Genomic DNA, 131,289 nt, shown 5'->3' on the forward strand with positions numbered 1-131,289 from the left:
TTCCAAATCCACCCAAGAAGATCCAAAACTTCAAAAAAATTGTAAAAAAACAAGTGAACTGTGCGCTTGTTTAGTAATAAGGTGGAGCTTCCCCTGTCGCCGCTCCTCTGATTTCTCACATGTTAATCAAATATGGAATACAAAGGTCGTGTGAATGACCTTTTAAAATTGAGCTACAGGGCTCTCGTTTCACAGGCACTTGTTTTAGCACACAGATCAACTTTTTCGATGCCAAATTCTCGGCCAAAAGGAGAAAATTTTTTTTTTGCGCCACTCTAGTATATGTATTTGACGTACCATTTTTGGCTATCTTCGTACCACGATACGTGACTATTATGGTTGTCCTTAATATGGTTAATGTCAAATTTGATTGCTCCACTGGGCTGAAATATTGAGAAATAATTTTTTTCAAGTTAGCTACAACCCCAGGTATCTATCCAAATTCCAAATTTTGCTCCGAAGCCTCCGAATTTCTTCACTTGAACGACATAGAAAATTTTTTGCATTTTGCCATTCATTTTTTTCCCTATCGATGTGTTGCGTCGAAAAATGTAAAAGTTGGTTAATTTCATTTGGTAGTCAAAGGTAATCTATGAGAACTATAGAGATTTTTGCGACAAAATTGACATTACAGCCTTTGAATCTCTCTGTTTAATATTGCTGGTACGGGAATAATCAATGAGGAAATCTGCAGTTTTCAACGCACTTAGGTCGAAATTTCGGTTCAGATCCCTATATCGACCAATTGTAACGACCTAGGAGTGATCAATTTGCTTTAAGTTTATAAATTAGATATTGACGAAGGTTGTTTTATCACAACTCGTGGATGTAGTTGTACAGATTTTGTACTGATTAATATATACCGGGACCATCTCTAGAAACTAAACAGGAACTGCGCATGCGCCAAATGATTCAATTTCATTGGCCAGCGAAATTGCCCCGCGGAGTAATTTTCGTCAGCTAACCAAGGCGACCAACGTACACGAAATGTGACAAGGCTCTGAATATCTCGCGCGTAAAGTAGCGTATTGAGGTTAGGTTGTTATTTATTCCTACTTATCGTGAATTTTCTAAGAAAAGTGTCATTCAGCAATACCGTAGTTGATATTAGCAGATATTTAATCGACACAATAAAGGCGTCAATGGAGAAACAAATATCAAAAGCTACAGAAATTGGATCAGTTATTTATTGAAAGAAGAAAACTGAAATTAAATGTGGAACGTCATCAACGAGTGGGAGTCTAGACAAACTGAGGCAGGTAAGTAAAAATATTGTTTATTTCAAACAGATTCTTTATTTACATAAAATTAAAAATAAATGGATTGTTGAAACCCAGTAGAGGGTTGCTCCAGAGTAAATTTGTTACAGTGCAGTGCTCCGGAAGCCAGTAATCAGTGCCAATGAACATGAAATATTAAAATAAAATCAGTAACAAGGAATAAAAGAAATAGTGTATCTTGAAACACAAAGCTTAGGAGTACAAAAAGTAGCAATTCGTTTTTCTGTCGCAATTTATTGAAAATTAGTGGTATTCAAAACAATTAGAAGCTCTTGTCTGATGATAATATCTTTTAATATTTTCATGTGGGAAACAAACATCATCGAAGCGAGACTAAAGTTGTCAGGCGTTGAAGCGTGTAAGTAAATTTCTGATACTATGATATTTGCATATTACAATATTTTCACATGTATTCAATGATAAAATTCGTTTGTTCTGACAGACTTGAAGTTTCAAGTTTGGATAATAGGATGAAAATCATACCTTACCTGATGGTCGAAACGTTTTGGTGGCTAGGACCCTAGTTTCTCGATTGGTGCCACCGTTCCAACCATCGAACCTGGTTGTTCCGTTGTTCCATTAGACAACAGGTATCCGAAGGAATTTCTTCTGGTCATCGCCACCTTCTGAACATCAGTCGTGGCAAAATTGAAGAGCACGACACACTACAGATCATGGTGTTTGAATATTCCATCATTTTAGATCTATCGAGCCAATAGTAATAAGTTTGTTATTCAACAATTGCTGCTAACTAATTTTACAGAGCAATCATTCCGTGCACCATTGTAATCCAAGCAGTATTATTGGCCCGCATTATTTTTCAAATTTTATTTTCGGCAGTTTTGATATTTTATTTTTCACTCTCTTGGTATTCAATTCAGATGAATAGTGTTTCAAGTGTTAAATCATATTCCAAGGATGAATTTTGATGTGTAAACTGAACCAATCTCAATCTAAAAATGTTGGATAACTTCAGTTGAAAATGTCTTTAAAATCAATATTAATCGACAGTATCATCTGACTAGCTAGTTGCAGCTAACATCCGTGCTTGAGCCTCGTTCAACCCCAGCAAGGTCTAAGGAATGCATTCACTTACTAGTACACGTTACAAATGATCACTTTCTCTACAATAGGACTTACTTGCTGGCTAACTTTTTTATGATGAATCTTTATCAGGGAGTCATCCGGTAACTTATTGAAAGCTTGAAACCAGATTCAATTTTATACTCTTACAATGGTCCTTCATTGAAACTGAGAGTTTGTGAATCTCCATTTATTACAATTAATTCTGCATCCCATGTTAACACTGTTCGAAACAAAAAATCTCATCCTAAGATTGGAAATGGAATCTGCAATGCAAAAGTTATCTAGTGGCACAAGTTAAAAACAAAGAACCTTATAACGGTTTCTGCGACAGAGGGATTCCTTCCGGATATTCATGTTACTGGATGATGTTCGGAGCACTATGAACAAGATATTGTATTGGATTTAGGTTTAAGTAAATATTTTCATGAACTTCAGTGAAAATTAGATATTCATTTGTTTCAAAGGAACAAGGGGTACAATGTTGAATCCGATAAGTCAATATTTTCATATGAATGTTCTGAACATTACTCTAAAACATGATTATCCTTAAAGTTAATTACTGAGGCACATTTTGAAAATGTTGATTTTTAACTTGTGTCACAGAATGTTTCTGAGTTTTACTCTTCGGATTAGATTTCTTTAGATTAGATTTGAAATTGAAAGAAACCGTAAGATCTACAACTTCCTTTTCCAACCAACAAAAGTGGCCGATGATCTCTGCATGTGTCACGAATTGAATGGGAAGAGAAGACATCAGCTAACAGCAGAGATGCTATTATTTTGGCTGTATTTTCTGTTGAAAGAAAAAAATTTCATTGTTATTCATAATGTATGAAGTAATGAAAATGATTGAATAAATTGTCCCCACCTACCTGCTTCGTTTCTTCCAAGCACCCAACATTTGAACAGATTTCTTGTTTCAATCGAATAGGACGAATTTTCAAAGAGCATCAGCATTAAATTCCGACCGTTCTTTGAACAATCAATTTTCAATAACAAATGCTTCCCAAGCCTTTCCGAGTGACTATCTCAATGACTTGAGATTCTAACCTCAAAAATGCATGTGAACTACATCGCCGACAGAAACAGAGTTTGACAGCAGGGTCTCGGGGTGGCCAGACTGCACGGACGGCGGATTTAAATTCGCGCATGCGCAGTTCCTGTTTAGTTTCTAGAGATGGTCCCGGTATACTGTGTATGTTTTTTTTTTTTTTTTGTACTTGTTATACCATCAGGCCTGGTCATTTTTTCTTGACACATTACGCCGTCATGTTCTAGTGAAATCTAGTTGTTCCGAAAACATAATCATCATACATGAAAATTACTTTACGAACTTTTTGATCAAGATCTCTTTTCGAAACTTTCTAGTAGTTTTTTAGAAAACTTTTGAATCCTTCGATTCTAATCTAAAGGGCAAAAAGTGATATTCAAAACACCAAATCCGAATAATCGGAGATTTGAATAGCCGACGTATTAAGGTCATGTAGCAGTCCTATCCTTACCAACTGAGCAGACTCACCCTTTTTCTTTCTATATCAAATCATCAAATGAATGGAAAGGGTTGCAATTTTGACGGTGCATCGCTCTTTCGTAACAAAATTCGAGAAAGTCATGCTGTAGCGACCACGGCAACCAAGGAACGCTCGGCCGTGCGCCCATCTGATCGTGATTTTGAAATTATTGTTATTCCTAGTTTTTTTTTAACGACTTGTTATTGCATAAAAATAGTCTCACGATGGCTCATTTTATTGATCATTTTTCCAAAAATGCAGAAAGTATGTGTACTATGCACTTTTTGACCCCTAAGATGCGGGAAATATGGAAATAGTAACACGTGCGTTAAAAACCGCACATTTTTTCAACGATTTTCGGGATATGGGTAATTTTCCTGAATCCAGCTAAGAAAGAGCGATGCACTGTCCAAATTTGAAGCCTTTCCGTTCGTTTGTTTATTTATTATAGGGAGAAACAGGGTGAGTGCTCGGTCGGTAAATGTAGGACTGCTACATAACCTCTAACAGCCGAAATACATCGAGCATTACTATATACATACGTATATTTTCCGTATTTCCTTCCATATTGACTAGCCATACGACAATTGGAACGATATCAACAATTCTCTGGTCAAAACTAGCGTCTGGCCTAGCTAACTGCAGCACTGAAACACTAGGTATTAAGTGCATTAAAGCACGTACAAACCATTTAAATAAGCAGATAGGATAAGTCAGAAAACATAATAGTTATAGCACACACTGAGCTAAATTTAGCATGCCGAAAAAGAAGGAAATGCCGCCAAAATCGTACATAAATGGGTGCCGACGTGGCAACTGAGCCTATTCAGTTGATTTGGTCTCGTACTTAAATTCTTTTATCGAACACTCGATTTCATCTTACAATTTTTTTTATTCTTACTAGAGATCTTTAATACATTCTTTTGTCTAGTGCATCTGACGCAATTACGAATAATTAAGCTACTAGGTAATTACTTATTGTTTAATGAACGAATATCATTTATATTTATGTTTATTGTTATAATCTTTAGGATTAATTATTCTACCTTTATTTATTTTTATTTATCTACATGAATATTTCGTCATTATTTTGTTTATAATTATTTCTCTAATTTGTTTTCGCATTTTCTTTTTTTTTATTTTTGTATCGCGCTGCTCCAACAACAGTGGTCTCAATAAAACCAAATTTTTTTGTTATATTCTTGTAAAACTGATCCTAACTGAAGATACTCAGATAACAATATGAGTGCAAATTTTGGTGCAAAAAGACGACAACAGTTTTGAGCAATGTGTATCCTCATTTGCTATCAAAATTCAAGTAAATAATTCTAAGCAAAAGCTGTCAGCATTCTAAGCAAATATCTACTAAATGCAAGCAAATCTTGCTGCACATCAAAATAACAAACAATTGTTGCTATACATTTACCGTACAACAAATTATTACGTCAAAATTTTGCCCAGATACGCTTGGTTATTTGGGTAAACACCCTGATATGAATACTTCTAACTTTATTGAACTGAAGATTCTTACAATGACATCTCATAAGACAGGTCGATACGTGCAAAGCAATAGAATTATCCCCAGACCCACAAAGTTCTAGTGAAATTGACTGTCGAGATACGAATTCCCAAATTCACCTACTCGTAAAATGTAAAGAAAAAACACATGACTTTCAGAAATTTTTTACCTACCTAACTTTGCCCTAGTCTCTGATATTTTTTTGCTTCATCTGAATATTTCAGCCACAAACCTATTTCGAAAGCTAAAAGCTTTTTCGGTTGTATCGAGTATTCCATTTTCTCGATCTCCAAAGAGATAGAGACAGTATATTTTTATATGAATCCCCAAGTTTTCGAAGTCAATATATCCCGCATAATCCGGGGCGACTTGGAATGAGCTAATTTGGGGCACTTATGATAATTGGAATAAGAAGAGTTACTAAGGTGAAATTTATTTTTACGATATTCTACGAAAACACGGAAACATAAAAAGTCATAGAAATTTCTTGTTTTTCGTAGGATATCGTTATTTTTTGTAGATTATTCGTAGAAAACGATGAAATGTTACGATATGTTGCATGTCATTGAAATATAAACGATTTATAAATAAGTACAAGTATAAAAAAAATCAACTGCTCCAAAAACTGAAATGAAACTAGGGGCATGGATTTTTGTGAAGGAGAAGACACTTCTACAACAAATTATGACAGTCAACAGTTTTTTACAACAAAAATGAAAAAATATACGGGCGATAAAAATGGAAATGAACCTTGAACTCTTGTAGATGTAATAATGTGAAATACGAAGATCTAAAATTGAAGAGTAACAACTACAGTTTTACGTAGAAAATTGTAGAAAATTACGCGTTCTTACTAGGATCAGCCTAGAACTCGAAAACAAAATAATTGTTTTTCATAAAGATTTTGAAGAAAATATCGATAAGAATCCTATTCTTGAACCACCGCTTACAAGCAAAAACTTAATGAAGCCAAGTTATTGTAGAGTGCCGATAGTTGAGATCATTGATCAGCACTGAAGGATTTTTCTAGTCTTTTCATTGTCATCGCGACGGACACTCTGGTGAAAACAATTTTTACGCCTGTCTATGAACTTGATTTTACGATTAAATAAAGCAGTTTGAACATTTTTGGTACAGATGTTTGTGAAATATTGCACTTTTTTGCACTGCATTTTATAGATTATCTTTAATAAATAATTGTTGAGTGACTCTCATTCACACGGTTGTTTTTCTTAAATCTGATGTTGAAATGGATAGATTTGTTGTGAAATGTAGTAGAATTCCTGGTTGATTAAAATAACAAATGTTAGTTTTTGAGTTTCCGTTTCTCTGTTTTCAGAGAAAGAAGAAAGTTATTGTAATCACCCTGAAAATCAAAAGTTGAGTTTTGACTAGATCCCGACGTTTCGAGAACTACAGAATCACCTCTTAACATTTTCGCAGGGACGTTTGTGTGTGTGTATGTACGTGTGTACGGACGTATTGTAACGTGGCATTTTGAATGCACATTACAAGATGTACCTTAAACGGAACACAAAATTAGGATCGTCGGGAAATTGATTACGAAAAATTACGGAAAGAGCACCAAAACTGGAGACACACATCCGAAAAGTCGGTGAGGGGAAAAATTGCGTGATTTCGAATAAGATCTATTCAGGCTTTTCGTTTCTTTTTGTTTTTCGCGTTTCCACTCGAGTATAGGAGTGCAGCTTCTTCCTCCAAAAAAGTTTCTCTCCCGCGCTGGACTGGACTTAAGTAAGATGTGTACCAACGGCGCCAAAATACCCTAGATTGGTGGTGATTAATTGTCGTGACGTTGAATCTGTGTGGAGAAAAAATGAGCGGAACTTTGAATAACTCACACCACAACTATACATGGTGGTATTACCGAGCAAGGTAGCTTTCGCCAGAAAAATAAGTCCCTAAACATATAGAGATTTCTTTAGACAGTTGGTACACATCTCACTTAAAGGCTTTAACCTCAAAGAAAGGGGCGTGTCGTGGGAGTTCGAGGCACACCACGACCTTACCCCACTCAGTACGGGATCGCAGAGGATTTGAGCCAACGACGAATTTACGATCTATAGACAACCTCGGCGTCGAAACGCTCTATCAGCACTGAACTTTATACTAATGTCAAATTGCGCAATAAACAAAATTGATTTTAGAATCGATTGCTACAAATTCTTGTATGCATGACGTCACTGAACAAATGTTGCAAAGAGAACCGTGTTGAAGCAGAATATCCTATAGGTAGCTCACTAATCCAGAGGCTGACTATTGACATGTGACTACAAAATATCAACGCTTTGTCTAATTAAAAAAATATCGACGCATTGTTGGCAAAAAATAGACAAAAGACGGCTATTTTTAAATAGTTATAGATTGTCAAAATACTGGACTTAAAGTTGACGTGCAGTGTATTTCATCTTTACAAATGACCTCCGAAATGTCAAGTTTAAGGCAATTCGATCAACTAGACAACCCGTTGTCACCTAAGGTCAAGTCAACAGTTTTTGACGTTTTTCAAACAAATAATTGTTTGTGTGAGCACATGTGCCGAATGACCGTCACAGTCTGGTGGCAATTAGACTGACTAATCGCTATCTCATATTTGATGCCAACTGACTATTAGTCCATGTAATTAGCCTACTTACAAATTATTACGTTTTTGTATTGACTGCTCGCAGTCAACTGAAAACCTAATAATAGTTGAGGTCAGGTGTTGCCTTTACCACTACATTCAAAGGGCATTCGCGCACTCTTAGTCAGTGTACAGTTAACAATAGGCTCATAATATGTCTATTCCGAGTTGACTTCAAATAATTGATTGAAAATTTCTGTGGATATTAAGTTAACCAATAGTCAACAGTGCGCTACCTGAGTAGATTTCGAATCACTCTTGTTTTCGCTTGCGATTTTTGTTATAGACGTGTTTCTCGCCATGGAGAACTATTGGTGCTGAATTAAAAAAAATTTCGGAGGCCTAGGACTTTTCATCTGGTGACTTTATAGTGAGGGTAAGCGTTGTTTTATTTCTCATGATCGGATTTCGAAAGCAAATTAATAATGGATTGCTGAAGTAACTGATAGCCATTTTTGAATTACGATATTACGACATGTGCTCGACATTTGATTGCAGTTCTCTGTGCTTGATAACCGTCACCTGAGTTGCGTGTTAGCGATTTGATCTGATTTCCTATATCTCAATCGACGCGGATTTTCCAAAATTAGAATTGATTAGATTGTAGCTCCGATTCGTTCAGTACTTTCTAAATCATTCAAATAACAAATTTTCAAAAAACAAAATAAAAGTTATATCTTGAGAATGAATGAACGGGTTCGAATGAAAATTGCTACCGTAAGGCTTCTGGGGTTGTTGATCACGAACCCAAACTCAGATTTGCAAAATCCAAAATGGCGAATCCAATATGGTAGAAAAAAAAATCAAAGAACATTCGCATTTGGGTAGAAATTAGTATGCGGAAGTTTTTTGGGTCATCGATAACAAATCCAAAGTTAAAATTTCGAAATTTATAATGATGGTTCCATTATAGTAGTTCAAAATAAAAAAAAATCGTAATATTTTCATGTAATATGGTATGCATGTGCTGTGAATCGCCAATCAGGAATCTGACTTTTTACTTCGAAATTCGAATTGGAGATTAATATTTGTTTGTTCCATGAACTTGGAACCTGCCTCGGAGCCAGCCGTGTGAAAACGGGAAATTCGGGGACTGCTGACGGTCAGCCTAAAGTCGCTTGTTCTTGAGGAGCGGCTATCGATGATGCCATCCACACCTAGTCATGATGTTATTACGACCTGCGGCGGTACAAAGGACATGAGGAAATGAGAGTAATTTTTGGTCGAATGGAAAATGACTTGAGAGTGCCAGTATATTGGGGGGGGAGGGGGGGCAAGGGACTGATTAGTTGCAGTTTAGGAGTAGCGGAAGCATTCTGCTACTGAGATATGGCAACCGAGGCAGTAGTGTGAATATAAAGAAGAGGATGTAGGATATAAGGTAGCTGTAAGAGTGTGGGAAAAGAATCTAAGATCTGGAGGACGTAGCGATACAAACGGGTAGTTTTTTACGAAATTCCCCAAGTTTCTGGGAAAAAAAAGATCTGTTTAATCCGTTATCTGAAATCATAATCGTTTTTTAGAGCAAATTGTAGATATTTATAATTTTTCGTAGAAATGCGTTATTATCTATGTACAATACTACGATTTTTTAAGATTTTTCACGATGTTGCTACGTCCGGCGTTCCGCCATACGTCTTCCCCATCTTTTTCGATCACCTCTTGCCTCTACCTGCTAAATCTTCCACATTCCTCATAGTAACGTTATAGCCTCCATCCTGTTCATTCCCCACTATTCTGGATCCTCGCACCTTTCGTGCACTCGTACCCTTTGCCCCAGCACTTCAATTCTAACGCCTGTCTAATACACGTCTATTCCAACGTTCGCATAATCAACTTTCTATTCCATCCTCTATCGAATACACTCCAATTCCAACATTCAAACAATCCGAATCGTTCAACTGTACGTGTAAAACCGTCACCATTCCAATTAAGCATTTATATTATAATACATTCAATCGTAAGCCTTCCTTATATCAGTTGTGACTAATTCCTCCATTCCTAGACTCGAGAGCTGCGTCAAGATCGGACCCAAAGGTACCTAAATCAACCTAATCTCTTTGTACGTGTTGTACGTTTTTTAACGATTTCCCACAATATTCAAAGAACTGCATTTTATTGTTGTTTGGCGTAGAAATTATTTTCACTAGGGTAACCTGTTGGAACTCATCTCGTCTCAAAAGGTGAGTCCTCTGAACAATAACAAACATTGCTCATTTTTTCCGATGAAGAATTTCATGATATTCTGCAAAAACTTATATTCATTTAAACAGTCGCGTAAATGCAAGCTATTCTGCAATTATCCAAGAAGAATTACGAAGACTTACGAAAAATTATATTAGAAAAGTACAAATGTGTTCTAAATTCTGTAAAAAATTTGTATGCTCTTGTCGAAAATCATAGGAATCTTTTTTACTAGGATAAGCTATGAGTGTAGTTTAACTTAGTTTTTTCGAATTATCTCACACTTCCTCCTCGATCTCCATGTGATCAACATCCAAAGCGCTTAGGATAGTCAATTTTCTTTGTTTTGTAAATAAACAGCCTCATGTTGGCTGGCTGGAGCCAGTCGACACGGTACAAAATTACAAAAAAATGATTTTGCAAATTGTCAGTCAATGACCTTCCCCGATAAACATCTTCTTCAAATAAAGATTTTTCATGCAAATAACTAAATGACATGTAATTTTCATGATGAAATTTTTGGCAGGTGTATTCTACCGACATAATAATTCATAATCGGCTCCAGAATCAAATCAAAAGGTAAAAAATCTATGGTGAAAATTCAAATCGTGCCTTGCCTAAGATGGTGATTCAAATGCAGACAAGAGAAACGCAGCCACTGTTATCGAGGGATTGCTTAGAAAGGATGAACAAATATTGGCAAAAATATATTTTAAAGATAGAAAAATAATAGATCTTTTTATTGGATATGATTAAATCTATTCTTTAAGACGTCGAAACTTTTCTCGACTCTCGCTATCCATTCTATATACATGAATATTTGGCAGGATGTATCTCCGAAAGTGATTGTTGAGGGAGTGAACGGTCCTGTGTTTCAGCAGCTAAAACCAAAATTCACTTTATCATTCATTGCAATGGACCTGCAGCACAGATATTAAAGTAAAGAAAAATAAAATTCTTCAAGGAATCACAGGAAACATATCAGGTGTCATAAAACTGCTGCAAAAAATTTCTAAAAATCTAGGGAACCTGTATTAAAGTTATGAAACTATGAAAATACCGTGTGTAGTCTTATGAGGAAGGAGCTTTTACAAATGCTGAACAATAAGCGTTGAATTAGGTTGGCGAACAAACTCCCTAAAATTGGTAAAACTTTAATATCAACTTGCTCGTATTGAAATTAATCAACAAGCTTTTTTTTAAGAAATTTGGTATAATTTTCAGAAAATCTGGGGAACCTCTTTAAACCCGAAACTTTAGTTTCGTATATAATTTATCTTCCTTTTTTACCCCAAGAAAAAATCAGTTTTTGCTTCTTTTTCAAATCACTATATTTCAAAAACATGATCTCTGCCAAGTGTAATTCTGGTACGTTCGAATGAGGTATCACAGGCAGAATATTATCCTACCGCGCAGATTATGAAACACTTAACGAACAATATATTCCACGCTTACCCCTTCTTCGATCATCTGCTTCCAGACCCTATTTCCGCGTCCTTCGCTGATAAAGTCGTTTTTGATTAGGTAATTCACCATCTCTTGCTGTTCCCAGCTATCAAAATTTCTATGTCTGTTCACAACATGAAAAAAAAAAACATGTATGTATAAATTGTGCATTATCCACGCACAAGATCGTGTTCACCAGTGTTATTCTTCATTTCTATTGTATATGATCTATGTTTTGAGTAGAAATTAAAATGGTGTAATTATTATTAAATAAGTCAATCTGTACAAAATAAAGTCCCAATTCAAAAACATAATATTTCAGGGACGTATTCCAAATTCTCAGCTTTCACGGCAGGATATGATCATTCTAGTCTCCAATAACATGGAATAAATTGAGACAGGCAATCGCCAAATTCTAATACGAATAAACCAACACGATTACCAAATATCGACAATCAACTTACATGGGACGACGTCGTCTTGCCGTAGATTGTACTATTCTATTATAGTGATGGAGTCTGTTGGTGCTGAAATGAAGTTTGAAAAATACAACATCAACAAGAATCACAGGTGAATAAATGTCGCATTATTATGTCAGACTAGTATTACTTACGAAATTGGAAAACGATTGGGACCCTTGTCTGACGTATCAGAATCACTGCAACGATAGAAACATAAATTATTTAGCAAATACTGTATGGTTTATTGTCCTCCACCGCAACTGTTAATGCTAAACTGTAATTCCCTTGGTAAAAATAATGTCTATAATATTCGACTTTTCAATTTTTCTTTCAGCTTAATTTTACTTAAATTGAATTACCAAATACATCAATAATCACTTAAATGTCATTCTTTCGATACATGAAGGTAGAAACGTCAATCTGAGAGTATTAACTGTTTTTAGCACTTGTTTGTTGTTTTCATAAAATTTTACACAGTGCTCGACATCGATTTATCAATTCTTAAAATTCCTACAAAAACCATATATCTCGTCACTTGTACCCTTCGCACACTAACCCTCTCAATTGTCTCTCACGCAGAGTAATTTTCTACATTTCAAAGAATCGTCCACCAGTAAGGATAGAAATACAAAAAAAAATTCAAGAACACATGCTCGATTTCCCTGACAATTCCCAATTTTCTAGATTTTCCTGACAGCTAGACACTCTGGGATTGTTATTTGAGGGTCCCAAGTCTGGTGTGCAGCTTTAGAAATCTTTCCCTGGTGTGTAGCGCAGGAAAAAGTATGAAAACAGGCATGACGGGCTTGGAGATCTACGTACTTCTAAGCGATAGCTCACACTATTGGAATCCATGCACAGCATAGAGTGCAGCTCTAACAATTCTACATTGCTGTTATGCATTGGATTGGCATAACCAAGACTTTTCTTCCCAATAGAAGAAGAGTTCCTTTCATTTTCTTAATTCTCTAACTTACAGATCAATAACAACCGACAATAACATGCTTTGCAAGCGTTATGGAATATGTTCAAGAAATACACAGACAAATATAGAGGTGAATCTTGTTAGCTCGATTTTAAAAAGTAAAATGGTATTTATCGAACTTGCGGTACAAGGAGAATTGACGTTGGATCCCGAAAGAGAATCTCGAGTACCAAAACAACGTGGACACATTGAACAAAGCATTGAAATTCGAGCACAAATCTTATTTCGTATCTTAATATCCAATCATTTCCACTAAGTACTGTCTTGTCATAAAGAAGATCAAAACTGCATACTAAGGCGTTTCATGGGATAAATTATTCGTCGGCCTAAAAGATGAAAAATTTGCAGTTACGGCAAGATATCAGTACTTCGATTAAATAGATTTTCTCAGAAGCCCAATGGCAGCAAACTTTTGTAGCAATCGACATGCGTCAAGGTTCATTCTTCACTTTTTTCACAAAGGCCTGACAAATACAACTAACTCGGCATTTTTCATACTTATTTTTGCAAAAAATCTTCCCTTAAAACTAATTGCAATCTCAAATTGCATACTCAATTGCTTAAAATTTCTTCAAAATTTACCTTAAAGTGTTAAACATTTATATTTAAAGACGGAGGTTCATTTCGATAATGTGATAAAATGAGGTAATTAACGTGTTTCTTGTAAGTAGTAAATAGCAGCCAGATAGATATTTTGAACTTAAAAAGCTGGTTCAGCTAAATTTTACTTTTGACCCTTCCACCGTGCGGATGTATTTCTTCAATACACGGAAGCGGATTCTGTTTTTCACTTCTATATTCAATGAGTCATCAGTGATTCACTCGAAGAGGAACAATTCAACGTACCTGTCACTCACGGATATTATTTCGTTCTCACTCTTTCTTGTCGGTTTTCCTTGTATCGAAGGTTTATTCTTGGATATCGATTTTCTAGTTCCTGTCCAGGTGGAGCAGCTTGGTTGTTGTACTTTGGTTCCTTTTGTCCGACTTGTGACATTAGTTGTTTCGTCTTGTGACGACGACCACGCCGTATCGTCATTACTACTCGTCTCGGACGACTTTTTTCGCCTGCATTCGATCCATGACGATGTATTATTCTCAATTGTTTCGTCACTGTCGGAAGAAGTCAATCGAAAATTTTCCGCTTTGAGAATATCATCGATTCTTGTTCCACCGAGTAAACTGAGTCGGTTGGAATCATCTGGTAACTGGGAACTGTTGAAAATTTCGAAACTGGCATTAATCATTGCGTCGCGAGTGACACTCTACTTGTAATACATTTCTTGTGCTTGACGAATGACAAACGAAATTTAAGGAAATGTATGCGAATCAACAGATAAAAAAGTAGGTAAATTTTCAGATTTTATATCTCGACAATTAACAATTCAAATCGGTTGGGGTTTGTTTCATTTAAAAGTGTATAGATATTATTATACATTTTTTTACGTACGAAACAAACCCCGATTGGTTTGAATAATCGATTATTATGATGTAAATGCCCAAAATTAGCTTGCTTTGGCAGCCCGCTACGTATATGATATGTATTTTCCATTATTGTCGGTATATTCGTCGACGACTTAGAAAATTTTAAAGAGCAAAAAAGTTTTTCCTATATTATTTCCATAAGAGAATTGAAACCGACTATCTAATGGTTGATATAGAGAGCTCAAATTTGAAGACATTTAAGAGAGCATAAAAATTCAAAAACAAGCCTATTAAGGACCGCCCTAATGTATATAAATATACACACATATGCGTTAGTGCCAAGTATGCTGTTCCAGGGCGCTTAAAAAATCTCACAGCAATTCGAGCAATCAACTGTCCAGTTGAATACAGATCAGTGTAAGGTACTTAATAACGAGAAAAACTGATGTACAAAAGGTTTGCGATAAACTGCAGCACGGTGACAAAACATGGAACCAGGAACCCATCGCAGTCTCCTACGAATCTAGTAACAACGTGCCGTGATCGGCTCGCACCGCACTGCAGATTTGAGTGCGTTGCAACAAGCGGCGACTGGATGTTACGCATATTTAGCCATAACTTTTTGAATTTTGCTAATTTCTAGGTCTGTAATGTACTCGAAATAAAGCTAAAACATTGTAGGATAATCAAAAAATTATTTTTCGAAGAGTGAAATTGGAATAGAATTTTCACTCGTAGCATAGTTTTGGCGAAGACTGACTATTTCATAAGCCCAACCCATATAAAAGAATTTCGAAGTAGCAAAATCACGCTAGTATTAGTGTAATTATCTTTTGCATTCTATCTTGGAATGAAACTTACTGAATATTTTCAACGTCTTTCCTACTTTCAGTTTCCAGTTCATTCGAAGTGTCGTTGTAACCTTTTTCCTCGAATCTCACCGGAGATGGAACGTCGGTAACCAGTTCACTCCCGAACGTTTCTCGATTTGCAACATCACTATCTAACCGCAGACAACCGTTAAGTGATTGAGATTCGTCAGGATAAAACATTGAGTCTGATACGGAGCCTTCCGTATCTGTTGTCGGCAGCATCTTTGGCGTAAGACATAGAATTTAATTAAGAAACAAAAATTTTGTCAATGCATGAGCAAGTACTGTAAACATTTAATGAAGCAGAGATTATAAACTGCTCGTGGAGATCAACTCCCGACACCTCGCCATAGGCAAAAAGTTACTTTCGACGCTATGTGGAGGGATTCGTTCGTCAAACGATGAAAGTTTGTTTATTTATTTATCTATTCATTTATCCTAACTTCAATCGCAAGAAACCCAAAAATATGGTAATGCAAATATTCATATTATTACGATAGTCTATAGCAGTCAGCTTATCTTCCAACCGAATGAATATTCTAAACGCCAAGTAATAGCAGACACGTTTATAGCCGTCGTAAAAGACTATTTCAAAACTGAGAACACCAACCTGACGTTTAATTTCAATAATCTTTGTTTGTTTGTGTTGCTAAGACGTTTATCGATACAGTCTAGATGATTGTCAGTATTGTACGAGATAATTAGTATTATTATCTAGATAAGGATAAGATTTAGGATGTATAAAATCATCTGCATAAGATGAAAGATAGTGTCTCGTTCAATCATATCTATAAACATAAGATTACTCTCATTTTTGTCTAGACGCTCGAAAATATGAGGATAAAAACGAAAGATTCTTAATACAATGAAAAAGATAATTTGTTAATTCGAAAACAGTAAATCGCATACCAAGGAGACAAAGTACATATTTCTACACCCAGCGTAAGTTTGTACTATGAATCGTTGGCAAGAAGTGCGTTCCGATAAATTTCAAATAAAAAAAAGCAGCATCATGGATAATTTTGGAAGAAATACGTTGTAATGTTATTTTTTTTAGCTTAAGAAATATAAATGTTCATCGAATAAATGAAATTAGACTGAAAACGGTTGAAAACAATAAAAATTTTGAATGAAACCAAATTCGTTTTTTTATCCGAAAATTACAATAGAAAACAATACCATATATGATTAATCAAATATGTTTCTGCACTAACAAGTTGCTACTAATTGCAATGAATCGATAAGACTTTCGACTCGATTTTCGCGAAATTTATAGCAATTTCAATCATCAGGCGCTAAAATAATTCAACACAAAACAACGAGGAACTTATTTTGGACACGGATTCTCATGAAACGAAAAACGTTGCACTATTCGAACAGAAACAAACACATGGACATGAAATTGTTCAAAGCGTATTGAATTTCATTCCCAGTGAATATAAATGTTGTACAAAAGAGTTGAAGTTCAAATCGATAGACTAATCATATGTTACAAACTGAATCGTATTGAAGTTGTCTTACGATTGAAACGTAAAAATCTTGAAAGAAGCAAAGTCCTGTGGACACTTATTCAAAACAATGATACAATCGACTCGGATTAATCTTTGAATCGTGTAATAACGAACATAATCCTTAAGCCTCGAGATACCGGTAAAAATAAGAATTCAGACTTACCACCTCCTCAATTTTCATGTCAGGAAAGTGTTTTACACTCACAATATTATCTCCATAATTGTGCTCATTTTTTATTCTGACTTGATCGTTAATGAGTCTTGGCATTTTGACGCTTTTATCCAACAATGTGGAACGATGGGAAGGACACAAAGTTGCATCCATGTTGGCCAACCTAAAAATAACAAAGATATTCACCACTTAAAAACTCTTCTTATGGATTCAATAGACAATAAAATTTACAGTTAACTTAATTGACTAGTACGATGGACGAAAAGGCTTAGCTTTTGAATTAGTGAATGATACCAAGGAAGAGAAGGATACGAATGTATTCTTATTTACTTATTTATCTAGCGAGTCTACGGGTAAATACTATTCTAAATACCGCATACCTAAGGAAGATACGATTCACCCTTTCTAGACTAGCGATTTGGTATTTTAAGTACGGATTCCACATAACAAAGCCATAACAAAAGGTACAGAATACATAGCTGTAATACAAGGTATGAAATGAATTTTAGCAAGTGAACTTTTTCGTTAATTTCTTCAAGAAATTGATCTTCTTCAGTACAGCGATGTTAATATAGTCAATATGATTATTTAAAGAAAGTTTCTTGTCAAAGATCATACCCAGATCTCTAATATACTCAACATTCGCCAAGTGAACACGATTTAAAGAATAGGCAGGCCGCAAATCTGTCATGCCAAAACGTAAAAACGTTTGAGAAATTGGCTACGAAGTAGCCAAAGGACCTAAAAGTTAAGAAAATGTTGCGGATCATCTCCAGTCACCTAACTTTTATCCAAATCGATGATGCCGTTTTTAAATAATTCAGGATGCAACATTATCAGCGTTACACACATATGAACATATTGGAGAATGTATTTGTGAGAATTTTTTTTTCGAAGCAATGTTTTTCAGCGTTACAAAAAATAGGTTCATAGCAACTTACACCATGCACGATGTGCTTCCTGTCAAAAACTGGCTCATTGGACATCCAATTCCCTTGGCTCCGTACCTAGATTATGCAATATAACAGAAAATGTGTAAGTTGTATGTAGAAACTTTACCAAGAAGATAGTTTGCACGCATTGTCTATACTTAGTGAGGATAAAAACGGAACTCGGATTTAGAAAACAAAAAATTACAGTAGAACCTCGTTTATCCGAACCTCGACTCGCTACTTTTATTTTTGTCAGTTATGTGCACGTTTTTCATGTTGCATTGACGCTGTAAAATTTTGAAATTTGTGTGCACGTCGAAGGACTGCTCGCAAATATATAAATAATATAAGACGCGGAGAGGTGGGCAAAATGGATCCTTTTTTTGTCTTTGACCTAGAAATATATTTTAAGCATTATCGACATTTTTTCAAATCCCATTTGATTTTAAAGGGATCCCATTTCGTCCACCTCTTAACCCTAGAGGAAATCTGGGCAAAACGGTCACCATGGGCGAAATGGGCACCCCTGAAAATAGTTCGTAATTTTTGAAAATTGATCAACATTGATCCAAATTTCATTACGTGCTTGCTCTAGCAAACTTCGAACACGAAATCGTCTATATATCTTGAAAACTTAGGGAGAGACGGACGAAATAGGCGCCCCTAAAAAAACTTTGAAACAATGTTTAAAGAAGGGCCCATTTTTCCCGCCGTTTCTCTACAAGCCTCTCTTACACGGCTAATCTCATGTTCAAAGTACTCCAAAGTGAATGCGAAAATAAATTCAAAAGATTTTTCAATTTTCAAAATTTCCTAAATTTTTTAGGCTGCCGATTCTGCCCACAATTTCTGAACTTTTTATGTAATGGCGTTCAACACTTGGTATCGGTCAGGTTATCGTTTTTTGGTCCTCTATTAATAAACCTCTATTGTATATATGGGGCATTCCACGCCAAATCGACCACTTTCGATTTGACTGAAAGTTTTTTTAATCCTTTTCTACACTATGAAAAATGTTTGTCAGAATTAAAAAAAAAAATTTTTAACCAACCAAAAATAAGTCGTGAATTTTTGATAAATAGTTATAACTTTTTCAAAATTCAACTCATCGGGACGTGTTTTTTTTTTTTGTAAATTTTTTTTTTTTTTTTTAATATTCTTTTTTAATAAAAAAAACAAAGAAATTATTCAAACCTATCGTAATTTTTTTTTTTTTTTTTTTTTTTAATACATTTTTGTAAAAAGTCGAATATTTCTCGATTATTGCCATTTTTGATTTTTTTTTTCTTTTTGTTATATCAAACTGACATTTGCTGGAAATCCTCAAATTTTTTCAGAGCGGTGTTTTTCTTTATTCCCATTTTTTTCCAATCAAGAAAAAAATAATCTCCACCACATTGATTACAATTCTTGTTTTTATTTTTTCTTCAAATTTCGAAGTTTTCCGAACAACCTCAAAAATTTTCAGCATGGTGTTATGAGTAATAAGGCGAGTTTCGAAATTTTTATTTTTCATTCTAATTGGGAATAAGAATGGGAAGAACACCACTTTGAAAAAATTTAAGGATTTGCAGAAAATGTCAAAAGTTTGACATAATAAGAAGGAAAAAAAAAATCAAAAATGGTAACCATCGATAAATTTTGGATTTTTTTTTTAGACATAAAAAAAAAAAAAAAAAAAAACGATGAAGATAGGTTTGAATAATTTTTTTTAAATTTTTTTTCGACAAGTACATTTGAAAACGAAAATTTATAAAATAAAAAAACGTTCCGATAAGTTGAATTTTTGAAAAAGTTGTTACGGTATAGAGGGATGGTATTGACGAGCGGTTGTCAATATCTTCTTATACCCAACCGAGATGCTGGTTCGGGTGCCTTTGGATCCAATCTCGTCGCTCTCCTCAATCCGGGAATGATGGAAGAAAGGATAATGAAATGGAGGAGGGTTACTTTTTATTATGTATAAACTTTATTAGAATTCAGAAGTAAGGTGGAATAAGTTGGCGAAGTGCTTTGAGGAATAGGTAAGGTCACTTTTGGAGAACAGGAGTTGCAGCTTGATGTTGAAAGTTAGAACGTTGGGATCGGAGTGAGTGCTCAGCGTGAGAAAGGAGCGAGAGTCCAGGATAGAGGGGAATAGAAATAGCAAGGTAAGGCCGATAACGAGTTGCGTAAGGCTAGATGGAAATAGGAGGACAGGATATGGAGTGTAGCGTTACGATGCGAATGGCAGGTAGAGGCGAGAGGTTGTCGAGGAAGGTGGGGGAGACGTAAGGCGAGACGCCGGACGTAACAAAGTTATTCCATCAAAAATTCACAACTTTTTTTTGGTTGGGTGAAAAAATTTGAAAATATTCTGAGAAACGTTTTTCATAGGGTAGAAAAGGATGAAAGACTTTCAGTCAAATCGAAAGGGCTTGGGTTTGAAAGTAGTCGATTTGGCGTGGAATTTCCCATATATATTATAACATATAGGCGTGTTATATATAACTCTTGAATATTTCCCAGCGCTGAACATCGAGTCACCTAATTTTAATGTTTGATTGTCCGAACTAGGCTCGGTTGCAATTGGATCGGATAATCGAGAATCTACTGTATTCAGTATCAGTCAACTTACTTATATTCTGTTATGTCCAAGATTTTGTTGTGCTTTACGCAATCGCGTATGAAATCCACGAGATATGCATCCCCGCCTCCAATGTAAGCATTTTTGCTAGTAAATTTTATCAACGAGTTTTCGGATACGACTCCTCCGTTGGCCTTAAACATTGTTACGTTTCAATTATGATTTAGAAAAAGTACATCGTAGATGATCTAAAATTGTATTCACTGTTGTTTGGATTTTTTTGTAACTGAAAAAAACTGTAAGAAAAAATTTCCGTTTCCAAAAGACTCTTTCAGAGTCATAAAATTTATCGATTAGAAGCTTCTAATTATAAAACTGTTCTTAAATTGTTGATATTTTAGATTACATTACTCAAATTTGCTCGGATACATCGCAATTAAATAGTAGAAACGTTTTTTCATTTGTATTCATCGTTATTGACGCAAATAACATTTCCTGAGATTTTTCATACAGAATTATTTCTTGCAATGTACCCTCGATAAATTCCATCAAATATTTAAAATTTAGAAACTCAAATAGACTATGACTAATTATTCTGATCAATTGAATGATGCACAACCGATCTCACGTTGGTCGAGATATCGGTGAGTATCATCTGCAAATAGCTTGCTCAGATTCAGGGAAAATTCCTTGACGAAAATATGGTTTGCTACTACCGATGCCAAAGAGTTTCGATCATCATTTTGATGCGGTTCCGACATATCTTAGAACTAATTCAAGTTTGCGACTAACATTGTAAATGACTATTAATCGACGAGTGTAATCGTTAGCTTGAATCTGTTCATCGGATTTCTTTGTAAAGGTTAGATTCATGTGAGAGTTGTAAAAGAAACTATTGATCCGAATATCCAAGGTGCGCTTTTTGTGAGATAATTGCTGTCGTGGGAAAGGTTATACAATCTGACAGTTGGGAATTTGAGTTTTCTGGAGCGAGTCGGGTTGTTTTTTTTTTTTGTTTTTTTTTTTCAAACGTCAAAATAATGATTTTCGATGCAGTAAGGAAAAAGGTTAAGTGGGAACTGCAGGATGGTGCTCAATTGTCGATAAACATTTGAATTTGTCATTGAATTTTGTTTAACACAAACCACACTCACTATTATGAGTTCGCTTAGTTCAGATTCTTCTCCTTCATTTAGTTCCACTAGCCGGAATTGAATGGGTTGCCCCATATATTCAAACAGCATATTTATTATTAGCAAGAGTCAATACGGGCTTACACTTTTCAACGCATTGTGCAGAAATTTGAAATACGACCCCGATGAAAATAAAAACCAAAGAAGAACAAGTGGGCAAGCATGCCTGCCTATTCCATAGACTTATCACAATTAGACTAATGATTCGTTGACTGAGGACCTGAGGACACATCCTCAATCAACGAATGATTGGACAGAGTTTCCGGAAAAATTCACCAGATGACGCCGCGACAGATGTATAGTAATGTTCAAAGCTTTGTAACATCCGACCGCCCCACCACAATTTTTTCCTTTCTATTCCATAGACTAACCAACCACGCCTAACTTCAGTACAAGAATCCTGCGACAAGCCCAAAAGTTACTAGATATTACCTAGTTACATACATCTAACTACCTTTTATCAATTGAAAGGATATACTTACCTCAAAGGTCGCGAGATCCTTTTACAGAACTTCAGTAATGATACAGCTATCATTTAAACCGTTAAAAGTGTTATTTAGCATTAATCAAGCCTACAAAAACCCCTAGAGTAAAACTACAGGAGAGCAAAGACTAAACGCCGTATTATAGGCAGGCATGTCTTACACGGAGTAGTTCCGTCGGTAATGATACCATAGACACAACCAATATATATCCCCGACAATACTGCGCTTGCATCTATATTTATATCCAATGCTTGCATACACGTATAAATACATACATATATACTTGTTTCTTTTATATTATCAGAATATTCACTTTTATCAATATATATATATCTCAATATCTCAAAATATATAAACTAAAACATTCTTCTTAAATGACCAAATTATTATATTACTTGCGTTATTACTAATATTATTATATTTGAATTGTTACTATTAATCTAAATTACAATTATATTTGAATTGTTACTATTAATCCACTATTCTTACAAACCTAAGTATCTGGGAAATTACTACGCTTATTCCCGTAGTTCCCGTATCAAAGAAATACTACAAGCCAAATCTAAGTTAACAAAACAATTTTGATTCCAAATAATATTACAAGCTTGTACTACCGGCGAATCTAGTTCATACCATGTCGCACCACCGTCAACCTAAAGCTAGGTGACGCAACTCAAATTCTCGGAATCAGTGCGCTGCACTGGCAACGTTGCGGAACCTTGAGGGATATAATCAATTGTAGATGAAAAAGCCTATCGGCCGATATTACTTTATCTTCAATATTAAATATTAAACATTATGAATAAACCCTGGAGTAACCCCGCAAACGTTAAATTACTATATACATACTCAAACGCAACACACCCCCAAACACCTGTTCAATCTAACACACCTGCGCGTTCCTTTTACACAATTATTATAATTCGATAATAAACCAAACAGCTATTGTTTACCTAATATTAAAAGACATTTTTGAGTCCTTACATGAAGCCACCAGCGAAATACATCCAAAATTCAAATTATTAAATATTATAAAACCGAACAAAGAAAGCTTTGGTAGCCAGCTAGAAGCTAGCCGGGCTACGCAAAGCAAACCATATAAGGTAACAACCAAGACGCTAATTAGGTCACCTTGATCGGAACCAATCACAGTCGAGCTACCCCAAAATTTTCACTTACCCGGACCAACCAAAGCCCAAAATCAGGGTGTGATATCTCCGGAATGTGTGAATGATTTTCAACAAAACTCACAGGACCAAAAGATCTTATCCATCTGACCTTGCTCTATAAATTTGATTGACATGTGTCTGCCAGTTTCAAAGTTATTAACTTCCAAAGTTGATGTAAAATGAAAATTCTTTTTCTTCTTCTTCTTCTTCTTCTTCTTCTCCGCCCCTAGTCTTGGGACCTCAATAAGTGAAGAACGGCTACACGCATTAAGTTCAAATTTAAAAGGGGGGTCACTGCTATTGAAATCTCGCCCCCTATTGATTTCGAAGTAAATCCGAACATGCACTCCAAAGGAAAAAATTATTGAAATCTTGAGGCACGGAACGCTGCTTGGGACCTCATTATGTATTGAACCGCTATGCATATTCAACTCTGAATTCGAAAAAGTAGTAAAAGAAATTTGAGGTTATGTTTGTGAACATTACTTTACCATTAGTGCCAACTAGCGGTAGCGCTGAAAAACAAAAACTGCAGCGTAAGCGTACTTCCCCCACCACGCAAATTTTGACGAGTCCCCAGACCTGTATGTAAGACCGTGCTTCTACACCTTTAAATATCGTTCACAATTGACTTTGTGCAGTGGTAGTGTAGTTCGGAAGTTGGAACTACGAATACCATGCGCGAGTTCACTGCAATCAATTATTGTAAGCAGCAATGTGTAATGTTTATTTTATGTTGAGGAGATTAAATAAAACAAATTATGATATTCACTGACCGTAAACAATTGTTTATATTTTGGTGATAGGAATTTGGCCAAGTGATCGTTGCAAGATATTATCAGGATCTGATCATTGACATTAACAATAGGTTTTATTTTGTAGAAACATATCTTGTAGAGAGAAAAAATGTCAATGATTATTTAACAACATATTTTGACTTGTTTATCAATAAATTATTAAAATTAAAGACAAAACGGACGACACAGTACTCTATAAGGATGAGAAAACATCCGTATGCAATGAAATAGTATCACAAATTTCAAGTACAAACAAAGAACAATTTTCATTAAAGACAAACGTGTAATATCATGAAATTACACTTAACAAATAAGACAAAATGGCATTGACTGTTTGAAACATATTTGATCGTAGCAATAGTCTTCATACGCTTCAGCAATCTTTAACTATTTTAATTGGCGTATGACTCGTTAATCAATAAATTATTACAATTAATGACAGAACAGACGACACAGTACTCTATAAGGATGTGAAAACATCCGTATGCAATGAAATAATGATATCACAAATTTCGAGGAACTGCCAAAGGACAGTTTTCATATTAGACATACGTGTGATATCATGAAATTACACTTAACAAATAACAAAATGTCTCTAATTATAACTGCTTCGACTCGAATTTATATATTTACAGAAGAGCCGCGTGGCTGAATACTTAAATTCGGAATCCTCTTCAAAGTTGTGGTTTCCTCGGATCGATCCTTTTCCCGAACAGGGCGTCGTCAAATTATCGTAGGCACATTTAAGATAGTTATGGCACTTTCAACCAACAAATTTTCCCGAAGGATTCCAAAGATTATAGCTGATACATTTAAAAACGTAGACACGACTGTCTCCTACGCAGGCCACGAGTCGAGAGAGCGATCGCCGACCACACAATCTTCCAGCTCATAGATACAGTTCAAATGTGGTGTCGCCAAGCGCACCACATTATTTAAAATCTTATGGTGATAATTACAAACGCCTGTATCGTTACAAATGGGAGAAGGAACAGCAGAATTAGTGCAGAGCCTTGCAATCTTCAAGCTTCTGCACTGCACTGCACCGCGAATCAAACCACTGCACCGACCAATCACAATAGACGCCTTGACAATTCACGCAGAATCCTTCCAGCATTACTCTCTCTCTTGGTTTTTATCTGCAGTGTGCTACTTGTTCTCAATAGATGCTAGTGATAAAATCCTCTAGCACTTGAATTCCAACGACGTAACTTGCCCGATTTACAACCGAATTTATAAGATTGCGTTAAAATCGTCCATTTCTATTTTGTATTTTTATATCAGAATATATTCAACCTAAAACAAATTCCAATTTTTAAAGAAATTTCCTTCCATTGAATCAACTCAACGCTGCTGTGATCCAGTCCTCCATTAGAAGGTAAGAATACTTTATTTTAATACTTTATAACAAACATTCCCTTTTTCCCAAATTTACCTGATTAGCGCGATAGAACAACCGCTGTCCATGTATTTCGATACTTTATCGGTAAAATTCGTAACCGAAAATACTGATGTCAGTCCCAATCCTCTTTAGTCAGTCTAATCCTCTTTGCGGGTACGTATCTTCGTAGCGGGCCGTGACGTCATACCAGGGTAATAACTATAGAGTTCGTTCCGATATTAGCTCCCAGAGTTGTCAACAATCTCTTATCTTTTTTGCGCAGCCTAGTTCGCAAACTAGCTCTGTCCTTATCCTAGGGACTTTTAGCGCTGCCAGTTAATTTCGGAACGCACCCGTAATAATCAACTCGAAGTAAACGTTTCCGTACTATTAGTTAACACCGCTACCCATATTACTCTTTGCCCATATTTTGAACCCCTTTTCATTCCTACAGTCTTGTCTTCTACTTCCATTCTATTTCTAGGTCCATGGTCATGAAAATCGATTATCGAAATTCGAAGCTGGCACCACTGTTGGCACACCGGCACCAGTGTTGCCAGATCAGGGGTTTTCCCCCTAGATTTAGGAAGTTTTGAAGCGTCTAGGGGAAAAGAATCTTCAGGGTTTTTTTTCAGGGGGTTTTATTTTGATCTTATGAGCAGTGTAATCACGCATTGCCTTATTAGTTAAAATGGATTTTTGATCATAAATAATATCATTCTAGAGAAATTTATGAATTTGTTATTTATCAATGCGGCAATACCTCGACCGCATTTGTTTGGCCTTGTCTCGGCCATCTGCGCTCAGCGCAAAACATGTGTACCATATTTATAATGCCATCCATACCCGCTATTTTATTAGGAAAAAATCTAGGGGAAAATCTAGGGGATTTTTATTTCCAATTTAGGGGGATTTAGGGGCGAATGTTGGCAGACTTGGAGGGAAGTTGATTGAGCTATATGGCAACACTGACCGGCACACCGGATTCGAAAATGGGCACTGAAACAAACTATGAAAAGGTTATGTTGTCGGATTAATGTCAAATTCGGTTAAATTACAATTTCTGATGCGTACTTGCCAGTTTCAAAAATCAAATTTTCTTGAAACATTTATTCATCCCAATACCTATTCGAAATGGATCGTCCGAGTATGAGTGCATCTTTGGGAAACACTCTAACCTCACCACGGAAGAGAATGTCATTAACACAATCCCTGAAGAAGAGTAATTCGTAAGAAATCCTCCTGCTGTATCATTATTTTCGCAATCCTTATCTCAGAATTCAGGAAACATTTCCCGAATTTTTCATGTCAATGAATGATTAAAAAATTTCGAAATACGTTTTCACCAAATGTAAACAATGTTTGGGATTGAATTCGTTGGATGAAGAAAAATACGATATTTTTTCGAAAGCATTCCAAGCAATCGATGCAAGTTCTCATTTATACTTCCATCGCCTTGAACTAAAGTTTCCTACAGAACGAAACTGTGCAAAACAATAATTTCTCAGGATCGTTCATAGACTACAATGGATAATTAAAGATACCGGTAACAGAAAATTGATACTTTTTAATAATCTTATTACAAGATTCATGTTCATGGAGTATTTACCAAATTATTGTAATCATAAGTTATGGTAATATTGTTGAGAATACTAAAGTACATGCTACTAAAGTTATAATTTAAAGCTCAAGTATCATCAAAGCTTTTGTTTCCAATTGCATCAAAATGGTTGAAAATATATCAGATTGGAGCGATTTGTTTCTGCAATGGCTCATTTTATTTAGAAGACCATATTGTACAAATCAAATCAGACAGTGTCTTTTAATCATAATCGCACATCTAATTATTTAGTATTATAACATTGCACCAATTTTCATTATGGTCAACTAATGGCAATATCCAATTGAGCACTGGAAGAAAGAAGAAAACGTCGAAGTACATAGAAAATAGTCTTCTAAATAAAATGAGCTGTGGTGCAGTGAAACAGATCCAACTGCTAGATTTTCAACCGTTTCGAAGTGATTTAAAATTAAGCATCGTTATGTAAAATCTCGTTTAAAATCCTAGCAATTTAGATTTGGGTATTTTTAAAAGGATCTTCGCAGCTTATGAACATAATAATTTTTTGTGACAACGCACATACATAGGCACTACTGAACATACCGTAGAACATCTAAAGTATCGTAAGATTTTCCCTCTGATCGTCTTCCAAATCTGGCTTGTAATCAAAATTTCCTTATTACTTCTCATCTGAATATGAATTTTTCAATTCCAGAGTAATAAGCATTTCGGGGCGATCGAATCAGTCCACCCAAGTAATATGCAAGACGGCTGGCCATGTCGTGGAAAGTTTCGGGCCTTCTTTACCGGTTCTTGTAACCGAGGCGTTGACGTTTGTAGATCGAAACGCCGCAGTCAGCGTGAGCGTGTCTTTGGATGGATGGGCTTGGCTGGTTTGCGGACGCAGGCTTCTTGTGTGGCAGTGCAAGACGACCATTCACGATCCCAAGCTGAGACGGACCTTTAACAGCCAATGTCGAGAGTTGCTACTTCCTCAAAGCGACCTTGCTCACACAGCTGACTCCATTGCTGTCTGGCTGACTCCGGGTCATCAGGTTAGGTGCAAATCTAGGTGTAACAAAGAATAACATACCTGAAGTTTCGATCGATTAAGCTTCAAGATTGGTTGAAAGCTGTTCCAATAATAATTGAATAAATTGCTCTAAGACTTGGTCATAATTTTAATAATTCTGTACTTTTCAATAGTCTCTCAGGCTTCATTCAATCTTTAGAAATTCATCTTCTAATCACAGTATTGGTAGAAAAGTTTGGTTTTTGAGCAAACTTGGTTCATCGAAACTTCAAGCATATAGGTCATAAAGAATAAAGAATCCGGTAAACACAAAATCAACCAATTTATTCAAAGCAGATGAGAAAGAAATCTGACAAATTAGGAAGCGCTGCATCCAATTATTGTGGTAATCCAGGCTGCGATAATAAGATTCATTTTTACTGAAAATATTCAACTTGAATCTGGGAGATTTTGGTTTGCCTGTAAGGCTATTGTAATTTTTTTTTTTTTTTTTCTCAGTTTCAAGATAAACCAGTTTTTACAAATTTTACAGATATACTTATTCTCAAAAAAACGTAACTTTTGAAACACTTGATGCATGGTGACGTTTTTTTCTGGTTAAAAAATATGCTCATATTTATTGAATTTCAGGAGATCCAAAGTTAAAGCAGATCGATTCAAAATTCTGGGAATTATTGAAAATTTCATATCATATATTTTATCAACAGAATCGTGACTTTCTCGACAAGCATTTACTTGTCAATATTATGTGTCTGTAGTTGCTTATAAATCAGTAGCAAAATTTTGTCAAAAAACTGTTTTGGCTGGCTAACATATTTTTGCTGATAATTATCATAATCGTGTGATTGATGAAAGGTTTTTGCATTAGAAAACTTACTACGGGTAGCATTTTTCGAGGCTCGTTCGAAAAATAATTGCCAAGAAAAAATAAAATATGCAATTGCCAAAAAGCGTGCTTGTATTTTTTCGCTTTGTTTTTCATTATGTTTAACAATTCTGGTGATTTCAAACCAATCTAACTGAGCTTTGAATCTTCCAAAAGTAAAGAAAAATTCGCATATTTTTTAAACGAAACAATCAAATGTTACAGCGTATTAAAAAAAAAAGCATACTTGCAAAATATGTAGAAACAGGGTGTTTGTAAAAAAAAATGTTAACAGTTATACAGGCGAACAAAAAGTTTTGGGGGTCGTGGGAATAAAAAAACCGTGCAATTATCGTGGCACACCCGGCAGAAGCGACCTCTTAAGCGTTTTTATATTTTCGAATTAAACTCATTTCAAGTGTAATGTATGTTCAACTAAAATACATTTATGAACGGTGATTGTTAAATGAAATCATCATAAAAAAAATTGCTTATTGCTCTAATTCCATTGCACTTACGTAACAATTTAGTGTGACAGTTTTCCATCACAGTTCATCGATTCATTCTCCATAGCAAGGTGCTCCATAAGAAATTCCTTAAGAAATCTGGGTCTTCTTAAATTGGCCAAACAATGATGTACTATATTTCTTTCGAGTCGTGCGAATTTGTCGTCACAATCTTCCTGGTTCCTGTTTTGGAAACTGAATCGGCCAACTCACGAAAACGTTGGGTTGGATTAAGCTTCAGAATGCATATTAATATATATATAACAGACTTCAGATGATTCTATGTTTCAGTTTTCTACATTTCACCTTTTTGTATTTTGTCTTTTCCATATTTGAACATTTTAATTTTCTACTTTCTAATCCTTCTACAATTTCTATCCCCATTCAAAAATGTTTCACAAAGTTTTGATGGCGTCGATTACTTGTGGAATTTTTTCACATTTACATTCCTCGAACTAATTTGAAAATCGAATTCTTTCTTCAATCTTTCAATCCCAAGGTTCCAAGCTGCATGGCTGTATCTCCTGAAGGCGTAGTTCGCTACTGGTCAAGCGTCGCTCATGAGGGATCGTCGGTGGAAACGAGTGCAGAATTGGCTGGACAGGAGGTCGATTGTCTAACTTACGTACCAGGGCACGGATGCATTTTAGCAACAACGACTTGCACAGTGGCGCTGTTGCAACCTCAATTTAACAGCGGACGAAACAGCATTTCTTGCCGAGTTCTTCGCACCAGCCAAGGCTGGCTAGGAGGCATAAGTCGCAGGATGTCCTCCTTGATCTTTGGAGCCATGCCTCAATCTCCAGTCACAGAAACAGTAATCAATTTTCAATTCTTTTAGCATATATCGAAGGGTTAGCTTCGCTCGAAATTTGGTGTGACCACCACTCGTGAAATCTTATGAAATCTAGTCAAATTGTATGAAATCCCAGGAAATCAATGGATATCTCATGAAACCTGTTGAAATCGAGTGAAATGTTTTGAAATCCCGAAATTTTAAGAAGCTTCTTGAATCTCGTGAAATCTTGTTAAATCCTGTAAAATCTTGGAGAGTCAAGGAAATCCCTAAAATCCTATAAAATATTTTGAAAACCTGTAAAATCCTGTGAAATCTCGTGAAATCATTTAGAATAACTTATTTTTGTAAATCCAATAATCTTCTGAAACCTCATGAAGTGTTTTGAAATTGTTTGAAATCCTGTGAGATCCTGTAAAATCTTGTTGAATCCTAAGAAATCTTTTAGATCTCAAGATATGTCCGAAATTGAATGAAATCTTCTGATATCTCGTGAAATCTTATTAAAAGCATAAAATCATGTGAAATCTTCTGAAATCTTGCATTCCTGAAATCTGCTACACATGCAAAATGATGAGTGGATAATCCTTTGGTATTTATAGACAATTATTCAATCCTAGTCGCACATTTTCATTAAGTTGATTGAATTTGATGGGAAATTCAAATATTAAGTGTAGCCTGTAGCAAATGATCTTTGAATAACAGCTGATTTTTCACACGGCGATAGAATTTGTGACGTTTCTATATGACCTTCAATATTTCTGGATCTGCAATAACGTACGTTAGTAAGCCGCAGCTTCTGCACGGTCCCTCTAAAAATAAAGTTACATTCGACTTTTTCTTCCTCATTCAATTGTCTAGTAACGGTACTTTTCATTTATTTTTTTAGACGCATGCAAAGTTTATTTTTCTTACTAAATCAGTGTTTTGGCAAACAGTAGATTCGGAAGTATGTATCACTTATTCGTAGAATGTTGATGCAGAATTCAAAATTGCATGTTCAATGGTTGCCTAAAAGTGGTTGGTTTTTTTTTTCTTTAAGCAGTCTTGAAAAGAATTTTATTACAGAACTTAATAAAATTCTTTTCAAGACTACGTCAGTTAAAAAAAAAGCAAAATCAGTTTTTATAGAGTGTATAAAGTTCTGGTCAATTTAAACATGACAGAATTTTTTCAGATCTCACGAGATATGTCTAGAAACTTTATCGATTCCGAATTGACATTTCACTAAATTTCACTAGAGTGCATGGAATTTCATAAGATCTCCAGTTTTGTTGCCTTGAACAGTAAGATTTTGACTTATGTGGTGATATTCGTTTTTCAGAAACTTGTCAAGGTCACTTGTACATCGCTCGGTGAAAAAGCATCCAGAGTCTTGATATTAGCAGGCACCTCTCTGCAATACTGGTCATTTCCACACGGCGAGGCGGAGAAGATGGAATTTGACGAAGACATTGGTCACACAATTTCGCAAGGTTTTCAACGAAGATTTTGGGTATGCAATTTTAGAGAATATCATTAATTCCAGATTTCTGTACTGTTTGAGGGGCCATACTGTGTGTCCATGAGGAAATGCACACCTTACCTGCGTACGGCAAGTCGTTCGAATCTTATTGGCCGACATTTACCGCCTGATTGAGCAGCTGATGCAATACTAATTGCGATAGTCAGAAAATGTCCCTAGGAACCCACAGCTAAGAGTGGGCTCCTAGGGATATTTTCTAACTGTCGCGATTAGTATTGCATCGATTGCTCAATTCGAAGATTCGAACGACTTGATGCACGCGCATAAGGTGTGCACTTTCCTCATGGACAGACGGTATATGAGTATACATCTGAAAGGGTGAGTTATTCTTCAAGGTTTACATTTACAATCAATTGTTCAATTAGATTGGCTTTGACTGATTCAAAAGTATGTAGCTTCAATGAGCTTCATTTTGCTATTGACAATAAAGTCGACCATTTTGCTGCATCAAAAGTTTTGTGCTGACCATAATATTTAGTGCAACTTCAGAAACGGCTCAAACCAATTTACTTTAAATTTGAAGATAGCATTTTTAGACAGTTTATCCGCTATGACACCGTACGAATTTTTTTTTACTGAATAGCAAGTGTTGGAAATTAGAATTTTCTGCCGGTTACAATCTTCGGTATGCCATTGACGTATTTAATGGTTCTATCCAAGACTCCACAAGCCTTTAAATTATCCAGCTCAGATCTCAGAGTTAACGGATAGTCCCGCTGTTTCTTGGTCTGATCTTTGAAGATGTAAAAACCATCACACAACGTGGATCGGTTGGAGAAAACCCATAGAGCGGATCCCATTGATGGAAGGATAATTTTCGGTGGTCTTGCGTTCTTGTTGAGACGTTTACCAATCCGGATCCGATACGTCATGCGGGCATCTGGCAATCCGTGAGGAAGTCATGTAAAATCACATTCATTTTGCGCGCCTTACGATCCTGCACTTCCATTATGATTTCTTCTTCCTTTTGGCGCAGGTCCGTGTCAGAGCTAGCAACCACATCTCCCTCGAGTGAGAGCTTAAGGGCCTCCTTACCCAATTTATGTTTCTCAACGTCCGAGGCAAGGGTCACAACCGCCGCGGCTTTATCTTCAAGCATCTTCGCTGATTGCTTAATAGTCTCCATATCGGCGCGAATTTTGTCAACAATAGCATATTTGACCGTAACGTCTTTGACGCTCTCCTTAAGTACCAAAACCGCCTCCTGGACCCTGGGGTTTTCACCACCCCGTTAAGGATAAGGTTTAAAAAAAATTTCGTATCCTCTCAAAGACGCTAAATTATTCAAAAACACTGTATTTTACACAAATTTGAATTAAATTGATTTAACCGTTTTTCGGGTATCGCAGGCGCTGCACCGTTATGTCACTGACCAGAAGGATTGACATTATTATCAATGGTATTGTTAGTTATTAATTAGTTCTGATACAATGAACATGTAAATGATACTCCAAATTTCCAAAATTCATTCACTTTTTCAGCTGTCTACTCTTATGTACCAACTTATCTCTGGTTTGATCGGACACTAATTCGACTCCCTTTGTAACCTGAATCGAGTTTCTCTTCTTTTTAGTAATTTTTCTTCCAATTATTCATCACAGGAATCCAGTTCTTGCGTTCCTCAGGGTATGGATACCTGTTTAATCGACATGCAGCCATGTGAAGAAGGCGTAGTAGTGCTGATGGCAGCAAGTTGCACAGAACTATCGCCAGAAATTCACTTTGCGATTGGTAATCCTCAAAAACTTGTTACTAAAAAATTTTTTCTTTTTTTCAAAATATCTTCACAGATTTGACAAGCCTTTCGACCCGATATGTATTTATTCATATGTATATTATTCAGTTGCAATAATTGAATAACCAAATTTACGACAACTATCATTGTTGTTCAAAAACAAATTTTCTTTGTAACTGTAGTTGTGTTGTACTTCGATTATCAAATGTTTAGTTGTTTTTTTTTCTTGCATATAGACGTCCGGGGATCAAAAATATTTGGATATCAAAGAATCAAAAAATGCCAACAAGAGCGTATCAGCAAATTTAATTTAAAGACTCTATGATTAGAAAATTTAAAATCATTCACAGAAAGAGCGTAAGCCAGAAAAAAAAAATTGAAAAACGACGCTACGCTCTTGTAATCTAATACTAGTTGACGTTTCATCTTACGAACCTCTGGTATTGAATTTGCTGAAAATATGAGTTATTTAATCAAAGACATTAATTACGCTAAAAAATGAATATTTCTTGATCGTTAAAGTGCAAGATGTATAAATTCAATTTTATATACATTTTTGATGTAAAAAATACAGACTTCTTAACTTTATGTGTCTACAATGCATGCGCATACATTTATAGGTTTAATTCCACTTGCCGATACGACGTTAACGAATACACTAAAGTGGTTTATACCTTTGAAAATTGGTCCTTTGCGATACCGAGATGACATCGAATCTACAATACTGTCGTATCGATTCATCTTGTCTGGATGGGAGGCCATTATATACAACCAACAGACGGTACTCATTGCGAACCGTGAGTAACATTTTTCAGTTTATAACAGTACTACTTACTTCTTTGGTGAAAGTTGAACATCTAAAAAGTGGATGGCTATGTAACAGTTCCGATTCTTAAGTTTTCTCATTCAATTTGATAAGTTTGTTCTGTCGATGTATAAACCCTGGACGAAATACAAATTTCTTCGGGGGTGTCGGGGAATATTTTTTCGTGAAACTATAAAGCCCCACTCAAAGCCTGCTCGCCGCTCGCATAAAAAATTCGCGTTCCTTCTGCATAAGTTCGGTCACGTTCCTTCTGTACGTATTTGGTGTATAATTTGAATTGAAGGTCGGACCATCAGTGATATTAATAATATAGTTTCACAGAAAAAATGTTCTCAACGCAAAGAATTTCGAATATCCCAATATGTAATTCGCAACTCTAAACTCCATTAATAATCAATCGTATCTCAGTTCATTTTAAATTTCGAATTTTCCCCGTAAAACTTGATAATTGAAAATCGATGTATATAATATTTAACACATTCTTATGATCAGACTATGTGATGATTTAATATCAAATACTTATTTCGTAATATTCAGAAAAATGTCACTTCGAATAATACATGATTAAAAAAATTTGCTGAAACTTGGTTTTTAGGGAACGATGAAATTCTTGAAAATCTACAAAAGCGTCTTTCGGTATCTAAATTTTTATTCGAATTATAGAAACGTTCGAAGAAATTCTAAAGAATCTTCCAATTTGCACCTATGACGTGGATAAATGCTTGCTACCCCAATACACACGCACACATATGTATTTCCAATTATGGAAAATCGGGCATGATACATACATATATAATAAATTAACGTATTATATCATAATTTGTCTTGTGTGAGTATATTATCAATATAGAATCAATCGCTCGATGGACTCGGACACGTCAAGGCGGGCAAAGTGTGCGAAGAAGAATGAAAGAAAGTGAACTTATTCGGAGAGAACTTATTGAGAGAAACACCTGTACTTTTTATTTATGTTTATTTGATAAAGTGAATAGATTTTCGATGGTTCCGTTCCCATCCTCACTCAAAAAATAATAAAAACTAGAGATGGTACCCGCGTTCCCTAGATGTCCGTTAATGTGGCAAAAGCTGGGTGCGCACATAAGGGTTAAAATTAAAATATTGACTGAAAATGCTTTTATTTGAGTAAAGAAACACTTTTTGAGTGATTTTGAGATGTTTCGGACATGTTTCAGAAATTGAGTTCTTTTTTTCAAAATTTACGTTTTTCTCGCAATGTGAGAATAATTCTATTGTCAGAAAATTTTACCCCTATTACATCTACTTTACAATTATTTCTTTTCTCGCTTGTTCTCTGTTCAGAAAAGCCAGAAAATTCATACGTCATGTTAATTCTTCTGAACATATTTTTACAGGTATGTCGGAACATGATCAAGAGAAAATAGATCTGGTCAGAGGCGGTGAAGATAACATACTTGGCGGCGCACTCTGTTCAGGAACTCCGGTACTTTTCACCAGAAATCTGGGGCTGGTTACGATCATACCCATGGATTTCAATGCTCAAGATTTCAACATGTATGTCGATGAAATTGGTCTATTCTGTTTACTAGGATTGTGCAAATAGTTTTAAATTATGAATAATTCGAGTCATTCGAGTATTCAATTCCATCGCTTCTGCTTTTCGAGTTCCGTTTGAATACTTGCATCGTTTAGAATCAAGTTGTTAGCAAGACGTCTTAATTTCTGTTCCAGGAGTTATTCCGACGCTAATTTCAGCCTCGATTATGGTGGCGGCAATTCGACATATGGAGCAGAGAATTTTGCTGCTCAATTGAGTAACAACGATTTGCAAGAAATGACCTTTACCTCAGACGGTGCAACGCAATTGAGTGCGGCGTTCCTTCTTAGTCTCAGACAGAATAAGGTAAAGTGCATAGAAAGATGAGGCGAACGTCTATTCGAGAATTTCAATTATTTATTCCATTTGTCACACGAATTTATTGTATTGTATTAATTTTAGGAGTGCGCGAATGGTTTGCAATTGCGAATAATTTAACCCAGAGATTTGATAACCGTTCGAATTTATGATTTTGCTTACTGACATTCACTAATTTTTATAAATTACATTCAATTTTCTATTCAGAAGAATCTTGACAGTCGACTAAGTAGTCTCAAAATGCGATAAAACTGGAGAATCAGGATTGAATAATATGAATGATTCGAACTATTAGAATTAGTGGAATAATTTTAACTATTCAAATTATACGAACTGTTCGCATACTCCAATATTCGATTTGATTTTTTACTTGCATTTCTCTATTCCGTTTGATTTAATTCGACCACTATTGCAAAGAAAATATGTCAGATTGCCAGATTCAGATGAGAAAAGATGCGAGAGTCACGTAAGAAATTGAAATTTTTTGCTGTCAGTGACACTTGATCTTCGTTGCCATACCGTCGGACGAATCGCGAAGTGCAAGTTACTCAGAGCAACCGGAATTTAACGCTTTTTCTATCATTGTACGAGCTTATAATTTTTACAGGTTCAATGTCAAGAAATATTGTCGGAACTTTTTCCCGTTCAAGAGGAACCGGTGATGGATATTGACGCAACTCTGGACACCACAGTCTTGAAAGTCGCTAAAAATCTTATCGACGATTACCCAGCCAACGATCCTCGATGGACGGATCATAGAGACTTATGTTAGTAATCGAACAATTAAATCCTCGTGTCGCTTAATGTTGCAAAATCTGAATCCTGCGTGTTTGAAGCTATCAACCCTAATTGGTTACTCTGGATGAATTTCACCCCGAACACTTTTCAAACTCCACGCAGAGTCCCTTAGTCGTCATAATTTTTGTTAGGAAAGCTGAGAGAGCTTTTTTTGCGATCAACATATTTTTTATTGAGATTTTTATATCACTTTTTTGGAGCTAGGGTGAATTTCACCCTCTGTGACCGTTATGCGATTCTACTAAGATGTGACCAATTCAGGGTAAAACTTGAAATCATTCGTACTGTTACATCCTCAAGTTATCAAATTATCCACACGGAAATGTTATCATTTTTCAAATTTGGATTTCCAAATCCAAAAGTTGACATTTATCATGGCAGAATAAGTTTTTGATATTTCTATTTATCCATTAAGATTCAAGTCAATTTTCCGATGTTAAAAGGATAGTTTTTGCACTTCTCTTCTTCATTATTACTAGATGTCACAAAAACTAAGTGTATCGATAAGTCTTGATCATTCAGGAAATGTTCGCTATAGGGCAGAACTTCGGAGTAACTCAGGTCGGACACACTTTTCACCGATCGTTGAGGATCGCAATATCCATCTGTAACTTTTATTTTCTTATACTTACAGCTATGACAATAAATGCTGTTACTGCCATGCAAATTCCCCACCAATTGGAAGGAAAACAGAAGGCCTTGGATCTCTTTATAGAGTTTTTGAAAGAATTCAATTTATGGAACAGGGTAAGCTCGTTTGTTTATCTCTTTTCGATCATCCCTTGAAAAATAAAACCGCTGTTTTATTAATAAATACTAATTTTCTCACAGTTCTGCGCAGTTTCGTATAGAGGAATAATCATGGCCGCAACACATGTGTTGGGGGAATACGCTGAGAAAATAGTCGCCGCCATATCGATTTACAACTTACAAATGAGGTGACAGGTTTGAAATTTTCGTTACGTTGCTTATTAGTTTTTTCACTGATAACAATTTTCTAATCTCACAGAGGAGGTTGAAGCTGGTAACCCTAAAATAGCGAAAAATTGCAAAACAATCATTATTTTGCTACTTAAACGTAACTTTGAAGAAGTTGAGTTCGTCTAATAATTTGTTTTTGCACGGTCTACTGGATTCGCATTATCGCATCAGCGTTACAAACTTCAATCTCATTCTCAGATCACTCATTCTTAATACTTAGCTTGAATCACCAATGTGAAAAATTAGCAACAAGTAATTATGCTTTTTACTCTAAACGATTCTGCCCGTTATTACCTCTGATTTGATTCAAGATTTTTTACTCCATTTCACGTATCTCACAAACTTTTTGTGTGTCAATTTTTCTAGGTAATATTAATTCCCGTACCCCAAATTAAATAATTCGTCTCCTTCAGCAGCAAAAATTTCATAAAAATTTTGCTTCAAGGTACAATTACGAAGCAAATTTCTTGTCAAATGTTTTTTTTTTTTTCTGCTATACCCGGATTTTCAGACATATTTAGATATTAGATGGATATATGTGGATATTTCAATTTTTCCAACTTCTTGAATGAGATATTTAAAAATCTTGGATAATTTTGTGAAGTTTGTCGAGTACGAGAAATATTGTAAAAAAATGTCAACCAAATTATGATGCGATTCAAGGTAGGCTACGTTCCGTTTGAAAGCTGTTTGTTTTCCCTCCCGGCTGAAAACCTCGTACATAGCAAAGATTCCTGTTAAAAAATATCTCTAAGATCCAATTCTAAATGGTTGCTCCTGGATTCTGAAGTTTCTCTATTTAAATAACGAGGCAGTTGCCATTTTTTACTTTTTTCGTTTCAAATTGTACCCACTCAGCTGCATTTAATGATACGAACTTAATCCCGAAAGTATTTTGCAGGGAATTGAATAGAGTTGATCTTTGGATGCTTCGTAGGGGAAAATAAATAAAAATTTGCTTTCATACGAAACACCCGGAATGCATGAAATATGCACATTTCACAATTTTACACTCAACTCGTGAATATTGTATCTCTGTCTACAGATACAGTGACATCATGGATCCAATCATGGAACAAACCGTGAGTCCGGAAGCACGCGTTTCGGACGAGTTGACGACTCGAGATATATTTTACCGGGAAGTGAGCAACGTTCACGTTTACTTACCGTTACTTGTGAACAGTGCTTGCAAAGTAACCCAATCTGAGCGAGTCACAAATCAAGTAGCTCAGTACATCCTTCAAGTAAATTCACTCTTACTGGTAAGACAAACTTTCATATATTTATGAAAAATGTTGTATTCCAGTGTTCCAGCCATGATTATTGCGTTATATTCTTTCGTGCATATTACAGACCGCCTTACACGAGGTAGTGAAGTATCGACAGCAAAACGCAGTCAGATTCGTGCCAGCCAGATGTTCGAGCGGAATAACAGAATATCTCCCATGGACGGCAGCAACGGGCAAACAAGGATTACGTAATTGTCTCCAAACTATGGTGCGTCAAGTTTTTTATACAATCAATAGAAATTTTCTACCATTGGGAATGTTTTCAGAAATGGGCAATTCATACTTGAAAAGCATTTTGGATACTTAGATTTGTGCAAGACATTTGTGCTTATTTTGCCAAATGTGTTTTTCATTTGGATCGTTCGATGTTAAATCACCAAAGTTTAACCCAAACAATTTATTTCTACTATATTTTTATAAAATATTCAACTTCCGAATGTATTGGTATGAAAATTAGAAACAATTCAGAAATCTTTTTTGAAATGAATCTGCTATGATGAACAAAAATCAGACGAATTAAAAATTCTTGGTGATTCGGAATCAATATTCTCTTCTCTACAGGGTACAAAAGATATTTTCTACTTTTATGTTTCGCGACTGAAACAAAATAGCAATGTGACCCAGAGAGCAATGACTCGGCATTTTGATATCTCAATTTAAGTTAAAATTATACTGAAATTAAAGTTTGCAAAATTGTGTCAAGTCAAACTTAAATGCCAGCCATACGTATCGAATTTGATCAAAGACAAAAAAATTTTGAAGGTCGGTTTATTGATGTTTAATTGGAGACGTATGATTTTTTGACACAATCAAAAAATTCTTATTCTAAGTTCTTTAGAAAATCTTGACTTGCCAATTTCCTAAAACATTTTACATCAAAAAATTAGTAAACGTGTATCTTATAAACACCTTGATTACGTTTTGACATTCACACGTTTGATTCCCTGTATTTTACGAGATATATTAATACGAGATATTGTTGTATTATTTTTTAGACGAAAATGAGATTATTTATGTACAAAATGCAGGTTGCACAGTGGGTCTTTCGTTTCCCTAAAAGTACCCTATTATTTTTTCTTCCCTTATAAGCACCCTAAAACTGAAGGTTTCCCCTAAATGTACCTTAAAGCGGTCAATTTCAAGACTGAAAAAATCAATTTGACACTTGAGAACAATTTTTATACTTTCAACTTAGCACAAGAACCAAAGAAATATATTAAGACTCAAAATTCCTATATTTCACAAAACCATCATTTTTATGGTTTAAATTGAGTTTCGTTGTGCGCTCATCCCAAATTATTTTATTTCTACATTTAGATGGAGATCTAAACATTTTTCTCAAGCATCGAATTGATTTTTTAAGTCCATTTTGGTTTATGCAGAACAACGCAATTGAAAAAATTCTATAACGATCAAAATATGTGCGATAAATTGCAAAGAGTTTCCTTCAGAAATACGTTCTTATCGAATTTAGTCCTCTCACAAAATTACACCAGAGTCTTGACTCGAAACAGTGTTTGAAACATGAGTCTTAGAAAGCAAAGTTAATCTTATTTTCGTATATTGCAAAAAATTAAGAACAACGAGTCTATCTAACTAATGATGTAAAATGAACTCAATTCACATTATCTCTATGAAATAATCTAAGTAACGTTGATCACTGATCACTATAGCCATAATCCTACTGTTTCTTCTACACATGAATAAATCGCATTTAAAACTCATTTACAAATCGTCGATTTGTCTTTCAGCAAAGTATAACTTTGAAGTACGGAGTGAATGGAACGAGCGATCATTCTGTCCGAAACGAACTGTACGAGCAGCTGGTTAGTCTGGTTGACCTGATTCTGGATGGTAAAAAATGTCATTTGGAAAGTATACGTGGAACAGAAAAATTCGAAGTGTTATTGAAGCAGTATGAAAATGAGCGAGCAAACTTGATCCAACCGCTTGGTGAGTAAATGAATTTTGTCTGACTTAGTTGTACATAATACCAGACATTTGTTCCTTTGTTTTCAGTAAAAGAAGAACAATACGAACAGGCGGCCATGCTAGCTGAAAAATACTGCGACTTTGCTTCCCTGGTACAAATCTGTGAACTAACGAATAATCAAAATCGACTCGATTCTTACATTGAAAAGTTTGCAGCGCAGGACTTTGTTGGATTTCTGTTTTCATGGTAATTATCAATTTGGTTTTTAACAAAATCAATACACTTAGTTAAATTGATCCCGGAAAAGATTTTGAATTTGAATCAGTTCATATCAATTTTATGGATATTCGAATCGATCTTAATTACTTTTCTAGGATTTTATAGATCGGCACAATTTTGCTTCTATTTCACGAGATTTCAGGGATTCTCAGCAGATTCTGTAGTGCGACGCGGTGAACAAATTCGAGACTCGCTACCACCTAACTCTTTGTGCATTGCTTCTGCAGGTACGTCAAGGATGGTAAACAAGGCAAATTAGTCGAGAGATGCAGGCGAGGCGGTGCAGTTGAATTGGCTGAAAAGCTGTCCGAGCATCCTTCCTTGTCTTGGGTGCAAGCTGCTTTATGCGATGAATTGCGTCTTGCTTCAAACACTCTTCACACACTGGCCATGGAAGAAATTGAACTTGTTACGCGTAAAAAGGTAAAGTATTTTTTCACAAGGTGTTCGTAAGCTTAAAGTTCAACTTCAAGGCTGGAGAACAAGATCGAAGAGACATATACTTTACGTAAACTCGATTGAAAAATTTTGATATCTCTTAAATCCAATTCCAGAAAGTCACTCCCGAAACTCGAAGTTCTCCACGATCAAGTCCTTATCATTATATGCAATTGTATTATTTAAATGAGAAAACTTTACTTTCCAAAACGACCTGTTGAAATTGGATTTTAAGGGATATCCTTTCAAAAGAATTCCTTTATTACTATTCGCAACAAATTTTCACAATGGTAAAGAAATATTGACTAAAGCGTTCCTTCCAAACGAAACACTCTAATAAATATAGTAATCATAAGCAATCTTGCAACATTAAAAAAGTACCAAAGTATTTAAACGTCAGTTTCCTTCAATTACGTCCATTTTTAATTATCATTGATTCAAACTGAAACTGTTACAGTTGAAAACAAGTTGAGTATACAAATGAAGAAGAAATCTTGACTACGGTTGCAATGTACGTTATACGCATGCCTATTCGTTGTAGAATTCCGGTGTATTAGAACTAACCGAAAACAGTTTCCTTTTTTTCGTATTGTTAATAAATATTTTGTCGACCACAGTCGATGCTTTCCCTATCAAAATTGGCGCTGTTTGCATCTGACGAGCCGGAGGACGAAGTAATCGAATGCGCTGAGAAGATAAATAGAGATCTCGAATTAATTGCTCACCAAGAAGAGCTACCAGCATCTGTACTTGCAAGTTATGGGTACGATATAGAAAAATTACGAGTTCTCACACCCACCGAACTCATCACGGTGCGTAAATCTTTGAATATTTGTCTGATTTATTTATTTTTTTTTCATTTTTAATGAAGCACATCCTATGTGTAGAGTTTTTATTGTGCTGTTTTCTATCTCCTAGTAACCCGAATGATGAAAATTCCACTAGATTCGTTCGATTATAATCTACATCTAATTTTATTCAGAGAATTATTTTCCACAATCCCACCGAATCATATTTTTTTAAATATTTTTTTTATCGCGTTAGCACCGATTAAATATTTAAATGTTTAACATTGCATCGGTATTGATTATGATTTATCAAATGGCAATACTGATTTTTGGCTACTCGAAAACTACAAAATCTATTTCAGCAAATTTTAGGAAAATAATCCTGCGAACAGTAAGACGTCATTGCTGATTACATCGAACGAATTTACTGTATTTTTAACCACTTTAACGCGATTTGAAATGAAACATCGTCATCAAAGCCTTTGTCAAGAGTTTTAGATATGAATTTTTTTTTAGATCATCATTAATTTGCGCTACTTTATTCGACGCATTCTACCGAAATATCAGAACTTTCTTTTAATCATAAAAAATGATTAATAATGACCTGATTTTTCCCGCTATATCCTCCAGTTATATACATGTGACGAAAATTTGTTGGCGAGTGAATACGACTTCAAGAAAGCTCTGGATTTGCTCGACTTTGTTGATGAACAACAAGATAAATCTTCCTTAAGATTAAGAATCTGGGCCCGTGCAGCGAGACGAGATCGTTGGGACAGCGTAGGTAACAATCCTGAACAACAAGCGCAAAATACCGTTTTCTTCAAGCTAGTAGATTTGGCGCATTTCATGGGTGAGTAGATTTTATGGAGTTTACTTGCCAGTATTATTGAATTTCGATATTTTTTGTTTATTTTCTATTATTTCACAGATCTTGAACATTTTCAGGCGATTGGTCGATTTTTTTTCTTTTTTTTTTGACACTTCTCGAATTCCACAAATTTTTCACATCAGTTTAAGATGTTCTTAATTTTCTACAATCAATTCAACGTTGTTTTATTATTTGACATCGAAAACAATGCAACACAAGAAATCCGTATATTATGGCGTAGAAATTTCGATAGTCTGTTCAAAACATTTGAAAGCATCAATATTTTCGCTTCAGTTTTATATCTACTGGCTAAAATTGCAAACAAAAAAAAAAAAAAAACAATTGAGTTAAAATCAATTGTGGCCAAATTCCACATCTTGATTTCGAAAAAAAGCTCTTGAATATTAGGTATCGTTTTGTGTCTATATTAGTAAGTGAAAATCATAATATACTCTCGTTTGTGTAGCAAATTTTATTGTCAGTCAGAGAATTCATTTGATACGTTTTATCAATTTCCTAATGAAATAGTCATGCGCTGAATAGTTACCAATTATTTTCTGCGCATGCTAGGAATATTTTGTTAAAAATATAAAATACTAGAATTATAAACAAAAGTTTAGATATGGATGCTTATTTCGGAATTGCTTCGAAATTGTTCAAAATCTAGTGGATTTGTTCGATTTCATTCTACGATGACTCAGTTTATTTGGAAGACTATTTTCTACAAAGTCACTCAAACAGATTTTCTTTTTTTTAGTAGTCAATTCAATATTTCCATTTCTTGATCATAATAATATCGGTGCAACGTTGTTAAATTGAATATTCAACGAAACCCTGTCTTTCGAATATAATTAGCCATCGTAGAATGAAATCGTACAATTCTAGTAAAATTGAAACCATTTTGTTTGAATATTTAATATTAAACCATTGAATAACTCTGAAGCAAAGCATCGATATCGAGGTTTTTATTCATAATTTGAATTTTTTCTAATTTTTTAATTTCTAAGAGATCTTGGAAATTGACAGATATAATCATTTGACAAATACTCAATGTGCTATATCCTAACAAAATGATTAAAAAGTGTCGATTTCTGACCAACCGATCTCCTCAAGTATCGATGCATATAACAATCACGGATTAGAACAAAATAAGTAATACTTCGTATTATCTTTACAGGTGCTAGAATTCAGGACTTTCTTCCACCGCTGGATGCATTGTTAACAGAGCCAGAACTTGGCAGTCTTGCTGGGTCGAGTAGTTTTCAATTTCTGATCAAAATTGGATATGAATATGTTTACCGTAACTATCAAGTAACCAATGAATCGTTACTGTTCTAGTACAGTCTTTTTTTTTTTTGTAAAGAATGAATAACTAATTTGAAATGTAAGAAATAAAAAAATGTTTTTAACTCGAACGAGGTGTTTTTTATACGAGAAAATGCTAAAGTCGCTCATACGAATTAATCTTCATAGAAAAATAAACTTTCGATGATCGATGTAGTAGAAATTGATGTTTGACCTTGTTAATATCGTGAGGAGTTTGGATAATTTGTCGTCACAGTAAAGCAAAAATTTTTAATTACAAAAATCTGAAACCTCCATTCTATGAAAAGGACGTTATAGTTACATAGAAGATGAAATTGATTTGTCTTACTACTTCTTTATGACATTTCTGAAAAAAATTTATTATTCAACAACGACGTTAACACCTTACAAAGATTTCAAATAAATTCAGAACAATTGTATTCTGCTCTAATTTAATTAATATGCATCCAATCTTATCACCAATTTAAATTGTGTGTGTGTGTGTGCAATAATAATTATTAAAGTTTTGTGTGTCTGAAATTTATCTATATAAAATAACGAATTAAATTACATATCGAGTGTAATTTATCAGATCTGAAGTTTCTTTCTCCTATTATTATTATTATTGCTCCTTGCGATACAACATGCTATCGTGACAAACTTAACTAAAGTTTACATTTCAGCGGTAAAGATTTTGGAGAAAAGGATCGATGTAAAATATAAAACTAAAAATTGAAATCTTGAAAAAACAGAAGGCGCAAAGCTGACGTATCTCAAGTTTTCAATGCGCACAATATATCTGACATGGTTTGGCGTTTTGCAGTCCATCTCTGAAATGAAAATAAAAATGAATACTTTTAACGAAATCTAACTACTTTCCAAACATAGTTTAAATATTTGAGTAATTTTCGAACATGAAATGAAGAAAATTATGTACTGATATCACTGTTTAGTCATTGATTTTTAGTTATTAGTATACCAGAGATATCAATACAATTCCAGTGATTCATGTTTGAAAAGTATTTGAGTAACACGTACTTTTTGTTAATTTTTTTATAAAGTCATTTTAGAATTGTAATTTTACTGAATAAAGATATCAGTGACATTAAAAAATGTCAATTCAGGCGAATAACGATGCCAGTTACATTGGAAAATTATAATTCAAGCAAACGAAGGTGGTAATTAATTTTATACTCTGTAATTGAAACTTGGAACACTACAAATAACTAGTGTATTTTGTAATGGATTTCGACTAACTTCTTAATCAGCAATGCATTTTGAAATTAGATACTCAATTCTAAACTACAATTGTATTTTATAACTGAGTTTAGCTTGATTACGATAAATCACACAAGTATCGCTGATGAAAATTTAACCAATCACAACTTGTAATTGATGAGTGGTGCTTCCAATGCATTAATTAGAGGAATCGAAACACTCAGTGTTCTCTGTGACTGTGAAACGGTGTATTAATACACTTACCGCTACATTTTTGCCACGTTGTTACATTTTGTACTCGATAATAAGTTTTGGGGCACGCTTTTCCAGTCCTACAATCAGAGTAATCGGTCATGCTGATCTCGTTGTGACCTTGCAAGTCCTGGCAGACAAGTCCATCTCGCGTACCGACAGTGGGCCACTCATTCCATGAGCAAACTCTCATGGCGCCATAGCCGACAGAGTGAAACTATAACAGATATATGATTGACACTCATTTGTACGTTGCAAATGGTTGTAGGGAAAAAAAACATGTGATGTCTGAAAATCAGTTTATTTTGTCCATCAATGTCCATTAATTATCTGTAAACGATCATGTGTGAAAATTTGAATTAGTTTGCAATCTTGATATCTCGAAGTACACATTAAAAAATTCTAAAAGCTTCACGTTTTAAGAGAAATATTTATCAAGTTTTTTATTTGAGCAGACTGATTTTCACATTCAAATTTTCATTTTATCCTTATTGGAGAAAAACAGATATGATCCAGTCCTTATGATATAGAAAAGTTTGACAAGAAACAAGACCAGTTTGGTCTGCCTCTTTGATTTCATTGCAACTTATGTAGGATGTAGAATATTAACAACTAAAAGACATTTGTTTTTTCGGCGGAAATCGATTTAAAGAGGTGAAAACGGCCCCCATAGACAGGCGCCCAACAGGCTAATATCTTGATACGCTTGTTGTATTTGAATGAGACCAACGCTGAAATGTTTCTATCGATAAATGAAACGTTTCCCTCTGGTTTCATTCAAATACATTAAGCGCTTCTATCCAAACTGAGAAACCACTCTATTGGGTGCTCGTCACTGGGAGTTATTTTCACCTCTTTGAATAGTTTTTCCGCCATTAAATAAAAAAATACGAATCTTTTAGTTTTCAAGGTTTATAACATATATGAGTTGCAACGAAATCGGAGGGGGACACCAAACTGATGTTCTTTGTGAAATTTCCGTCCATACGGATTCCGTTCTAGGCTGAATCCATAGAAATTGTAAAAACAAACTTGTTTTTTCTACAAAAATCGTTTCTTTTTTTATGTTTTCAACTCTTATCTCAAATTTGAAATTTTTATGTGAAAGCTGTATTTCATGTAAAAAAAAGCTGGTTATCTTCTGTCTGCTGGTCAAAATCAGATCACAGAGAAACAAACTATTCATTTTATGAAGCATAACATTTTTTTAAATTCCGGCGAAATGGTTCTACTTTACTTAAATTTCTAGGTGGATGTAATTCTACAAATATAAATAAGATGAAGATCTTGCTATGAATATAAAAGAGAATAAAAATGTTTCGATGTGACGTCAAAAATGTTATATGCTCAAAATCAGTGAAATCAATTGTAAGTACATTGTGTATTAATTTTATGTTGGATCGTTTACAGACAGTTGGTAGGCCTGACTTTATACATTACACTCACTGTCACTTCAACTTTCTTAGTATCTCCTCTCCATTGTGGGTGTAACTGATATGTTACAGTCTCCTGAAGCCCTGTATAATCCTCAAATTGATTCCTTGATCCATATGTCAGATTGAAATTTGAAGGAGGTCTCAACACTCTGGGGACTGAAGATTGCATATTAACACTTGTACAGTTTTGACTTACCTTAAATACTTATAGCTGTAAAATTATTTGACTCACCATTCTGAAGGTGCATGCTCAAGTCGTCTATTTTTAAACTTTTAATTAAATAATCCTCGCTGGTCAAAATAAGGTTTTTCAACGGATCGGAGTAAAATTCTGAACCGTAGTAAACAAATCTTACATCTGAAATATTAACGTGACATTGATCAGGGTGAACATGAACATTCCAAAGAAATATCGAGCAATATCAAAGAATGTTCTCTTATCCAAGGTAATCATTTTAGATAAATTCACCTCATCTTTGATCTCATAAAGATAATATGTGTCAAGTTCATCATTCATCTACATCTTAATGAATGTGCTGTTCATTCATCTTCATCTGTTTTAAAATATGAAGATAAGATAAACTGTTGACTTAGATGTAAGCACCACCATTCGGTGTCAAGACTCTGATTTAATTTCGCAAAAATTAATTGAACGGAACTGATCTCAATCTACTACAATGCAAAAAAAGATTCTTTGATGATGATAAATATTTTTTTAAGGGTGATGAAATGAATGTTCTAATGCTTCAACTAAATTTCACTTGATCTCACACGGTAAATTATTGTAAACGAAATATTAAAGGTCATGCTAGAGAAAGCGATAGGCTGTACCCTATGACCACATTATACAAGGAGATTGACTTCTTGATCATACAACAAAAATTTGGTAGAAATCCTTCTAATTTGATTACAACAGATATACCATTAATGAATCATCTAAAACTGATTGTATTATATTAAGAAATTCTGCATATATTGGGATTATCACTTTGCAATGCGTCATCTGGTGGAAAAAAATAAAACTAATGTAACCAGGCTGACACTTGACCGTTGACCGTGTTTTTCCGCGTATAGATAGTAGAACAGGTATATTATTGATTATGTTTAATTAATTTATGTGACATGAATCATTTGAAAGCCCAATAATTACGATTTGCCTCGATTAAAGTTAAGAACTTAGGTTATGTGGTAATAAAATGGCGCCGAAAACCAGGCTCTGACGTCATGGCGACATTTTCCAATACCAAATTCACTGTATTTCTGCTGAATTGCTCAATAAATTACTATTTTTCTTTTTTCTCAAGGCATTAAGAATCTTCCATTTTTATCATTATCTTCTTGTCTGTCCAAATCAAAATCAGGATGATTTCATCTTTTACTGAGATAATTGCATGAGAAACTGTTTTTCATCTTATCTAGATGAATTTTAACACATATAATTTTATCTTCTATTTCGAAATTTGTGGAAAAGTTACCATAGAGCCATGAGAGGAAATACAGGCTATCATTTCTCTTCTTGGTTAATGAGAAGTTTTTTAGTTTGGCTCTAGATCATATTCTGTTGAATCGGGATAAAACTCCCGGTCGAAAATTTAAGAAATAAATAATTTCTCTTAATCAATGAATGTTTGAGCTTTTGTTACCTGGATGGTAGGTCTTTATCTGACGCAGCGCTTGTATACTCGATTGGAGCTCTTCTTCGATTGGCACAGTTCGCGGTGCAAGGAGAATGATTACTTGACCGAGGTTGCCAATAACATGCTTTTTGCTATTACTACTCCAAGTTTCATTCAGATAGGCACCAACTTCCTCGAATACTCTTGTGAAGTTCAGCGCAGAAGGCCCTTAAATTTATGCAAGTATGACAGAGTCAATGTTTGGAAATCTAAACACGTGTAAAATTTGTCACCAACCAATTTGACCTACATGTTATTTGAGTAAAGTTCTTCAATGCATAGTATATCGTGGATGGACTGTGTGTTACGTTGACTAGCCACTCGCCAGTCTTTCCATGAAGCAATCCCATCTTTGATCCGTACATCGAAACATCCAAGTCTTCAAGCATTACTCTGCGGTACCAAAATCAATTTAACAACGTTATTATAAAGAGAGTTGTTCCAGATATGGGACAAGATAATCAGTATTATTATCTAGTTGAAAATCTAATAATGATTTATATGAAAATTGGTCTAGATAAGACGAAAGATGAACTTGACTCACATTATTTCTATGAAATAGAAAATTAGATGAATTTATATAAGATTCTTATCCTTGATAAAATTATCTAGATAAGGTACACCATTGTTTCCGAACGATAAAACCAAACGGAGAGCTTGCGGTCACGACCATTAGGAATTTTAAAAGTTCGAACTTTCGCCATTTTTAAATTGGATGCAGGAACAGTCTAGCAAAGTTAATGGAACATCAAACGGATGTAGACAATGGTGTGTTTTTAGAACAGAAGTGGTTTTAGAATTTTTTCTCAATACGATGGTATTTACAAAGGCAAGTGTCTAAGTCACTCGTTTACGAATAGTCGTGGCTATAAATGAGAAATACTTCCGTTCAATGGCATAATTAGTGAACCATGAAAAATAAAGTTATGTATTTCTAGACAGTTACTCTCCTATTGATTTTACGAAAATACAGGAATTGAAAAGAAGTAAATTTTCTGCTTTAGTGTTGAGGGGGGGGGGGGGGGGGGGGGGGGGCAGAGCAGACCAAATTAACTTGAGTTTGAGGGCTTATTATTCATATTTTAAAGGTCATTTTCAAATTTTCTTATTGAAATTCAAAACAAAATTGTGGCATGGCGCATATAAGTAGCGAATGACCATGTTTTCAATCCGGTGGCGTAAATTCCTCGGTCAATTTTTATCCTATCGACTTGAAATTTCGACATAAGCTTTGAAACTTGTTTATCGATTCGAGGTCGTGACTGAATTTTTGAATTTTGAAAGATGGATTTTGGACTAGAGCTCGGATCCGGAAATGTGTTTTTAACAAAAAAAAATTTCCTATCTGTTACAAATTGAATAGTCATGTCAAGAAATGCGCTACCGCAAAAGCCCTTGAGTTTTGTGTCGTTTGCTACATAGGTATATGCGCCATGCAGCCATTATGTTATTAATATCAATAAAAAAAAGTTCTAAAATATTCCTGAAACTATAAATAATAAAGCTTTCATTTTCTTTTTTAAAAAAATCCTAAAAATAGGTCTAACTTTAAAATGTCCAACCGGCCCCCCCCCCCCCCCCCCCCCCCCCCTCCCCCTTAATACACTTGTTTATATTTCAAAAATGGGGATTCGAACAGGTGTTCATAAATTTCTTAGTATACTACACATCTATTTTGCAGATGTAACGCTAACGTCCGTGAAATACGTACGATATGAAGTCTGCTGTATAATCTCGGGACCAAGCGCCATCAAATGCAACGAGAATCTCTAGCTGAGGCTTTGATCCTGGATTATGGCATTCCGATTCAGCGAATAGATAGTTTTCGGCATAGGTTGAGAATGTATCGGTCGCAAAATTCACCATTCTCAGTAAAGCTTCCGGTGTCATATAGGCGATACTGTTGCGATAGGCCAATATTTGAGCTAGAGCATGAGCCTGATTTGAAAAAGAGATTGATTTAATCAGCTTTTCAGCAAAATTAGCACTCCGAAAATCTGTTAAAAGCTCCAAACCTGTTCAGTTATTATTGTCTTCGGTGCGACTTGCTGAAAATTCAACAATCGCTGACAGGCTTTAGCGTTTTTGTCGAAAGCTATCCCTTCGTAGCTGTAATACATATCCAGAACTTGGCTCAGGCGAAGACTGTGGAAACTGTCGATCCAAGTTTGTAAATTTTTCCCTATCACCAAGCCTACAATTAAATATGCTCTGTACAAAATTTACACTCCATTATTGATCGGTGCCTACTGTAGACGAATGGAAACCGATGAGAATAGTGTCTTTATTGAATACAGTTTGCGTTCTTATCATGTATTTTCCGGTAAGATTAAAAATTTGAACATTCATTTATTATTTGTTTTCTATCAACTACTCATTTCACTATTTTTATTTAAAGCAGAATTGAAGGAACGATTTCCAGGCATTCCTTATAAATGATATTTTTATAGGTATTTTCCATTTTCTATTTTAAACGTTTTAAAATATTTGATATTCTATAACTCATTTCAAATACCTTTATTATTTTCACTTGAAATAGAACTGAGGAAAGAATTTCCATCCTTTCATTTATAAATCATATTTTTATAAGCATCTACGAAAGCACTTTACTCAAACCTACGTTTACCGGCTTACCATCGATTCCGCCCACAATCTCAGCCCGTGTTGCATCTAAATGTCCATTATGATCTGTCAGGTAAAAGAGTCTCGGTTGCATCGTACTGTTCCAAAAGCCTGTCGCTCCCATTGTCATTTCAGATGAAACAATAGGCCCTTGATAAACTGCCATTTCGCCAATATCTCCTTGAATGCAAATGAAAGTGTTATAGTAACGACAAATGTTTTTCAAATTAATAACTGCGCAGTTTCGATCTTGGCAAGGGATATTCATGTGTACAAGAAGAAAAGTTACCTGCAAGCGTCGACACCCAAACGTTATCCAACTTGGAGGTGGATTCCATGAGAGACTGAAACCACATGGATCTTCCGAGTGCAATTCTGCCTTTCGGAACAATGAGATCAACTTCTTTCTCATTATAGTTCAACGACGTAAACTCTGTCGTAATTGATTCTGCGAAAGTGAAGCATAAGTAACAGGCTGTTTTTTCTTTAATTGCTGATATTTCAGCTCGTGTTATTCAAACATGCTCAGAGTCATTTCTAATACATCATTGTTGAAAACAATGAAACTGCTGAACATTTTTTGTACGTTTTGTTTAGAAAATTCGAAGTAAGCGAAATCGAAAAAATGAATATTGTGGCTTTCAACGATGAATCATACCTTGGCGATACATCGGTGGTTCAGCAATTAACAACTTCACAGCTACATTCTGGGGCTGAAGGGACGCAGCAATCGACGCGATGACTGCGCCAGGAGAAATTGTTCCGTACGGAGTGATAATGACACCGCTCTCAACAGGGCATATCGAAGCGACGCCAGACTTCGATCTGCCTGAAAAGATGCACGTTAATATACAATTATTCTCCACTTTGTACTTGACTCTTTTGGCTTATAGTGTCTTCACCGGAAACTTTCTCACTCGGTGTGCTACACAATTTCTCGACACTAGCCGAAGGATGCTCCCAGATGGTCGATGAAATCATACGATGCAAAGCGCAGCGTTCTACCAGGGTCAGAGCCTCGGACGGAAAGACTTGGTAATCACCGGGCACCAGTTCCTCGATAATTTTGTGTTTCTCTCGCTGAAATCCTGTGCCGCTGAAAGGTGATATTCCACTCATAACGGCAATGCCTTCTTGATGCTCGATGCCGTCGAATCTGAACCTGAAATCAATTGAGACATATAGGTTACGGTAAAAGCATAAATGAAATCGGATGAATGATGACTTAAGAAAAAAATTCACTTCGACATTACACTTAGTTGTATGCCACGATATCCATAGTGCTTGAAAAATGTTTCGATGAGATTTCGCTGTATTTGCACATACCTGTGAAGCAATGAGGAGCTCATCGCTCTCATGTCAAATCTCGTGTACGAAAAATGCTCTGCCTTTTGTATGAGATCTATAAGAACACGAAGGTTTGTCGGTATCTCAGTACCTGCGACACTGCCATTCCGATAACATTCCTCCAATCTTTGTGGAATACTCGTTTGACAGTTCGCTAGCACGATTCCTGAAAGACAATTCCAAAATTATTACGACGCAAGCTTGTTACAGATTTAATCTTTTTTTTCAACAAATCATTAGCTGTATCGTGATAACAAATTCACGAATCAACTCAGATGTGTCGAATAATCAAAATACTCATGAATTACATGATATTCTGTTATTGTTGAACGGTGTAACCGAAAGGTTGCTAAATTATTTGACGATATAGCAAATTTGCATTGCGTATATCAATTTTGCACACATGTTTATCCATGAGAATATTCAACTACATACCGTAGTATATGAGCACTAAAAATATATCACTTTTCATTGTGACAGATTAAAGACATAACAGGAAATACCGTAGAATATCAGGTTTAATAGTATACTATCCAGAGTGACTCAAAGCGAAACGATTTAATAAGATAAGCCCCGTTTCACCTGTGATAAGATAACGGAAAAACTTGAAATAGTTGAGTACACATACTCGAAATGACCTATTTGTGTCTTAACTGCAGTTTTGCATCAAAATGTGAGAGAAAAAAACTGTAGAACATATCTCACACATACAAGTATCGAACACTGCATTGGTAAACAAGTTTGTATGCACGAGTGACTCTTCTTTAAGCAAAAAGGTTCCAAATTTTGAATTTCAATTGCTATTAAAAAGAAATTTTAATTTACTTTTTTCAAAGTAAGATTATATAACAAAGCGTTTTTGATTTGCACCTATTAGTGTTGACTAATCGATTAATAAATGTTTCGAAAATACGAATTGACGACTTAGGACATTTTTTTTCCAAGACGACTCGCTCTGAGAAAAATTATCGACACAAAATGTGTTCATTTTCACACAAACTTTTTGAAAAAAAAAAACAATTCGAACCTCCATTGTAAACTATGACATAAGATTTTTACTTTAGATATTGATTTTCAATTTGTGCTTAAATTCTAAAATCACACGTCATCCTTTGTGATAGAGGGGTTCGAATTATTTTTTTATTTCGAAAACTTTGAGACGAAACGAATATTTTGTAACTTAATAACTTTTTCCTTAGAGCGAGTACTTTTTGAGAAAAAAAATCTATTGAGTTATCGAGTGGTGATTCTTCGAAATTATTGACAATTAACGAGTTAAAATCAATAATTGAACGATACAAACGCTTTGTTAATATACATATGTCATTATGTGGTTTAAAAAGTGAATCGAAAATTTTTATTCCTCAAATCTAAGAGTTAGACTTCGAAATCCTTACTATTTGGGCGAGAATTACTCATGTATAGTCTGTGAAATGTAAGCAGTGAAGAGAAACGAGAGAGAATCTTGCTCAAGTCAAGATAAACAATGCCTGTATTTATGTGGCTTAAGATATTTCATCTCGAACGATAAAAGTTCAGGTATTAAATTTGAAGTATCACAAGTCGTAGTCATATTTGTTTTTTGTCAGGTGTAAGGAAAACTCTTAGAATAGTAATATCTCTATATTACAGTGTAGTAGTGACAGTAGGGTGTTTCGAACATTCGAAATTTGGAAACTTGGGAATATTTTTTCATAGATAGGGGAGGGTGAGCACGACGGACCCCCTAAAAAATTTGCCAAATATAAATAATCGTATGATTTATTCCAAGGCCATCATGCTGAATCCAGAAGCGTTCGATTTTTTGGTTTCAGGTTAACCATCTCCGAGAAATTATCAACACCGCAGACCTACATTTTTTTCAGACTAATTTTTAACTACGATTTTCGTCTATAAAAAGTGATTCAAATCAATAAAAAATCTTTTTTATGTAAATCGAGAGTGTATTTATTACGCCTACCAAAGCCTATATCAATAATTACAGTTAAAACTTTCAAAAAAAAATACTTGAAAAAGCGTTATTTTTGCTCGTCAGTTGGGTAGACCCCTTAAAACTCTTTTGCTACTCCGTAATTTAATGAATATAGCTATTCTAAAAATTCACAATTTACAGAATTGTCAACATTTTCAATTGAATTTTAGTGAAAGGTATAAAATCGTTTGAGGAATTCCAGAAAAAAAAAATCTGTTAACATCCAATTTGAATTCCGAACTACAAATTTAGATTTGTAACTAACAATTCGGCCCTCAGGTGCGATATGACGATTTTTTTTATTTTGCACCACTGTAATGGATCCACCATCACAAGTTTTGAAAGTCTGACCTTGGATTCGTGATCAGCGACTCGAAAAACCTTCGAGTACCAGTTTACATCATTTTATTTTATTTTTGGAATTCTTTTATTCAAATAATTCAAAAAGTACTGAACCGATCAGAGCTAAAACCTAATCAATTTTAAGTTTGGAAAAGTCGAGTCGATTGATATCAAAATCATTGAAACTCGGTAATTCGTTCTCAAGATATTGACGAATAAAAATAAAATCAGAATACAGAAGTTAAAAATTAGTATTTAAATGTCTTTAGTAGCTAATTACTGATTTTCCATCGCAAAATCATGTGATCCCGAGGTCGAATTTCATTCTCTTCGAAATAATTCCAGGATGAACTTCGTATCGTTACATATAGCTGAGTGGTAATGATTTAAAAAAAAACGACCTCTTCCATATCACGTGTGTAATAGTATAAGATCATATGTGCCATTATACGACCTTTCACTACACGTAAGGGTAAAATGGCGTATTTGTCCCCTATTACATTCACGATAATAACATGAGAATACGTTCAAAACCTTTGAAATTGAAAAATGGCTTAATTACCGTTACCCAAAAATAAAAAAATTTCGGTTATGACCTTACATACAGTTACGTTCGATATAATTTTTTGGGCAAATGTGAAGTTGAGGAAATTTTTTTTGAAACCGATCAATCTTCGTGTATTGACGGTGTTGGCGTCGTTCACAAAAAAAAAAAAAAAACCAAAATAGCGAGTTTTTTGTGTCACTTACATGAAAAGACAAATGAAAATGTCAGGTTTTTGTGTCGCTTACAAAAAAAAATATACGAAAATGGCGGATGCGACCTCATACCGATTTTAAATATGATAAATAAAACTATATTTTGGTACTGAAAGGGCGGCATGTCTACCACACATAAGGCCTCGTATCTTCATTTGTTCAGCTAATTTCAGTCTAGAAATACATTTGAATGCTTTCGTAGCGGATACGGCGAATCGAAAAAAATTGTACGCCCTTTTACCACTTAATTCGACTTTTTGGTACATACATACTTAAACCATCGCACACGCGATACGTTATTCAAATAAAAAGACGTCAAATTTTAACAGAAGGATCTTCTAAAATTGGATTCAAGAGATATCACTTCGGGAGAATGTTTTTTTCCGCAAAGTACAAAAGTTTTCAGGTGTCCGCGAAAAAAAATGAAGAAAATTTTGCTTCGAAACGAAACACCCTCATGCATATACAGGTACGCGTATGTATGTCAATTGATGCAGAAGGGGCAACCTGTTAGTCACGACATACCGTATCTTATCATCTGATAGTGATAGTAGATTTCGTACGTAGTCACATAAGGTGTGGTGCTGAGAATCGGTAACAGAGATCGATAGTTTATAACAGTGCGTGGAAGAAAAATAGTGACTGGAGTGATCGAATGTACACTGCCTAATGGGAATATAATTTCTCTGCTGGTTTGTAAGTGTTAATATCGCCATAAGCACCGTTATTGCTGTTATTATTCACCGGTAGCTCATTAAAACCGAAAATTATAACTGGAACCAGTAATTCTGTAGCATAAAGAACTCCACCAGTTGTAAACTTTGTTTGCATATGTCATATTTTTCAATTCCAGAAACGAAAAAATGAAGATACTCTTATCTTTAACACTCATATTCCTTGGAGGTAAGATATCGATAGTCCTGTGCCACGTTTAATTGTTATATGTATGTACATGCAGTACGTTTAGATTATCGTGACATTAATTTCTACTTAAAGTTTAATTTCGTCTGCAAAAATTACTATACTAGTGACAATCTTGATTTGCTCTATATTTTTCCTGTACAATAAGTGGTTGCATTCTGATTCTGAAGTGAAATTACTAGGGATCGGATTAATATGTAAATACATATTTTTTATTTAAATTATTTTTATTCCTTATTTGATTTTCTACATAAAGTATAATGTTTCAAGGCGGAAAATTCAGTTTCTATTTTCCATATATTTTTTTCATATTTCTGTTTTTTAAGTCTATATTACATGAACATATTTTGTAATTTTAAACATATATTTATCCGGGCCCTAGAAATTACTATCAGTCATAATGTAGTTTATTAATTGATAATAACTAGAGTTAGTTTTATGTGTATATATATTGGGGTGATTTTTTTGAACGACTATCTTTTTTCAATCCCCATCGAAAATTTTGTTCTATATGTCGAACAAAAAATTCCCTAAAAGTTATAGCCCTTAATATTATTATTAAGTACTCGCCCAGGGCGTGAAAAGATTTCCCATATAAAATACACGTGAATAGAAGCGTTTTTTTTCAAATCTCTACAACTCAGCGGAATTTTATGATATCACATTGGTCTTGGTCGCAATTTACGCAGAATTGAACGATCTTCAAAAGTGTCCGAAACGTCGTGAGTCCAACTTACACTGGTGAGATGGTACAGGTCACTATAGTTGATTTTTACCCAAAATTCTCCATTTTTCGCTGTTATCTCCGAAATGATGAACTTTACCAAAAAAATGTGAATAAGAACTTTGTTGGAAATTCAATTTTCTATAAAAAAGGTCCAGTAGACCTGATTGCTCAGATTGATGTTTCTTGAGATATCGAACTTTAACTTCTTGTCGTATAAAATTTTTATTGTTTATCGAATCAAACGTTTTAAATTATTGATATTGCATTGGAATTTGATTTTTTTCGATTCGATTCCATCCATTCGATCTGTTCCATTGGAATATCAGTAATTCAAAACGTTTGATTCAATAAACCATAATGTTTATTGGTTATATTAAATTAAAATGTTTAATTCAATAGAACATAAAAATTTTATACGTCAAGTAAGTTGAATTCCGATATCTCAAGAAATATCAATCTGAGCATTTTGGTCTAAAGGACCTTTCTTGTAGGAAATCAAATTTCCAACAAAGTTATTCTTTACATTTTTTTGGTACGGTCAATCAGTTTGGAGATAACAGCGAAAAAAGGAGAATTTTGGGTAAAAATCAACTTCAGTGCCCTGTTCCACCTCACAAATGTAAGTTGCACTTACGCCGTTCTTAACACTTTTGAAGATCGTGCAATTCTGCGTAATTTGCGAGCAAGACCATTGTGATATCATAAAATTCCGCTGAGTTGTAGAGATTTGAAAAAAAAAAACGCTTCGATTCACGTGTATTTTATATGGGAAATCTTTTCACGCCCTAGGCGTGTACTTAATATTAATATTAAGGGCTATAACTTTCAGGGAATTTTTTGTTCGACATATAAAACAAAATTTTCGATGGGGACTGAAAAAAAAAAATAGTCGTTCAAAAAAAATCACCCTAACATATATATATATATTGGGGGTAAAATGGGGTATTCCATGCCAACTCAACCAGTGTTGAGTTTTACGATTGAATAAAAAAATTTGAAAAAAATTCAGGTCGCGTTTTTTTACCGAGTACAATGTTAGAAAAAAACATGGAATGATTTTGAGATGGTTGGGGTTTAACACTGGTCGAGTTGGCATGGAATACCCCATATATATATATATATATATGTATTTTAGGGTGGCCGTTAAAAAAAAGTTCATGCTCCAACCTGAAAAATCTTGAGTTCACCTTGAAAAAAAAAGATCCTGAAAGTTTTAATGCTCTACCTCACTGTATAGTCTTGTGCAATTTTTTTTACTATTTTGATTTGTTAAATTTTCATTCTAGTCTTCCTTAAAAATTTTTATGTACTAATTTCTAGGGTATATTTTTTTTATATGCTATCTTGTTTATTCAATCATGAAAAATTGTAAATGTTTGAGTAAAAAGTATTATTGATATCTGTCCCAGATTTATCTGTTTACCGTTTGATTTTTTTTTGAACCGTTATAAAATTTTTAAAAAAGTCGGGGTCTGAGATAAAATGAAATCTTATTTTATAAGGAAAACATATAAAAAAAAAATTGTATTTAGAAAAAATTTAGAGTAAATATAAACTGATCTATGCATTCCGACGATCAAATATATGATACGATGCTACAGGAATTACGGCGCAAGAAAATGCTGTCAGAAACATTCCGGACTCGTTACTCGAATGTTATAATACAACGGCTATGCTGGTAAAAGATAACAGACTGCCACACAGCATGCCTGCGTTGATAGCCCTTATTCGTAAGATTGAGAATACGGCAGGCCTTAACATGGATCTTCGCACTCTATCCATAGCTCTTCTCCACAGGTAGATGAAAAGTTGAATATCAAGAATAATAATAATTTACACAAGTCCAGGGCTGGGTAATATTTGAAACGTTTACGTTCCATTTTCAAGTCACTACATCACATAGATTTGAACATATGTTTTCTATTATATATTTAAAATAGAAAAGTGTGTACGTTTGGCCATTTTTCAAATGCCTCTGTTCGAGAAAATTTCACACTTTTCTCAGAACACTTTGGCCATTATTCCAGAACGATTCGCTGCGTTTGGAATACATTGTGTCATAATTGCTACGTCTTTACATAATTCTCAACTTAATGACAGTATATTCAGCAATGCACCGATTCGCTCGCTCAGATAGAGCAGTGGTTTGATATTTTTCGCTACTGAATTGCGTGTGAAGACAAAATATGTTTGTTTGTAACTTCTTTCCAGAGAGATAAGAACATTTTGAACGATAACATGTAAATATTATAAACAGCGTGTAATTGTAGTACTTGAAATATCTTTTCAGCGACAATGATCAGTTAGATCTGGTGAAAATTCTTAAAATCGCAGTTTGCTTTGAAAATCTGTACTTGAAATACAATAATACTAAATACAATTGTTTTTACAACAGAAATTATATTACAAATTAATGAATTCAGAAAATAAATTTCCAAGTAATATAATGCATATTTCAGTTATTAGGAAAAATAAAAATATTTACATTTTAAAACTGAATTCAAATACCTGCGTTTACATTTGTAGTTTTCAAATGGAATTGAGGAAATTAGCATTTTCATTTGACCATTCAAATAATATTTTTACAAGTATTTTTCACTTCCTATTTCAATTCCATTCAGATATTTAATGAGTTTCAACATTTTTGGTGGTTTTTCTTCTTTTTTTTTCTTTTTATCAAATCCTGCATTTGCTGCAAATGGTAACAACGTTCCGTTACACCAGGTTCCGGCAGGATGGTATCGAACAGACTCCATCTGTTCAAGTTCAAGATGGAATAGTGCCTTTTTCACCAAAAGGAATGTCTTTTTCTCGGCACGCTGCCACACTTAAACTCATTCCAGGAAATGCTATATCATTTCCGAACAGCAGTTTAACCGCTGTCGAAAGAGTAAGTAGAATCTCTCTCATTATTACAGGGTTCGTGCGCCTTTTGGAATTTGTAATTCACTGACTTTCCAGGTACTCCAGTCTGAAAATAAGATTTTTCCAGTAACCTTGCAAGAAATATGCCGCTGAATAATAACAATTTTTTTTATACATTAATACTAATACCTTCGGTATTACGTAGTAATTAACTTACTGTCTGACGTAAAAGATGTTTGACCTGAAAGAAGGTTTGGTATTAAGTAATATACATAGAATGTTTATATATATATAATAGTATCAAGTAATGCGAAGAAACAAAATTTGAGATGACATTTTTTTTTTTTAAGATTGATAATATTTTCCCTGAGTTTCCCCGGTTTTCAGGTTTTCCCTTCTCGTACGAACTCTGTATTAACACCCTGATAAAAATTTTAGTTTGCAGAAAAATATGCATGAATTGTGTGACTTCTGTACTTCTGTATCGATCGTATTGAAAATTTTTCTATCGCCGCAGTGTTCGCTGCATTACATGCTGTCGAGTAGTTTTGAGATGATACAACGAGACGGCGAGAGTTCAGTTTGCAGCGCTATATCTCAGACAGCTCAATATAGAGTAGAGCGAAATGCCGGTGAAGAAGATGCGACAGAATCTGAAAGCGTTGGAGATGACGTTGAAACGTTAACTCCGCAAGAGTTGTGAGTATATGTGTTCCATAATGCGTTAAAAATCAATCTTCAATCTTCAAAATGATTCAAGACTGGTCTTTTTGGACAAGTGTAAAAATTTTTAAAGCTCATTTGTTTCACCATTGAAATTTCCACAGATGGCATGACGCGAATGTAAAAAAAGTTACCCTCAGAGTGGATGATAATAGATTTTTACAAGTACGGTGAAGCAAATTCTTGTCAACAATTATTACATTTGAGTAATTTAATTGATACTATAACATCATATTTCTCAGATGTACTCCAAACAATTATTGGGGGGACCTGATCAAAAAGCAAAATGAGCCCAAAAACATTACAATTGGACTAAAAAACACTAGAGTTTAAATATTTTAAACATTCTAATTGTAAAATTCTTGAATTCACAGTTTGTGTTATTCAAATTTTCATCGATTCATTTTTCAACATACAATAAAAATATTTTATCATTCGTGCTCACCGTCATTGGTGCAAATAACGTCGTTAGAGATTTTTCTAAAAGGTTTTACTCTTGAGCTAACTTTTGATTCAGACTCTACAATCGATTAATCCTCAGCTATACTTTTATCAATGATAAATTACAAGCTCTCACTAAAATTCTACAACTTAATCTTATATTCGTTGCTTCAGAGAAATGATTAAGCACAAGACGAATGAATACCAACCCAAAGTAACTACACAGGATCCAAATTGGTTGTATCCAGCACTTCCTCCGAACCACCCTGACAGCGCACGCATTTCTACGTACACACAAACTTCGTGTCCTGTGGAAAACGGCGTAGTAAAAACAAAGTAATTACAGCAATGTATTGGAATACTTTCACCCATTTTACATGTTACTCAGTAAATCGAGAGGAAAATGTCTTGTAGTAGTCAAAAACATTCTCAGATATTCGCATATGTTGCAGATGGGGTGCGGTTTCCATGGGTCCTGTACTGGCAGCTGTAGCCGCTGCTCTCGAGCCACAGACAGTGACTCTCGCTCAATTACTGAGTTCAGATATGGAAAAAAAGGGATACACTTCGGGTCCTGCTTTGACCAATAGATGGATCGCTACATTGGGAGGTATCGAAATCGGTCACTTTAAAGTAACGTAGAGAGACGTGCGAATTTTATTCAAAGCTTCTGTAAACAGGAAAAAATTTCTGGTAGCGGTGACCATAACGATCCTAACTATTCTCACTTTTAACCATAAGCCACAGAGCAAAAACTAGATTAGTAACCAGAAAACCCAGCTTGATTATTATTGTTATCGACTTTTAACTCATGCTATACTTTCTTGTAACTGTTGTGATAATTAGAGCTTGAGGCCTTATTTAATTGAAAAATTGTGGATTAGACTTCCAGTATTTTGTAATCCGTACTAAATTTTTTCGCAATTCCAACCATATTTAGGCTTCTGTTTTAACGATACTCGTTTTACTAAAATTCTGTATTAACTGCAGCAAAGGAAATGTTTCTCAGTGTGAGCAGAAGTTTAAAAACACTCTTCTTCTGCAGGATTCAATATCAATAATTTCATCGAAATATCTTGTGCGTTAAATTGCCATTTTATACTTGTAAAAACGTTCAAGAAAATTAGGATATTTAATTGCACATGTGACAAGGAAAAAATTTTTCATCTTGTCGTCAATGATCAATGCAATGATCAAATTGACAGGATATTGTTGCAGAAATTGTTTTTTGAACTCAGAAGTTAGGCGATTCTTTAGATCAATTCAAAAAATTTAACATTTCTGAAGTATTTAGATACTTTGAGGTGCGTAGAAATAGTCTAATTATAGGTCAAATTGGTATTCCTTCGAAAATCCCCGAAGACGAGTTCTCGCGAAAGGGAGATGCTTACGAGGGCTAATTTCTCCCTTAAGTTAATATCCATTATTTTCATAGAATCGTGAAGCAGCATCAAAAAGCGTATATAAATGTTGATCAATATTAGATGAATTCAGTTTCAAACGTTCTATTTTTCACAATATTGAAATATCCTGTTATCCATAAATAACTATACGGTGGCAGTTTGGCCATAGAATTATCATGGTACTAATACTATGAATATCGAGGTAATTATCGCAACGGAAGCATGGCTTTGATTTTGTCAAAGGTGACTTGGCCGAAGCAGCACTGAGCCAAGGACCGTGGCAAGGGAGTTCGATAAGTATTGGTGCGATCGGTGGCTTCAATTCAACAGCGCTACCACGATGGTATTTTCTTACTACCAACGAGAACCTCGAAACGACCACCGCAGAAATACGAGGAGATTTGGATGGACTCATTTTGGCTGATAGTGTTGCTTCTTGGTACTCGTCAGTTTCGACTTTGAGACTTTCACAGATTCTTGACATGTATTACAGCTCACGAGGGGTGTTCAATTCTTCTATGCGTGCTTGCAACAGGAGAACGTTGTTTACTACTGTTGCCGAAAACGCCACGATGGTAAATCAGGTGAGACACAAATCGAGTGTACAACAAACTGCGCAGTACAATTAAAAAGAATTATATATAAGTCGATCAGCAAATTTTCTTCAATTACGGGCTACAATTTAAACATTCAATTCTCAGATCTCTCAGCACAACCGATTACCAGAAACAGGTTTATCAATATAATCACGTTTTTCTAATGAACTTTTGTCATCGACGTTCCAGTACTTTCTGTCGTCAGAAGAAAATCATCATCCAATGTATTTTTTGTGCGAGGAAAGTCTGATCTTTCCGAATATGGAATTCATTTCAAGCTGAAACTGGAATTATTTAAATTGCAGCCCGCCGGATCGGCTCACACACTTTTGCAAAACTACTTTCGCAAAGCGGGTCACATGCTAAAAACAACATTTCTCTTCAGGTGTACAGCTCGGCCCTGCTTTTGTACGAGGAAGTGGCAAAAGTGACGATAAGTGCTGAGCGCATACAGAGCCTTGCTACTATTGCAACAAATGCACTTAGCACCTACATTCGTATGTCATATATTAGTAAATTACCAACATTTACGATGATGACAGATTCAGCCAATCCAATTAACTATTTTTATTGAAATCTACAGCCTTGTCGATGAACAGCGATTTAACCTGTGATTTCACTAACGCGGTAAATGACTCCAACACGGCTTCTGCTGATTTGACGATCATCCTTGATACCACATGGCCATTTGATACGATCCAACCGTTTCTTGCGTAAGTATTAATCTTTTCTGGGAGATTCACTTCTTGTTGGTATCAAGAATTTTGTAACTCTCTCGGCAGTTCGACGCACACTCTACAACTCCTAAATTTAATCATACAGATTCTTAGATTCTTTGTGTTTTTTAATAAAATATATTTGTGAAGCCTTACTTGAAAAAGTAAGTGAAAATTAAAAGAGGTTGAGTCACTTCACTCGGTTTTAAAAACCCTCTGACTTTTTCCCCCTCACTTTCTGTTTCGAAATATTGTATTTTGCAACACTTCTCCTGTATTTTTAAGGACTTTGCAATCAAATAGTTAAATTAAATCATTAATGATAGTTGAAAAAAATGAGAACCAAATTTTCAAGAACAACTGCAAATATTTTCTACAACTTCTTGACGTCTTCCTGTTTTCCAAGTTTTTCCACACTAGTGGCAACCCAGAAGGAGTTCATAAATTTTCCTTGTGCTTGCAATTATGAATATTTTTATACCTTGTTCGGCACTCTAAAACTCCCAAGAATTCTCATGATTCTTGTAGAAAACTTCTCAGAGATAGACGATGTCTCCAGAGAGTTCTTAAAAGACACTCTTCATTATTTTTAGACAAGTTTGAATTGTTCTAATAATGCATGAGGGATTTCATGAACTTCTAGAAGGTTTCTGTATTCTGTACGTATTTTGAAAAATCAGAGTTCTGGTATTTTTTGAAATTAGATTTTTTTAGGAAACAGTTAAAATTAATGTATCTGAAAAACAGTTGAAAAAACCTAGACTGCGGAATTGTAAAAGAATATTTTCGACGAAACAATCTACTGAAAAATTAATATTCTGCGATGAAATTGAGATATTTTTGCAAAGTTTTTAAAAATAATTAGGATTCGTGAGAAATTTTCAAGAAAAACTATCGCAAATTTTCGCTGAGTTTTTGCTAGTAAAATGCCACACAACATGTTATTTGTTTTTGTCACAACGTGTGACTGTCTGCTTAGGACTGAGAATTTTTGTATCCGCAGATCTTTGCTAGAGGGCATCGAAGTTGGGAAGTACAACAGTAACTTTACTTTGATTAACGGCTACGATGGAAGTCTTATGATAAACAGTAGCAACACGCTGTTGGATTTCTACAGTTTCGACGCTACCCAATATGCCAACTGTACGTACAACTTTAAACCATTTGCTCGACAAGCCTGGTGAAATAAGTTCCTACAATTTTCTATAAAAATGTTTACGATTTTTCAAGGAATCTGAAACACGATCGTAGTTCTTGAACACAATTTTCCATATAACTTCGCAGTTTTTTAGTAAGTTAAAAAGTGTACGATAAATTATCTAAATCCACCAAGATCAAGCGCAAAATATGAGAAGAGTCTTTGAAAACTAGGTAGTTAGTACATGCACAACTATAACTGTTTACATTCGATTAAAAATTTTCGTCTGAATAGGCAAAAAAACGAAAAACACTGAGTTATAATAATGTTTATAATAATCCGTAGTCTTTGGTAGTCAATTTTTCATTTAGTTGTAGACAATTGCAGACGATTGCAATTTTTGTTAGTACTTCATCGTTTTCTCCGTTTTCATGGAATATCGTAGAAATTGTTTTCACCAGGATAAAAGAATGCTAAATTTTTGCCAGCAACTAAAGCTAAAGAAAATTGAATATCCAGTTACGTCGGGTTTCGACCTGCCCAAGGCACTTGAAGCCCTGCGTATTCTACAGAAGGAAAGATTGAACAAAGAACAAAGCCGGAACATTGGCGGCGGCAATTCCGATGTTGTACTAGTCCTTTCCTACACCTCGTCGATCACTTCAGACACCGACAAAGAGTATTGCTTGCAACACTTGAGGATCATAAGGGAGGATGTACCCGGTTGGTATTCAAGCGTAGGACACAAAAATCACCTCTCGCTTCTGCTTGTCGTTTCTTTGCCCTTTTCAGATTCCGTCTTTCTCTATCTTTCTTACGGATCCAAGGACAAATGGTCCGATATTGCAGCCAACTCGACGACGGACACGTTTGCGATCACTGCAACAAGCACTACAGACACTTTGACAACGATCAATCCAGTTATATCACGCATCAAACAAAGTAAGGCTGTGATTTTTTTATGCCAAGTTACAAGCATTGATACATTATCGAGTAAATCGCTGGTTAAAATTTCAAATGTTAAACTATTTTCAAGAGACAAAAATCTATAGAAATCAGTACAGAAAAACTTTTCACTCCGTTAACTTGTGGAATTTTTATCCTAATTCGTTTTCACATCTCCTAAAATTCGATTTCATGTTCAAAAATGACATTTTTGGGTACGAAATTAATTGGGTTTTTTAGTTTTGAAAAGCATCAATTCCGTATGTCCTATAAAATAAAGTGTAGAAATTTTATTTCAATTTTTAGGTCAATCTTTTTTTTTGATGAAAGAAAAATTCAAAAGTGTGAAACAATTTGGAAAATTGTTTAAACTCACACTTTGTTGCGTAAGAAATTATCAGAACATGGTTTTGTGGAGAAAATGGAAAATCTCGTGGACGACGTTCAACACGTATCTTAAATAATGAAGGAAAGCATGATTAAATTCTTCGAATTTTTAATATTCTCGTTTGGTGAAATTTAGGAAAATTTCATCATTAAAATAGGACTGTAGAAAAAACTTGCAGCGAAAGAATGTCGGAATGTTCTCGTGTTATTTCTTCACAGATGAGTTATTACCATATGTGTGCTCACTATTTTTTTTCAGTTCCTAAACGCCTTATCAATTCTGCATGTGGAGCTTCATTTTCATCGTCCGGATCAACAGCCTCGTTTGTCGACTACGTAGAACCTTCAGGCATTAATTACTACAGACTGCATCCCAACTATTTTTCTACAGATACAGCAACTGTGAAGGTAAACAATGTGACAAAGCATTTTGTAATCATGAGAAATTGATTATACAATTTTTTCATTGATAACATAACAGCAGTCTTCAATATTATCAAGAATTGTGTGACAGGCTCAAGTTTTAGAGCCAGCATAATGAAACGTAGGCTTCTCAACGCTTGATTCAGGCAATTTAAGAGAAACAAGGATAAATTGGAATGAAAATGGGAGGCTGTTCGGGTAAAAATATTTTTGAACAATTCTAATGAAAAAAAATTACGAGCAACCGTATAGTGAAAATTATATGGTACATTAGTTTCGTTAATTTTTCCAGAAATAGAAAGAATGCAAACGAGCTAATTAAGGCTTCCTTAATGACATGTGCGATACCAAGATAGTTCTACGATAGTGTGCGATAGTTTCTGCAACTACTAGAAAAGCTCCATTAAATAATCATGACATAGATCTTCTAGCTTGTCTCCTTCATTCTGCACAGTAGAAACTTCCACTCAATTTTGACCACCCGATTTGAATAACGCAAATGAAAAAACGTTGACAAAATCCCAGAAAAGCTGAGAATTTAGGAAAAAGACTGAACGTTGAAGTGTTTCTAAAGGATAAGACAATGAAAAAAAAACGGGTCATTTATGTGAAGCCTGCAGCAATATTTTTCAAGTAAATCGCTGTTTCAAAAAATGAGATTTATGGAAGAAAAATACAGCTAATCATAAATTATGTATTCATTACATCAATGTGCTACTACTACACATTGTATACGTTTGTCACGTTATCATTTTTTTTCCATCGCTCTTTTGTTTTTACTTGAATGTTAGTAACAGCTGAAATTTCAGTCAAGATCTATATTTCAATCTTTCATGGATCTATTACTGGATTTTTCAATCAATAAGAATAAATGGAGTAAAATTCATCATAGAAGCCACAGGTTGAAATGTGATAGTTTGAGAAGAGAGTAAAACAATAATGAAACCTACCATAGTTATATTAGCGAGTTCAATAACAGTTGTGGTCGAGTTATAATTTAAGTCAAATTTGTTCTTATTTTTCAATGTAACTCATGAAAAACTTTCAGTGTATGTTTAGATACACGAATATAAGTTAAACTAACATTTTTTTACTCTCAATTCTACAACATATTTTTCTCTGTGGATTGGTGAAAAAGCCAAAGCTCTCTGTGATAAAACGTAACTATGAAAGCCTTTTGATTCATAGAGTGAGTCACAAAGTACTGAGAAAAAATCACTTCAACGTTATACTCAGTTACACGTCACAATTTCCGTGCCCCTTGAAAATCGGTTTTACTGGAATTTTATACATACGTAGGCAGTAATTTTCTCCCAATGCTTGATTTATTGTTAGATAGTTTAACGCATTCGCTTTAAGATGAAATTAATTACTCGTGATGCCTTTGTTTGAGCGAAGAAATGCCTTTTAGACGATTATGAGATGTTTTGGACATGTTTCGGAAATTGAGTTTTTTTTTTTCAAAATTTGCGTTCTCTCGGCATGTGAGAATAATTCTGCAAAATAAATATCGGCAATCGATGTGTCGGAAAATTTTACCCCTATTTCATATACTTGACAATTATTTAGTATCCAGTATATCACGAGAAAATCGTACAAAACGAAAATTAAGATTGTAAATTATTGGGATTGTCACTTTGCAATGCGTCATCTGGTGGAAGAAAATTTAACTAATCCAACCAGGCTAACATCTGATCGTTGACCGTCTTTTTCCGCGTGTAAATAATAGAAAAAGTATATTATTAATCATGTTTAATTAATTTATGTGAGATGAAAAATTTGAAACGCAAATAATTACGATTTGCCTTGATTAAAATTAAGAACTTAGGTTATGTGGTAATAAAATGGCGCCGAGAACTAGGCTCTGACGTCACGAGGACATTTTTCAATAGTGTAGAAAAAAGCGAATGCGTAACCCTCGAATGCATGCCTCATACTATTTAATTGATGCACAGGTTCAAGGTGCAGGATGGGGAAACCTGAATGTATGTACATCGCGTTCGGTTGTTCAGCCAAACTCAACTTCACCGAATGACGTAAGCTGCACATCAGTAACGTCAAATACGCACAGCATCAGCATATCCTGCAGCGGCGTGGATCTCATACATAGATGTCAGCCTCTCTACTTATCTGTGGCAGCTAATGCTTCGGACTCAGTATCATACCAATGCACAGGTATATTTACAGTTCCTGTAGCAAATCCAAAGCTTCATAAATATTGTTTCAATCGAGTTTGCTACGAAAATCAGACGAGTTTAGAGTTACAGCAGTATTGGTCTAGAAATCTCTTGCAATCTTATTTTTACCGATAATGGCGAACAGGGATGCAGTAACATCGTTAGTATGTAACAGAAATAATTCTGACCAAATTCGAATGAAAGAGGTTTTATCAACAATTTCAGCAGCAGTTTTAATAATTAAAACGATAAGAATTATTAAGCTCTGCTGTTTATGGTTCATTTATGAATTTTTTCAGGCTTAATTTGTTTACCATAGAGATTTCCAGAGATCGCTTAAAAAAGTTTCACAAATAGTTAGCTTCGAAGTTGATTAATTGAGACAGATTTTTGAAAGCATGGTGCGATAGATCTTCGTCAAAGATTACATTTGCTTTCTAACTATAATATAAAGTAAGATTTCTAGAATATTTTTTAGACAATCTTTGGGAATCTGGTCGGTGAACAAAATGACCTCAAAAACATCAGAATCGGATCAAAAACATCCCAGTCTAAACATTTCGTGCGTTTTAGTTTGAGAAGTTTTTCGTTAAATGTTGAAATCTTAGCCTGTGTTATTTAAATTTGCTCATCATCATTTTTATAACATAGTAAAAATGTTGTTTGATTTGTGTTCAACATCATTAGTGCAAATAATACTGCTAGAGATTTTTCAAAGAATCTCTTTTCATTTTGAAAAGAATTCTCGTTATTCAGTGCCATTAAAATTGCTGGTATTTTTTGTGTTCTAGAATTTAAGACACACATGTATACCTATTTAAAAATCTTTCAGACGCCAACGTTTGCCGTTATCCGGACATGCGCAAGTTCACAATATCGTACGACAATCTTGTATGCCGAAGCAGTGCCAACACTTTCTTCTTCGCTCCATTGGTTCTGGTGGTATCTTTCATTGTAAACGTCATATAATATAAGTATATCGAGTTAAACGCAGTTACCGAAGTGATTCCGCATTAAAACGGTCACGCTTTTTGTTAATACATACACCGAATTTTTACACTATTCGAAGGTAACATTTTATCGAGTATTTGATGGAGAAAAAGTTGCGCCCGAGTTTTCAAACATTTGTTGTATTTACAGAGTTATTGCAACATTTAATCACAAGCGAACCTTTTCTCAATGCATAACCATGGCTTTTTTCGTTTCATACAACTTTTAGCTACAAATTTCATAGCCGTACATACTAGAGCGAAGTTTCAAAAAGAAAAATCATCATCATTCAGTTGTAAGCACGATATTGTTGCGATTCTTTAAAAAAAACTTACTTACTTAAGATTTGACGTTGAATAAATGTCACATTTGAGTTCAAATGTTCAAGACGATGTTAAAAACCTTAAAATATCAAAATTACTGTATCTTGAAGAAATAAGATCAACACTTTGGTTCTGAAAAATAAGAGCAAACATAAATTACAGATTCATCGATTCTCTCTCTGAATTGCTTGCAATGTAATCCATTTGCGCAAAGTATTTGGGATTTGTGAAACCAGGTGTAAGATTTTTTTTTTTTTTACTATTGAAAATGGTGTGTCATAGAAATCAATTACAAATTTTACATCCTCACCAAATTTATATCCAATTTGAATTTAGAAACTAAGATTTCCAAATTGCATCACATTTTCAATTCTCAATTTTTGACCCGGGTGATCCCAGTTTTACAGTTTCCAAACCAAGTTATTTGGTACAATTTCAGCTTTCGAAGAGAATGAAATAATAATATCAGTTTGCGAACTTTGACATTTGCTTTGGTTTGCTGAAGTAAAGTTCGATCAGTTTATTTGAACTTAAAGAAATATTTTTTTTTTTCATTTTACCTATACTTCATTAAGAAAGTAGATTCTTGAAAGAAGCAAGTGATCACGTAGTAAGCATACTTATAATACATGCCAGTTAGGGTCCATTTTTCTATTTTTTTTTGTTGCATGAAGAAAATTAACCAAGGAATCGTTTCTTTGCCCTTATTTTGTCTTTTATTTATTTCTATAACAAAAAACTGACTAGAAAAATTTCAGTTTAATGGACTAATGAAGCAACATTGTTTTCGAATCAGAACTGTACAATAAAGCAATTAATCGTGGACTTTTTACAATTAGTTGATTGATTGACTCTTTCCATACATCGTTTTTTTGAATAATTGATTAATCGACATTCTCAGCTAATCGTTTTTTCGATTAATGGATTAACCAGAAACTCTAATCGGTCACTGGACTATTCAAATTGATTTTCTTTTGTTTTTGATTAAACGATTAATTGGATGAACAAGGAAGTCAAATCTGCGGTTAATCGATTAATCGCACAGCTCCAGTACAAGTTAAGTTTGCATTAGTTCTACGGAAATAATGAATCATTTTCTTCTTTTAAGTAGACATTACTTCTGACAATCCTAAAATTGGCAAATACGGGTATCATAAACGAGGTTCAACCCTTAATATTCATACACACCTTGTAACAATGTGTAAAAATATATTCTGTCCGTTAAGAAAACACTGCTTTATATATAAGGTTTACACAATGTGACTGTATGGTCGACGCCGCAAGAAACTTTTTTTACTTGAGCACCTACTGCTACCTAGAATATAATATATATAATTTACGTGACAACAAATAATAAAGAAAGTCATGAAATATATGACACCGTTTGACGGATACTTACTTTCAATGGAAAGAACTGATCGTCGGTATTCCCAAGTCCTAACGATCCAAATTTGTTGCATCCCCACATATAAAGGTCCCCGTTATCAGTCACAGCCGCCAACTGACTTATACCGCAGTATATTTGAGAAACCTGTGACGAGGAAGAAAATTCTTTTTCAATCATTACTTAAAATTATATTTTTTTTTATTGAATAATACGGTAATAAATTTTGGACAAAATATCGAATTTCGATTTCAAACAGTATTATTTGGTTGAAAAAAATAATTTCAGGTCATGGCAAAGAAGATAAAATATCTAAGAACTCTGTCTTCAAACTTGAAGTAAATCGGTTGAGCCAGTATTGAGATATCATGGGCCCTATAAAAGATGTCACTTAGCTAAATGGTTGACGTTATTGTCAATAAATATGCTTCCAATGAATTAAGTATGATGAAAAAAAAAAAAAAAAAAAAAAAACTGTAATTGAAGTTCGATCTACACACGTTTCGATAAAAAAAACCTCAATCGAAATAAATGGTTGGCTTTCGAGGTATCAATTTCCAAAATTCACCTACGCCTTTAGCCGCTACTCATCTACCGTGTGTCCATGAGGAAAGTGCGCACCTTATGCGCGTGCGTCAACTCGCTCGAATCTTATTGGCTGACATTTAGCGCCTGATTAAGCAGCTGATGCAGTACCAATCGCGGCTGTCAGAAAATGTCCCTAGCAGCCCACTGTTAGGTATGGGCTCCTAGGGACATTTTGCGACAGTCGCGATTGGTATGAAATCAGCTGCTCATCAGGCGGCCAATAAGATTCGAACGATTTGACGCACGCGCATAAAGTGTGTGTGTATGTACACACTGTATAATCCATTGATGCGATGAAATCTAGATGACACTGAATTCAATTGTAAATAAACGAAAGGCTTATTAAAAATGTAATAGCAAATTATCATTGGTTAAGAATAGAATTTGATGAATGATTTTGGTGAACTGGGGAAGTTTTTTGCCAATTTCTACTTACCTTACTAGTACGGTTATACGCATTAATACCGAATAGAGTTTCCGGGATCATCGTAGGGTTTTTTGCTCTTTGTACAGCAGGACCAACTCCAAGAATCCCATATCCCCATACAAAAACGTTTCCGTCACCTAGGAATTCAGATCAACAAGAAAAATTAATAACAAAAGAGCAGCGAAACATAATCTGCTAATTATTACAGTGAATTTTCTACTCAGGATTTGTCGCTTGAAAATCAATGCCTCGTTTTAAACGTTCTTATGGTCAATATATTCGTAAGTTACGATGATTATCCTAGGAATGCAAAATGAAAATACCAGGATTACAATTTTTTATCTCCAATCAATCAATTCCACGTGATTTTATAAAGGAGTCATTTGATGCAGAAGATTATTGTCCAAGTAAAATCCCACCATGACAATTTTTTTCTTACTTATCAAGTTGGTATTGTCGGATACACAATTCTTCAAGATTGCAATCAATAATTGAGAATGAGAAAATGTGTTTCGTCGGACTGACACAGTAAGAAACAGTTTTCCAATCAAAACAAGCCTTCATAGAATAAAATTCAACGAGATGACTAAATTTTCCCCACAATTTTAAAGCAGTTTAAAATGAGAAATTAATACTCAAATTGTCATTTATAATTTTAGTCTCACTTTTTCAGCAATTTTAGAAGAATCACCATAGCATCCAAACGTAGTAATTTAATAAACCTTGAATGCAAGATTATCTCGTGATAAAATTAGGAAAAAAGATATTTGATCGATAGATTATTCTTACTGTTTAAAACCATGCAAAAGCTTCCGCCCGCAGCAATGTCTACAATGTGTCCCAGGGAGCGGCATTCTTGGATTTCTGTCGCAATGTTTATTTGGTGATTATCAACTTGAGATGGCAACTGTCCGTATTCCGAGTTACCCCATCCAAATACTGCGCCTTTGTCTACCGAAATTAAATAAGAATGTTAAGAATGCTGAACTAGGGAAAAGTGGACTGAATTATATACAGAATTTCACTGGTTGGTTGGACTTTCGGGTCTTTCAAGATTTTCCCCAGTATTCGTTTATTACGGGAAGTCTTTTAGAAGAAATTTAAATAGAATATTACATCAATACATCAAGACTGTGATTTGTTTAGTTGGTTAAACAATGATAATAATAAACAGTTCTTTTTATATAGCATACCGCTAAGCGCCAAGACGCAGTCTGCCACACAGGCAACTTTGACAATGTTTTCACCAGCTAAGTCTCCTTTTACTAAGCTCGGTTTGTACTCATTTCTGTAATGTGCCAGACCAGTTTGACCATCTGCGCCCCATCCAAATGTATAAACTTGGCCTGACTCGCTTAAAAGAATACTGCAGAAAACAAAGAGTAGCTTGTAGTTCATTGATTTAATGATAATGGAGTTTTTAATGTTATCACAATGAAATTGAAGATTAGGAAAAGGTGACCATCTCCCGATTTTGCAACGACTTTTAAGATCTTCAGTTCTCAAAATTTTAGTATATTTTGCTTTACTACAGTTTACTAAATTTCAGACATTTTCAAGTTTGTGAAATAATGATTTATAAAAAGATCTCACTGTACGATCGTTACGAATCCGAACTTCAAACTTAAAAAAAAAGTGATTTAAAGAAAAAAAAACTATTGTAGAGTAATAATCGGTTATTTCATGCAAAATACCTGGGCTAGAATAATACAACATGTTTGTTGAAACTGTTATAAAAGAAAGTGGTCGACTTTACGTTATTATCTTTTACTGAATTCAAATTAACGTAAAGTTGCAAAGTGATTATTTTTTCGACACGTATATTGTTGGAATAATTCTGTAAACTTTAGCCTCATCTCTCTGATGGAGATAGAAGATAAACCGAAGTGTTATAGCAAATACAATTAAGTAATTCAAAAAGTTTATGGAATGCTCATCGCCACATGCACATCCAAAAAAATGTAGCGATTATCAATAATGATAAATAAATATCAAGTTGAAGTTCATGATGTCAAGATAGCCATGTGTCTTTAGAAGAAATCCTTATTTTGCAAGCTTAGGATTCCTCAAATTTCATTTAATCATGTGATGAATACTTTCATACTTTAGAAATTCAATAACTCTTTCAGTCGGTTTCAATTAAGAGATAGTGAGTCTCGCGTCTCGATGTTTCGTCACATTAACGATTTAAACTTCAATCTTATTAGCACTATTGTCTAAGGTAACGAGTATTAATTAAAGGAAAATAAGATTATTCATGCACAAATTCGTTTGATGAAATGATAAATAATGTCTCACGTAATTGTCTCTATAAGTAAGATTATCCTGATTTTCATGTGGCTAGTTGAATAGAAAACGATAAAAATGGGAAGTTGTTTGTGCGTTGAGAAAACAGAATTGTTGATTGCAAAAAACATTTTATTGCTGGCGGTGCAATAACTTTTTGTTCTGCGGTTATCTGAGGTGACTCTGGTAGAAAAAGTGATCAAAATAACTTACGACAGTGCTGATTAGTAAATTTTATCACGTACCTGTGATCTTGGCCCGCTGTTACAGATTTTATACGGTCCCCTTTGATTTCTGGTATGTGATGAACTATTTTATTGTTCTGGTAATCTTCATCGACAATTATTGGCCGTCCACATTGACCGTAACCATTATTTCCAAGCGTAAACAGGCCTTCGGTTGTTAGAACTAATAAATGTGCACGACCAGCGGCAAGTCCAGTTACTTGGCTGGACGTATTTTTTAATGGCAGATGTATCGGCTTTGGGAGCAAAACAATTTCTAGGTGCTTTTTTGCTGCTTCATCATATCCTGAGGAAGGAATTGGACCAAATTTAATAAAAAATGTGAATTAAATCGACTGCACCAAAGGCACCTTCAAAGCAATATTCAAGTAAAATTTAAAGTCTCATCTTTCCGAACATAAAGTCCATTTTAAGGTAGTTTCAAAGAACTTTAGAAAATCACTTTTTTTACACTTTCTGTCCGTACTTGCGAATGTCTAAAAATAAATTGCGTGTATTTTTTTTATGTGACATTGCAAATATTATGGAGTACGTTCTGAAGTTTGTATAGTGGAATGAAAATAAGATCGTTTGTAAATTGTAGTAAATATTCGAGGAATCTTGAATTTCTTAAATATATTCTGTATCTCTGGAATATTTGTACTGATCTATTCTGAATTTGCAAAAGAAAATAAATAAAAACAATACATTTTTTGGTCCGTCGTATATAAAGGATAAAAAAGTTGAAAAAACCTGTTGTTTTTTCGCAATATCAGAAGACTTATCTCAAAAATAATTACACGTTCATAAGGATCAGATTTTTTTTATGCAAAAAGTCATATTTTTTTTCGAGAACAGGAAGTGCTCGAAATTTGAAGACAAAGGTTCAATTTGAAATTGTGGAATCAGATTCCGCTCTTCATTTGTTTCTACCATTTGATTTCGGTCTTGCAGCTTTTCAAATCAAAAGTGAAAAGGAAGTTTGGAATGTTTGGATAAAACTGATTTTCAACTCCCAGGCATGGGCTACTACTTGTAGAATCAATCTACTGTTAATGATCAATATCAATAGAAAAATGACATAGATTGTGGATTCATAATTACTTGCGTGTACAATTAGTTTAGTATTTTTGTTCAAACTTTTTATTTATATGGCACAAATCTGTTTATAATGCTGTTTTACAGCATCTTGATTAGAAGTTATCTACAAAAATGCAATTTTCAATTACTCGCATTTTCATTCGGTTTACGCTAATATTAAATTTTATCCAGCTTATTGAATCTATTAAATGATATATCTAAGATTTATTCAATTTACACTTTAAACTTTTTGTTTATTTACCCAATTGAGAATCCGTGTTAATTCCACTTCCCCAGAGAATGTTACCGTCTTTTGATTTAACAGCAAAAACCGTAAACCCGTAGCCAGATTCGATATCCACAACTTGATGCTGTTCTGCAAATCGAAGTCTGTTCGGTTTGTGATAAAATAGGAACTCCTTGCGCTTCGCTATCGGCGGTTGAAGTCCCAAAGCTCCATGACCGGCAAGGCCCCAAACGTACACCCTGCGATCGCTACTCTCGCTTATTGGATACTGAAATACTGCAATGCGAAATTATGGAAAAATCTCCAGCCTAATTTATATTAAGACGTTTTGTTTCACAGCAATATTTTTTTTATTCCTTGAGTCAAATTTGTTTACGGTACAAAATCCGTAGAGCGATCGTTACCTGGCAATTCTTTCAGCGGTGGCTTTGGAAATTTTGTTTCCGTTGCTCTTAATTTTTTACGGGCTGTTAGAGAAGATAATTTTGAGTAATTTCTAACTAGCTTAAACATAATTCAAACTTTTCTAGCAATAGTTGACACGTGTTGTATTAATTATGGCATGGTTGAGCAAACAACTATTTTGCACGGTTGTTTGTTGTTTGAGGTTAGAATTTCACCTGCTATAACGCAAGTCCGTGAACGGATTCCCTCGTCTTTTAGGTCAACCCCGCAGAAGATTGCTCTGTCCACCTCCGTCGATAAGTCGGCATAAGTCCCTAGGATTCTTCTTCCTTATGGCTATTCCCCCAAGGAAGGACGTGCCAAAAGTCCCTAGGATTACATAGGCGCGGCAGCGAGGAGTGCGGTCGAGCCGTAACCAATCGAAACGCTTAAAATCTAGTGAAAACCATATTTCAGGCATTTTGATTGGTTGCCGCTCGAGCGGGCTACGCTACACTGCGTTCATGTAAACCTAGCCTTAGGATGCGTTCCGAAATTAGTTGACAGCGCTAAAAAGACCCTAGAATAGAGGCAGAGAGCCATTCACGAACTTGGCAGTGCAACAGAGATAAAAGATTGTTGGCGGCATTGGCGCTGATATCGGAACGTAACACCAGCTGGATGCTTCACGTGAAAAAGCAGCGTATGTCTGGCAGTATTTGCGGGACTACGTAATTTTTAGTTAATGAAACAATGTTGTGTGTGTTTTTGGAATTTTTTTTGGTAACTCACTTCAGTAGCTTTGAAATGCGTCCAAATTTCATACGATTCAGAAGTTGCAATATTGTTCGAGAGATGGTCAATAATAAGTATAAATGAACGATTCAGTGATATCCGTTCATCTGTGTGTCTGAACGTTCGGATGAAAATATTATCAACCGACACAACACGATTGAAAATTTTTCTTATCCTATTGTTCACTACTCTCGTCTAGTTAAAACTAACCGCATTAAAACAATTGACAATTCTGCAAAGTCTTATGATTCATTGAATAACATCGACCGATAAGAATACTTTGAAAGAATAACAACATGTCTAAGCGTAAGCTCGAGGATGTACTAAGTGAAGATTGGAAGGATAGTAGAGCGAAAACAGAACCAACCGTCAAGAATTCTTTGGACTCTGATGAGGAAGATGAAGAAGCCAATGAGGATACTTACAATGTCATGAATGAGGATGACTTTGAAGGTGCCCAACATTGCCATCAATTTATGAATCCCACCAAATAATTTTACTTTGTTTGATAGTTGGATAGAATTTGACGTTAAAGAATATCCTAGAATAGGATTCAAAAATGTGACACAAATGATGATGAATTGTGTCTAAATTTCTCTCTATAGCATGCGAGTTTGAAGTTAGTAAGTTTAACGTAATAAAAAGTTGAAAAAAAATCAAATCTAACAACTTTAAAAAAACTTTGAATCAGTCAAGTTTCCAATACACGCGCATTACCTGTCTTTATTAAAGTTTATCTAGTTTCAAGCGATGCTAATATTGTAATTTAACAAATTTTCTTACAAAATGCATCGTCACAATAATGCGATAAACTTCAAACTTGGAATTTACTCTCATATTGTCTATTTCACTCGAATTAATTAGTAATAATAAATATATACGATTTTTTTCTGAATATTTAAAATATGTGTTTACTTGAAATTGTTTATTATAAAGGCACGGAAGACGATCCCGTAGCGGCAGAGACAGATGTAGGCTTCACAGCATTCAATATGAAGGAGGAATTAGAAGAGGGACACTTTGACAAGGATGGTCATTACCTCTGGAATAAGGAAAAGCAGATCAGAGACAATTGGCTCGACAACATTGACTGGGTTCAGGTTATTAACACTGCTCAAAAATCAAGTTCCTTTACCAATATCTATATTTTGTTAAAAACTCTCTATTTTACTCGACTATTACAGAATGAGATTTTTTCAAAAATATTCTAGGCTGGAAAAAGAATTCGAGTTTTGAGTTTGTAAGATTATTGTGGCGATAAATTTTTTTTTTTTAGAAAATGCATCATTTTACAACTAAACTTTCAAAATTCAGTAAACTGTAATAAAACAAGTTGTACTTATATTTTGCAATCATTCTAAATTTGCTAAATTATGGTTTCATAAAAAAATGTTTCGTTTTTTAAAGTTCTTAACTTCAGTCTCATGCAAAAATTGTATATATGATTTTGTTACGGTTCACCGAATTTCAGACAATGTTAAAAAATATCGATGTTGAAGATATCGACGAGACTCCGGTTATACAATAATTTTAATCAAACTACTAGGTAGTGAAAGTAGCTTAAAAAATTCTTGAATTCGCGAAAATCTAGTTAAAAAGAATAACTACAACATCATTAAAACTTTTTTTGTTACTGCAGTCGGAAACATACGGGAAATAGAAAACCGAGAATGAAATGGGTCTTTGAATTTCACTTTCGCAGTTCCGTGTTAAACCCATAATCATAACAATAATAACAACTAGTATGATAATGTAAACGCTGATAAAAATAAAAATGAAAATAATCATGCCTAAATTGGGTTACAGATTAAATCTGGGGGACGCGAAGGTACAAGCGATAAAACAGATGACAAAGTCAAAGGATTGGCGGACAGCGATAGTGAGGATGACGAACAAGACGTGATGTTTGACAGTGCGCCGTTGTATAAAAAAATTCTCGAATATTTACGCCCTGGGGAAACTGTTTCAAAAGCACTACGCAGATTAGGTAAAAGATATTGATCAGCATTTGTTACTGTAATTTTTTATTTTCAAGGGTTTATTGAACATTCTTTTGACAACTTTTGTTTAATGTTTGTAGTAGGACCATTGCAGGACAAAACGACCCCCCCCCCCCCAATGAAGCGAATTAAAATGACAAACTAGCTAGATGAACAAAAGAACTTAGCTATTCTGCCGTAGGCATGACTAGGTGATAATATTTCCAGTCCTCTACGCTTAGTTTAGTTCGTTACATGTTTAAATAGGGAGGATGGGGGCAAATTGTTGCGCTAGAAAAATGTCGAGATGTTGAACAATATTGAGGCGGAAAAGGATGTGCATGAAAAATATCTTTTCAAACAACAAAGTAAAACACTTTACAATAAGTTATGTCCAAGTAAAAGTAAATTATAATGAGTTGATAAAGAAAAGTTACATATTAAATTTGAAGAAAATTTGTGGAAAATTCAATGATTATGGATTTCTTCGGCTCACTGTTGTTTTCTAATCAGAAGTAGAGAGATATTCAAACAAAGTGTGTCGTATCTCTGTCGAATATTTGGATTTTATTTCCAAATTTCGAATCGACATGTAACTGGTTGTAGTCAAAGTTTCGTTGCAACACTTTTTGCGCTTTATGATCGTATCTGAAAGTTGTTGTTTTTATGTAAGTATATTCGCCTATGATTTTCCATTACTTTTAGGCAAAGGAAACAAGAGAATGACTACTGCAGAACGATGGAAAAAGAAAAAAGAAGCACAAGCCGGTGTAGAAACTAATGAAAATGCCGACAAAATAACACAGTTAACAGAGTTTGCAAATGAACTTTTAACACGGACTGGTAACATGGATATATACGAGGAAAGTTACGAACAAATTAAAAAAAAGGTATCGACTATTTTTATAAATATCCTCAGTAAGTTTCACCACTTGACATACAATTTTATTTATTGCGTTGTGGGAAAACACTTCATGTACGCGATTCTATACCATCTTGATATTTTCACGTGTTGTTACATTCCTTGGCATCAAATAATTATACTATTTGGATCTCTAACTAACACAGTTGAGGCACACAAATTGACATGACGAATTTTGCTTATGAGTGGTGCATATAAAATAGTTCTGACACATAGGTATTAATTTATAATTAATTTATTATATAAATTATTAATTTATAATATTGAACATTTTTATTATACACTATATACGTAATACTTATATTACGTTGATCATAATTTAGTCAGAAAATAGTAAGAAGAAAAGTAACCTTGAACCAAATTCAGCTTCATACTGAATTTTATACTCGTTTGTGTATACCAACATAGGAGTATCGTTAGAAATTTCGATGAGCGTAAGGTTTTGCGGAATCCAAGAAACTGATGTTCTTTTTACCACGTTTTATCAACTTCCAGAGTTTCCATATTTTTTTGAATGTTATGATTTTTAAATTCACTTAAAACGTCTTGTTATTTTCTACAGAATTTTTTCAATCACTTGTCGCATTCGTATGAAATGCCTGATTTGTACAACACACGTATGTGAAGTTGACTCAAAATCGTTCTCATCTTTTTTCCCCTTTGAGTTACTGGAGTAAAATTCAATACTTATCCTCGCGACATACGTTTTCATAATTTAGATAATTTTTTGGGACACTGTAGATTGAGATGAGCGGGAAACAATCACATCCTTCGAAACAGGAAGCGGAATTGGATATGTACTCCGACGATTTTGATGTCAAAGAAAAGGCCAAGCTTGACGAAAATACAGCCCCTGGTGGTGAGTTCTCATAGAGTTTTGTGTAGCAATGCCAATTATTACATTTATTAAATATAAGTTAATATCGAAAATCAATAATATCGTTAATATCAAAATATTAGACATACATTCGATATTTATATAAATTATTCAAAGTGATTCTCAATTATTTTATTCCGATCGTTTGACAATTACTTTGAATTAACTGCATTGGCAAGCGCGTTTCAATTTCAAGCTAGAATAGTGTAATATACGCTAATTGCAAAGTATTTGAAGTTATGCAACTTTCTGAGACAAGATTTATAAACTCTCGGCTGATAATTAGTCGTAAATTATAAGTGTAAGATTTCAATACACATTTTTCATGTCATGATACGAAATTTTGTTTCCATTTCAAACAAATCTGATGAAAGTATAATTGCAATATTTTATTTCACCTTTTTTGGAAGAAAAAAAATTACCTCTGGGAATTGTTCTTTACGAGGCAGGATTAGAATTAGGATTTCAAAAAATTTTCCTGAAAATTAATATGCAAATTATTGACGAGATTAAAGTTAGAAACGTTAATGTAGTAAATCAATGAAAGAAAAAATCAAGTTTTGGTAATTGTAGAATCGTTTGGGAGGATTTAGGTTTCCAAAAAAAGACTAGGTATCGCTTTATCATGGTTTGATGAAATCCGTAGAATCCTTATGTTCGAAATACATAACAATTTTTTTTCCAAATTTGTATCATTACATTAACGTTACGAACTTCCATCCTATAACTAGAGATACTAATGAATGATTATTTTTGAAGATTCGTCGACGATGGAAGTCGAGAAACCGAAAGGGAGTTCGACAGAAACTAAGCAGGATCTTGAAGAAGACGCGGTGACGTGGGAGCTAAAGTGGTCGCAGAATGAAACAGCCGAGGTTCATGGACCGCACTCAACTGAGCAAATGCAAGCTTGGTCCAAAGAGGGATATTTTAAATCTGGTGCTTGGGTACGACGAACTGGTCAACAAGGGCAGTTTTATAGTGCAGCGAGGGTCGACTTTGAATTATATTTATAGTATGGTGAGCTTGTGGATTAAGAAGTGAAGTAAAATTTGCAGGGAAGTAGAAAGAGAAAATAAAAAACGATTCATCTGATGCTGTTTTTGGTATTATTCAGAATTCGATAAACGTGAAGTAAAATGAAATTCACGCATTTCGCACGACATCCATCTGCAGAATTGGTAACTAAAACAGCTTTTTTTATTGTTTAAATTCGCTAATTGACTTTGATGAATTTTTTATCTCACAATTATTTACAATTTAAGAATAAGCTAGGTACTTAGTTGATGCAAGTGCCACTGTGTTTTGGTTATTGATAGAATAAAAATTTTTTGAGATTGATAGATACATATGAAAACGCAAGATTTATGTTAATATTTCTGAGATTGAACAGATTATTATTTCTGCTTATACATTTTCTTTTATTGTCACAGAACAGCTTAGTTATTATGTAAATTGCTGGAAGCAGAAAAAAAAAAAACTTCGAAAACAGTAAAGTTTTTCCAACTTTGATTTCTAGCCGAAAAAAATTTGTGAGTAGAACTTAAAAAATTCATAGTGAATTAGTCCGAAATTGGTGGTTTTCATTTCGAACACTGTTTGTGCTGTTACAAACGTGCGTGAAAATTAAAATGAAATTTTTATCTAAAATATTGTAAGCAAAGTGAATATAAATAGATTATGTAACATTAACAAACTTAGAAAAAAAAAATGAAGAAAAGTAAGGTACTACCATTTCTTAGTTACTAACTGGTTGTTCAAAACTAAATTTTACAGTGTCACAGTAACCACTTTAATCTTTGAAAAAATGTTGTCGGCTCCACGGTAAATATTCCACCGAATATTTTGTGACAAACTGATATTTAAACATTAATGTAAAAAATGTATTTGAGTAAAAAATGTACATTTTTTTATTTGTTGGTTGGAAATTTTTACAAGAATAATGCTGCTTGCTCATGTCACTGAACTATGATACTTGACTGAAACGCACATAGCGGAATTTGTCTGGGACAAATTGAAGACTACTGTTTTAACTTGGACTTTAATATGATCATTTATTATTTCTTTATTCCATCGTAAATTGTCTATTCTATAATAAATCACATGTACCTGAAATTTCGATCGATCAAACTTGGTCGAAATTAATCCGAATAACAAATCCTTGCCAGAGATGAGTAGACTCAGGTCTGGCATTGGCTTGAATAGTGATTGAAAAAAACTGCAAGCTATCCAAAAGCATGAAATGGTGAAATTGACTTTAATTATTCCACTATTATGGATTCGTTTATTGTCAGAACCAGGAATAAACAGATAATTGATTTTTCGGTCAAGCTTGTTTCATTGGTCCTGAAAAATTCAAAGCCCTCAATGAGGTCTGCATAGACTTATCTATCGCACAATCAAGAGAGTGGCGAACATCCACGAGACAGGGAAATCGATGAGATAAGCGGGGAGGTATACTAGTATAAATCTATGTGTTTACCCGATTAAGTCAACGATTACAGTGAGAGGAAATGCCTGCAGCTGTTCTTCTCTCAGTCTTGTCACGGCTTCAGTTCGGTGCACGGACCGCACAGTCTATGGCTGTATAAGTCTATGGTAGTCTGATGCCATTTGTTTAACATGAGAATCCCTAAGTCCGTGTGAGAATCATATGCCATCGGTGGCCACGAATGGGTTAGAATTCTTTCTATCTTCGTGGTTAGAATCAATCGAAACGATGTGTGAGCATTGCGTCACGTGATTGATTTAACCCTTTGAGTCACAGTGGGAAGTATTCTTCCCACCTATTTTATATCCATCTTTTGTATATTTAGAGAACTTTTCAACATATTTCTTTGTGGTTTTTTGCTATTACTGATAGTGTACTAATGGGTTTTCAATGCCAGAGAGTAATTATTACGATATAATGTATGTTATTATTGTTAGAAACAAACTGATTGAAAAAGATGGTGAAAATCGAAGGGATAATTCATTTCCGAGAAAGTTACATGTCCTCTACATGTCTATATAACATATATGTTTTCGGGGTCACCGATTGCGAATCTGAAATTAGATTTTTAAAATTCAAGGTGGCAAATCCAATATGGCGGAGGAAAATTTGAAATTCGATCAAATACGGAGACAACGCTGTCGCGGGTAAAGGCAAATCTCATTTCGCTTGAATAATTTGTTCCAAGCACTTGATTGACTTTGGCGTCATTTTACTCAAGCTCAAGTGCCCTAAACGTGGTTTTGGATTTTGTTGAAAACCATTTGGTAGCAAATAATGAAAGTTCAGGAGCAATTGAGAGCAGCTAAGCAGCAATTAGTTGGTACATGAATTCTTCGAAAATTCTACGATTTTTCGAAATTCGTGCAACACCTAACGGCTACCGGAAATGCATTTCTGTTTTTTTCATTTTTCTCGATAATTGTGTGTGGGTAAATAAAAAAGGTAGAGAGCAATTGAAAGGAATTAGGAAGTCATTATAATATTCACGAGATTCGATCCCATTTTTTTTTCGTAAAGTATCGGTTCGATTAAAAAAAAAAAATGTCTGATATGATCTTGTTAGGACCAACAAATGACCATGTGACCTAGTACGAGAATAATATGAAAAATCTAACCTCATAGCTAGCCTTGCAAAATTTGTAATGATATACATTTAGCCCCAGCTGATTGGAGCGAACTTTCTCCCAACAGTATATAACTTTTTAAACACAGCAAAATTGGTTCCCATTTTGGGGAATAACTAACATAATACATATTGTCACCTAACCCTTACGACGTCACGTGGTATCATAAATATTAAAACTTTGGCAAGAAAAAAAAAAAAAAAAAAAAAAACCCTCGTTCACATGATGAGGATTTTGTTTCTGAACAAAATGAGCCCTCAACGACCTGAATTGGACCAACGGTGCTCCCAAAACCTTACGACACAGTGCCAAAAATATAGTTTTGAGAAAAAAAAGTTTGAAGTTTTTACTAAAAAATCGAAAGTTACCATTGAAAACCTTAGAATATCAAAAAATGTTTTAGACAAAAGTTGTTTAATACTAGAAAAGGAACAGTAATTTTGAGGTCAAAAATTTTTTCAACATTTTTCTTTGATTTCTTTAAACTCTATTTTGATATCTGCAACATACCATTTTCAAAATGCTCCTGCAGCATAGGATGGTCCTTCTCCGGCCACAGCATTTTCGTTGGCAGCAAGTCGTAGTCTTCTCATAGCAATTCGAGCTTCGTCAGAACTATCCGCTGCCTGTTGTTGAGCCTGTTTGAGACGTATCTGGTCAGCCTGAATTGCATAAGCTTTTGCATTAGCTCCGGGTGGAACCTCGAGTGTACTCATTACTTCCAGAATTCCAGTAGCCCCTTCTGAATAAGTGATGGCGCCAAGGTTTGCAGCTATGCGCACTATATTCTGTCCGGTGTAAATTCGCTTTGGGCAGTATTTCCAAATCACGCTATTCAGTGACTCGTTAGCATTTTGAGTCTTACCTCCAAGACAGCGGGTTAGTAATTCTGGAGCAGTCAAACTTTCAAAGACGGGCTTGATTGCTTCCATCACAGCTTGTGGAAGGACATTTTTGTGCTTGAACTGCTCTAGCGTGCCTACCGCAGTTGCCTTGTTATACTGGCACCACGAAGTCTCCCCAGTTGGACACAGATGATGTTGTGGTTTGACGTCTGTTGAGCCCTTGTGATGCCAGATTGCCCATATCGCCTTACTCATGTCTTCGACTGAGCTAGAATTATTACGGATAGCGTTTCCATAATATGTCTGCATTTTGTCAATTAATACGTCCGTCAACCTTCCTTTGCCACCTAATGGTCTTCCGTCGGAGAGCTTTTGTCCTTGAAGCCTCACTTTCAACTTGCGCATCTGAGTTCCAAATCTCTTTTGGACATGTCCGCAGCACTCGATCTTATCAATTTGTACTTCGGGTCCGTAAGGCTCTGCTTTCACTACGGCAGCATAACTCTTGGTATCTTCGTCACCAATGTAGCCAACATACTTTGCGTTGTGCTTGTCTTCAGACCGCTGGAATATCTTGACCATACCGTTGACTTCCATGGTTCCGGAAGAGCCAGTATGGTTAGCTTGGCAATTTGGCTTGTGTTTATCATACCAGGACTCCCATGCTGCTCCACTTTGTTTTCCCTTCCACTGAACACATGCGTTGCAGTTAGAAGACAAGACTTCGAGGTCCACTACCTGAAATAATTATGGAAACTCAAGTATCGCTCAGAAAAAAGACCTGTAAAACCGACAGTAATAACTAAAAAGTTGAAGTTGAAGAATGCTACGGGACAACTGGAACAGCCAATTTCTATTTGAGCAAGAGACAGAACACGAAAGACAGAGAAATGAAATACCTTTCCCGTGGCACTGCCAATTACCGTACAAACACCATTCAGTGATTTGTACCCTCGCTTCTGCCATGTACCATCACACTGTACAGTGATGTTTCAAGTATCTGGTGTCGCTAAAGCCTGAACTTCCTCTTCAACAGCTTGATGGAAAACTGCATCGGCCACTTTGGATGTAGCTTCCACCATACGCTTGACAACCGCATTGTACGTTGGGCGTTTAACAGCTGATGGAAGGTCCATTAAGCCACAAAATGCTGTCAAACTCTCCAAACCTTGACCGATACAACGCATAGCTAATACGGCACGCTATTTATTTCAAACACATTGCGGGTATTGTCAATCGTTGGGCTACTCTTAAAAGTTTTCATTTGAACACAGTTCTCGCATGCGATGCCATACGTGCCTCCCAGGCCTTCCAACTTCACCTCGGTCATAACTATCGACCCGCCACATTCTTTGCAGCACAGATTCTCTCTTAGAGTCCGGAACAAGGTTTCGATGTGGAATAATCGATAGCTGGCAGAATTATCAGCTTTATAAGCCCCAGTTATTTTCTTATCGGAGGCTGTTGCAATATTAGGGGCTTTCGGGGTGGACCCAACTTCTGCGTTGTTTGGCTCAGGTCGATGAAATATCTTTGCCCTCTTCTTTGAACGGCCAACCGAGCCTTTTACGCCTACGCCGTAGCTCCGCTCTTTCCGTTTCATACTTTTTTGAAAAAATGATTTTTGATGATAACTCTGTCTTTTCGTTAAATTTGTCAACGACAATTTCTTTAGAGATAGATATGACCCTAAAGTAGCGTTTAACTAAGGGGAATCTTTATTAATCTTTAAATTCTATCTTCTTTGCCTTCTGCGACGCTAATAGATTTATTACATTTTCGAAAGTCTATGGGTGACTGTCGTTGCACCATTTATTCCCTCTTGCTCGTCCACGAAAGCTCACCACACGGAGGAAAAGGATTATTTGAATCAAGTGATATTCGTTTGATTCAACTAAATAGTATAGTTAAATGCAGCGAACACTTTCAACAAAATACTTTTGTCGGACGAAATACTTCTGACAACTTAATGTAGAATTTAATCAAGCCTTTGAATGATCATGTTGACTAACAATTTGTTTAAAATAACACGGCGTGAGTTCTTTGCAATAATGTTAATTTTGTATCAAGAAAATTATGTGTGATTGAAGTGACCGAAAATTCAATTGAACGCAACTCAATCGTTTTGTTATAAAAAATATGAAATTGTTGTATCAAAACGAAGTGAGCTTGTTTTAATTCATGTTTTCTTGCGTCAAGAGTTCTATGTTTGAAACAGCTAATGAAATTCGCTGTTACAAAAATTTTCTCCATTGACTCAACATCAGTGTTATTCAAGCAGTCCACCAAACACATTCTTCGAATGACATCATTTATAACATGTGTCTATAGTTTTCGTTTATTTGTTGTCAATATCCATTTCAATAATCCAAAACTTGGTATGCTTTTTTCGTTTGTAATAGGTTTGATACTAATATTATATTACGGTAACCATATCTGAATTCGTAGCTGAGTACCCGATTTTATAACTATCTCTGAAGCTACTTCCGTAGCGAGAAAGTTCACCGCCTAGTGTCCGTTTATAGTACTAGTATACTGATGCTTACGATGAATATATTCTCCACTCGTTTCAAAGCACGTGGTGTTTCTTTTACCTCATATAACCCTATCAGTGCAACTAATTCGACCAGTTATGCCAAACAACCTCCGGTTAGATCAACAAAGTATGGCATTCAATCGATGTAATTTTTTTGTGGGCTAGATTCACGTACTTATGTTATGTGAAGTACCTAATTGTTTTTGTCAGTGAACATGTGACTTGGAGGAAAAATATATATACTTCGAATGGAATGATGCTTAGTTATATCTCAAGTTCAAGAACCCATGAAAAGGTTGACTCGAATCAATACTTCACTCGATCGCAACGACAAGAAAGGTCTTTGTTGAATCATGTATTTTACAAATTATTTTGACAATCTAACTAAATTACAATTGTTGAATTGAAGTCATCGTACTTAGAACAAATAAGGGATACTAGACCAAGCGAATGGAGTCCAACAAAATCCATTTCGTTGATTGCAGAATTCCTTTTCTTCCGTACGCGTGTGGGAATCGCGGGATTATTTGAATATGAATTATGTTATTGGTTTATTACAATTTTTAAGTTTAATAATTTGCGAATCTTGCAACCCCCTGGGGGCAGGTGCCCTAGTTGCCCCACCTGGGATATGCCACTGGTTATGCGAAACCCCAATTATTCGAATGGTGGTTTGATTAATCCGAAACGTTAATCCTCCGAATGATAATACGGTGTATCCGAAATGTCAATTTTCTGAAAGATTATGCAGTTTGAATTTTATTTTTTCGTTAGACGGAAATTCAAGAATAATAAAAATCAATTTAAAAATCACAATATTTTTGTGCAAGTTCACGGTTTCAATTTAAAAAATCAATCGGATGGTGTTCAAGATATGGTATTTGATTCGACAGAAAAAAGCTCAAGGCACCTAAAAATAATTATTCGATTTTTATTTATCAATACGTCACTAAGTAAAAACCGTTCGATATAAACAGTTGGTAGTTTGGAAAATCACTACTTTGTAAGGTTAAAAGTGAACGTAGTTCATTCCCTTAACAGTTTGTTCCATTGGAAAAACAATTGGTACAAAGGAACCGTTTTGAAATATAATACGGTCCAACCCTGTACAATTGCAGTAGTTTTTAGTTTCCCAGTTCTTTTTTTGTCCGGGTCGAATTTCAATGTTTTCAAATTGCGTATAATAGTTCTAAATTCCCGTAGTAATAAGGCAGGCGCGGGTCCAACCCCCCCCCCCCCCCCCCCCCCCCCCTCAAGACCGTTATACGTGTAGTTACTTTCCTTCTGCTTTCAGATAAATCAGCAATATTGCTCACCAATAGGTAACAGCCATAGGGGAATAAGCATAATATCCGAATGATATTTTATCGATAAGTTATATAGGTACACATACGGAAATTGATGCTGGGAAAGCTAATTCTTTCTAACACTCAACGGGTGGCGCCCTGTGGGCTGAAATTATCCAATTGCAGTTCATTAATTGCCAATGTAACTGGATAGGGTGGAAAATTAGCTGTCGTAGAGTCAATTTCTGTACTTGTACTAATGCAATACTACGACCCTAAAAGTATCAGACCTCAACCTGTTGGTTTTTTTTTTAAAAAGTTATTGAAAAAAAAAATAATAATTTCTCTCGGGTATGACATAAGGGGCCATTCATTAATTATGTAGAGGTCTCAGGGGAGGAGGGGGGGGGGAGTTCTTACGTGACATTTTACAAGTGGGAATGTGCCTGATAGACATTTTCCATTCAGACAAAATGTCCGTACAGCAATGTCTCGGGAAACAAAAATCGCACAGAAAATTAAACGGCAGTTTCAAAAACTATAAGAAATTTCTATTTAGACGTTCCACAAACTATGAGATCGATTTTTTCATTTTTAATTTATAATTTGATTTATATATTGGTATTGTAAAAATTTGTACTTCATAATAAGTTTTTAATATCGTAATCTTGTTCATATTGCACACTTTGAAGCTTACAAACGAAAACTATAGGTAAAATCTTACGTAAGTAGTGGGAGGGGGAGACGAAGAAATTTTATGTATTCTTACGTGGGAGTAGGGGGGGTTAAAAATGTCTAAAATCGTCTTTACGTAATTAATGAATGGCCCCTAACCGATTTGAATGAAAATTTAATATGTTATTAAGTTTTTGTTATCGGTCTTGTGAAAAAAAGATTTAAAAAAGATTTAAAAAAAAAAAATACCTTTTCCACAGGATTGGCATAACCAATTTCATTCAAAATTTAATATGTTATTGAGAGAGTCAAGAGCTTTTATAGACACAATGGAGAGATTTCAAGTTTATTTATTTTTATGCTCGAAAAGTATCACGTATCAAGTATCAAGTAAAAGTTCAGCGAATATAATTTTTTTTATCATATTTTAATCAGTTTAAAGTCTGTCTGCTGTGTGTACAGAAACTCTTGACTTTCTCAATAACATCTTAAATTTTCCCGAATAAAATTTTTTCTATTTTGTATTCTTTCTTTTGCTCCATATCTAATTAAGATTGAAGTCTAATAATTTCAAGATCTTAGTATTTTATTAGTCCCTACTTATCTTATATCCTGCTATAAAATGTCCTTCAGATATTCGCAAAACGCATTTTTACTCTACTTTTCTGCCTATAGTTTTTTTAAAACTATCTCAACAATGTAAAATATGGTGACATCAATATTTTAGTTATTATTTGAATAATTAATTATTTGAGTACAAAAAAAAAATGAAATTGCTTGCAACATACTGTTGCATGAAAACGAGCCTTCAAAATTGATTTTTTCAAATTGTTCATTATTCAATTTACATTACTTTGAAATACGTTCGTGAAATAAAAAAAAAAAAAAAACACTCTGAATAAGCGATTTTCAATAATATCACAAAGGTTAATTAAACAGTACGGAAGACTGGGGCGAGTTGGCATGTACACGAGGCGTGTCGTTACACCGTGATTTTTCGAAAAAACAAACATCTAAAAAACTTAGGACCTTGACAAATTTATATGTTTTTAAAATCCGATTATTTCCACTTCACCTTTTTCTTCATTAACACAGAAACCCTGCAAAAATTTTAGTTTTAATTCCTAAACATTGAAATAAACTTCCCCGCGGTACTTTAAAAAAAATTTCAAAAATATATTAGTCTTATACAATTGAATATCAACGGTAAAGGTAATTTCTACTTGTTACAGTGATTTTTGCCCAATAAATCGCGTCAGAGCGATTTGGTACAATTTTTCTGCTCAAGGCTTTTAGTACTAACTCCTCTCCTGTGTTAGTTATTAAAAAAGAACTCAACAATAATTTTTATCAAAGCAAACCTAGATTTGAAGTTTTCAAAACGGAAAATGTGAAATTTTAAAATACAGTCATCAATACAGTATCTTTTTCATATTTATAAAATTTATTTGGTAATTATATTTCTGCCCCCCCCCCCCCCCCCCCACCTCACCCCCTAAAAAGTTGTCCTGGATCCACGCCTGTGAGGGTCCAATTAAGGAAGAAAATCATGAAGACATAAGGAATTTCAGAAGCTTGTGACTTTTAACTCTTTTTTTCTATTTCACACGGATGTAAATAATTGCAAGGAAACTCTGTAAAATATCGTGTAAAATTGGTAAAATTTTCTCGAACGGTTCGAGTTACTAAAACTTTGGAGAAACTTCCGCAATAGTTCTGTGGGAGCTTTTTTTGAGTTGTTGAGTCGTTCATGGAAAGTTGCAAATCCGAAATGTGGTACGAAAAGAAGGATTTACGTACATGAAGACTTTTCGGACATTCTGAGAAAAAGATTATCAGTTTTTTTTCATGATAGCTATAGCATTACTGCTGAATAGAATGGGTTTGCATGATGGTGGATATACGTCATCTGAAACCTCAGAGATTTGCCGAGATTTTTTCTCAATTCCGAATACAATGTAGTTAAAAAATGAAAAATGTATTCAAAATTATCCAGTTTTTTTTTTTATAAAATAGAAATCGATACAATAGCGGTTTAAATATTGTTGGAATTACGAGGATATGTGGTACAATTAATGATTGAACAAACTGATCGACTCGATTTTTTGAGACCTAAACTAAAGTTACAACATTATATACATTGATACCCATATATGGAAGTAAAAGAATAAATAATAAATAAATATAATTAACGATTACTTAAAATTAAAGTCAGCAAATTACAGAGTGGAACAATGATTACAGAATGATGATCCGGAATTGAATTAGAAATGATTTTTTGTCCGATTATTTACTCCACGATTTTAAAAGTTGAGCATAAAATATAAAATATACCCCGAGAATCGGTGTATAAATTTGGAAAATGAATTGACAGAGTTAAAAATCTTTATTAATTTAGATTATTTTTTTTCTTATAATTATGTCGACTATTTCGAGCAAAATCGCTAGGCTACTTGCTCTTGGGTTTTTGATCTTCAACTAAATTGGCGATGGACACTTTTTGTAAACTTTTTTCCAATCTTCAGACAGTGTTTGATATTAAACCTAGTGAATTATTTGATCTTTGACAATTTCAATGGTTCCGTTATCCCTGAAAATGAAATCCGCACGACTGCGATATGATCGCTGAAGATTTCTGCTTCCAGAAGTCATTCACGTGGATGATTGATTTCTGTGTTCGTTTTTATCCACAAATCTCTTTCTTCTTTTCCTGGCTTTTTCGTCGTCACTGCAACTGGAGTAAAGTTTGGCGCAATCGCTGAATTTCACTTTCTCCGTTGTTTTAAACTTATCAAATCCATGCCTGCATAAAAAAAAAAAAAAAATAGGAAACATTATTATAACGAATTTGTCTTTCCCATTCATGATCATTAGTTGGCGTATCATTTGAATTACGTAAAACACAAAGTATCTAGTAAGTGCATGAATATCCTGTTCAAGTAGCTTTACGATTTATTTACGATGAAACGTTGCCGTGTGGTTAATACTCACGAAAAGAAATCCATCGCGTAACTCAGCAGTGGAAATTCTCGGCTCTTGGCGTCAATTTCGCAGACAAAACGTCGGCGACACCCATCGTCGTCCATTTTCAGGGTCGAAAAAACCATCTCAGCCATATCCATACTGAAAAATAAAAGAATTTTTTTTGTCAGATTATATAATTAGTGGATTCGTTGATTGGCTTAGTTTAGCTTGCGATTAGTTTATTACTACTCGATACGAATGAATCTAGTTAAAATCCAATAATGGACTAAGATATCGACAATTATAGAGCAGGTTTTAAAATCAGACCGATAAAAACGATTTAACCTTGGTGTTTGGAACAAAATTGATACGAGTGTTGTAGTTCGAATCAGAAGACGAAGTAGGAGCGGCTGGATCAAAATGTGGTACTTCAAAAATTTGCTAGAAAAATTATGTCGGATAAAATTTGCTAGAGTAGAAGTCCAGATTAAAATAAACAACGCAATGTGACATATAATCATAAGTTTGAGTTTGTAATTAGTGGAAAGTATTTATTCTAATTGTAATTGGAACATGTTAGACTTTATACTAATAATCTGTATGAATGTCCAAAAAAGTTATGAAAGATTGTGCAAAATTTTCAAGTGGTAAGTTAGCGCTGCAGTTATCGAAGAGTGTGCTACTATAGTAATGCTAATATTTCAAATTCAAATACCGTTTAAAGTAATGATGCTACAATGTATTTGTAAATACAATGGAAATGTGTTTTCTTTGATTTACAATTAACTGTTAAAATTTTTTTTACAAAGAATTTGGAACACGTTTGTCGTTTTTGGGAAGAATTTTTCGTAGGATATCGAAGTTTTAAAAAAATAATTGTTGAATGGCTTGCTTTTTCGCGATCGTTTTTCGTACGTCAATCGTTGAAATGGATCAAGTATCTGGTAGACACCATAGAATTTCTAGTTTGAAGAAACAACTAAGGTTTGATTTTTTTTTTTCATTAGACCCACCTATTGAGACATGGATATAAAAATATGTGACAAATTCTCTTAAATCCACCGAAATTATACTAATAAGATAAGAAGAGTCTATAAATGTAGAGCTATCAACTGTTAAGTACCTTCTGTTCAGTAATTTTTTTTGTGACAATTGAAAAACGCTTATTTTAATTTTCACGGTTATTTTTTCCACCTTGGTTGTCACAACTGATTCACTGCGAACAAAACCATACTGGTGTTGTGATACTTTGTTAGCTAATTGTAAGTAAATTTCTGCTCGTTTCCTCTATCATTGACTGATCCGTTTCGTTTCTGTCTAAAGAGTTTTCAATTCCCAGACTCTGGTATTTGAAGAATGCTTTTATCAGTCATTACCAAATGAGTAAAATATCAATTGTTTTGATTAATTACAATCAAAACAATATGTTTACAATCCAAAAAATACATTGTAATGAATCCCTCGATCGCAGCGACGCTAGCGGCTTGGCACGTGAAGAGGCCTACGTCGAAACGCATAATTGCAAGATCTGTGTGTAAGATGGTGGTCCCGCTCATTTTTTCCCCACGCAGACTCAACATCACAACAATTAATCACCACCGATCTAGGGTATTTTGGCGCCGTTGGTACGCATCTTACTTAAGTTGAGTCCAGCGCAAGAGAGAAACTTTTTTGGAGAACGAAGCTGCACTTCCAGACACACCGCGTTAGGAACCTATAACCGCTCCTTAACTCGGCAGATAATAACCACTTGAACTATTTTGATTTCCCTTAGGAATCTAGCTTGTTTCCGTAGAACCAACAAGTCACCGATCGGCAATTGGAATCTGCAAAGCGGGAATTTGCGACAGGGAATTAACTTGAGATTTCTGGTTGATTTCTTGGCGTGCGTGAGAGCTTTCCTTGCTGCCATTAAATCAGTGGAGACAGTGAGTTCGAACAACCTGGTTCTTGGATATTTGCTTTTCAAATCGTGACAATTTGACTTTGCTGTTGAAAATTTATAGTGGCTCAATAGTCTCTCTGATTTTCTCGCGATTACTCTCAGTTATTGTTTCAGTATCTTATGATTTACTTTTTGCAAAGCTTGACTAATTACATTTTTACGTTTCTCGCGCTTTTCTACCAGTGGGCCACGCTATAAATTCTCCTACGTCACACGCCGGCTCCAAATTTCCATGTTGAATGAAGGTATTTAATTAAAATTCCGTGACTAAAGTTTTTAGGGTCTTCATACCTACGAGTTGATCAATAACTTGTATCCAGTATACGTGTTTCATGTATATCACATTCGATAACTTCATGGAGACTTTTACTTTATTGTTCGAATAAATAGCTGTCTTTTTTGTAGGAATTAGACTTTTTATGCAGTTTATGAAACGTACTTGCTAACTACCTCTCAGTTCTTTCTAATTAAACTACTATTTTACTCCCTTAAAAAAAGATTGAGAAAAAATTGTACTAAGAGAATGAATGTTTGAAGACTTTTCGCTTCTTAACTCACTTTTTTAATGCATGAGAGATCATATCCGTATCAATGTAGTTTTGAACTAAGCTGCGGGCCCAACTTCCAGATGATGACCAGTCATTAGAATTCCCCCACGCTCCGTATTCCGGCACGTGATCAGGTGGCGGTGTGACTGAGTATCCTGTAAGATAAAGGAATCGAATTTACAGTTGTTTAATGTGAGATTTACAAATGTATGAGAAAAATTTTGATAGAAAGCCTGTCAGACTTTTTGCTGTCAATTAGGCTTCTCCTCAAAATCAGCTAAAGCTGGTACCTACGTTCGTTTTATTCCATGGAATCAGAAGTTGAATCGATATGTTTCCTCTTAACAATTATTTATAACTCATATGAAAGATGACTTTATTTATTCTTATTTATTTTGCACTCAAGTTGAATGCAAAAAAGTTGAGTGTCGTTTTTTTCCTCTGTAGATAATTGATAAAGAGGGCACGATGCTATTTGTCTTCAGTAACAGTCTAACTGCCGCGTTTAAATTCCTCACAGCAGTACTGCTGCGGGGGTTAGTAAACTGCCATTAATTCCGTGTCCCATGTTACTAAGCAATTAGCTACAACCAATTTATTTCGAGCTTCACCCACTCCCCCCACTCGCTATAAGTGTTGTTTGTTTTTAAACTAATTGTAAATGAGATGGTCTTATAGGTAATTATTCTCTTACCCCCTATTATGCATATAGGTGTATACACGCATGACACACATTTGGAGATCGAACGAAATTATAAAAACTTCGACTGTATACCTCTGTGCGAGAAGCTCGTTCAGTGCTGAATTTAAGGTTAAATCAATCTAATCGTATGAATCAAAAGTTGAGAAAAAAGGATCATTTGAAAAATGTTCAGCCACGTTATTTATATCGATGATTGTGAATTAGAATTGAATAACGTACATTTTGTACAATAGAAATGAAGCTGAGCAGATTCGAATAAAACAATTAAGCTAATATGTCAACAATTGGAAATAGTTTTTATACAGCAATTTCTTGGAATCTTATTTCCCTATCCGCCCTAAGACTCTCTTACAACGAGGTAGTAGTCTAATTGGATCTTTCAAAATGATTACACTTTAATGTTTTTCATCAGAATCTAATGTTTTGAGCTCATTTTACTAGCTGACCAGATTCCTACAAATTGTTTATAAATTATTGAAAAAATCTTACCTTATTGTACAGTATAATGTGAAAATGTAATGTTATTGATGAACATCCGATATATTCCACTTATTAAAATCCATTTACATACACTTTGGAGGTAACTGCTTCTACTTTTTTTCCAGATGACTTCAAGAGGGTGAAATTCTAACGTTCTAAGTATGAAAGTTTATCTCAAATCGTTGATACCTTCACTTGTGTTACTTGAATTTGCATATATTCAACTCTGTCATGTAGTAGATGCGTTGTTTCATTGATATTCACCATCATTGGTGCAAATAACACTACTCAAGATTTTGTTTACTTTTTTTTCGTAATTTCCTAATATTCGCAATTCAGGCAGACCCGACGGTTTATCCCTAAAAATTCACGCCATCTTGTTGCTTCCCTATTGATATAATTTATTTCCGAATAAGGTCGGGTCTCGTTTATAGGTAAATCTGTTTGATTTACGATTGCTTATTTTGCGAACCTCGTTCTTCGAGGTTACAATAGATATGTTTAGGATGAATAAAAATGTTATTCTGTCAAGTGAAATGAAATGAAGCATTCATCAAAACGTGCACTGATTTTGCACAAGTCAAAGCAGTCCAACGGTTGCCACCAACTGCTGCCAACCTAAGGTTCAAAAAGATGGATTGGGATGCCCAAAGCTCGTGAACGGCATGACGGGCGTCACGTAAGAGCGCGGTGTGAGTCTAAATGATGTGCCTAGGAGTGCAGCTTCTTTCTCCAAAAAATTTTCTCTCTCGCGCTGGACTGGACTTAAGTAAGATGTGTATCAACTGCGTCAAAATACCCTAGATCGGTGGTGATTAATTGTTGTGACGTTGAATCTGCGTGGGAAAAAAATGAGCGGGACTTTAAATAACTCACACCATAACTATACATGGTGGCATTACCGAGCAGGATAGCGTTCGTCAGAAAAATAATTCCCCAAAAATATAGGGATTTCTTTAGACAGTTGGTACGCATCTCACTTAAAGGCTTTAACCTCGAAGAAAGGGGCGTGTCGTAGGGGTTCTAGGCACACCATGTATACTCACACCACGATGGTGCCCCTCGACTAGTCTATAGTTTCAGCTATACATGATGGCATTACCGAGCAGGGTAGCGTTCGCCAGAAAAATAAGTCCCTAACAATATAGGGATTTCTTTAGACAGTTGGTACACATCTCACTTAAAGGCTTTGGGCTCGAAGAAAGGAGCGTGTCGTAGGAGTTCTAGACCCACCGTGTATACTCACACCACGCGTAAAAGGTCAAAACCATTTCGCCAAAGGTTGGCAGCTATTCGTAATGCGTATCAAGCTGCGTCCGCGTGTGTAAAACCTGTGCATATGTCGACGCATGCACATACCACCTTCCCTGTTCACCATTAATTCACTGTATATACGTACCTAATCCGTGAGCTGGCTCGTGAACAACGGGACAACCCCCGGCAAGGTATCCTGCATACTTGAGGGCTCCAAACACTTTGAGGGCAAATCCAATGATCCCAATTACAGTGATGACGACCAAAATGATTTTTATTTTGATCGCGATGAATACTGCTAAGCTCTTCAGGCCCCCGGCAACTGTGAAATTATCGTGTCATTACTATGAAGATAATAAGAAAGAAGTTCGTCGATATGTCATTATGCAGAAAAAAATTATTTTAAGGATACGATGTTTCGGTAAGGCTGCAGCTTACCGTCTTCAGGCTAAAAAACAATTTCACAAAATTGTTATTATGCAATTTGCATGTTTTACAATGTTTACTAAGAATAATTAAATTGTCAATGTAAATAATAGGTTACGTTCACAATTATGCCTCATTTTGAGGTTAAGATTTTTTAGATAACTAAAACTAGGAAAATATTACAAAATATCATGAATTTAACATGTGTACGAATACAAATTTGAATCTAAGTTAACAGATAAGGTTTTTCAATAACGGATTATGACAAAAACTTCAGATTGCTTATTTAAAAATTGACATTCTACAGGCTTAGGTGCTAATTTTTGAAATTTATTACTATGTGGATACCATTTATACCAGTATAAGCTGCAACTCGATTTTGTTGATGGCACGTGGAATTTATTCTGTTCAAATAATTTAAACAGGTTTGAGTGAAAAAATTTGGCACTCTGCAGTATAAAATCAAGAAACCATAAAGAGGAATCTAGTAGGAAAGAATTCATTAAGTGCGTCAACTTTTAATAAGGTTCGAATAAATTGATTATATTTTCCTTTTTTGATGTACAAGACGAGAAGAAATAGTGGAACTTAACAGACTGAGCTTCAGACCACGCATGCGCGAGCTTTGTCGAATTTTCATCCAGGCTGATCACGTCAAGCGGTGCCAAAACCATATAAAAACAGACGCAGAATCAGTTTTACATCTGTTTCTTCACAGTTTTTGGCACATTTTCTGTACATTTCTATGTGCGTCTAACGGAATAGGCCAATGAAATCACTTAGTGTCGTGTTGTACCAACAAATCGACGTGAAAGGAAACTGTTCAGAGTTCAATGATCTTGCACATGCACAGTCAGTCACTCAGCCGACTTAGTTTCGCCATTTCTTCTCAGTATATTTCGAATGCACCCTCAAAATGGCCGCTCCGACTGAAACGTCGTAGAATAAAGATTTGAAGAATGTATTCGACTCATATACCTCGATGAAACCCTCACTCGTTTCGCAATAGGGTAATGTAACTTACCTCGGTCAGTCCACGGAATATGATAACACGAATTATAAATACCTGAGCACCTAGTAAAACCTTATATATGAATAGCTTGTACTATTCCTGAATGATCATTTACAGACAGGCAACTAGCAGGCAATTAATTTTGCCCGCTGGTAAATATCAACACGATTAATTGACGCATAGACATAATTAAAAAAATTTGCGGAGTTATATTTGAATTTTTTGCGGTGGTTGATTTTCTAGTTTGTTGTAAGTGATAGTAGATGATTACAATTTTTTTGTAATAATGGTGGAGGGTAAAACGGGGTACTAAGGAAACATTTAGTTTTCGAGGACCAAAATACGCTAAATCTTTTTTTTTTTTTCATTGTAACCAAAGAAAATAAAAACGAACTTCAGATGTCAGGGTCGTCAGGGAAACGAAAAATATTTTAGAAAATTTAAAATGCTGAATAATGTTATCTAAGTCATTTTCGACTATTTGAAAAATATTATGAAAAGCTACATTTTTTTTATAAAATTTTAAGGGTATCCCATTTTGCCCCCCCCCCCCCCCCACCGCCCCGTTTTGCCCACCCCTCTCTGTTTCATCTCTATCTACGGAAAATCTACAAAAACAACGACTTTCAATGATTTTCTCTGTATCCGTGTTTTCGTAGAATATTTCGCAGAAGTTATTTTCACCAGAGTGCTCTACCAGAAACAAAAAAATTTTAGCAGTGTATAATTATTCAGCGTCACTTGTCATTACTTCTGAAGCACTTATAGAATAGTTTGCTGATACATACCGAGGGTATAATCTGCCTATCAAGCCGTAATTCAGGTCTGGTTAAGCATCTGATACAAGAAGATTTCTTTGACTAATTTCTTTTTTATTTTGATTTTTCCTTATAAAATAAGATTTGTTTTTGTTTTCAGATCTTGATCCTTTTTAATTTGATAGTGATTAAAAAAAAAAACAAAGAAAAACACGGTAGACAAATAAATCTGGGATGAAACATACTTTTTACTCAAACATTTTCAGTTTTTCATGAGAGAATATTCAAAACGGCGTTCAAAAAAAAATGTTGTCCAAAAATGAGTGTATAAAAATTCTTAATCAAGTAGAGAATAAAAAATTGACAAACCAAAATAATAAAAAGTACTTTCAGTCCCAGATTTCTTTGTCTGGCGTTTTGTTTGTTGAATCGTTATAGAATTCAAAAGAATGAAGGATTGAAAACACATAAAATCTTATCTTATAAGAAGAAAAAATTTTCAAATTTAACTGTGAGATAGAGCGTTGAAATTTTGAAAATCTTCTTTTTTTTTAAGGTTAACTTAAGATTTTTCAAGTTGTAGCACGAAAATTTTTTTGAACGGCCAGTCTAGTACACATCACGTTAACAATGCCAAAAGGACGTATCTCCAAATATACGCCCTTTTGGCTCTGCAGAACGAGAAGGGCGCATCAAAAAATTGTTTTCTCTAATCAACTTAAAAATGTGTGTAATGCATAAATCTATGGAAAATTTTTTTTTTTTCTTTATAAACGCCCTTCTGGCTTTAGGAAAGTGAATATAACTGTAAAACTTACAGAGATAGAGTTTGTGTTTGCGTTTTATCTTGTGTCCTTTCTTATCCTCTAACGCATAATCGTAATCATCGTAGGCGTCATCCTCATCCTCGGCATTGTCTGCTTCAACGAAAGTTGCCTGCTTTGATGACTTTTCTTCCAAAGCTGTCACGTAAGTCACGAGTACGATAAACGTGACGAGAAAACACACACACCGCATTATAATTATTACTACTTTTACTGTTGTTGTAATTGTTCTATAATATATATATATATATATATATATGTATTCGCAGTTATCTACGGCGGAATGTTTAATCTTGAATTAAGTAGCGAGCTTCACAAACGCTTCAATTCATCTCGACAGTAAACACTAGGGGTTAGCTTGACGTAAACGCACTTCCGTCCTGAGAAGATCTCCGCGCTTTTATAAGCTGAGGAACGAAGCGTCATCTACCGGTAGCTAATTATTTGACCAAGCAAACCTGCGCTACTTCAATTTTTTCTCTCCGTTGTAATGACTTCCGTAAACAGATTTTACTGATTCGATATTTGCGGCTCTCGTTTGAGGATCGAACGTTTAATGGTGATCCAAATTGTCATTTACACCCATGCTACATTGGGGTTACGTTACGGTACATTATACATTACCAAAGCCGAAAATGAAACTGACCTTTTTAGTGAACCTATGTACATATATTAACTCGCCGAGAATCTCACGGATTCTTGACCGGATTCGTTCCATTGTGGTGCTCGTGCTAATTCATAGATATGTGAAAAAAATAGTTTCAGAGCCAATGGAGGTTATAATCAGTCCTTACCAACCGAGTAAAATCCTACTTATTTTCGCTATTATGCTAGTCTAGACATCGTTAACGTGAAAATGTCACAGCTAGCGGTAGTTTAGAGGCAATGCCGAATACGAACATAAAAGAAAAAAATGTTTTACGCAATAATACTGCCAGAAAATGTAGGTATTCCCGTAATTGAATTACCATCAATTGCAGTAAATTTTCTGGTGGTATTCTCGCATGCCTCAAAAAATTTTCAACATCTTTACTCGGCATTGCATGCAGTCACTCTTTTTTTAGTAATGTCATTGCCAGTGATGCGTACAGGCTCTGATAATTATTAAAATGAGTGACATTTAACTCGGTCGGTAACCACTGACTATATAGTATCCTCCTAAGTGAAAGCAGGGTGAGGAACCGTTACGATTACAATTCGTTCTTACAATTCAAAATGCCTTTGCCTGTACACTCTATGGGTTTGGAAACACGCGTGTTTATAATGTTTGAGTATTCCAGTCTTGCAGGTAAATTACAGGTGGTCATTGTATTAATACAGGTAAATGTCATTGTATTGATAACTATTTAAATAAAATTTGACGCCAATTTGTTTCCAAATACGATAGCGTAAAACATGCACTATAGCGAGAAACTATTTCGAGATATTTGAAAAACCGTCTCAGGTAATAATACTTGAAAAATATCGGACTATTTAACCCTTAGCGGCACAGTGGCATTCCTGAATGCCACCTGTTTTAAAACACGTTTTTACGATTTTAGAGTAGTTTTATTCGATTTAACCGGGTTTTTTTTGTAATTTTATGATCTTGATATGTTAGAGGATCAAAGTTCATGTTGAAATAGTTTTTATGTTTCGTTAATTTGTTTATATAAATCAACAAACTCTGAAAAATAGCACTTTTTTTAGAAAAAATGTATTATTGAAGATAGTCTTGAGAGTATTCTTACGATTTTTGGTAGGCGGGGGTTTTTAGGGTCGCTGATTACGAATCCGTTTTCAGATTTGCAAAATTCAAAATGGCGGACACAATATGGCGGCTGTGCACTTCAAATGACGGATTTTATGACCGTAAAACGATTGCAATTGATTTGAAAGTATGGAAAAGATCTTGGGTTTTATGATTTGCGAAGGTCAAACGACTTTTTGCGTTTTGGTCCGCCATATTGGATCCGCCATCTTGAATTTCTAACTTTTGAGAGCGGATTCGTGATCAGTGACCCTGAAAACCCCCGAGTACCGACTTTCGCTTTCGTCAAACGAGTTTTTGCACGTTCGGTCCGCCGTATTGAATCCGCCATCTTGAGTTTTCAAATTTTGAGTGCAGATTCGTAATCAGCGACCCCAAAAACCTTCAGTACAAAACTTCAAGTCGATAGTACGTAAGGAAAAATGTGTGCCGCTAAGGGTTAAATAATAACATCGTGAATTATATGTGGATAATTTTTTTCAATCAATGATCATTATTCCACCAATATTGGGTTGGATTTAAATATTCGAAACGCGTTCACAATATCCAAAACATATGCTGTATGTACATTAAAAGTTTGCATAATATTCAATTGAATATTTAGTTTCATACATCGTAACATGTTAAATGAACACACTCAGGATCTCCGATAATGTTGCAAGTATATTCACTAAAAACATTTCTTGTATATTTACTTTTATGTAATTAAAGAAGTTCGGTGAATATACGTGCAATCATATTGTTCAGGTATATTCAGAAATATTCAAGGAATTTGAAAACAGAAGTATATACTAGTACCATTAACGGCCACTAGGTAGTGAATTTTCTCGATACGAAAGTAGCTCCGGAGATACTTATAAAACCTGGTTGTTGGCTAGGACAACAGACACGGTAAACGTATGATAAATTTGCAATTAGACACAGCATAAAGGTAGTAAGAAAAACACTAAAGTATTGTATCATAGATATGATTATTGACTGCAAATGAAAAAAAAATATCAAATTTTGTTCAATTTATAATTCCACATTTGCAATAATTAATCAAGCCCCCTCCATTGTCATATTTATTAAATGTTCAAGGTATATGAAAAATATTCAAATGTTTTTGGGGACTTAATAGTAATAGAACTGTGCCATAATTACTTCCAAATTTTCAGCGTTTATTTCAAGTGTTTAGGATAAAAAATACGAAACTCTACGATAATGAATTATTTAATTGTTTATGTTCGGAGCTGATTGTTGTTGGATTTTACAACGTTTATTTGTTCAAAATTAAACACCAATCCAAGAATATTATAAAAAATAGTAAATATTTATTCGAACATGTTACCGGTTAATATTTCATGATATATATTATAATCCCACTGTGAGTAAGCAGTGTTTAGTGCAAATTATACGTACGTATCCTAGATTACGAAGCATGTCTATGCACAAAGTTTCTTTCGCTTGTTGCGATTGTTACAAAATAACGTCTGTTTACGATTTTGATGACTGGCCCGTCATCTTGATTTAAAAAAAACTGAAATTTTTATTGAAGGTTGATGCAATCGAAATAGCAAATTCGCCTAGAGCTCTCAAGTTTTCTAGAATCCTAATCGCGCAATTATTTCACCGGCAATGTTGTTTAAAACTCACTTGCGGTTTGTTTTTGATCTTGTTCAATTTTGTACTTCAAATTCTGCTCAAAATTGAGGAATTCTTAAAGTATAAAATGATCGTATTGACATATTTTGGTACTGCAAATAAACAAATGCGGCTACAAATATATGTGATTATTTTTTGTGAACGACGCCTACCACCCATTGGAGAAGCAGAAAAAAGATTTAATTACGTACCAGGGTGACACATACGTTAAACAGATGTATCATACAGTATTGAACAGAAAGAGCAAAGATTTTCGGTCGGTATAGCCGAACCCTAACGGAAATTTATCATTTTTACTTCAAATTCAAAAAGACCGATACAAAATATTCTTTAGCACAAAATCTGGCGTAGAGCTGATCAATTTTGCGACTGATTAATTTGGCCATGTCAATTTTTGATTTTAAGACTTCAATACATTAAGTACCCGTAAAATTATGTAATTTCTAAAAATTGCTACAAATCTTCTGTGAACGGAATTGGTAATTTTTGAATTTCGTATCGTCATATATAGATTCAACTGCTACGAATTTTGAAATGTTGACTCCAGATTCGAGATCAGAGATTTAAATATACGTTTTAAAGCGTTCAGATTGGAAAACATTTACAATGTTTCGTCACAATTAGTTTGGAAAAATCGCCTTAAAGCAAGTCTGCAAGATTCAAGTGCATCAACGGGTTGTAGTTTGTTTTTCCACAATGGGTCAGGATTTTTTGGGATGAAAAGAGTCAACATTCAAACTTATTTGCCATACAGATACGTTGAAGAATCACATCAGTAAATAAACACGACACTTGCACTGGCAATGCCTTAATTCCAGTGTTCCACTAGCCCAGAAAACCCTAACGGGGTTGTCTGTGGACCGGACGTTAAATGAGACATGAAGTGTGTGAAGTGTCCTGTATATAGAAAGTCGTGGTGGTTTTAAATTGGTAAAGGAATCTACAATGTAGACATACGACTCGGTACGCGAGCCAAAAGAGAATTGGTTTATTTTCAAGTAATTAGGAGCCTATCATTTGCTTGCTAGTTTAAAAAAATAATGCAATCATGCCAGGAGTGTAAAAAACAAACATATTCATAGTTATGAACCAATATTGTCAGTTGTCTAGATAAATTCACTTCATGCACCTTCAACCAGCTTAATTTGTTATTCATCTTCAACTTTGTCGACGTCATTCGGTGTCAAGACTGATGTGATTTTTCAAAAACGAATAATTCGATGAACACATCTTGAAAGAAAACTCTTTGTTATAAGGCACTCCGGAAAAAAGAATTGCTTGAGGCAAACAAAATTTTATTTTCTCAAAATAAAGTCTATCATGGCCGAGATATATACGGTAAACCATAAAATTCAATGAAAACTTTGACTTGCTTGAAAAATTCTGCTCATCAAGAAGAACAGAAATATTTTGGGACCATCGCCGCAATCGTTGTATTCCCATCGAAGAATGTCGACGTAGGGTGAACAGAATCATCATCATCTCCGTTCATTTGAACGTAAATTTGCAATATGAGTCGTAGGTCAGCCGAAGATGAATATTGCAAATACGCGAGGCAAAATGAGCCGTCCTTGTTGCATACGATTCTTTATACAACAAAAGTATGTTGCGTGTTTTTGATCCTTTGTTGATGTTTGACCTCAAATAACTTTTGAAAGAATAGATTTATCGTAAAATGACAGGAGACCTTTTTTGTAGAACGTTTCATTTCCTACAAAAACATGTTTATGAATTTTCTGTACGAGGCGTCGTTATCTAGTTATAAAAATCGCAAGGAGCAAGAACCATTTTTGCCATGTTATTCTTATGGAAAGTAGAAAATCGCGATGAGGCACTTCTTAGTATTAAAATTAAGAGCTCCTATTTTAACAGGCACCTTTTTTCGGTATCCTGAACAATATTTTCAGTATATTAAAAAAAAAAAGTAGTCAATTTTTTTGCTACAGTCTAATATATATATAATAAAGATATATCTTGCCGCCGCCGCCACCGTCATGTTATTTAATAAGTTTCTACAAGTTTGTTTCTTATATATTTAATTGTCAATTTCGTACATTTTTATTTAATTTAATTTAATTTAAATCATCGGTTGTCGAGCCACTTATAGAAACGAACCTTTCGGCCAATTTGTAGGAATGCAGCTTGTAGGAACGAACTCTTTGGGAGAAACGAACTGGTAGGATCGCAACTTCTAGAAATGAACTGTTAGGTATGGGCACTTGTAGAAACAAACTTGTGGAAACGGTACTTTCCCTTTGTGCTAACTCCACATTCCTTATCGTAACGTTTTACTCTCCATCCTGTCCTATTTCCATCCAGCTTCACGTCACTCGTTATCGCCCTTACTCAGCTAATTCATTCCCCAGTATTTTGGATTCTTGCATCTTTTTTGCACTCGTACTCTTTGTGACAAGACACTTCTACTCCAAAGTTCGATAAATACACTTTTATTCTATTCTCCATAAAATATATGCCAATTCCAACATTAAAACAATCCACTTCGTTCAACTATACATTTAAATTTGTCACTATTCTAACAAAATATTTATACATTCAATCATGAACTTTCCTTAGTTCAATTTTTACTCCTTCCTCGATTCCATGACTCAAGAGCAGCGACGAGGTCCAAAGGTACCCGAAACATCTCGGGTGGGTATAAAGACGTATTGACAGCCGCTCCACAATACCATACGAAGCTTATAAAATTGAGTGAAAACATTAGAAAAAAATAAAAAATACTATCACTTTATTTCATGGCTCAAAATTTATAACCAGTCACGCAGAATTTTTGTGAACGGTTTTTTTTTTGCTGAAAAAAGCGGGTTCATTAATTTTTTTGAGGACCGGTTAATCCGACAAATTTCGAAAAAAGTTAGCGTATGTTTTTCTGTAGGTTGAATAAGATACAAAAACACTACCAAATGTCATCTTCAGCTCAGTGTTCCCATCATCTCGAACAGTCTTTACTCCACACAAGGAACACCACTTTGGTGTCCCCCTCCGATTTCGTTGCAACTCGTGTGTGTCTCTACCTTCAGATAACTCAATAGGAGCAACCGATATTCTCTAAGCATTTATCGTAGGTAGGATATAGCCTGGGGAAGTTGAGAAAAGTAAAGTAAATTTTTAGTTGAAAGGAATATTTAGAGTTATGGATAAGAGTTGTAACGCGGCATTTCTCAAGCGAGTCGAGAGACGGTCCGGAAGGTGTTTCGCCAGCGGCCGGAGTAGCTTACAGTGTTCAGAGCAGTCGCCCGGAAAGCAAAAGGTCCCGGGTTCGAATCCCGGTTCACTCCAAGCCGTGAAACATTTTCACCGGACCCGCCAGAAACGCACTTTATAGAGTATAAAACAATTTCTTTCACATATTTGTCCAAAATAGTGACTCTTAATTGCCATTAGTAACAAATTCCGTTATGATATGCAGTCACAAGGACTTTCGTACAAGGATGAGACCTTGTTTCAATCCCATATGGTGACGTCCTCCTTTAGCGTCAACAGCAGTTGGTGGGACGTACGTTTTCATCTATCTCTAACAGGATTTTATCGTGTAGTTTTAATGTAGAGCAGCGTCTCGACGTTTGGTTGTGTTAATTATAAATATTTAAATTCCCAAGATGGGAGGGCGAACCACCAATCGCGAAAATCGATCATGAGGTGCCTTAGGCTGACAGCGGAGACTATACGTTTACGCCTTCTAATAAGGTGCATCCGTGTCCCTTTTCTACAAACTAAGGAGTTAGTAGGGTTATACTCCCGTGCCTCGCAATGAAGCACAGTCACGACTTGTGTGGGTGTGTATGGTCACATCCCCTGGGAACACCAGTGAAACTGCATTAGCTTCGCTAGATGCCAGAGCATAATCTGGTGGAAGAAGGTGTGTGTTTAGATCCCCTGGGAGTACTAGTAACACTGCATTAGCTTCACTAGATGCCAGAGCATAATCTGATGGGAGGATTTGGGTGTTCAAATTATGAATGGCATAGCAAGCTTAGCAGACTACGACATCATAACCATAGGAGGTGATTTTAACATCAAATTGGCTACATATGTTGCAGAAGAGCGAACTCTCCTGGAGTCTTTCCATAGCGTAGCGGTTTCCGCAGTGCAGGGTCTGTGCACTGAACTGAAGCAATGATTAGAAAGAGAGAGTACAGCTGGAGTTGGACCTCTCTCTTGCACGATCGAAAGAGTGGGAAGCAGCCGCCAAGCGAGGAAAGCAGTGGGTAAATGGATTTGTATGAGTCTATGTGTTTCCCTCGCCAAGTTACCGATTAGAGTGAGAGGTCCAGCTCCAGCTCTTGTTCTCTCTTTCTAATTACGGATTCTGCTAGATGCACAGGCAGCGCAGTCTATCTCTATGAGTCTATAAGTCTTCCGTCATTCGTTCAACGAGAGTTGCTGCGGATACTGTAACGAATCACCAAGGATCTCTCTTGGCAGGTTTCATGAGCAGCAGCGGTTTTCTCCTGCTTAATGATCGCATTTCATGGGACTCCTCTGGTGGGTACACATTCAGAAACCTTAAGGCCCCGCTGACCTGGCATGTCATATATATATTTCGTGACGTCAGAAGCGGGGAAATTGGGTGAAAACGCCTATACGAATCCTGCGATAACGAGAGTATGAATCTTACTCGGAAATATTTTAAATCGTAGCTTGAATAATAGTGTACGTGTGAATCTCAGTCACTGCTCAGGCAAATAGCTGATAATGTTTATAATAAAGAATGATGAAGTGAATAAAATCACGCGACAACAAACATGGCCGATCGGAGCTACCGCATGTTGAATATTCACTGATTGCACTGTTCCACAATTTCTTTCACCCTCGCCAGGGAGATTCACACGTACAAAAGCACACACGTTATCCGGGAAAACTTATACTATCAGTTATTTTTTTGTAAACATGGCTCGATTCGTATACGCGTTTTTCATGTGACAGCAGCCCGTTTATGGTCCACAAGAAGTATGTTCCGATCTGTAACTGACATCATTGGTTGGATCTAACAGAACAAGCTAATGAAATCAGCGGCCTTAGTTCACCGTTCAACGTTCAGAGGCGCTGCACGTATTTATGACGTCACGATTTGATATTTTCAAGTCACTTCAGCGGCACCTTAAAGACAGAAGTACGGTAGATCTCATTTGGGTTAGCTGTACGAGCACTAGAAAGATCAAAGGTATGCGCATAGAATATATTCTTGTAAAATCTGATCGCTTCCTGATATCTGTAATCCTTCAGTCTAATGAGCCATCTTCAATGTCGACTAGCAAACCAACCATCACACGCCGCTACTGAAATGGAACCCCATATATGATAACATATTGCGCGAAACTATAAGCTGAAAACGTCTCAACGTTCAAAATTTTACGCAGTCTTCGGTGGATTTTCTCCAAAATGCTCTCTGCGTAGCTATAAGTTCTGCGGTTGGCAGCTCTGATATGCTGAAACAATGCCCCACCAACGCTCTAATTAATAGTGTCTTGAAAATATTTACGCAAATACTCCACGTAGGACTAAGGAAATAGGCAAACGAAGTAAAAATCATCCCTGAAGAGCAAACTAGATGCTGCGAAGGCAAAAGTGCGCTGGTAAGGTTTTACTTCTCTAACAATAAGTAAACGTTGTTGCAGATGCAGCTATGGTTTCCAAAGACTGCGGCTTACGCACTCTTTATAGATTTTCAACGTGCCTTTGATGCGGTATCTCATGCTGAGCTTTGGTCGAAGCTCAGAAATCTTGGTCGCAGTGCCAATTTCATAAGGGTAATCAAAAACTTCTTCGAGAATTCCGCAATGCATGTCAAGGTTAATAAGCTAACTGTCAGAACTGATCCCAACAGAGCCAATTACGAGAGATTTTTTTGTCTGCCTCTTTTTGTTTTTGTAAAGCCCATTTTGAAATGTCGATATCATGTACGATAACACCAGCATCTGTAGTAGTTTTTATATTCTTCAATGTGTATTCGGAAATCCGAGTTAGTTTTTCTTTATAAGCAGGTCCAGCATTTCAGCTGTCGTGTAGATTTGACGGATTTGTATTTTTGCTTAACGGTTTCAATGCTGTATTTTTTTTGCAGATCACCAGTATTCTACGACTCTTTGTTCAGAATCATAACTCAACTCATCGTCACTGGAACAACGGTCAGAATCCGCATCGGCTATATCTTTTTGCCATAAAATATCCTCAACGATATTCGCTTCATACTCTTTAAACGGTTCTTCAAAATGAAGTGCGTCTCCTTCGATCATTTCAACAACTTCATTGTATTATAGTCTTCCATAGAATCAGTTACAATGCTTTAGTCTTTCAGCTCTATTTCTGCATTGTTAACTACAGTTTGTGCAATATTCATGACTTCAAATGTCGCCAGTAAAAGTTTCATAATGTTGGTTGGGTTCACCAACATCCTTATCATCTATCTACCCATTGAATTTCAACGTGTCCTATATTTTATACGGTATGTGATTGAAGGCTACGAATCACTCCGCTGATTTATCTTAGAAACAAGTCTCCGAACATGTAAGCATGATAAGATAAATTAAATCGTACGCTCTGAATTTGAATTAGTATTAATGAAAATTCATTGATTCTGTCGTAGGTATACCACCGGAACAAACCAGTGCATATACACTAACGATTCAGTGACTTTTCACTGGTATTTCACTGATTTTCAGTGTACATGTACTGATTTTTGCCAGTGGTATACCCACGACAGAATCAGTGAACTTTCACTAATACTAATGCAAATTCAGATCGTACGATTTAATTTATCTTACCATGCTTACATGTTCAGAGACTTGTTTCTTGGATAAATCAGCAGAACGATTAGTATTCTTCAATTTACAACGCAGAAGTAAAGAAATACCTGATACCGAAGAACGGATTTTTATGTAACATCGACATAGATATAATAATAATGAATTTGTCCATATGTATCGGTGTTTAAAAACAAGGATCCGACAATAAATGCATCAATATCAAAATTATGCTTTTACATAGGCGCCTAGGCATATGAAATAGCGTGCAAAACTTTCCGACGCACGAGTACAAAGATAAGATAAGATAAGATAGATATATCACCCTCACTTGAGAAGTGGTTTACTCCCTCTATGAAGATTTTTTTTCAAATCTGCAAGAGTACAAATATACAAGATTCGAATTTTGGGTGTAATGGCACCAGTCATATTAGAATGGATTTGCAAATATTTGATGCTGCGCGAGCAAAGGAAAATAGAGAAGGTGCTTCACCCTCTTAGACATGCCTAACAATTTTGTAATATCATAAAACGTCAACTACGAACTGGCAGGTATATTTTAAATCAGCAGACACATTTGAAACAAACGGGAGCCAACTACGATAAGCCGTTTCATATTTAACCCCCTGGAGCAAAAATGCAAAACTCATTAACTTCCATTTTGTTTCCCCTTCAAAATGGCACCGGTTTCATTCATTCGATTTACAACGTTTGAAAGAAGGTTGCAAAACAAAAAGTTGATGGGTATTTCACCCATCAATTTTTTTCCTATACTTATAGTAGTCTTTACACTGATTTACGTGAGAAACATTTTCGTTTTTGATTCATTGAAATCGGTCGATTGGTTACGTGTGAAACTGTCAAATCACCCCTTCACATGCCCTACTTTTGGGATTGTTTCACCTCTTTAAACCGTTTTCGGTGGTTTTTAGTTTTCAATGTCCTACAACGTACGTGAGCTGCAACGAAATAGGAGGGGAACACCAAAGTGATGTTCCTTGTCAATAGCCACCTGTGTTTACAAGCGTACCTCGCGAAAATAATCTATGTTTAAAATCGTGAGCTCAGCATTCTTTCGGCATATGGTATTCTGGCCTGAATAGTCCTTGATATTGGAAGTCATTTCTGTAGACAGCGCAGGAAAGTTAGTAGCATGGATATGAGTGATTCATACAAAAAGCCTGATTCTCGTTAGTATACCCAGGCCACATATTTCCATTATACTGTCTTGTTACGACGGTTGACACGTTCGCTGGGCATACCACCGATTCCAGGGTATGTCGTATCTACCTCAGTATTTTGACCGCTTTTTTAACTTCTTATGCGAATGCTAGCCCGGCGATACTTCTTCGCTGAGGATATTCAGTCGTTCGTATAGACGCATGACGGCTTACTCGGGTGTCACAGGGTACAGTGAATGTCTAATCGGTGGCTTGACTGACATCAGCTGGAGACCGTCATACTCTGTGGGCTGATCCACGTTTAATTTTACCTCCATTTTGATGACTGTACCCATGGCTGGTGATACAGAAAACATGTTGCCAGGATAAACGACGCGCGGCCTTCAATACAGTGATACCAAAGTATCGATGGAAATGTGGTTCACGTGGGATGGAGTTGCGTTTAAAACTCCCGATGGTGTATACATTGTGGTTTTTTGTAGGTACCCTTCATTACTCCTGCCAAGGTACTAACTGGGTACCATTTGCAACAACGGCGCAGTTGTTTCACTCAGACAATGGTCCCACATTCCTACAGTCATCCTTTCTCTCCTACTCTCATCCTTTGGTCCATCCTATTCCCATGGCCTTTAAAGGGGATACATTCCCCATGTACTTACTTCCAGTCCGAGTTTCACTCACGTGAAGGTTGCTAACACTTCAGCGGCTAACGGAAGGTGCTTCCTATTGATCTTTACCAGAGAGTGCGTCAAGGGCCTTTCCACCTTTCACGTCTACTTCTTCTACGTCTGAATCGCGCTGCGAGAAAGACAATTTTGCGGATTGTGATTGTGTGAACGTGGTGGCAATGCTGGTAGTAAACATGTTCAGAACGTTTTTCGATGGGAAAGGTTCATTGCAGTCCATGGTTCCAAAGAGTTTCTTATTTTTTCAACGAGCAGAATTTTTCATCATGACTATGACCGATGACTTCACCTAATGACCATCTGATATGGTTATCTCTGGTCTGTTTCTGGAACACCTGGACTAGCGTCTACCTGAATCTCTCGTACTACCTTGACTTCCGGCGTACCCTCCCATCCTGCGAATTCTCGGCCAGACGCCGGACCTGTGATTACTACTGATCCAGTTTGTTACCGCCGTCGAGAGATCCTCGAGAATCGATGCTGCGTTCCTGTCGGTAAAGACCACAATCATTGTGAGTCATGGTCCATGACTCTCAGTTGCTATAGGCTGTCGCTCTGTATTCGGCAACTTTGGCTGTGTAGCATCCTACGTACATGTCTCCAACAATGGGAACCCTTGTCCGAGATGATATCAACAGCGAAATCACGGGCAGAACATTACGTGTTATCCATTGGCGATCCTCAAAACGCGTGACGTAATCGCAACCGATATTCGCCAGAAGAGAGATGACCCAATGGGGAACAAACGACCCATCAACTGGAAGAAGAATCACCTGGTGACAACAGCGAGATCGGTGAACTGGACTCCGAACTCTGTCTATTCTACGTTCAACCCCCAGGAGATAGCTTCGTTATTCCTTGCTCTCGTTGATTAGGATTTTCTTTCACTAATTTTCCTTTCCTTCCTAATTTCAAATTAGAGTCAGTGCCTGCATGTCCGAGTCACTGGCCAAGGTAAGGCGTCTGACCTTAAAGAGTATCCTTACGAAGTTGCTAATCATCTCTATTTTCGCTCGGATCTTATTTATCCTTTTTTTTGGTTGCATTGCGCGAGGACAGTTTCTTTGTGAATTATGGTCCATGGCTCTGAGTTGCCGTAAGCCGTGGCTCGACTGTATAATTTAAGTAATTATTTAATTTCGTATCGTTGAGCGACCTCGTAGCTACTAAATAAACATCTCTATCGTCTGATTTTCTTGTAATTTTATGCTAGAATTGCTTTAGTAATCTCTAACGTCTTTTGCTCTCGCTATCTTTCTTTTCTATTAATTTTCTGTGTCATTAGTGCTTACTATGCTTTACTACTTATTGTTTCGCATCGCTTATCACACTTTATTTGCTATTGTGCATGATGTTGTACCGAAATCGAGTTCCATGTACATTCGAGCATAGATTAAGCCGCTAAGTATTACCGTACGTTACTATCGCGTGTTACTGCTTCTGTATTGCTTATTACATGTCACATTTTTTACATTTTTTGCAATATCTTATTTCTTTGTTAATTTAAATTCTGCTGTGTAAATTTAGTGTATTCTTTTATCTATCTATCTTGCGAACCCTTTTCTAAATCTCTCACTCTCATAATTTTGTATTCTCTTACTTACTTACTTGCTTACTTTTCTTGTTTGTTAATATAGTTAGTAAAAATGGTAAAAAATAGTATATTGTCTTACAAGTACGAAAAATGGGGGAGATTCGCGAGAAGTGTGAAGTTTGCAGCGCGAGCCGCAAATGCCAGAGCTGTAAACGGACAGTCAGATATCCCCCATCCGCAGGTGTGACACACGCTTGCTTTCTAATACCTGTGAAGGAAGGTTTGATTTGAAAAGCAAACGAGTGTAATTTGACAATGTAAAAGGAATGCACCAGCCCATTACGTTACCGCACTATTAGCACTTCACTGCTCCATAGGTTTCAAATATCTAACATTTCAAGCACGTGTCCGAAATTTTTTTTAAATAAATATTCCATATGATTATGGATGAAAATTTTTTACAAGTAGTTAATTGATAGTTATTAAATATGACGGAATGTGTGTATTCCAATCTTGTTATATAGAAACCATAGTGGGTACCAGGACCAGTATGGGCAATATGGAAAATCCCACGAGGTGAGGCAGAAATTAATAAATTGCAGCTAAAGGTTCTGGCGTACCTACATTATGTTAGATATATTAACGTTAAGGAATAATAACCAACCAATAACTTTCTCGGAAAGTGCCAGTAATTTCTCGCAAATTCTATCGATGAGTAACATTGTGAAGTCCGGAAATTGTTATAAAAAATTCTCAAATTTTATCAATGCACTTACGAACGAAAGACGAAAAATAAATTTTCGAAACCTAAAACTGAGATAATCATATTTCAGCAAAATTATCACGGTATTGGGTAATTCATGAGAATCTCTGCTTTATAAAAAATGATAAATTTCCTGTAGGTTATGCTAAAGGTTAAAGGTCTAAAGACATCATTAGTTGATATTGCTTGTACTCGATTTCACCATCGTAATGCTAGAATAATATTGTTGTAATCAGTTCGATTATAAGATTACTGAAGCTTTATTGACTTGCTTACCATGGTTGACAATTAATGTAAAACTGACGTAGAGTTTTAATCAAAATTGTGATCATACTCGTGCATGTGTTTTGGCAAGGCTGTACGTCGTGTTGGAAGTAATTTGCAATTACGTTCATGTCTAATTACCATGGTATGTGGATTTCGATTGGTCCGCCCATGGCAATGTAGAATATGCCATATCCTGCGCAAGGAATTTTGTACCATGTTTTAAATGACTTTTACCCCGTGTAACAGCTTCGTGAGTACATTAAAAATTGCATTCGTAACCAGTATCTATAGCATGCTAAAATGTCAGCTTCAATTAAGTAAAATTCTGGCATTGTTCAACTTTTGAAATTAATTCAAAAGAGCAAAATACCAGAATTATTTGAAAGATTTCAACCCATACGAGACGTTAATATTCAACATAATGAAAATTTGAAGAATCTTTGTTGAGTGTTGTCTGCGCATCCGATATTTGACACTAATTGAAAAGTTTATAGTATCTTATAAACAATATCTTATGTTGCCCACTCTTTATATCATAATTTGTCCAACATCAGCATAGAATTCCAAAGAAGAAAAATTCCATCCGAGTTACGTTGGATTTAAATTCTTATATATGCGTCATAGTATGTCATCATGCTTTCTCATTAATTTCCATCGATTTCTCTACTCTCATTGTGAAACATTTCTGACTATTTTTCGGAAAAGTGTTTTAAAACTCTTTGGAAGTCGGTATACGATTAAAATTCCCATATTTCAGATACCATTGCAGCCATAAGATATTATAAGATAACTAAATTTTCAGTGCTCTATACGATATAATTCTATAAATTATAACAAATACACATTTGCATCATGCAAATCTTCTGAGTGTAAGAGAACGCTGTTTCATCTTGCTGGAAACAGTTGTCTTGTAAAGATGGGGAAACATTGCACAGGCACGAAAACAATTTGATTTATGACGAGGAGTGGAATCGAAGGTAGGGTTACTATGCAGACAGATATACATAAATAATGGGCATGGAAAACACACAATAAATACATCAAAGAATGACCAATGTCCACATGTATGTACAGTGTATATCGTAAGTACATGGAAAACAAGTCCAAAGAAACAATAAACCAACCAAATGATATGGGTCTAATTATTAAAGCATCGGTCATTAGTCAATGTACAATATACCTTTATTGTTCAATTTAGTTTAATATTAGGTGAATAATTTAAATGCAATATAAGAAATTTTTATATGTATTCACTAAAAAATATCTTATGTATGAGTATATTTAACCGTTTACACTTTTTTATTTTCCGCTAAATGTATTATTCGAATCATTCTAGCTATCATTTAAAATTCTGTTTTTTTTTTTTTTTTTTTCATATTATTTTGTGCGTGAAAACAGTCAGTCATTTTTCAATTCTTACGAAACATATCTAATTTCATTCGTACCGCAAAACTATATTAAACTAATGTCTTAAGTGTGTCGTCACTTTTGCTGCACGCCCGCGATTTTCTAAACCACGATTGAAACAAAATCGAAGACTCGCGAACCGAATCTGAGGATATTCGAAGGGAATCTCAGATGATATTATTTCGAAGCAGGATATTGGAAGAAATTGAATGTATTATACAATAATTAAAGGCACATGCTTTTTGCAAGTTTGATTCTCTTGATCAAAATTCAGTGTGAATTTCATTTCGAGGCAAGTAGATGATCTGTTTGCAACAGAATTCAATTTTGTTATTGTGTTTTGTAATTTTGCAGTCATTAGGTCATAAAACATTTGTTTTAATTTACAAGAATGGCTTATAGGAAACTATGAAAGGTATTGTTGACTGGATTCGAATTGGTTGTGAAGTACTGTAGAGCATTACTTCGACCTATATTATTATAAAATCATCTTAAAAAATGTATCTTCTATTCTATTATTGATGCATCCTTCACTGATATAAAAAAGCAGTGCGTTGTAAATATCTTAAGGATACGTAATACTCCTGCCCTTACCGACCGAGCAAACTCACTCTTCTTCTTCTTTTATTAAATAAACAAATGAACAGAAATCGTTCAAATTTCGACGGTGCACCGCTCTCTCAAAACGGACTTCAGGAAATTTAATAATGCGCGAAAAATCATTAAAAAAATGTGCGCTTCTTTGACACGTATTCCTTTTTACATCTCGGTATTTTTGCATCTCCCACATTTCTGGGGCAATGAAATCCATGGATGAGATACTTTCCGTCACTCCGGAAATAATGAGGAGTAAAATGAGCTATCGTGAGACTATTTTTGAAGTTATATATAATAACTTCCTGAAAAAAGACGCTCGGTTGGGCGTTTCTTGGTTGACGTGGTTACCGCAGCATAAAGTGGTGCTTCGGTAAAGCTGCTGCCAGCTGTGTAGAGTAGGGTCTCCGCCACTGACAATGAAAGATAGCTCAGAAGTGACCCTACCTGTTTCTTTTTATTAGCTACTGCGCATGGGCTGTACCGTCGAACCAAAAATGTTATCCACCGTGATATCCGCCGAAAGATTAAAGGTGCTCGAGTCGTGTTATTTTTTCGAAGGCTTGATACCCATTTTTGAAAGCTTTTTTTGCTTGAAAGTAGAAGAATGAATATTTCGTTTCGCGTTAGAAAATTTGAAAAATCTTTATTCGTCATTGAGATACACGCTTTTGAAGAACAGATTCTGAAAAAGTCGCTGGGAGATTGAAAAAAGTTATTATCAAAAAATGTTCAACTCCGTTTCCTTCTGAAATTGTGAGTCGAAGATTAATTCTTGCATTTTAGAAATTCTTCGAGACTTTCTTGTAAAATTATAAACGCGCGCTTCAAAGTTAAGATTCTATTTTTGAGATATCGTCAAGAAAGTCTACTATCAAAAAAGTCGGCTGGAAATGATGTCGAAAACATGACCAAAATTGATTGAGTCGACGACTAACCACCAATCAGGCAGATATAAGTAACATTTCAAATTTTTCGAGACGACGTTACGACTAACTTTTTTGATATTGTCTAATGCGAAAGCCTAGATCTTCATATTTTAAGTCGCGGGAGAGAATTTTTCACTGATCCCTGGTAGTTGAAGTCACATGGCTTATTTTCTTACTCTCCAGTGCACGAGATATTGCATCCTGGTAAAGGGGAGTTCAGTAGAGCAGTTAATTATTAGAAAACTTTGAAATATTAAAAATCAGTGGAATAACTGAAAAGCACAGTGTTATAAATTTTTTTGAAATCAATTAAACCAAAATAACTGAGTCCTTGAATAATAATTTAAAATCGAAATTAGGTTGAATATTCTTTAATATCAATTTTCTTCAGTTTCCAAAAAACTTTTCCAAAACCCGATGTTCAAGAACGTGTATCTCAGCAACAAATAAACAGTAAATAATTTTCGGATTTTCAAACGTGACATGAAACATTCATTCTTCTAATTTCAAGCAGAATGACGTTTTCGGAGATCGGTGAATGCGTTCGGATTTCATTCACGTTTCAAATCGGTGCCGTTCTTATAGAATTATAGAGATTTGCGGATCTGCTGAAGCCGAGATCAAAGGACAGAGTTGGTCCCACCGTGTTTCTCTCCCTGTCGCACGGCCAAGAGAGTAGCGAGCAGCAGCTAAGCGGGGAACGTGGTGAGGTATACTTGTATAAATTTATGCCCCCCCCCCCCTTCCCCCACCTCCCATATCCCTCAAGTCACTGATTACAGTGAGAGATGACGACTGTGGCTATTGTTCTCTCTATTTTGTCACGGCTTCAGCTTGATGAACGAAGCGCGCAATCTTTCTCTACAATTCTACGGGTAACGTGTAGAGACTCTAGAGCCGAAAAGTCGCCGGAGCGCCACTTCGTGCTGCGGTAAGGACGCCAACCAAGAAATGCTAGCCGAGCGTAATTTTATTCACTAAGTTATTATAATTCGTAGTTCTTGCATGCTGACCTTAATATTACATGAAAATAGTTTCAGGATAGTTCATTTTACCCCTCATTCTTTCCGGAATGGCGGGAAGTATCTCGACCATGAACTTCATGCCTCTAGAAATGTTGGAGATCCAAAAATATGGAGAAGCATAAGGCAACATGGGCCGAAAAACCTTACATTTTTTTCATCATTTTCGGGCCAATAATAACGTTCTTGAAGTCCGCTACGAGAGAGCGATGCACCATCGCATAGTTTCCACCATTTTTTTATTCAATATAGGGAAAAAGGGTGAGTTTTCACGGTCGGTAAGGCTAAGAGTACTATATACCCTTAATACGAAAAAACAAAAAGAAAAAAAAAATGGTCAAACTCGGTCGATTAACTGCACATGCGCGACATTTGTTGAATTTTGATTCTACAGCAACCTGAAACATCATTTGTCAATCGAGGCTTGTGGATGTTATGTAGACAATGCGATGTCTTTTAGGTTAAGTTGATCCTGTAGTCAGTGTAAACGATGCAAAGTATCTTAGGTTAAGCAGGTCTCAACTAGTTGATGCAGTGATTTGGGAAGACTTGGCAACTATTATTATTTACTGATTGACGACTGACAATTGCTACGAGTCATTATAACAATACAGTTTTAATTTGTCACTCAACGTGGAAGCGTTTGACATCGCACGCCCGGTTTAAAGTGAGCTGGCTTCATTGTCTTGCGGACAAAAATTTTGCCGCGCTACACTCTCGCCGACCACTAGATTTGAATTATCTTGCGCATGCGCAGTCGATCATGAATTTGCTAACGGCTAAGTTTCACTGTATCCTCCGTGTATATTAGCTGATCACAAGTCTACAAAACAGAATAACAGGTTATTAAAACCGACAATAATGATTAAATTATAAAATATAGAATTAATAACAAGCTAATTAAATACCTCATAATCTAGAGTATTGAAATGACAATAAAATCTAATACCACGTCGAGCAGTAACCATAAATATAAATTAACCATTGAACTGTACGTAGGAGCGTGTATTTTATGGTTCCCGAAAAAGACCAACGTTGAAAAAAATTCCCAGGTCAAAATGAAATGTGATAAATTTAGTGTCCTGAAGTAGCGTTACCAAAATAAGAGAAGTTGGTTAGTCAAAGTCTCGCAGCCTCTCTCTTTTGCTCTGTCCTTATTTGCCACCTGCTATCTCCCTCTCTCTCTCCCTCTCTATCTCTCTCTCTCTCTACTCTACTCTACTCTCTCTCTCATTCTTCACGACTGTCTACGTCGAGTGTAATTCTGCTTTTTACAGTCCCACAGTTTCACGGCATGCAGCAAAATTACGTGTGAATGTGTGCAGGTATGTGACCTGCGTGGGTTTAAAAAGGACGCTGAGGTCGAGGGAAGAACACAGACGAGGACGGACGCACAGCATAGACATGGACACATGGACAGACGAATAGACACAGAAACGTGACATAGAGACACGCATTAAAACACGTATGTATGTACAAAAATAACTGCCTGCTCCGCGACACGCCCAAATCGCGTTAAGGATGTATCGGGCGTACAGTCTAAACATGAAAATGGTACATCCGAGGTTCGGAAGCTCACACGACTTAAGTTAATCGAGCTGAATTTGGTTGAAATACGATATCTCCTCAACGAGGGAAAATTTTCGGACCAACGAATTTTATTGTCCGAAGAAAAACTGGAATTGCATTAATTTTAGAGCAATTATACTATTGGATAAATTTTTTGATGTTTAAAAAAGAATTTAGCCTACTGTGATAAATTATAAGCAGTTTCGTTCGAAAATGGAGTCTCTACTATTTATAACGCAAGTGAACAAAAGAATGTTTTTTTTTTTTTTTAAGTACATATTCAAATAAATAAATTTTGATTCTATACATCGAATGATAAGCAAAATCTTAATTTATTACTTATGAAGTTTGCTTTTGGTTTTTTTTACTTTGAAAAATAACACCGGTTAATACGATTTTTGAGTCTCAAATCTAGATGTCAAATTTTGATTTTTTCCACGTAACTAATAGAAGAAAAAATAGTTTTATCACACAAAGTTCGCTTTCGTAGAAACGAGAATGATATTTCAGTTTTTAAGAAAAATTATTTATTTTCTCAAACATTTGTTGTGAATGATAATTAAACAAACTTCAGTTTCACATTAAAATTTCGGAATAAAAGTGATTTAAATGCCAAACTGAAGTTTGTTTAGTTGTTATTTACAATAAATGTTTGAGGAAATTGGTAATTTTTTTTAAACAAATTTTATCTAATGAAAGTATTTTGTTATTAGTTACGTGAAACAAATCAAAATTTGACATCCAGAACCCAGACGGACCCAAAATTTGTCTTGAGTGGTGTAATCACACTAAGGCGGCTGGTTAGCAAAAAATTTATTCCATTTAATCATTTAATTTTGAGATAGTCGTACTTTGCAAGTATTCGGTTAATTATTATACTCGTAAGATACGGAAACCACTCTAGAAGTGGAAATTAGGAAACAGTGGAATTCAAAACGAAAGCCTAAATATTGACGTGTCGTTTAAAACGCTTAAAAATGAAAATGAAAATCCAATATAGATTCTTTCGATTTTACTCTACTATACGGCTCATTTTATTCAGAAAACTGTTTTCTATAAATTTTCTGCAAAATTTTTATTTCAACACATTGAGATCGTTCAACATATGATTTCATAGCATTGCACCGGTTGATTGCGATCAATAAATTGTGATATTGAACAAATGACTGAAAAAAATCGACCTCAGCGAATTTGTAGAAAATAGTCTTCCGAATGTAGCAACAAATTTTATTAGTTCGCAAGATTTTCAACTGGTTTGAAGCAATTTGAAATGAAGCATCGACATCTAAGCTCTTGCTTATTAGCCCAGTATTTTCTATTTTTGTATTTTTATACAGATCTCCTCAGTTTACGGATCGATTTCTGGTAGACCAACTGGCTCAAGAGAAGAGAAAAAGAAGGGAGGGGCGGACGCTTCAAAATTGGTAAAAAAAAGTGCGTCATTTTTGATTTGCAGAAAGATTCCTATATCGAAAGCTTCAAATGAGAGAATTTTCGAATTGTACTTCTGATTCGGTAGGTATCTAAAAATAACAATTATAAATTCACTACATCATACAGTTGGAAAAAATCTTACAAGCTTCGTAGAAACAAAAATAATTTATCTGAATACGAACCGATTAAATAATTCATTTACGATATTTACGAGAAAACTCAAAATATAAAATTTCAACTCGACAAGTTTTTATTTGAAACAAAAAAATTTTCCAATAGTTTTGTATTTAAATAGATCTTCTTTCTACATGGAAGTAATTGTATTCAAAAATATTGACGTGGTCAAAAATTCGTTTCTGGAAATTTGTAGATCATCAATTCACCAACGCAATCATGCAGTCGTGATCCCTTGAAAATAAACACAGAACACAATTTTAGCACCGAAAGAACGGACCAAAAGTAACCTTTTTGTATCATCACTGGTTATTTACTTATTTTTTCGATCGAAAAGAGTTTGACAAAACCCAACTCAATTAACTCGAGTTTGTTTTTTCTGCACCCTGATTACATTACCTGCATATAGAATATATTTTTTCTGTTAATATTATATGAAATATGCCACGCATGTTGTATGTTGTATAGCTACATGCATGAATTCCTTTATACATTATACCTATAATCTACCAACTTGAACGTTACACCTAATCTTTATAACGAGTATTGCTGGAGCACAGTTTAAATATTAATCTAAGTTAATCTTACTGTGTTCATTTTTCAGTCGCGATATTGTAATGAAACTTATCTGTATATTTTGAAATTACATGAAAAAAAAACAACGTCTAGTATGTTACAAAAGTATTATACCTTCCCTATATCTTGATTACATTATATGTATAAATAATGCTGTCATACTGCATTGCGAAGAATAATATTATACAAGCGAAATAGTCGCTTCGCTTTACTGAACGCTTCGCGTATCAGAACCCCTGTTTAATTACGATTAAGGATGTTAAACTTATTTTTCGTCACAGCTCATGACAATATTTTTGTTTTATAATAATTTTCAACTGAGGGGGAAAACATGACTTACGTAGTTCAATTTTTGAAGAAAACAGTCATAATCTTGACGCATCGAATATGGCTACTTTGAACTTGATAGTTACACCACATAAGAATGATTTGAAACTGGTACTCGAAGCAATGGAGAAAAGCAGTTTGAAGATTTTTATGGTTCATGTTTTTACCGGGTTTTGATCTTTCATTACAAACGTAAATTTTTTGTCTCATAATCGTTGTAGTCAAATGAAAGCGAACATTTTCCAAGGATTACCAATCTCATTCGGTTAAATATCGTTGAGTTAACTCCTAAAACGAGTCCACAACGACATCATGTGTCTATCTATGTACGATATTCGTATATAGATGATGTACAATTTTGTCTAACAATAAATTTCGTACACACGATGTGATATTGCGATCAGGCCTACAAATTTTAGGGTCTTAGAAGGTATAAGTTAACGCCCTTTAAGACATGCGTATAAAGTCTAATTTCACTTTTCTTCCACTGCAGTTGATTTCGTTTTGCGTATTAAGGAAATGTGCATGTTTAAAGAATTTTACTTTTGTTCCACGTACGATAAAATTCATAACTGTATGAGAAAGTAATTCAATACAACAATCACATTTCATGGTAGCCATTTTAAAATTACGAAATTTGTGTACAGAAGTAGATTTTTTAAAGAGATTTGTCACGTCTCGTTTCACAATCATATTCAAGAATCCGACAGATTTTAAAGAAGAACGTGAGCGTTAAAGGGGCACATCCGAGTGGATCGCTAAAATAGTAAGCAAATTTCGAGAATTTTTATCTAAGAAACTAATTATTTGGTTCCAATCTTTTTTTATTTTTTTGTTTCAAAGTTTATACGTTAAGTGTATTCACTAATTTTTTCATCAAAATTTATCCACTCGTAGCATTGTTACAGTGGTTGGTGTAAAACATTCCAACAGGATCTTAAAATATAATATATTGAACTGTTCGCTGCGTAGGGATTTTTTTTGTCTAACGAAACGGTGAACGTCTCGACTTTAACGTTCGTTTTCCGGCCTAAATTTAACATCTTTTTTGATCCATAAAAAAATAAATAATTGAATTAAAAAAACTCATACGCAGCGAACGAGACAAAATGTACAAAAACATTACGTCCAAATTTGGCAAAAATTGGTCGTGTCGTTTTCGAGATATCCTAGACGCGGACTCGCAAACGTCGTTTCGAGATAATCGAGTTTAAAGGCGGCAACTTCGGCAATTGTTCGAATTTCATCATGATTTTTTCACACAATAATCTTTATACTTGAAACTTTCAGAAACGCGAGTAAAAAGAAAGTCGACTTTTAAAATATTTTACTCGGATGTACCACCTTAATAAATTTTTTTGAATGACAATGGCTTTTTTTAAGATTGGAATATAGGTTTGTAAGAATACGCACGAATCAACCAAAGATCAGCGACCGAACAATTTTTTCGGATCAAATAAATATTTTTTTGATCATATAGTAGACGAATAATTTACGTTAATTTAGCTAAACTTTGGTTGATTGGACCGAGCATTTTTCTACGTCTGTCGGTAAGGAGAACAAGTACCAGTTATACTTCCTAAATCCGCCTTCATGTAGGCAAATGTGTTAACATTTTTTAACCAACATCTGGTTAAAAAGCGAATGGTCAATCTCTTGAAGTCTCCAACACAAGGCGATGCGCGAGATTCCCTGAATTTGCAGGACACGTTAACGAAATAATCCAGTGCAATCGTATCGGAATTAGAATGATCCATATTTTGATTGAATTTCTCCGTGTTCTTAAAATTCAATTGCCAAAGGAAAGATATTGCGCTTGAAGATTTCTTTGAAAATACTTTCATAGAAAATACGGGAAATGTTCACGAAAGGTTGGATATTGATGCTTCATTGCAAATCCCTTCAAAATTGTTAAAAATCTAGAAAATCGTTCGATTTCACTTCTATAATGATTCATTTTATCTAGAAGACTATTTTCCAAAAATTTACTAATCACTATCAATCTTTTTTGTAATATTGGCTTCGTTTGATACTTAATTTTACAATATAGAACCGATACACATTATGATCAACAAATAGCGATATTGAATTGACTACTGAAAGAAAAGAAAAAATGTTTTAGTGACTTTGTAGAAAACAGTTTTCTAAGTAAAATCAGTCACTGTGAGAATAAATCTAGTGGAATATAACCATTTTCAAGCAATTTGAATCAAACTATCGATATCCAAGCCTCTGTTTACGATTTCCGCACTTTCTATTTTTCTATTTTCAACAATATCTTTGCAGTTTAGAAATACAATGATCAGACAAATGCTGAATGTACTAACATGTGATAAAATTAAGAAAAAAGTATCAATTTTCACGCAAACAATCTCTTCAAGGCGTGATTTATGATCAGGAGAGAAGAAAGAGAACAAGAAAGACAGAAAGACGTGCAGGGTGCAAAGTGCAGTCTGGGGGAAAAAATGGTGGAACACCGATTGCGTATACTTAATTCCACGAACTCGGCGGTTCATATTATTGAAACATAAGTTTATTCATACTGTGTCAGTATATTTTATATCCAAAACGTAACATTGTCATTCATACAAATTAATAAATATATAAATATATAATATATTTGGTATTTATATATGTATATATATTATATGTATATAATATAATCTTAACTGTTATTGCTTCAATTTTTACATATTTCAAACGGGGCCAGTAAACGAAGTGTAAAGTTTATTTGCATCATATATTTGTAGTGTATTGCGTGTATTTGTATGTATGAAGAATTAACATAGCGTTGTGTTTTTGTGTTTCAACCGGCTAGCACGAAATCTTATTGAGTACGATTTTTGAACGTTATACCGTGTGTCCATGAGGAAAGTGCGCACCTTATGTACGTGCGTTAAGTCGTTGGAATTTTATTGGACAACACTTATCGCCTGAATGTGCAGTCGACACAATACCAATCGCGACTGTCAGAAAATGTCTCTAGAAGCTCACCGTTAGCTGTCTGTCAGAAAATGTCCCCAGGAGCCCATTGGTTGCTGTAAGAAATTGTCCCTAGGAGCCCACCGTTAGCTACGTGTCAGAAAATGTCGCTAGGAGCCCACTGTTGGCTGTAAGAAATTGTCCTTAGGAGCCCACCATTAGCTATGTGTCAGAAAATGTTCCTAGAAGCCCACTGTTGGCTGTAAGAAATTGTCCTTAGGAGCCCACCATTAGCTATGTGTCAGAAAATGTTCCTAGAAGCCCACTATTGGCTGTAAGAAATTGTCCCTAGGAGCTCACCGTTAACTGTCTGTCAGAAAATGCCCCTAGGAGCTGACTGTTAGCTGTAAAAAATTGTCCCTAGGAGCCCATCGTTAGCTGTCTGTCAGAAAATGTCCCTAGGAGCCCACCGTTAGCTGTCTATCAGAAAATGTCCCTAGGAGCTGACTGTTAGCTGTAAGAAATTGTCCCTGTCATTTTCTGACAGTCGCGATTGGTATTGCGTCGGCTGCTCAATTATGCGGTAAGTGTCGTCCAATAAAATTCCAACGACTTAGCGCACGCGCATAAAATGCGCACTTTCTTCACGGACACACGGTATTTTGGAAATTATTGCATTCAGCTTGTATACAGGGAATATTCATTGGTCCCCTCCCTACAAAAAATATTCCCCGTCCATGCAAATTATGGGATTAAACGAAACGAGTTACTTTGGATATTCGTCTACAACGTGTGTTGTGCAAAATTCGTTTTTTATCATTTTAAAACCGGCGTGTACAAATGTATTTACAACAGAATATATTAGACGTATTCCATCGTATTAATTGTATTAATTCTAATTTAAACATTTCAATTGCTGAATTAATTTATTCCGTAGAATTTTCACCGCACATAAATCCTCTAAATTGAACCTCCAGAGACGTTTCTCTTATTTCAGTATTTTAAATGCGCCAATTATTGGAACCCTAGGTTTTGCTGCAGAATTGGCGTAGTGTATGAAATTGAGAATTTTTACTACAAAAAATTATCATCGCAAATGTAGTATTTGCAGTATTCCGTCCATCTTGTATCGTAATCTATGTGGTATTGTAAATCTTGTATATATATTACATATAAAACCAACTAACGACTAAAAATTTTGCTCGGAGCAATGATATTGTTTGGAACCTCGTATTATTATTGCTACTATTGATATTAACATTTTATTAAAAACGGTTTAATCTGACGAGATGTATTTCGGTGTGAAACAATCCATTAAAAATCTATCAATATACTTGTGCAAATATATGAGAGCAATTATGATAATGGATTGAGTCATTCTGCTCTGTAGCATCAACATATGGTCTCTGTATATTTCTATTTAATTAAATAATGTTTGCGAATCATCGTTTTTCGGGTTAATTGGATAATTGTTGATATCGATGGATTATTGGTTGAATGATTACCTCCAATCCAATCAAACTGCACGAGTATTTTCTAATCTAGCCGAACCACGTGTGATTTAAACTCGAAAGCGTTTGATTTGCATGATAGTAATCACCTTTTTTATGACCATAGGTATGTAAAAATAGATAATGAAAATTGTGGTTTGTTGTGTTTCAAAATGGCGGATATATACTTGCATGAATATACTAGATCAACGAATTACGCATGGTATGAAATTTAGTGTTCAAACAGCGAATTTGAAGAAAAGGATTCATGCCTTGTTGCTCGTGTTGGATTTGGTTCTTGAAGTGTTGCGAGAACTGCCATATGTAGGACTTTGTTTTATACATAATATTTGCTCACATTTTACATTAGTAAAAAGTCTATAATATTTATATATTCTAATCTTCCGATTTCTACTGAATTTTATGGCCTCTTACATAGAAACGTTCTATCAACATGATTTGATCCGATAAAAGCTAAGATCCAATTCAGAACTAATAATTCTTATTTATTTTCTGTTTGCAACTCTCTTGTTATAAGTGTATAATATTGAATTTCATAGTATACTTGTAAGGGTACAGGTATTATTTTTATTAAAATTGTTAATTTTTATGTAGGAATATACCTAGACGTTTTCCTAAAAGGATCTGCTCCCGTCTAGCTTATATGTTTAGCCAACTTCGTAAAAATTTACTAACATGGTGGACAGACTGACTGATGCATTCATGCTAGGGGATTATGGCTGCGCCGTGAGCCGATCTTTCTTAACAGATGAGAGGTTATGGTTAACTGTTACTTGTCAACCGGCTGGTTCTAGGGAATTTGTTCTTATCAGTCAAAATTTGCTCCAGGCTGTGAGCATGGATATCAGCTAATCAAAGTTGAGCAAGTTGAATCGTACGCGCTACGAGCAGCTCCTTGTAAGAAAACCTTGCGGTATAAAAAAACAGGTGCACCGTGGATTTATAGAATGTAGCCCAGAAATGTATACAGCCTACACTGGAAGACAATTAGTTGTTTTCAGCACACCTGTTCTCAGTGTATATAAGGTTATAAATATGTAGGTATTCCAAGTTATTTCATTAAAATCGGCATTTACACTTCGTAACTTGAGTTGAAACAGAAATTAAAAATTCCTTATTCACTGTGTGAGAGCATTTTTGTTGAGCGTTTATGAATTTAAAAAAAATGTTTTAAATAAAGAGGTTGTAGTACCTACTTTCTCATTTTTAGCAATCTCACTGCTTCGAAATCCTAATTTCAGTATCTGACGTTACACTGGTAGCGAAAATTGTAATCGATGAATCAAAGAGAATGACACGCAGGTTGCTTCACATATTGTATGCTATTTTTTGTTTTTTTGTTGCACCGTATGTTGATGAAACAGTTGCAGATGATCAAACGCCCTGCAATTTCTATTTCGGTAGCTTCGTAACTTGAATATAGCGCTTCCAATTCTAGTTGGCAATGAAGTTACATCTTTTGGGTAGGGGGTGAACATATTGGTAAACCGGAATAAAATGGTATGATTGTAAAATATGCCGTTCGAGGGGTCCTAACCTCAATGCACCAAGCTTCGTGAATTGCTATTTCATGTTCTCGTATTTGCAGAGACAAAACGGCGAAAGTTAGCAAGTTGAGTGACTGCGTCTGGGAAAAATAATTGAAATCCATTGGTCTGTGAGATCGTACTACGGCAATACTTTCCTCTGCAAGGCAGGGAAGCCAACTTACACGAAACGAAACATGAGAT

The 131,289-nt window shown here is 35.0% G+C and overlaps 7 protein-coding genes and 1 long non-coding RNA gene across 10 annotated transcripts; 4 read left to right on the forward strand and 4 right to left on the reverse strand.

Annotated features, from left to right (window-relative positions):
- Nucleotides 1-10,943: 10,943 nt before the first annotated feature.
- Nucleotides 10,944-21,901, reverse strand: LOC124411316. Its single transcript, XM_046890389.1, has 10 exons — nt 21,749-21,901; nt 20,646-20,788; nt 18,038-18,103; nt 17,088-17,259; nt 15,403-15,635; nt 13,963-14,331; nt 12,284-12,328; nt 12,135-12,197; nt 11,680-11,794; nt 10,944-11,105 (listed from the first exon to the last, which is right to left on the reverse strand). The coding sequence occupies exons 1-10, from the start codon at nt 21,836-21,838 to the stop codon at nt 10,983-10,985; spliced, it is 1,419 nt and encodes a 472-aa protein (XP_046746345.1). The 5' UTR covers nt 21,839-21,901; the 3' UTR covers nt 10,944-10,982.
- Nucleotides 21,902-26,605: 4,704 nt separating this feature from the next.
- Nucleotides 26,606-45,117, forward strand: LOC124410746 (nuclear pore complex protein Nup133). Its single transcript, XM_046889339.1, has 19 exons — nt 26,606-26,848; nt 27,896-28,235; nt 30,084-30,401; nt 31,705-31,875; nt 33,507-33,636; nt 34,261-34,437; nt 35,840-35,999; nt 36,177-36,348; nt 36,968-37,127; nt 37,793-37,905; nt 37,990-38,096; nt 39,185-39,401; nt 39,493-39,636; nt 41,180-41,381; nt 41,448-41,607; nt 41,868-42,063; nt 42,696-42,890; nt 43,497-43,719; nt 44,915-45,117. Exons 1-19 carry the CDS (start codon nt 26,754-26,756, stop codon nt 45,073-45,075), a joined length of 3,441 nt encoding a protein of 1,146 aa, XP_046745295.1. The 5' UTR covers nt 26,606-26,753; the 3' UTR covers nt 45,076-45,117.
- Nucleotides 45,118-45,558: 441 nt separating this feature from the next.
- On the reverse strand, nt 45,559-54,122 carry LOC124410749. 2 transcript variants are annotated; one of them, XM_046889342.1, is made up of 14 exons: nt 54,029-54,122; nt 53,573-53,759; nt 53,164-53,408; nt 52,905-53,075; nt 52,536-52,694; nt 52,259-52,426; nt 51,640-51,818; nt 51,336-51,562; nt 49,875-50,017; nt 49,592-49,792; nt 48,181-48,306; nt 47,959-48,104; nt 46,525-46,729; nt 45,559-45,872 (listed from the first exon to the last, which is right to left on the reverse strand). In XM_046889342.1, the coding sequence occupies exons 1-14, from the start codon at nt 54,063-54,065 to the stop codon at nt 45,715-45,717; spliced, it is 2,352 nt and encodes a 783-aa protein (XP_046745298.1). In that variant the 5' UTR covers nt 54,066-54,122; the 3' UTR covers nt 45,559-45,714. The 2 variants fall into 2 exon arrangements, with proteins under 2 accessions (XP_046745298.1, XP_046745297.1); XM_046889341.1 differs by having other exon boundaries at nt 53,149-53,408.
- Nucleotides 54,123-57,211: 3,089 nt separating this feature from the next.
- On the forward strand, nt 57,212-71,362 carry LOC124410748. Its single transcript, XM_046889340.1, has 16 exons — nt 57,212-57,362; nt 57,520-57,569; nt 59,916-60,111; nt 61,039-61,204; nt 61,697-61,878; nt 62,518-62,679; nt 62,796-62,953; nt 63,990-64,330; nt 64,728-64,839; nt 64,926-65,055; nt 66,062-66,201; nt 66,716-66,919; nt 66,989-67,138; nt 67,788-67,936; nt 69,907-70,126; nt 70,961-71,362. Exons 2-16 carry the CDS (start codon nt 57,530-57,532, stop codon nt 71,095-71,097), a joined length of 2,487 nt encoding a protein of 828 aa, XP_046745296.1. The 5' UTR covers nt 57,212-57,362; nt 57,520-57,529; the 3' UTR covers nt 71,098-71,362.
- LOC124410750 (RCC1-like G exchanging factor-like protein) lies at nt 70,735-78,310 on the reverse strand. Of its 2 annotated transcripts, none has more exons than XM_046889345.1 (8): nt 78,082-78,310; nt 77,693-77,953; nt 76,372-76,657; nt 75,034-75,206; nt 74,630-74,791; nt 73,850-73,977; nt 72,841-72,972; nt 70,735-70,768 (listed from the first exon to the last, which is right to left on the reverse strand). In XM_046889345.1, exons 1-8 carry the CDS (start codon nt 78,188-78,190, stop codon nt 70,763-70,765), a joined length of 1,257 nt encoding a protein of 418 aa, XP_046745301.1. In that variant the 5' UTR covers nt 78,191-78,310; the 3' UTR covers nt 70,735-70,762. The 2 variants fall into 2 exon arrangements, with proteins under 2 accessions (XP_046745301.1, XP_046745299.1); XM_046889343.1 differs by lacking the exon at nt 70,735-70,768 and adding an exon at nt 72,565-72,756.
- A 545-nt stretch (nt 78,311-78,855) lies between these two features.
- Nucleotides 78,856-83,727, forward strand: LOC124410751 (CD2 antigen cytoplasmic tail-binding protein 2 homolog). Its single transcript, XM_046889346.1, has 6 exons — nt 78,856-79,309; nt 79,793-79,956; nt 80,663-80,843; nt 81,541-81,725; nt 82,499-82,616; nt 83,394-83,727. Exons 1-6 carry the CDS (start codon nt 79,153-79,155, stop codon nt 83,648-83,650), a joined length of 1,062 nt encoding a protein of 353 aa, XP_046745302.1. The 5' UTR covers nt 78,856-79,152; the 3' UTR covers nt 83,651-83,727.
- A 10,326-nt stretch (nt 83,728-94,053) lies between these two features.
- Nucleotides 94,054-102,856, reverse strand: LOC124411011. Its single transcript, XM_046889819.1, has 5 exons — nt 102,503-102,856; nt 99,634-99,810; nt 97,062-97,206; nt 94,586-94,717; nt 94,054-94,397 (listed from the first exon to the last, which is right to left on the reverse strand). Exons 1-5 carry the CDS (start codon nt 102,699-102,701, stop codon nt 94,247-94,249), a joined length of 804 nt encoding a protein of 267 aa, XP_046745775.1. The 5' UTR covers nt 102,702-102,856; the 3' UTR covers nt 94,054-94,246.
- LOC124411012 lies at nt 97,291-104,556 on the forward strand. The gene is made up of 3 exons (XR_006929634.1): nt 97,291-97,301; nt 101,014-101,016; nt 104,422-104,556. It is a non-coding gene; the product is annotated as an uncharacterized LOC124411012 (long non-coding RNA).
- Nucleotides 104,557-131,289: the final 26,733 nt, after the last annotated feature.

Source organism: Diprion similis, chromosome 10 (assembly GCF_021155765.1).
Source record: "Diprion similis isolate iyDipSimi1 chromosome 10, iyDipSimi1.1, whole genome shotgun sequence".
NCBI classification, from domain to species: domain Eukaryota; kingdom Metazoa; phylum Arthropoda; class Insecta; order Hymenoptera; family Diprionidae; genus Diprion; species Diprion similis.

What these genes read in the sequence shown, in the direction of transcription:
- LOC124410748 (XM_046889340.1), top strand. Translation starts at nt 57,530, where the DNA reads ATGAAGATACTCTTATCTTTAACACTCATATTCCTTGGAG. An exon ending in GTTTAACCGCTGTCGAAAGA is followed by an intron (nt 61,205 to 61,696) that starts GTAAGTAGAATC and finishes CTATCGCCGCAG; the next exon opens with TGTTCGCTGCATTACATGCT. An exon ending in ATGGATCGCTACATTGGGAG is followed by an intron (nt 62,954 to 63,989) that starts GTATCGAAATCG and finishes ATTTTGTCAAAG; the next exon opens with GTGACTTGGCCGAAGCAGCA.
- LOC124410749 (XM_046889341.1), bottom strand. Translation starts at nt 54,065, where the DNA reads ATGAAAAGTGATATATTTTTAGTGCTCATATACTACG. An exon ending in TTTAGTGCTCATATACTACG is followed by an intron (nt 53,760 to 54,028) that starts GTATGTAGTTGA and finishes ATTGTCTTTCAG; the next exon opens with GAATCGTGCTAGCGAACTGT. An exon ending in AACGTGGCAAAAATGTAGCG is followed by an intron (nt 45,873 to 46,524) that starts GTAAGTGTATTA and finishes TTTTCATTTCAG; the next exon opens with AGATGGACTGCAAAACGCCA.
- LOC124410746 (XM_046889339.1), top strand. Translation starts at nt 26,754, where the DNA reads ATGGATCGTCCGAGTATGAGTGCATCTTTGGGAAACACTCTAACCTCA. An exon ending in GTTTTCAACGAAGATTTTGG is followed by an intron (nt 31,876 to 33,506) that starts GTATGCAATTTT and finishes TATTCATCACAG; the next exon opens with GAATCCAGTTCTTGCGTTCC. An exon ending in AAACTTGATCCAACCGCTTG is followed by an intron (nt 41,382 to 41,447) that starts GTGAGTAAATGA and finishes CTTTGTTTTCAG; the next exon opens with TAAAAGAAGAACAATACGAA.
- LOC124411011 (XM_046889819.1), bottom strand. Translation starts at nt 102,701, where the DNA reads ATGCGGTGTGTGTGTTTTCTCGTCACGTTTATCGTACTCGTGACTTAC. An exon ending in CAAACACAAACTCTATCTCT is followed by an intron (nt 99,811 to 102,502) that starts GTAAGTTTTACA and finishes ATAATTTCACAG; the next exon opens with TTGCCGGGGGCCTGAAGAGC. An exon ending in TACGCGATGGATTTCTTTTC is followed by an intron (nt 94,398 to 94,585) that starts GTGAGTATTAAC and finishes TTTTTTATGCAG; the next exon opens with GCATGGATTTGATAAGTTTA.
- LOC124410751 (XM_046889346.1), top strand. Translation starts at nt 79,153, where the DNA reads ATGTCTAAGCGTAAGCTCGAGGATGTACTAAGTGAAGATTGGAAGGAT. An exon ending in ACGAACAAATTAAAAAAAAG is followed by an intron (nt 81,726 to 82,498) that starts GTATCGACTATT and finishes GGGACACTGTAG; the next exon opens with ATTGAGATGAGCGGGAAACA. An exon ending in CGAAAATACAGCCCCTGGTG is followed by an intron (nt 82,617 to 83,393) that starts GTGAGTTCTCAT and finishes TTATTTTTGAAG; the next exon opens with ATTCGTCGACGATGGAAGTC.
- LOC124410750 (XM_046889343.1), bottom strand. Translation starts at nt 78,190, where the DNA reads ATGTTTAAGCTAGTTAGAAATTACTCAAAATTATCTTCTCTAACAGCC. An exon ending in ACCGCTGAAAGAATTGCCAG is followed by an intron (nt 77,954 to 78,081) that starts GTAACGATCGCT and finishes TTCGCATTGCAG; the next exon opens with TATTTCAGTATCCAATAAGC. An exon ending in ATCAGTTCTTTCCATTGAAA is followed by an intron (nt 72,757 to 72,840) that starts GTAAGTATCCGT and finishes ATTATATTCTAG; the next exon opens with GTAGCAGTAGGTGCTCAAGT.
- LOC124411316 (XM_046890389.1), bottom strand. Translation starts at nt 21,838, where the DNA reads ATGCTGTTTGAATATATGGGGCAACCCATTCAATTCCGGCTAGTGGAA. An exon ending in AACTAAGCGAACTCATAATA is followed by an intron (nt 20,789 to 21,748) that starts GTGAGTGTGGTT and finishes ACAATGTTTAAG; the next exon opens with GCCAACGGAGGAGTCGTATC. An exon ending in CCCAATCGTTTTCCAATTTC is followed by an intron (nt 12,198 to 12,283) that starts GTAAGTAATACT and finishes ACTTCATTTCAG; the next exon opens with CACCAACAGACTCCATCACT.